This window comes from Chamaea fasciata, unplaced genomic scaffold (assembly GCF_029207755.1).
Source record: "Chamaea fasciata isolate MVZ Bird 193981 ecotype frontalis unplaced genomic scaffold, bChaFas1.0.hap1 SCAF_2, whole genome shotgun sequence".
Taxonomy (NCBI): domain Eukaryota; kingdom Metazoa; phylum Chordata; class Aves; order Passeriformes; family Sylviidae; genus Chamaea; species Chamaea fasciata.
In genome coordinates, this window is record NW_027094087.1 from 75,318,925 (window position 1) to 75,453,104 (window position 134,180).

Genomic DNA, 134,180 nt, shown 5'->3' on the forward strand with positions numbered 1-134,180 from the left:
AAAATAAATATTGCATGTTACTGGCACAGTGTCCAGTTTAACAGAGACAGCAATATGTCATTGTATTTGTGGAGTTTGGGGAAAATGGTTCAACAAAGGCCTGTAGCAAAATGTTTTCCCCTTTCCAACTTCATATTTAAACAGTCCTTAAACTCCTGGCTGTTTTCCAACTTTTGTCTGTTCAGTAACAGAGAAAAAAGTTTTTATATAACGGAAAACAGCATTAACAGGTTAACTTTCAACTTTGCCTTGAACTTCTTAAATGACTGATTAACTTACTTCCTGACAGTTTATAGCAGAAATGAGGGTTGTAAACAGGACTGCTTACTTCTTTCTTATCACTTAAGTATCTGTTTAATTTATTCATCACTCACGCACTAACTCTCTAGAAATGATGCAGGGTGAAGTGCTTGTGACCATGAATTCCAGTCATGCACTAGAAAACAATCAAGATAAAGGCCAAGAAACCACTAAGCCCTCCTTCAACCATGAAAGTGTAGTCTACAGTTCAAGCTGGTGTCTGCAGGCACTTTCCACTAAAGTAAGCAGCCTTCAGTGTCCCAACAGCATAACAGTCATGAGTTTACTGGATGGGACCTTGCTAGAAAATTATCTAAGAGTGAGAAGGGGAAGAGACTTAGGAGTTTGTATTGCAATTTATCTAGAAGTAGAAATGTGAAAACCCTTCCCATGATAATAGCATGAAAATAGGTTTAAAAGAGCATGGTCTTATTGAGAAGGTACCTCTGCCTTAGATCCAGGTCACTAAGAAACTGACAAGTAGCCCTGTCCTGCTGAGCCTGGGTAGCTCCTCATAGGCTCTGTTGATAAGGCACACTGCTGTGAATAGCAAAAAAGAGGAGCAGGGAGGGATGAGAGAGTGTTTGCATACAGTCATCCTTGCTTTTCCAATCCAAATGAGCAGATCCTGAGTTCGGGAGTTTTTCCAGTGGTTCTGTTTGGTTGGTCTGGCTTTTTGGTTTATTTGGTTTGGTTTGGTTTGGTTTTTTGGTTTTTTTTTTTGTTTTTGTTTTTGTTTTTTGGTTTTTTGTTTTGGTTTTTTTTTTTTGGGGGGGGGGTGTTTGGGTGGGTTTTTTAGGGTTTGGTGGGTTTTTTTGGTTTTTTGGGTTGGTGGTTTGTTTGGTTGGTTTTTTTTTGTTGGTTTAGAAAGTCCAGAACTAGGCCTGAATTTAGCATCAGATGTAAAACGTCTTTGAGCTACTCTGAGTGCTCAGCCAACATTACTGTCACTCAAAGGGTTTAAAAAAGAAAAAAGATAACAAAATGTCTTCTCAGCATTCTGTGTGAATTAGCATAGTCTTTGACAAGCAAAAAAGCAAACCCAAAAACCACCTTTTGTATGGGAGAGATAAAGCAAAAATTACTCTCAGCTCTCAGGAATCTGCTTCAAAGCTGGACCCATTTCTGTACTCTCCTCTATGCCCTTTCAAATTTAGTGAAAATATATATGAAAGATTACATGAAGTTTGACACCTAACATAAGAAAAATGTTACTATATTATGTAACAGCAATGCAAAATTGCTTTCTTCCTGTGTAATATTGTCCTCAACATTAAAACAACCTGCTATATTATAATGATGCTCTGTAGCAAGCCCACTTTCCGTGTCTTTCAAGTTGTCTATGTTAACAAAAAGTTTCTATTCTCTCTACATGTGTGGGATGTGAGCCTACTAATTAGTCTGAAAAGAAATTACTTCTTGTAGTGTAATTTTCTGGTCTGTACAATCATCCTTTTGGGCCCTCCTTCTCAGGGCTGAGCCAAAGGCTAGTTAAAGTGAAAGGAGCAGATGATAGATCAACAGGACAATCTCAGTGAAATTCCTTTTGCTCTTTACATGGAATGTTAATGATATTTTAGCATCCTTGTTTAACCCTTCCATGAGCTGTGAAAAGTCTACAGAAAACTGCAATGCCAGCATTCAGTGTGGCATTTTATCACAGCTGTAACAGGGAGAATCAACACTAGAAGTACCTGAAGGAAAAAATATAGACCACTGTCATTGTCAAAAGTGAAGGTGTACACTCAATATTTAGGGTAATTTCATGTCACCAAATGGCATACACTAGCACCAATGAGAAAAGGAGTTTGCTCCTTCTTTAGGAAGAAGGCCTAAAGTACCAGGAAAGGTATAAATACAGCTGGAAGTTGGAATTTTAAAACATTGAAGGCTGCACATGTCCGCAAAATTGTGTGTATGTCCTACTCCAGTAATGACTGTATACTCAGGAATTGAATTAGAAGAGCTTCGGTGTTTCAGTGTGGTGCTGTCAGTGCCTGCTACTTTAAACATGATATTTTATTAAGTCAGTTGCATCCTTCGAGGTTTTTTCATGGCACGAGGTTGCAGGAGCCCAGTCAGTGGTGGGGCAGATGTCTCTGTGCTACGTATTTCATGTGGAGTGTAAGAAACACTACATTTTCTACAATGACCAAGTGAAAAGTGTCTGTGGGGGCTGCACGAGGCTCATTCTGCTGACTGCTGCAGCTGCATCACTGCTCAGGGAGCACTTGCTGTTTCTGTTGTTGCTCTAGGTTTGCTATTCTACAAATATATCCACAGACACTACCTCCTCCAGTTTTAGAGCTGCTTACATGGTGGTTGGTTACGCCTGAATTATTTTCACAGCCTTTCAAATGAGTTATTTTTCAAGTGTTGTGTGATCCTCCTAAAATGTTGTGGTAATCCGTTAAATAGAGGTGTACAGTCTGGACTCTGAACCTATTTTGCTAGATGGAATGGTTGTAAGTTTCCAATTAACTAAAAATTAAGCATTAACTGGGATAGTTTTGAGGAAAAAAAATGAAAACAATTATTTTTACAATTAGAAATTAGTAAGTAAGTATGAGTAATTAGGTCCTATAAAGCTGTACCTTGACTTTTTTTCTAAACATTCGTATGCCTAGGGCCTTTCTTAAATCACTCATGCATGACCGTTTCTTTCAGCCACATTAACTTTCTGTAGCAAGTGGTACTGAACTTGTTCAAGTATAATTTGCTTATGTTATGCCTTTTTGCTTACACACGTGACTGAAGTGCTTTTCTCTCCACACAGTGGCATTAGTAAGTCCCTGGTTTACAGAGAAACATGCTGGGAATACAGATTATAGCTTTCATATTTTGTTTCTGTGGGCTGGGAGCTGCTATTGCTGCTACTGCATCAAATGAGTGGAAAGTCACCAGTCGAGCATCATCTGTTATCACTGCAACCTGGGTCTTCCAGGGTCTTTGGATGAACTGTGCTGGCAATGCACTGGGGGCTTTTCACTGCAGACCTCACCTTACTATCTTCAAAGTAGAAGGTAAGGAAGCATAATTTGACTGGAATTTATGGAAAGCCATGTGTATTGCAAGATGTGAGCCTGAGGAGTAAAAGATTATTTTGGCTTGTGCAAGAGATTATGTTTAAAGCATTGTGATGAATATGAGTAAAGGATTTTGTAGGCAGAATATCAGAAACAACTTTGTAGGAATGATATGTATTCCAAGAAAGACAGTAAGCTCTACTCTGTGGTTGGTAATGTGTGATAAGTATACTGGACATAGTGCCAGTAATACATTGTCAGTATCAAACTACTCTTAGCAGAAAAATGGACTAAACTGTCTTACAGCTCTAATTTCCATGCCAAAATAAGCATTGTGCTTGCTGTATGGTGAGAGTGGGAAAGATAGAAAAGTGTGTGACAGCTGTTGGTGCTTTTTTTAGTATCTGAAAAAATCAGAGTGCAAATAACCACATCCACGAATATGTGCATCCTGTGCAAATACCCATAATACTAGGAATTAAGTACTACTGTATATACTTGCTTGTATAACAGGCTAGTATTTTAACTTTAAAGATAAAAGGTGTGCTGTTTCAGAATTTCCATTTTAATGGAAAGCGTTGCGTTTGTAAGCCACCTATCAGGGTGTAAAAATGAATGGAGGCTTCTTGCCTTATGTCAGAAACAGCTTTTCTCAGAGACAGGGGCTAACTATAAGTGTATCATGCAATGCGTTTTGTGTTTCTCTCTATGTGTAAAGCAGGAAATGAAGAGGTTTGGTTTTATTTGCTGTTAAACCTTGTGATAGTGGGCAAAATAGTGTTTTCGATGAAACTGTGTGTAAGCACTGATGAGGGCCTTGGCAGAAGGACTGCTCTCCCTGGGGTGGACAGCACACAGGCAAGATGGAGTCAGATTAGAGTAGGAAAAAATGCATTAAGACACCAGTATTTTAGGGAGCCAGAAAATAAACCCAGGCTAGACGGACCCAAAGCTCCGAAAGGTTTCATGAGACCAGAAAGAAGCACTGTTCTGTAAAGATATACAGCCAGTGGCTGAATGAAACATAAAATGTAACATTTCGTGGTTGTTACCATACCGTATATTACATGGACAGGGTCATAGACACATATGTGGAAACATGGAACCTTGGAGATGTTCCAAATCCTTACCTTTTTTTGCCTTTCATGCCCCTGACACGTCAGACTACATGCTGTGACATACTCTTACACATACAGATGATTTTGAGAGAAAACTCGGCATAATTTCTCTACATATTTTGTGATGCCCTGTTTCAAATCATCACAAATCACCCATGAAAGTTGTGAATAGATGAGTTTTATTTCTTTTAAAGAATGCTGTTCATCAAAAATTACTTAAAAGGCACAGAAACTCACACATATTTTTGAAAAGTGAATATTTTGCAAATAACCTTTTATGCATTATTTCTGCCAAGATTTAAAGAAAGAAAACCAGCTCTTCTTTTCAAGCATTGTTTTAAGCAATGTAAAGTAACTAGAAAGTACCATTATTGCTATAGTAGCACAAAATCTGCTTTCAGAATAACCAGATGTCATCTATTTGCCACTTTGTATTGTTACTATTATTTTCATCACTAGCTGATTGAAATTCGAATAAACAGAAAATGCATGTTATGCATGCTTCATTTAAATATATACTTAAGCACCTGATTAACATTTTGAATGCTTTTTTTTAGAGGAACATAGACAAGAAATTCACAAATTAAAGTAGCACACTCTTGTTCAAGTAGGAGAGTAACAAGCTGCTGTAATGACATTTAGGAAGTCTAATTTTAACTTGACAGTGCGTGCACCAGCAAAGGGTAATGTTACATGTAGCACAAACACTACTGGGAAAGAGCGAGGTATTCAGTTTGGAAAACCTGCTAAACATAAACTCCTGATAATCCAAGGAAAACAAGAGTTCAACAGGGAAAGGGCTTTGCACTCTCACTCTGTCATGGATTGTAAAACAATAAAATGCTCAGATTAAAGAATCAATGAACACTCTGTCCTCAGAGCTTCAACATATCATTATAGCTTACATACTAAAGCTGGGTTCTTCTGCACGATCATCTTTTTATGGAATCTATTTGCAATTTTTCCTATAGCTGAGGACAACTTACACAAGTTCCTCAGTCCATTCCTATCTTTCCATTTTCATGTTGCCCTACAGAAAGTACTAGCAGTAACAGCAACAGTAGCAGCAACAGTATTGTGTAAGTGTGGTGAGTCACTTCTACTCCAAAGCAAATTCATTTGATCATTAAATGTTTAATTGCAATTTTTGTGAGGATTTTGCAGGGGGCGGCTTCTAAATGGGGTCTATGAAGTTTTAAGGGGTTTTTTTCCTGTTTTTCACAGTATACAAATAAAGCAAAGCAAACAAACAAAAAAACACCAAAAAACACCCCAAGAGATTCCAGAAGCTTTTCTCTGAGCAGGATTGCCCTGCAGTCACAGTCAGTCTGTAGATACTTTACCAGATAGTTTGCCATGATAGTTTACCAGAACTGACTTCCAGCTCAAGGACTAGTTGTTGTGATTGGAGCATAGTCAAGGCAATGAGAGCTCAGCTGGCAACCCAGCCCAGGCACAGATGTTGAGGGGTTCATGTTTCTGGAAGTCTGGGTTAGCAGGGCCACACTGCCAACAGTATCCAAAGCTAACTGGGCTGTTGCCAAATGTACATGTCCATTCACTGGTCCAGCCACAGTGTGCTCTGTTGCAGTGACTGAAACATTCAGATGAAACATTCAGATGAAAGATCTTAGAGGGAGATCCTGAATAGTAATAGCATTGTAGCTACAGTAATTTAAGGCAATGTTTGTTGGAAAAAGCAATATCTTTTATTAAATCAACTGTTTTGTGAGAAGTATGCAACAAAGTCATTCATCATATCTGATGCACGTACAACAAGCTTCAAGCTAAATATTATCTGGGAATGTTGTCTCTTCAGATAACTTGGTTATGACTATTACAGCATCAGATACACCCATGGAAATTGTATGACTAAAACCAAGAGATCATTACCCACAAGCATAAACTAACACAGTCAATAAATGCTAGAAATTAAAGCCAGCAGTGAGACAACGTTTTTAAAAGAAGAATAACCTTTGATTAACCACTCAGCGCTTATCAGCAAGAAAGATACATAAAGACCCTTCAAAGCATGAGCCTGAGAACTGAAGCTCTGGAGCCATGAGCTCCAGAAAGATACTGACTTTTTATAGCAGGGTTTCCACCCAGTCTGCCTCCTGCTAACACCCCAGTGCTCCACAGGCAGTAGTTAACCTCTTTTGTAATTCTTCTCATGTATATAATTCTGAATTCTTACAATGACAGAATTACCCATATTTTACAAGAACTATCTTTGAGCTATCAAGGATGGCTTTGAGACTGTATTTAGGTGTTTTGACTTTGATGGTATTACAGAGAGGTGTTTCTTTCCCATAAAATATGGAATTGTAACTAGCCAACTGAGTTTTGTCTGTTTTCTATGATACTTCCTTAGTCTGTCAGGACAGTTACTAGGCTTCTTCAAACAATTAGTTTGGTATTTTGCATGCTTTACCTCCATCACTGCTTCATGACTCCTCTATGTTCTAGTTTTTCATACCATGAGCTCAGGAAAGCATACAAGAAACTAGCAGAAATCTGCTTCCTTGAAATTTTGCTTTTTTGAGCCTCAGATCTCCTGCTGGCATCTTGTCAGTGCCTGTTTTGGCAGAGCCTGATGAGGCAAACTGTGCTATCCTGATGGTAGCCAATATGGAATAGGCAGGCCTGGCTGTTCTGGGTCACATCAGCAAACTGATTCAGAGCTGCCTTTTCATGACACCACCACTGCAATGCAGATAAGCAGCAGAGGGAAGCTGGTACAAGACAACTGCTATTGCAGCACCTGTATCCAGAACAGCCTTGCACAGTCAAACACCATTTGGGGTTCATCAAGGTGTGGAGAGCAATTCTAGCTGGGCTTCAGGGTGACACTAGCAACTTTCCCAGAGAATTCAACCTCTAGAGCAGGAAAGGACTGACGTGAGAGTGTCCCTTACTTGACAGAAACTTACTGCCAGGGAAAGCAGTAAGTTTGCATTTGTTTGGTGCGAGTCGACAAGCCAGCCAGATATACGCACGGCAGCCAAGGCCAGGCTTCTCCTCAGCCTTAGGGGAGGGCACTTAGTGCTAAATCCCCCAGACGCCAACACCACGGCTTTACACCAGTCCTGAGTGGGTTTGCAGGGGGTCAGGCCGCGTGAGTATCGGCCGATAGAGAGAGACTGTGCTCCTGCTCGCTGCTGCTCGACAGACCCCCATGCCCTGCCCGCTGTCCCTGCCCGCTGTCCCTGGCAGCTGCCGTCCCGCCGGGGCCGGGGGGAGGCGGGCGCGCTCCTCTCTCCATGGTGCTGCAGGAGCGGCCCCGGGGAAGCGCCGGCCGTGCCCGGGGTGGTGCCGCCCCGCCCGGCTGGGGACAAGCAGATCCCTGGAAAGGCGGCCTGCTTCGCCCCGACTTCCCCCGGGGGACTAGCCACAGGAGAGGAGAGGTTTAACTGTGCCCAGAGCGCGGGCAAGCAGCAGCTGCGTGCGCTTTTTGGGGGTAGCAAGGGAAGGGCCCGGGGTGATCGGCTTCAGCTGTCATCCGAAAGGGAGAAATCCACCGGGACGGCGTTCTTCTGCCTGATGGTCAGCCACATGGGACTCTGCCGGAGGATCCTCCGGGTAGTCAAAGGCACAGAGTCACGGGAGTTGTAATTTAACCCCAGCTGGTAAGCACGCAGCTGGTTGCCCACTTCCTCAAACACCCTCAGTGGGATGGGGAGGAGAATCAGGAAAAAGTAGTACCCGTAGACTGAGGTAAGAACAATTTAATAATTGAAATAAAACAAAATATAACAATAATAATACTACTACTAATAACAATAATAATGATAGGAAATAAATGTAACAATAATAATAGTAGGAAAAAGAGGGGGAGGAATAAAACCCAAGACGAAGAAGTGATGCACAGTGCAAATGCTCACCACCCACTGACCCAGCTTGTCTCTGAGCAGCAATCAGTCCCTCACAGAAAATGCCCACCCCACCCCTCCCCCCAGTTTATATGCTAAAAATGATAGTCTGTGGTATGGAATGTCCCTTTGGCTATTTTGGAACAGCTCTGTTTTCTCCCAGCTTGTTGTGCACTTCCTCACTGGCAAAGCATGGGGAATTGAAAAGTCCTTGACTTAGGATAAACACTACTTAGCCACAACTAAAACATCAGGGGATTATCAACATTATTTTCATTCTGAATACAGAACACAGTACCAGCTACTAGGAAAAAAAAGTAACTCTACCCCAGCCAAAACCAGAACACAGGATCCAATATTAAGGCCAGAGGATAACTGTGCCAAAGAACTTTCCTGTAGCAAGCAAATCCTTCTAAGAACAGTGCAAATTGAAGGGAGGTACATTTGATCCATGTTTGTTAGGCTGAGCCACCCCTCTGTTAAGCTTTTCTGTGCAATGAGTACAGCATCCATTTGGTGACTTAGAAAACCCAAGTCAAAACAGCATTGGAAAAGTTGTGTCAGAATGAAAGGAAATATACACTAGGATCAATAGCTCAAATTTGGGAAAGGTGACCATGAAACATAGACAGAATTCCTCTCAGACTTTTTTTAATGGCTTCATTCCCATGGCTTAATTTCTTAAAGTACTCTCTGTTTTTCAGCAGGCAGAAGGATCACCATTTGGAGTAACTGAAATGCTGATTTCAGCATTGGGTTTTTTTGTATATGCATAGGACTAGGATGCCAAATCTTGGTAATAAAAGGTTCTCCACTCTCACACTTTGCATCTCCATTGTAGCAAGGTTATTTCCAAGCTCATGGACTCTCCTCTGACATTAGATGAATGAGTCTGCTCCCCACGCAAACAGTATAGCCTGAAACACATTTGGTTCCTAGAGGAGTCTGGTAATGCACTAGAGGTCATGAAACATCATGACTGTATACAGCAAATACTTTTGGAATCTCTTATATTGTATATCGTTGCCCCCATGCCAAAGATTAATGAATAAAGTAAATTAAACAGTTCAACTTAGGTAGCAGTTAGTCAGAGACATACCGTGCCTTATTATTAGGCTGGTTTCAAGTTAAAAAAGGAATTGATTCATATGCAGCAGAGCTATTCATGAAGTAGCCTCTGGCAGAACAGATATGAACTGAAGGAGGTGGCTAACTCTCATGCATCCAAGACATTTTTCCCACAGGGAGCTCCAGCAGCAGCTTTGCAGTAGATACAGAGCAAAATCCAGGGTTTTCAATGGGATGGCAAGCTCCAGTAGAAACCCCCCAGAGGCAGAACAACCCTGTGAAACCTGGATTTGTGGATCTCAGAGCTGACATACAGGTTAAAGATTCTGAAGTGGTTTTCAAGGATTCCTGCTGCCAAATATCATCTTCTGTTTGAGCTCTTTGATTCCAAGATTTTAATCTATATGCCCTAAAATCCATGAATCTAAACCACAATGAATCACTATTTACTGCTGTTTACTATGCAGGCTGTCTGGCTTTGGCCAATTACTTGAACCAGAGTAGTCCAGACCTGTGGCCAGACTGGAAAGAGATGTGTCTGCTGGGGAATCTGCAGCCACAAAGATATAGAAAAGGAGTCCAGGAACTGCAGGACTAGACTGCACGGGGCCAGATGGAAAACACTGAGGGTGGAGCCTCTAGGACTGCTGCCAGTTTTGGAGAAGGTGGTGGCAGGCTTTAAAGGACAGATTCTGACAATGTTTTAAAATCTTCAGGGTTGCAGGAAAACACAAGACCTTGCAGACCAGTCCTCCTTTTTAGCTCATTTACACCTGGCAATTTGACAGCATCTCCGCAGTCCTCTTTTTGTGCTCTGAGCCTTCTGTCTTCTCATTGGACAAGAACAGAGGTTACCGTGCTGAGATTTTTTTCACTTTTGTCTACGTCTGGTATCTAGACAAGAGTACTGTTGCTTTTGCTTCTCTTCATTCATTTTTACAGATTTTTGCCACCCAGAGTGGTCTTCATTTGAAGAAAATCACTGAGGACACCTGAAAGGTAGAAAGTGCTGTTATTTGTTAGTGTGGTGCAGCTGGTGCAAGAACAGGAATGCAAAGCTTGTTATTGGGGCATTAATAACAAAGCTCTTTCATCTTCTGATACATCAGGATAGATTGTTATCTCTGCTTTGCTTTTACTTTTCTTTGATTACTGCTACATTGCAGCAGAGAGTGCACTGCAAAATTAATAGGACTCAGCAGTAATTGGTATGCAGCCAATGTCTTAAAATATCTCTGTTCAAACAGGTTTGTACCCTGGTCTGCCTTGTGAGCACTGAAGTGGGTGAGGGGAGCTTCCCTCTGGCATATGTTGAGGAGCCGAAGGCCAATGTTCCTCTTCTTATCTTTCTAGCAGTCATGCTACAAACAGAACTTCATTCAAAGTTCAGAGATACAATCCATTTCATTTTCACACGTCCCTGCAGCAGGAGGGGAAAGCAGACTTGGCAAAACCAGCTGTGATAGGCAGAGAGTAAGAGAAGGAGACTGAAGTGCTGAATTTGTAAATCATTAAAGCTGATGATTTTGAAATTCACACTGCTGAGATTTAAAATTTATATTAATGTTTATTAATATATTTATTTTTCCATCATGGAGCAGTGCAAGGCAGAGGAGACAAGCTAAGCAAACACCTTGAGAATGACTATGGAGAAATGTAGGGGGAAAATACATGTACATAAAAATCTCTCCTAGAGTTATTACATGGAGTTGACTGGGCAAGTAAGAGTCACGTGCACGTTGGTAGAGAAATCACCCCACAGTCAGTCGGGATATTAGATCCCCTAATGCACGTATTACCTATCTCTCATAGTACTTACACGTAGTTTTGTGATGTAAAGCAAAATTCCAGAGGACCACAGCCATTTTATTAGAGATATGCACATGGGATTCCTCCCCATATCCCACATGCATCAAGTCCTATAGTGTCGGTTATCCTTACAAGCCTTCCCTGGAGTGGATGCCATGGGACCCTCTGCTGGTTTGGAGGCTGGTCAATGTATTCAGTTTTTTATTGACTCAAATCAAATGCTTGGAGCAGAGGTGTTGTCAGGGGCAACTCAGGGCTTCAGGACCCCACTTTCTCAGAGTACTTGACTCAGTCCTGGTGCCAGTACTGTGAGAGACCTCTGGCTGTGCCCAGTAGATTCCCCCAATCCACCCAATCTTCTCTCTACAGGTGACATTGAAGCCTGGGGCTCCTGTATGACTGTCCTCTTCAGGGATGCATTTCCTAAAACAGGAGAGTGCAGATCATCTCAGATTTCTTTGCCTTAATGCAGGACATTCTTAAGTGCCAGAGCGCTTCTCAGTTGCTGAATGAAAAACATTTATATTTTCAATTTGGCAAAGCACATGCTGAAATTCAGGTACATGCAAAGTCCCCTGAGAACATTTCATTCATATCTCCCCTTAAATAGTTTGTGCTGGGCACCCAGACATTTGCCACTTGCATTTCTAAAAAATTACTTGAAACAGTTAAAAATTAGAGGTATCAAACACTTCTGAAGACCATGCCCAAGTCTACTGAGATATTCATTTGACAGTTGTTTCGTTTTCACTGTTAACTTTTCTAAAGAAAATGTGTGTTAATCTGGAGGTAATTAACCAAGCTCTAGTAAAACACCTGAGGATTAGCCTGCATAAAGGCAGAATTATTAAACTGCACATCTTGAGCTAAGGTATGTTGTATTATTGAACAGTTCACCGTAACCAAGGCTTCCATGTGATAGATTTTAAAACTGCACACCATCAACTGGATATGTCATTAATATTATTTTATACGATTATTTTAGGTTAGACTCCATATTTTTACTTCTAGCCCTCCCCAAAAGTTAATCATACAGACTCTACTGGTGTTTGAAAGAGTACAACTGCATAACCTGACAGTTAAAATGAGAAGTGAAACTAAATACTTGAAGATTCTCATTCATGTGCTTTCAGAATAATATATGGTGGTTTTCTACCAGGTCCACTCAAACCATTTTTGTAGTTGCTATTGCTTTTGTATCCAGCTAAGATGTGAGGCTACTCTTCTGCAGATACCGGTCAGAAACAAAGATGTGTCTAGGGCTCACACTGAATCATATTTCCAAAGGAAACCAGAGCTCTGAAGTTCTAAATTTCCTCTGTAGATGGAAATCTGCCAAAATCTTATGTTGTTTGGAGACTGCCTTTTCCTTCTTCACAAATGAATTTCTAAACAATGACACGGAATGTCACATAAAAGCCTTTCTATTGATATTTCATCCTGTAAGCAGCAAAAGCAGAAACCAAACCCCAGCCAGTAAGAAACAGTGAAAGTGACTCCCTGTCCATATCTCTGTGGGGTGTTTATTGGGCCACTAGGAGAACAGGACTCTTGGGATATATAACAACTTTTCCATTGCAAGCTCACCACGTGCCCAAGCTGCTGCCCCAGGCTGGCATCCCATCCCAGCAAACATCACACCACATACTGGGCCCTGAGTCACCAACCTTTTGGTGATAATAGGAATAGTTATCTCATAAAGTGGGGAAAGGAGGTCATTTAATTAACTAACTAACTCAGTAATCATTAATGGCATAAGGCTTTTCCATATCATATTTTTAATGGAAATGTTCCACCTAACAAAGCAGATGATAAACTACATTCCAGCAAAATTAATGCAATAGACAACTTTAATTTACACCACCTTTCAACATCCACATACCATACATAATTTTGTTTTACTCAGCGGCTATTACAAAACCTCCGATATTGTGCTTACTTAATATTGTCCCTAGAAACACAGTTCTTCGCAGAAATGCAGCGTTTTCAAGTGTCAGTGCCTCTTGTTCCTCGAGGCTCCCATTCCCTCCATGGCCAGGACATCCTGCCTTGCCGTAGCCGTGCTTTGGCCTGGGCTCCCCTGGGGGTGCAGACACCCCCAGCCCGCGGCTCAGCTCATCCTTCAGAGCGGCGAAGCTCCCCTGCCCTGCCTGCTGGGGGTGGTGGCTGTGCTTGGCAGAGCAGGGAGGGAGGCAGGAGGAGGGATGGCAGCCGAGGACAATGCGTGTCTGCAGGCACTGCTGCCCTGACTTGTGTCTGAGGGGTGCAGAGGGCTGCCAGGGGAATGGCGGCACAGGGCCCTGAGTCCCTCCCTGCCCTCCCCTCGGCACGCAGGGAGCAAACACTCTGTGTGTTAACAGAAACAAGCCAACATTTCCAGCCAAGGTACTTCACTCAAGTCTGTTTGCCAAGCGGCTTCACTACCTTCTTTGGTTAAGGGTGAGAGAAATGTTGTTGTTCAAAGGAGAAAACAAGTGGAGGTGTTTCCCCCCCCTCACCCTTCCTGTCTAAAAATTCAGGCATCTCTGGTCTGCAGTTCCTTATAAACAAACAAAGGAACTTTTGTGGAGCCTGTTGATAAGAGGTACTCTGCACCACTCCACATCCCATCAACATTTATTATTATTTTTATGTATGCAATAATATGCAAATACTCGAGTGCTTCCTAAGGTCGCTCACTCCTTGTGCTGTAGTGCGGTGATTGCTCTGGTTGCAGCAGAGGCCTAAGGGCAAGCTCAGGGCAGCCTAGGACACCACGTTGTCAAGGCCAGCTGATAACGTTTTCACCTATCAGCAAGGTCTAGGTTTGCAAGACTCAGATACAACCTGGTGAAAGGAGAATCAGGGAGATAGGAATGGCTTTCTCCTGCGAGCAGTTTGCAAGGAGATAAAACACCTGCAGACAAGGAGAGCGAGTCTGGTGTGGAGCAGCTGGGTCTTGGGGCAGGAAGAGGACTCCTGAAAATATACAGGGACTGCAGCCGTGCAAAGCACATCAGATCATTAGGAAAGCAGAAAATGAGCTTGAAAGGTGCCGGGCTCTGCCTTGAGGTAATGGTGACAATTTGGCCACCACTTTTAGTACAAGAGGGATTGACTGGACCCAAGTTCTCAATTTCAGCAAAATCTACCCACTCAACTGGGAGAAATTAGATTCCAAAAATTTCTAGCATTTTAGGCAACAGAATGAGTGAGAGCTCTTATCAAAGAAATCCGAATGCTTTCAACCACCTGTTCTTTACAGTTTTGAACCTTGGATAATATAAAAAATCTGTATCTAGCAACAAATGAAATCCATGTTATGCCCCCATGCTTATACAAACTCACAGCACATGGTTATAGTTCTTAGTACTGAAGGGAAAGCGCTGCTGAACAAGGGATAGGAACTAGGAAGCAAAGAAATGTATTTAAGACCTGCAAGACTCCTGAGAAGATCTTCAAAAGAAGAAGGAATGATGAAGAAAAATCTGCTCCCAACCAAGATCTATTTCTATTACACATGAGTCATTCAAAGTGGATTTGGAGCCAGAGATTTTTTTTTCACTGGTTTGCTCATTTTTCTCAGTAAGTGAAAGAAATAACATTACTTCAGGTGTAAAAATGCCCCTTGCCCACCTCCAGGGGCTTGAGATTACTCAGTTGTTAGGAGGCTTTAGAAGGAATTTTTACCAAGGACGAGATGAAAGATACCAGAAGAGGCCCTTTCCCCAGGAGCTTTGTCCCAGGCGTTTATTCTTTGAAATTCCAGGGGGAAAAGAGAAAGAACAGGGAAGTACAGGGGTCTTATCTAGTCTCCCACTCTGAGAGGATAGCTGGCACTCAGCCAATTAGGTCAGAGAAGGAAGGAAGGGTCATTCTATGTGGTAAGGAAACTCCAGGTAGTCAGAATGGGAGAAACCATTCCCCTAGAGAATTGCAACATTCAGGGTCTGAAGTTCAGTGGAGTTCACTGAAGTTCACATCTGATTTCACTCAATTCTACCAACAGCAATATTTTTGAAATGGATTTATTTCTTTTTGTTTTCCTTTTCTCTCAATATTCCTGCAGCCTTACTGTCTCCTTCATGCCACTAGCAGAGACAGGATCATAAATAAGGTCAGTGCTATGTCTGACCTGGTGGTTACTTAGGTAATCTTAAATTTTTATAATCTATCCTCTCCTTTGCCTCAAAACATCTACCTTCTTCTTTCTAAATAATTTACTGGAAACTCTGCAGAACAAGATTTCCCTCAAGCTTCTAGTCAGCTGTGGGGGCTCTGTAGATGGACTAGCAGGGATCAATCCAATATCCAGGATCCTCTCCGTTGAAATCAGTTAATGCATAGATTGTACTGTTTTGCAAAAGAAAAAACAAACAACGACCCTTTTAAAAATTCGTTTGTCTGCAAGATGTGAGATGGCTTCTGTTTGGCCCAAGCAAAGCCTCTGCTGCTGTTGTGTGTCCACTTTGGGTACTACACTTGAAGCATGATGCAGAAGACTTGGAAAGAGCACACAGATAAAAGCAAGTAGAATCCCTCAAGTTTATGAAACATGCTCTGTGAGGAAAGACTGGGAGAGTTGAGACTGTTTAATCTAAAGAAGTGCAGACTAGCTGTAGGCACAGAGATAGTCTTCAAGTACGTAATAAGTGGCTGAAAACAGGAAGAGGATAATCAGTTCCCCACATCCAGTGGTAATACTACAGGAAATGGTGGGGCTGGATTACTACAAAGAAATAAAAATTAGCAGTTTTATCATTTGGTCCTAAAAGCAACTGCCCTTTTTTATGGACAGCCTGCCTCTAACCCTAAGCTTACTTTTGTTACTCTGCAGTTGTTTTACTCTGTGATTACCTCCAATATCTGTGATATCTATGATACCTGAATCAGCTCATCCTTATACCACATATTCAGTTCTATCTGCCAGAAGTGAAAAGTACCTCTTGATGTCCTCACCTCTTCTCTCTCTGGGACTGCCCCTTGAAACCTGCAGCCTGTTAAGGTGGAAAGCCATAATTCAGAAAATATGATTTATACAGTAGCTAGTGTCCACTTGTCAGGAGCCTTTGGTCTACAAGGATATTTTAGTGAACTTTTGATCTGCAAAAGCCAGTTGGTATTAAATCCTCTTGCACCTTTTTTATAAGTATTTCCTACTTTTTTTTTTTTCTGAATTTGTTCTGTGATTCCAGAGCACTGAGCTCTGTGCAACACATTCGATGCCCATGATTTGACCAGATATTTCTGAGAGATCTACAGCCCTAAAGAAAGGCAGAAAACTCACATCCATCCTATTTTACTTCTCCATGCTATTTTTACTACCAAACAATATTCTCTTAGCATATCTGGAACTGTCCAAAACCGAAGGGGGGCCCAGGGGGCAGGAAATATAGGTCAAACTCCTTGAAGTACTCAAGCTATATATTATCCTCCTTTCTATCACTTATCAGAGTCTTGGATGGTGTGGGTCCTACAGTTCTCCTTTCTTTCTGTCTGGGAGATGTTAATCCTTGTTCATCAGGCACCTGAAACTGGATATAGATGAGGTGCTAAAATTGCATCATCGGATCTTAAGCAGAGGTTTAGGATTTATCCCAGACCACTTTAGACACCAGTGGTATAAAACATTGTGTGCTAACTAATCACCCTGTGATCACTTCATAGGCAACAGGAACAGGGAATCCTGTCCCCCTGTGGGACAGGTTCTGTCTTATCTCTGGGACATGCCTACAGCAGGTCAGAGGAGCAGTCTAGACAAGCCAATTGACAATAAAGCAGGTGGATGATTAGTGAAGGTATGGACATTCTAGGCAGGATTCAACTGAATCCTATCCTGACTCAGAAGATACCTACAGGTGGATCCCCATACCTCAGATCACTTGGATGTAATTCATTCCTAGAACTTTCAATCCAAACATGAGAGCATATGGAAAGCAATTTCCTTCTCTCCTTTTGCAGCTAATTTTCCCATTTTTCACATCTGTCCTCCCTCCTAGTCTGTGCCTGGAGGGAGCAACACTTTCACCAAAAGCTGCTGCATGGGCAAAGCACTTGCAGCCTTTAAATTGCCACCTCAGATCAAGGAGCCACTCTTCATCCCACATCATTCAGTCTTCACTGAATAGACCTGTATCTCATCAGGACTCAGACCGTCCCTGATGTGAAAAGCCTTGTCACCCTCTCTTTCCACGCAACCCAGGTGCCCCACTGAAATCCATGTTCTTCTTTAGCTATAGCCTGGTGATGGGTGTGAGTATGGAAAACAAGTCTCTGATAGGCATTTTCTGAGAGCTGGCATCTCACTCATTCAAGAGGTAGTGCCAGCTATTTCAAAAATAGCCTGTCATGTATTATTCCTTTGATCAAGCTTTTATATAAAATGCACTCCATGTAGGCATGTATGCAGACAAATTCAAATTGTCCCTTGTTTGCCTTGTTGAAGATGCTTCACTTCTTGAAAGGTCCTCCATGAACCCCAGACTGGTAGCTACAGTGAGTAAAAAGGCTAATCAAGAGAAAGGGCTGGTTAAGCTCAGTTTTGAAGCTGTATCATTACCAGGCAGCTCTTAGGAATCAATGGACATTTTCATAAAGCGATTAAGAGTTAGAGTGAACTGAAACTCTATAAACCCTTTCCAAAGGAGCCCTTTGTTGAGATGTTGGCAGTGTATGTCTGGCTGGAGTCAAATAAATTAGTCATCAGATAAATCAGTCATGCCAGCTATGAGAGTGACACCAAAATAAACAGAATGTTTTAGTCAAATCCGTGAAACAAAAGGAACAGCAAATCTCATTTAAAATTCCCCCATGTAATTGATGCATAATTAAGCTTCTAAACATGAATGCAAGTGTGCTGATCCAGAGTGTGTGACGATGAAGATTGTATCTTTGAAAGTAAATGGGGATCTCCGGATGCAATTAAAAGTAATTTTTGAGTTGCTAGTTCCAAGTTCCTACTGGCAAAATCCAAGAAATGCAAAGCCTGAGTAATTTCTAAATTACAGCAGTTTTGATGCCAGGGAAACTCCACAGATTTTGATGGAATTACATCAGACTCAGACTTCGTGAGGCCAACAGAACTTCCTCCTTTTAGAAACAGATTGTCAAATACTTTAAAAAGAAAGCGTCAGAAAAAGTTTATGGAAATCACATTCTACTGGTACAAGAACAAAATTTGAGGGACGTGCAACATATGGCAACATCAGTTGGGATAAGGTAAGGTAATGAGAGTTCTTTATCCCAAGCATGCTGCCTTAAGTAATTTACCTTACTAGTCTAAAATGCACAGTCTGAACTCTTTTAAATTTTTGTTGTCCTAAAACACAGGCAACATAATAACAGTGATGTTATTAGTCCACTTATCCTTACAATTGGCTCATATATTAATCATTATTGTAATATAAAGCATTTTTTTAAAGCTACTTCTTTTACCTGTGTCCTTACACTACTCCTCTGAATGCTTGTTAGTCTGGTGAAGGACACAAGTCCTGGAAGGGAAGAAGCAGGGTATGTGAAAAACAAGGAGTACAACTGGGCAGCAGCTTGTGGGAGAGAAGGAGCACTGTTTTTAATTGGATTGAGGAAGTTAATGTTGTGAGGAAGCTTTTCTTATCTACTTAGTGTTTGTTCCCCAGTAGCTGCTATTTCAGCCCAAAATACTATATTTTGGGTGCTTAATGTCAGATAAGTAAGCAGATTAACTGGCCTTGTGCACAGAGGATTCAATTCTCACGGGCTTCAAATGTCTGCACTGAAATCTGGCAATGTGGCCAACAGTTGTTTTCAGTTTGGCTTCTTTTTTACAGTAGTCCATATACCATTGAATTCCATATCTAGGTTTTAATTCCAGCAATAAAGTTACATTCTTTCTCTTGAAGGATGTGTTTGCATTGGAAGGTCGGTGCCACTTTCATTTTTGATATAAACCACAGAGATTGTAGAACTGACAAGGACTGGAAGGAAAATACAACTCTGTGGGGTGCTTCAGACATTTGTGGATCTGATTCTGCTTCCTGAGATATTTTCACTGCTCAGCTGTCATCTGTATTCACATATTTGGGGCAATACATCTCTCTGATGGAGTGCTCCACAAAGGAACCAACCAGAGCCATTGTGCTCTATTTGCACTTATATCAGGAACCACTGAAATCTGAACAAAAGCTGATTGCCTATTATTGGCTTCTAGGAGTACGTCCTGTAATTGGCACTGTGCAAACACAAAGCACAAAGCAGCTCTGTCCCAGAGTATTTATAATCTAGGGAGCAAACTTCAAAAGAAGTGGGTAGGTTTATGGCAAGATGGAGGAGGAAGGAGGTAAAAGATGATGATCAAGCTTGTTTGATCACACTGCTTCACAAAAACAAAAGAAAAAAATCTGTTTGGTTTGGTGAGGTTTGCAGGCTCTTGGCAAGTCTGTCTCCGCAGGGCACTGGGAGTTACTCCACCAGACACTGCTGTATTTCTTGGCTTGGAATAATTTCCGTCAAAATCAAGAAGGTACAGCACCCTAACTATCCACTTGAAAAGCTTTATAGCTTATAGCTCTTTGTCATCTTGAAGAAAAGGATGAAAACATCCAGCCAGACTGCACTTAAAGATGAGGCAGAAGCCAAAATCATTTGTCACAGCCAGACCACAGAATAGGAAACCACATCTGACAGCAGCAGCTGGGGGGCTTGGTGAGCCCACTTCTCTCCAGTGCCCATGGGACTTGTGGACCTATTTTAATGAGTCTAGAAGAGGGCCACTAAGTTGATCAGAAGGCTGAAACACCTCTCCTATGATGACTGGACGAAACAGTTGGGGTTGTTTAGCCTGGAGAAGGGAAGGCTCCAAGGAGGCCTTACAGGAGCTTTCTAGTACCTAAAGGAGGCCTACAGGAAAGCTGGAAAGGGACTTTTCACAAGAGCATGCAGTGGTAGTAGTAGGAGGAATGGCTTTAAGCTGATGGAGGGCAGGTTTAGTTAGATCTAAAAAAGAAATTCTTTACTGTGATTTTCTTGAGGAGAGGACATTGGACAACAGAGATTTTCTGGGAAAAAGATGTCTTTAAACTTTATTCTATTCAAACAACAAATCCAAGGTTGAGAAGAATATGTGTAGGGAACATTTTTGTAATGGATAAAAACTAATGTCTTGACCATACAGATTCTCAGTAACCATCACAAAGGCAAAAAGTCTCAGTGGAGGAGAGTCCTCATGTTGTCCATTCCAATGTAATTCAGGAGGTTGTCAGTTGATACAACTGAGGAAGTAATAAAAATAGTTGCCCTCATCAATAATGTGCTCTTAATTGCATATTTCAAAACCTCTATACCATAAAGCAGTTTGGATTTTCCCCTTTGGTACAGTTCATGCATCTCACACCAACTGTTCTTTTCTCTTTTGGAAAGTATGTTTCAATGTAGACTAGAGTCTGGCCCTAGTTATCTGACTAGGAATGAGATGAGTTGGCCACTTATCCAAGCTTCTGTGTTATACCTAGGAATAAACAGATTATTTCTTTGAGTTTGTATGTTGCCCTTCTACTAATCATTAATTTATAGAATCACAGAATTATTGAGGTTGGAAAAGTAGTCCACAATCATCAAGTCCAATCATCAACTTTTATCATCATCCATTACATGTATATGACAGAAGCTCTTATATAGCCAGTTACGGCAGAAACTAGGGTCCAAGAAACAACTATTAGGGGAAGAACTTTATGTAAATACATCAAGAATTGGCCTGCTGGCAGGATTAATAAGCTTCATGTCGTCCTCTAGGATAAACATTCCTGAAAATTTGATTTGGAGGTTCCACAAATTCCTGTCCACAAAGAAAATAAAACTTTTCTCTCCTACAGAGAAAAAGGAGAGGGAAGGGTCACTTTACTCAGGCACAGGTTTCTTCTTTCTCCTGTTCCCCTTGCTGTTTATGCTGACGTGATCAACTGGACTTCATTTGGAAAGAGGAGAGGTTTTACAGTGGATAATCCCTTTTGTCCTTGAAATGCCTAAGAACCTTGTTGTTTATCTGTGGGGGTTTTTTTTATGGATTTATTCCTATTTTTAGAGACTCAGAAGTTCACTGGTAAAAACCTAAAATCATACTATTAGGACATTCTGTCAAATTATCACTAAGACATGTAAGAGTGCAAAAACCTGGTGAGGTTTCCACAACATGTAAAATGCTATGAAAGTTTCTTTATATGTTTCATTTGAATGCTGTCTTGCACAACCCTTGCATGCTAATGTATGTGATTAAAGTTTAAACTTACACCCAGCACTCATTAATAGGCTTATAGCTTCCCTCAGCAATACCAGTGAAAAGGTATACACCAAACCTGATATAATTAACCCTGTTTATGTAAGTTTGGAGTATAACATCTCATTTAAAAGGGGGATGCACCTCCTTCTATGTGCCTGGGAACTCCAGAGGAGCCTTCCTTGGAGCACTGTGACCCATCAGGTCTGGGCAGCACCTGCTCTCAGAAGGGGCGTGCAGGGGCTGCCATTGAGCTAGGTGCAAGTCTAAAAATCATCTTACAATTAATGTGACAGAATTGGGAATAGTTTAATTTACATGCACATTGTTTCATTAGTGTGTGCTGTAGCTCTGCCAGTAATAACAGGGTTCCTATTTGCTTGCTGTGCTAATGGAGGATGAAAAGCAGCAGGTTCAGCACAGATCCCTGCAGACCCCTCTGAGGCCATCATGGCCAGAAAAGTACTGATGATTCAGTGAGTATTTGGCATCCTGCCCTAGGATTTTTTCAGGAAACCTGATATTGGTTTTACTGAGTGTGAGAATTCAAGTTATAGAACATTAAAGTAAACCTTTCTACTCAACTGTCCTGCTAACCTTTTAGAAAAGAAATTAGATTGATTTGATACAGCTAATCTGTACTGTTACATGTCTCTTCATGGTTTTAAAGGTGCTTACAAGTAGTTAATTTTACTACCTGCTAAAAGAAAATCCAATAATTGACAGTTGCAATTTCGGGGGTATTTTTAAAAGTTTGTCCCTGTTTGTCTTTGCCTATGCTTCTGCTGTTTAAAAATCCTCCACAAATCTGTGAAGATGGAGCATCTGTGGTACAAAATAGAGCAGGGCAGACTGGTGATCAGGATTGCTCAGGGCACACTCCAGAGCAGATCTGTGCTGGGGAGACAGTTGGTCTCAAACTGGGCCATAAAATTTTACAGCTGGCAACCAAGGTCCAATGCCTGAGCTCCATGCTTGGACCTTCTTTATAGAGAAGTGTGCATTATTGAAAATTGCATTAACTTCCTTAAGGCTACTTCAGACCCTTTATCTCATTCCAGGCTATATATAGGACATCTGCCTTGTCCTCATAAAACAGCAGCCAGAAGAGCAGCACACAGGCAAGCTGCCTTGGCAAGTTGCCCACTGAATAATTCCTGCCCCATCAGCGTGACCCCAAGATATAAAGAGAGTATATCAGGGGCAGAGAACTTTACCCATTGAGAATTTGCTGACATTTCTGATCTCCAAAGAGATTTAAAATAATTTTCTGCCTTTAAAACACTTTTTAGTGTAAATAGAATGCTTCAAACAGGTGGAATTACAAGGTCACACATACCACAGCCCTTCAAATATGTAATATTTAGAAAACACCCTCTGAGTTTTGGCTCTGTGCCTGTATGTAGGTATTTCTCAGACAATATTTTTGCCTGATCCCTCACAAGAAAGCAGACAGAAGTCAGGAAACGTCAGGTCACATATTTACTTCAACTCATAGCTTGTAAGATCAGACAGGAAGGTATCTCTTTCCAAACCTGCTGACTACTACTTGCATAGTGTCCCAGATGCTCCCATCGTTCTCTTTCATGGCCAACTCCTGCTTTCAGGGTAGCTTTTGAGGGCTAAAGGAAGACTCCCCCAGGAAACAAAGCAGCAAGGTCTCCTGACATGAGCAGATTAAGACAAAATAACCCCGGTGTCCTTCACTCTGTGAGAGGTTTCAGACTGGAATCATGTGAGGGGTGTTCAAATCTCACCCAGTACTACACAGAGACATAGAGAATGAGCAAAGTGTCTCAGCTTCAGGTTTTGCTTACCGAGATCTGGCAGCCTGTTTTCACAAAAAGCTTGCTCTTGACCTCTCCGTGGATTCTTTGGATCTGCTTCCCTCTAAAGGCCATTCAGTGAATTATTGTTTTGTCCTGAATGTCAATCAGGTCTTAATGTGAAATCAATTCTCAGATGTATTCCTTACCAGGAGAGGTGTTTGAGCTCTATGAAGGAGAGAAATAAATACTTTCAGGGTTATTTCTTGTTGTAAGACATTTTAGAAGAAATAATGTGTCAGTAAAGGCAGAGATTTATATCAGCAAGCAGAGGTTTTCATGATAAAATCTATCTAAAAATGACTGTAAAACATACATGCTTTTGTAGTGTCTTATTGCACAGAAAAGTGAGCCACAAAAGTAAACTGGTTTGTCCCAGGCAGAAATTGGGATCTGGCCATCCTTACTCTCATTCCCATGCTCAGAGAAGTGGTTCTTTCCAGCTGGGCTGAGGCATTTGACCTCTCAGGCATAGTTGTAGTATTGCTGCAGTTTCATGTGATCCCTGGTAAGGAATTTCATGGTGTAGTAGAGCTTGGGCTGACTGTGTCTTATATCAAAATGTAAATTGCCCCTTCATCTGAGATGCTCAGATGTGCCATGAAACAGAGACCTTTAATTGAGGTTTTGGACTTCCATTGAACTCAGTGGATAAAGAGAATCACAAGCTGTAGTGGCATGCTAAGAAATTGGTCAGTTTTCCTGCTTGGTTAAGAAAAAAAAAAAAAAAAAAAAAAGGGAGGCATTTAAAGGATATCTGTTTGTTATTTGGGCAGGTCATGGGAAACAGGATAACCCCTAAGTATACCAGTAATCTGAGTAATAATCATTGTCAACCAGCATTTTTGCACAGCTTCAGCACTGTATAGGCATCTCTGGAGGAAAGGGGATCAAATTTTAGGTAAATGGAGTACATCTCTCCAGACCTCTCTGCAGAGGGAACACAGGAAGTTACGCTCCTGAATTAAATTGAACGAATCCTTAAAGAAAGGTTCATACAACTTAGACAGAATGGAAGAATTGAGGTATTTAAACACAGGACATCTTAAAAGTCCTTAAAACACCTGAAACTTTCTGCAGGCCTCAAAAATATGGTAGAGAAGACACATACCCCCCCCAGTCAGGGCACTGGAAGGTGCTTTAGGACAATTAAAATGGCACTATATAAGCCTTATGTACTTATGTACTTGAATTGCTCCTTAGCTGTTTTTTTAGTCTACTGTAATTGCCCTAATGAGAGAAGAAATTGTCCTTTGGGAGTGCCTCTTCTCTCTCTGCAAACTATAAGAATCTGCACAAAAAATTTGAGGCAACTCTTTCAGCTAAAGCTGGCTAAGCTGCATCCTGTCTGATATAAAGATATATCTTTATATCAGATATCAAGATAAAAAGAAGTAGCAATCGAGGTCATTAAATGTTTTAGTCCCCTCCAGGTGTAATATGAATCCAGGTGGCTCCCAGCTGTCTGGGGTTGGTTTTTAGAGACCAAAATCTCCAGGCACATTTGCCCACACTGACTGGGTCTTCACCAGGCCTTTCATCATCCTCACCATCGTTGCCCACTCTATGTAATTTATTTCACTTACAGCATCTATTTTGGTGATAATTAATTCATTTGACCAAAACTGAGACGGGCATGTTTCTGAGGACAGCAGGCTCCACAGATCAGCTCTGCCACTTTTTTTTGATCTTCAAGCTGATCCTAAATACAGTTTTAGTGTTTCTTATGACTGCTCACCTTTCCTTTATGTTACCATGCAGCCTGCTCTGCAATATTCTGCTCAATGCCTGCTGTAAATAAGTAGTCATACACCTCTTTGGCTCTTTCCAAGGTCAGCCCCAAACTATAAAGCCTGTACAAAGTGCCATTGCAAGGCTCAGATGTGAAAAACAAAATTAAATGGTACGAGGAAAACAAATGCTTTCATGTACTCAAAAGCACCGCCAACCATGTCACTTACTGTGATTCACATTTAGTTCTCCTGAAAGGCTGAAAATTTAATAGTAGCTGGAGAACAGATGCTTGGAAAGTGAAGTAGACTCATTCCACAGTTCCAAATAATACCAGTAGAGTTTGCAGTGTACCATCGAGGGATTTGGGCAAATCTACAGGGGGAAATGAGCATGTGCATCAAATCAACAACATGTTGGTTCATGTTTTTATAAAGGCAGGGGAAAAGTGGCAGGACATCTCCTACATACATAGGTCTCTAGCCTGCAAGAGTGAACATGTAGCTCCTGCACAGGAAACAATGCACTACTGACTGTCACTGGGAATGGAAGTTGCCTTAGGAAGGACAGCTTTGTGGGACATTGTGAGAGGGAGGCAGATGGCCATTTTATGCTGTTGCCAGCACATTTGCTCCTGGGTTCCCCCATTCTCATCAAAATGGGAATGGATCCCCACATCCAAAAATCTCCTGCAGTAATTTACAGTACTGGAGCAGTTGAGATATGTGAATCCTCAAAGAAGAAAACAGTGCTCCTTGAAATATAAGGTGCACTATTAGAGGGGCCATTTAATTTGCCCCATAACATCTGAAACTCTTCAACACAACACAGAGATAGCTGAGGCATCTAAAAGAGAAAAAAAATAAAAAGTAGGTAGGTAGGGTAAAGCTGAATGAGTCAGTAAAGGGGGAAGAAGTGATCCATTTTTTACTTAAGCCAGTGAAAAGAAAAAAATTATCATGCAAGAAAACAAAAGAGATGTCAGAAGACTGAAGTGTAGCAAAGGATTTCATGTAGGAAGTTTAGGAGGTGAAAAACCTCTCCCTCCCCCACAGGGATATCATGAAGAACAAATGAATACATACAAAAGCCCATCAGTTAACTCAGCTGAAGAGCATCATCATGGTTTGGCCAACATATGTCTACTCACATGGCAAATTTGCAGTAGACCTTGCCTGAGAAAAGCATTATTTTTAGGACAAAACCATTCACACTGGAACTTCCCTACTACCCCACCAAAGGCTAAAGAACGAAACAGACATTTCTATACAGATCACTTTGGACAGAATACATTTCCCTCAAAAAATTCCAACGCACTCATCCCATTCCACACACTAAAATGTAGCAGTCTTGTAACGAGAACATATCCAGAGCTACTCCCAGGGGGTACCTCAGAAGTACATGTTAATTAGCTGCCAGTTCTGCAAGTGGTGAGCAGTGAAGTTCTCACTCATCCACCTCCCTCACCACCGAGTAGCAGAACAGCCCAGTAGCACAGACCAGAGCAGCAGCATCCTGACAGCTCTCCCTCCCAGGGGTGGTAAATGATTCAGTGAACAAGATCTGCCTGAATAGATACCTGAAGAGATGCCTATAATTCAGTTGAGGGCAGTAAGAGGGCATGCCAAGGCAAACACATTCCAGGTGACTTGCAACACCGTGTAAAATTTCACCCTATCATAAATAACACAGTAAATGTGAATGTTGCATTTCCCAAGGTACTGGTCAGACACAACCTTTTCCCTAAAGAGCAGACATGGAAGAAACGTATCACTGCTGCTCCTTAGCCCTGAAAGGCAGATCGGGTGGATTGCTGCAGCAAGGATGACGTCATCCACTCATCACACCTGCTGCCTCTGGGGTAAAGAAAGATGCTTCAAAAGCTTTTCATTCTGGCTGTCAGGGCACACATAGTGCATAAGTACCTGGGAAGACAATGAACAAAGGTGTATGCTCTCCTCTTTCCTGATGTGACCTTTTCCCTTTGTTCTAGCTGTCCACAGTACGATAACTCAATTTCACCACAATTTAAGGCTTTACCCTATCACAAGCATGAGAGCCAACCCACTCAGTATGATGAAAGCAGATTTTTTTTGTTTGTGTCTATACCTTAGTTGTCAAGAATCAGGTTCAACCATCCATGGATAAAACAGGCATCATCTAAGAGGAGAGAATTCCTTCCCAAGTGTGGCCACTGGGGCTGTTCACAGACAGGAGATGACGCAGATGGTTGCCAAATTATGGGTACTATGTGCAGTTCATCACTGGTCTAGAAAGTTGCTTTTCCAGAGGTGGACAGCCAGTCACTTATTTCAACAGCATTACCTCTTCAGTTGAGCAATGTTTAGAAGGTGGGGCTCATTTCACTAATTTTAGCAGTCTGAAGAGGATGTCTAAGGTCATCATCTCAAAGCTCTTCCGCAATAAGTGAAAAGAGACAGGAATCCCCAGAGAAATGTCTATGAGGTCAATGGACTGGATCACCCACAGTAAGTGTCCATCTACTGGCTAAATCCTAAACTTGAGGCAACTGTGTTAAGACAGATAGATCCCATTCAAAATTAGCAAATGGCTCAGGCCTGTGGTTCATAGGTGAGACCCACGATTGCATTACAAATTCCTCATGGTTTTCTCCCTATCCATAGCCGTGTTAGTGAAGAGTAAGTCTTTCTTATAAAATGACCACATATCTCATTTTTCTGTGCCTTCCTACCTTCTTGCCAAAACACTCCTAATAGCTGAGAGCTTCTTCCTCAGAGCTTGCTACTACTTCTCACTCCTGTGTTTGCCCTGCCCACAGGCAGCATATTCTGAAATGCCAGACATTTCCATGTCTCCCTTTCCAAGGACTGTTAGCAAAGGTAATACCTGACAGCTCAGCCAAGCAAGGCTAGCTGTCAGTACCATGTCTGACTTGATCCTGCCTTATCCAAGCTGGGGAGGAGAACTGGCCTGAAGAACAGCTCATTTCACAAAACAGATCTCATTTCTCATTCTTGGCAACGTGCCTTTTCTTTCTGAGGCTCAGAAAGCCTGGAGAGAACTGATTATTCTGGTGATCCTTTTCAGACCATTGGCTAAGGCTCTGCCAAAGATGTAATGACAGGGTCTGTCAGCAGGGCAAAGAGTAGTTTGTGATCTTTGCAATTTTAACACAATAAATCCATCTGGTGATGTGTTTTATTTGCTATTTGCTTACTGATACCTGGCCAGCATCCAGTAGGATTCTTAGTGATCACACACCTCCAGCATGTGACCATGTCATAGAAGTGGAAAGCAGATTCCCTGCTAACACTTCTGTTGAGAGTATACAGACTCATTGTATCAGACTCTGGTAACTACCTGCTCCAATTTACTGTATCCTGTTTAAATTAGAAGATTGGAAGGAGTGTCATTCAGCTGAATTGAATGAGACGACTCAGAATCAGGAATGTGCACATCCCACCTGGAAAGCTGTCCACACTCCTTTCATGCCCTTTTTCACACATTTCAAGTTTCATAAAATGAACCTCTCATTTAGAGGGCAAACTATGAGGTCTCTTTTTTGATAGCCAAAATTACCATTCTTCCGGGGTCAGACTCTCTAGGTACAACCGTTTCTTTGGCTTGCTTTACCTGCCTGCCACATTTGCTTGTTCAGGGAGATAAGGCCTGTGATGTAACCCTGAAAAGAGCTTTTTCTTCTTACAAGTGAAATAATAATTGCTGTTTGCTTTCCTGTGGCTGGGTAGAGGATCTGATTGTGAACTCAGAGCTGCATAGATCTTAATGCTAATCGAGCAATGCCACTACAGAAGTGCCATAGCTGAACTTATATTCAGGCTTTCCATGTTGTTTTCTGCTCTAGATTTTCCAGGTGAATAGATACCAATGGAAATTTTAAAAACAATAAAAATCTTTATTTTCCTTGAGCTTCAGTGTATTCACTTGGAAATCATATTTCACAAGAGGTCACTGTCTGATTACAAAATTCAGCAGCAGTTAAATTCACAAATCAGGGGCCATTTGTGCCAGTACTTGTAAGTGATCAGAAATTAAGAATTAATTAGCATATAACAACTCTGCTCTAGGACAATGAGGGGAGGACTTCTCTGTATCTACATCCCTTTTCCATGTTTTATGTGCACCAAACATATTTTCCAGTAGAGGGTGCAAAATTCATCTCCAGCAATAAAAAAGCATTACGTTCCTGCCAGCCCGTATTTATAAATGACAAAACCTTTTCAGACTGCTTCTAACTCTATTTGTCAATATGGGATTTGACATTAAAATATTTGACAGCAAAAAATCTCATCCCATAATATTTCTAATATAGATGACTCCTTAAGAATCTGCCCATTTTGCTTCCTTTTACAGTCAATAAAATGAATTAGGCACTCAGAGACACAGTTTTCCCATTTCACTCTACATTTATCAGCTGAGTAGCTCTGCAGATTCCTTTGACTATGGTGCATGGAGCTCTGATGACTAGCCCAGGTGTGGACATCTGTGCTTTGGCCATCCAAGTTAAACAGGATGCCACCTCTTGCATTTGCCAGGAAATGCTCTACAGTGACAGTGTGGAACAGGGTTACTTATAATGTGCTCATTGCCAAACACCACTTGTCATATTGAATCATATTCACTTCAAATGTGAATGAACTTGTGGGAAGTTCTGATTACTTTGTTTGTGGAGCTACCTTCAGTGTTGCAATACAGAGCAGAATGAATGGTCATTTGCAGAGGCATTGAAGAAGTCTTGGCTGGCAAGGGAAGGAGAGGAAGAGAGGTGTGACTGTGGTTAGACCACATTGTTACCGATGGCAGCTGTCACACAGATCAATAACTTACTGTATTCAAGTGTCATCAATCCCTGTTACCACTTCACATGGCCTTAATCAGTGATCTTTAAACTTCACAGACCAGTGGATCTTGAGGAAGAGTCTGAAAGCTTGAAGTAAATCCCTCCTGCTAAGCTTTCTTCATAACTGTTTACATGAAAATGAACAAGCATGGATCATTATTCAAAATAATGATTCATTTCAAAGATGCAAATGTTGCCAAGATAGTATCACCTCCACTGGATATGAAACAATCTTCAAACACATTTCTTCTGTGATTTTTGCACTCACAAAGAGTTGCTTTCAGCTCAAAGATGTAACCCTGCCCTTTAAGCATTTATGAAACAGTCATCACACAAAAACTTTTCAGTTAAGGTGTCTCAGCATGCTCAGGTGCAAAGCCAGTGTCACAATTCTAGCCATGCTTCATCCAAATGAGGAGGTTACACAATGTGTCCTCTGCAGTCTCAGCCTACAAAGGTGGGCAAAATTTTGCATTTCTCTGGTCTGAAGATTGCTTCCCAGGCACAAAGGCATCTCAGCCTCACCTTTGCTCCTAGCAGACAGGGATAGCTAATGTAGTAGTGTTGTCTTGATTTAAGAAGCAACAAGAGTCTCAAAACAATACATGAGCATACTAATACATAAGGCAAGGTCAACGATTACCATCACCATTTAGAGATCCTTTCTGACATGGGCATCAGAAAGTGGTTTAGGAGCTGGAGAAACAGCATTCACAGCTGCTTCACACCTTCAGTAAAATACTCCAATATTAAGCAAGTAAATTCCTCACTGACTTGCGTTTTCTGGTATTGATCCTTCACTGTTTCCATAATAATAATAATAAAAGCCACCAGGATTGAGCTCATAATCATAGAATCGTAGAATCACAGAATCATAGAATCCTAAAATCCTAGAATCATGGAATCATAGAATCATAGAGTATTCTAAGTTGGAAGGGACCTATCAGGATCATCAAGTCCAGCTCCTGGCACTGCACAGGACCATCTCCAAGAATCACACCATGTGCCTGAGAGCATTTTCCAAATATTTCTTGAGCTCTCTCAGGCTTGTTCTATGACCACTGCCCTGGGGAGCCTACTCCAGTGCCCAACAACCTTCTGAGTGAAAGTTTCCTGATATCCAACCTAAACCTCCCCTGACTCAGCTTCATGCCCGTCCCTCAGTCCTGTCACTGGTCACAAGAGAGAAGACATTGGTACCCACCCCTCCACTTCCCCTTGTGAAGAAAGTACTACCGGCAGTTATTTTTCCATGTGAACTGTTTAGGGAGCTGGTCATGAGCAGACATAATTTAAATGAGACTGCAAGTCTCTGGATGCACAGTGTAGAAATATTTGTGTGAACCAGTGCCTGGCTGTTCTGAATGGGGACACAAGGCAGAACAGGACTAGAGCTCACTGACATGACCTGGCAATTTCATCCTTCTAAGAGAATATCTGGCTAGCTCTACTGATGAGTACAAATTACTCCAAAATTTTTTACATGAGAGGGTACACCCCCTCATGCAATAAATTTTATATTTATATTTATATTTATATTTATATTTATATTTATATTTATATTTATATTTATATTTATATTTATATTTATATTTATATTTATATTTATATTTATATTTAATGTTTATATACAGAGCCACCATCATAACTCTGGGCATTCCCAAGCTTTCAAATATATTGGGACAATAGAGCCAAGTCACTGAAGGTAGTGGAACACTAAACTGAAAAGCATTGTGTTGCAACAGTACAGAGCATGCCTACATGCTAAACACTGTCCTCATCTGAGGATCAGAAAGGGCTTGAGATGGCTTGTCTCTTATCATACAAGAAACAAAGTGAAATCAGCATTAAATGCTGGAAGTCATCAGGGAAAAAAACTCAGAAACACCTCTCAGTTCAAGGCTACTGCAGCCCTATCGAAAACAAATGGACATGACTCAAGTACTTTACTTCCCTATTGCAAAAAGCTCAGCTGTTGCACAAACAAACTAACTCAGAATGTCATACTTTGTTAAAAAATGCTGTTTGAGTGGAGCTGATGAATGATGACGACCTGCGAATCACAACCAGCTCATTTGGGAACTCTTCTGTCATGGATTACACACTGAAGCAAGTTCTAAATCCCGACAGTGTAGAAGGGAAAGAAAAAAAAAAAAAGGATGAAAAGCAAAATCCTAAAGGAATTATTGTCCTGGTGGGCATTTTTAGGCCTGCAAAGCAAAGCTACAAAGGAAGCACCTCTCTGTTTTGCATCTAGATAATAGATAAATCTAGATAATTCCTGATAAGGCTAATGAATGGCTGTAATTGTTACATACCCATCCCACTTCTGGTAATGAATTATCCTAGGGATATACTGGTAGTGTGCAGTAGTATGTAAGGATATTTATTGCAGAAGAAATTCTGTGGATAAAGAGAGGTCCTGTCAGAGACAACATTTGTAGTGTCCTATTACAGATTTCTGTAAGGAAAGGGAAAAGAACATTTTCATCTGCTAAGGAGAGGGGTGGTATATGTGCTGGGTTATTTTAGTCTCCTCTACTTATCCTAAACCATTATTTTTCTCTTGCTATTTTATGAATTGGTTTAGTCAGTCTGTAATGGTAATGCTTACTTATGGAGATGTGTATGTGTTTAATGTCATTAAGAAAACATGAAACTGTGGTTGGTGGGGGTTGTTGCCAAATAATTTTTCTCAAATATCTAGGAAATAACAGTTTTGATAAGAGCCTGATCTCTTTTGAGATGTAGTATAAGGCAGGGATATATAAAATTATTTGTATCACATCCTATCAATATAAATTAGTAAATATGTATATGAGTGTTCTCGTTCGCTGTGTTCTAACACATGAGAGATTTTCTTTGTGAAAGATCAATGGTTAGTATTTCAGCCTGTTTGAAAACCTGCAGAGCAAATTCTGCTCTCATGGGTGTGCATCCTAGCCTAATGGCTTTATTTTATTTACTTGTGCATATTAATGTATTCAATGATGCCTGTGCCACAAAAAGGACTTGCGATAATTTCCTGGCATGATGAGTGTGTGGCATAAATCTTTCCCCTAAGCACAGAGACAAGCTTTGATGTACTCAAGGGAAGGCTTTCTTAGCTGAGTTCAAAGTTCAGAAGTTCAAAGGCACTTCTGATTAGAAATTAACCACAACACTTAAAAATGAGAAGGGAACGACCTATTCCACGCCTGAAGAACTTAGCAGGGGCCGTTCCCACAAGCCAACAGACCACCAGCGTGTGGAGAAATGTCTCACAGAAGAGAGGTTGAGTTCAGGGGCAGCACAAACAGGAGAGTGACCTCTTACAGTCCTGCCTTGGAAAACAGAGCCCCTTGACTTCTCCAGGCCTTGTTTGGAGACCAAGTCTGCAAGACAAGCTGTTAGGTGCCTTATTTACAGTGTTCTGCATCACTCCAACCACATGGTATATATTGAGTTGGATGTCCAGAAGAATGCCCACCCTTGGGACATCATACCAGTCCCAGGGAGTTCAAGTAAATCTAACCTTCCTGTCTTTTCTCATGTGGCACAGAAACCCCTAAAATGACAGACAGAGGCAGCAGGTTAATCACTGAAGTGTATCTGGGCAAGGAGCCTGTCAGGTGACAGGCATGCATCCAAGGATGCCGCTGTTCCCTGCCAAAAGCCAAGAAACACATCATCACTCGTGAGGTTCTCAGGGCGACTGGGCAGTTACTGCTTGAAAAAGACACTCACTGGGGGAGCCACTGCTGAAGATGTGAGAGGGGCAGAGGCATGAGGGCTTTAAACCTGAGATGCCCATCTGCTGAGCCACTCTTACTGTGATTCACTGGGATGAGAACAGGCAGCCAATATGTAAGATTTAGGGGGAAGGCCTTGAAAGAACGCAGGGCAATATTGGGCTGCTGGAGTGGGTGAGCAGAGGCTGCTCAGTCACTCTCCAGGCATGAGATTTGCTGGAAAAACACAAGAATTAACTTCTGCTGAACACAGGGGAGGATTGCACTTCTCCTTTGATTTAACTGTGTTTTTTCATTTTTGCGATTTAAACTCAGTCCACAAAACCTGTCATGTCTTCAATTTCTCTGGTCACAGCTGGGGAGTGACCCATGCCTGAGGCTGGCAACCTTCAGCCATCGTTCCCACGGAGGTGGTGGATTGACAGAGAGAGGTCCTGCAGGCAGGAGAGAGGCACTTGTGCTTTTGGTCATGCTTAAGCCAACCTCAGCCTGCAGAAGTGTCCACCACTGGGGCTTGTGCTGCCGGAGTTGGAGAACAGTTGTGGCAGAGGTGGATAAAACCTCCTGCAAATAATAGGCAGGCAAAGGGCTTGAAGCAACCTCCAGGGCATACACCTGCTCAACGAGGATCCCAGCTTGAGCTTAGATCCTGTTTGGGATGGGAAGGAAATTGAAACTTGTTCAGGCATGTGATCCCAAAATCAATATTTTCACAGCTCAGGGCATGTGACGTGTCACTGGAAGGTGCCTGGTGAGGACAATGGCTGGCAAAGAACTGCAGCTCTACACGGCTCCATTCACTGACAAGCCTGCACACAGGCGTCTATGAGCTGGTAGCTACAGCCCATACCTCTAGTTTTCCTTTACAGGCAGGGAAATTCCTCCCATAAAAGGGCACACTTTCCAGAGATGTCCTGTATTTAATGGGACTGGAGGGTGTAGGGTGGGATTTTTGGCTGGCAACAGAATTTCATGCATTATTATGTTTTGTATTTCATACTAAAGCACAGAACTTCACACTAACAATATATTCAGTGATTGCACAAACACTTCCTCCAGCTAAAATTTAGTATTTGTGTCCAGTTCTCTAATGGATGCAGCAAGCCTATAGCTTTTGCATGCCATGTCCTAACTCTCTCTCACAAAATCAGGTTTTTCTTGTATGTATTTGGAAAAGTTAACAGTTCCCAGAATACCACACGAACAAAATGCTCCGGGCCATCTTCCCAAATAAATCCTTAATCCTCAGACATCACTGAAAGTAATTTTTGTCAATAGTGCACCATCCAGTAGAAAAACAAAGAGCAGTCATTCAAAAAAACCAAACACACTGGTGTCTCCAGTCTCAATGTCTGGCATCCGCTGGCTTTTTTATTTTACTGGCATTTGTCAAGCAATTTACAAAATCCACCACTTACTTACAAAGTCACCTGGAGACTTGTGAAACATGAATTCGCTATTGAAAGATTTTCTGATTCCCATCTACATAAAAAAACTACACTAAACACTGGAAAAGAAAAGGAAACGGAACTTTCCCAGAGCTAGCACCAAGTAAAGAGATTTCTGCATTATCCCATTGTCTCCCACTATACAACTCTTCTGTAAACAAAAACTGCAGTGCAATATTTAAATCCATATAATACCACCAAAATCAGAAACATTCTCAGTTTCCCACCATCAGCATGAGGCACCATCCAATGCTGCAGACTTGCCTTGCAAACTGCAACTTAAGTCAAAACTCTATAAGAATTTCTCCTTTTCTGAAAGACAAAATGCATTTCTGATATGAAAAAAGAGAGTTTACATAGTTTCAATACTTAATTCTGGGAAGTGATTCTGCCCTTCTTCACCCAGTTTGCAGCTAAAGTGAATTAAAAAGCTGCAATGAACACATAAATAAACAATCAGCTGAGAAAAGACACTTGAACAAAGAGGAAAACAAAGAAGAAAACAGAAGAAAACCCCACAGTGCATACCTGGATCTCTATTATCAGTGGAAAAGACTTTATTTCTTTGCAAGGGCAAGGCAAGGTAGAACTACTGTAATGTAATGAAAGAGAAATACTTTCCGTATGGGACCATGAAAGCATTAACATAACAGGCAAAGCACATTATGTCCTGCCCTTGGCAAATGTCTTGCTGGCTACTCTGGACTGTGACCCAGCAAAAATAAGCAGTCCAAATGAATTTTCTCCTAGGTAATATACTGCTTCATTTACTACATGCAGTAGTGCACTGTTTCCTCAAGAGTCAGCGTGGAGGCTGGCTGAACATTGCACTGAAGAAATAGGAAAACGCCATGCTGCACACAGACTGCATGCAAAAACGAGCTGAAGTGTTGCTTGGTACACTAAAAAACTTTTAAGAATACTTGATCCATTTGATTTTTGACTAGGCAGTGCTCTCTGTAGATGGGAAGGCGAGGGGGAACTTGATCGTGTCCCCCAGCACAAACAGGGTGATATTGACGCCTATCTTTTAAGAATTTTTTTCCTCCTCATATCTCATTTCTGTCACTTTTAGTTGTGATTTCTTAGGCTCAGAAAATTTAAACTGGATTTTAAATCTGTCCTCTTTATGCAAGAGCCTCTATACTTGGAGGCAACCCCCCCCCTTTCACTGGAGGGTTTTACTCACTTCTCTTTCAAATACACACACCACGTCAGAAACCAAATCAAACCAGAAGGATCAAAAGGAACAGTATTGATGATGGATCAAATGCACATTAACCACAACCGGTTTATTGATTTTTAAATCTGTCACATATGATTTCCTTATTCTCTTTGTTTCTGAATTGCTTGAGCATGTTGATCTAAGACAGCTTTTATCTCCACTTTGTCACCATGACCTTTTTTGATCCCAGTCCATTTGCTCTCAAATTAATTGCACTGCAGAAGCTGCTTTGCTCAAGGTTGTGGTTTTCATGGTCTCGGTTAAATTAAATCTTTGCCGCCAGCTGGGACAACTGGTGCTTGACAAACAGTGGGGCCAGGCAGAGTAAACCACAACACCCTCTTCATGGCACAACCATTCCCTGAGTAAATAAGGAGCCCTGTGGGAACTGGGGAGATGAACCAGAGGAAGGCATGTAGAAGAGCTTCCCTGCAGATAGATATGGTGGGAAAGTTTAAGGTAGAAACTCACCTTCACTTGTCTTCCCTTCCTTCAAATTGGAAACTGGGACAAATGCATGTTGAGAGCCAGGTTACACCTAAGCAGGGCTAGGTAAAGAGCATGGTGTAAATTATCACCCCTTACTCATGGTCTGCTGGAGCTTATTTCTGCCTCCTCCAGGGCTCTTGCCAGTCACCCCACATCTCCTCAACCACTCTCTCCAGTTGCTGCCATCCCCTGCTAGCTGAAGCACACGCTGAACAGCTTTGCTCTGGCATTCACTTGGGAAATGAGTCCCTCTTTTCCAAGAGCTCATCTCTTCTTCTCGTCTCCACTCTGCTGTCTCAGGAAGGTTATTACATTGGCCTTGCAGAGCTAAAGGTCTCTGTGTCATGTTCCCCCCTGGGATTTTCTTTAGCATGTCCAGAAGCATCCTAAAAAAATACATTTAAAAAAAAAGATGACCATGGAAAAATTTCCCTATGCGTAAACAGCTGAAAAAGTAGTTAAATGTACTGCTGTTATGAACTGAAATACACCTATCTGTGAAATGAAGATTTCAGCATGTGTTCTAAATAACAGGGTAGCAGGGAGCACATGGAATCATGTTCTGGGCATAACATATAATCTGTGATCATTAGTGCACCTGGGTGCCACTTACAGCAATAATAAGCCAAATGCAGCCCAGTGCTACACTCTATCTGCTCCAGCCAGGTAACAAAATCGCAGGGTAATAAAGTCAGGTTAGGAGGGACCTCCGGGGTCGTCTAGTCCAAAACACATCTAATCAGATGGGCTTGTTCAGGTCTATGACCGGTTAAGTCTTGAGCACCTCCAGGAGGGGGATGCCTCTCTGGGCAGCCTGCTCCCAGAGCTTGACCATCCTCCTGGTAAACAATTTATTCCTAATACCTAAAGGGAATTTCCCGCCTTCCAGCTTGTGCCCCTTGTCCTGCTACTGTGCTCCCTGCAGAGGGTGAGCTCCTTCTTCTGCGTGTCCTCTGGCTGGGAGCTATCCTGGTGCCTGTAAAAAACGACAGACTCCTCATGCCCAGATCTACCAGGTGCTCAGGAAACAGCAGAAACCAGCTGTGGCACACGAGTGCAGAGGATATGCCTGGTGGGAAAGCATTCCCACTGCAGGGACACCAATATCCAAACACTGTCCTGCCACTCAGACATTGGTCAGGACTCAACTTCTTTGACATTATGGCTCACTGGCAAGAATCACATCTGAACACCAACTGCCCTGGAAAACTATTTACCTCTCTGCCTGTTACCTCAGTTAAATCCTTTAAAATTCCATTAGATAGCACATTCTTTTTTTTTCGAAAAATCTAAAATTTTGCAAGCTTTCTAAATTGCATTGCACAGGGCTGCATGTTCTTAAAATCTGTCTGGAGGTTTCTTGCCTTTCCACAGCAACCTGCCTGTGCTTAGCAAAACTTAGTTTGATGTGGCGGCCACTTCTGACGGACAAGAGCTGCACCTGTGCTGTTGGCCAGGAGGAATGCACCTCCAGGAAAGTAGGAGATGCACTTCTTCACATTTCCTGCTGAGTTTGTTAAACAGGTTATTTCTATTTTTCAGAGATTGTATTGCAAACTTTCAGGGAACAACACAGGCTTTTCTCAACAAAATTAAGGCAAGCTGAAAAAAAAAAAAGAAAAAAGAAACAATGCATTAATCACAGTGTCAAGAAGCAAAGTCGGTAATGTCTGAATGCACTGAACAGAGAGAGGGAGAGGGGAAGGTTTACTGGCCTGCGGAATGCAACTTTTCACTCCTTTAAAATGCTCTGGATTGTCAGTTCCTATTAACTTTTTACTTTTTGTTATGTAATATATGAACTGCATAGCTAAAAATCATTCTTGTCCTGGCAGTTTACAAAAGACACGCAGTAATTTAATTTAATTCCTTTTCTCAGCACTTAAGAAAAACAGCGATAACAACCCCAGCAAGGACTGGTGATTATTAACTGATGTTCCCAATCTGATGGATTTTTTTTTTCGGTGAGACAGAAACATTGCTTTGTTTGCTCTCTTGTGAGGAAGAGGATCTGGTTGCTCATTTTTTAGGCGGCGCTTTGTTCTGCACAATGCAGAGCACCGTGCAAGCTCCTCACTTACCCTTGTGTTAATCTTCTCTAACAAATGCACCACTTTGGGGTGCCCTCCCCAGACCTAGCACTGCCAACAGACCTGGCCTTGCCCAGATGATGACATTCTTATGAGCCTGTCCATGTTTCCCACATGTCTGCCTTACTTTTTCAATATTCAGAATCTCAGGGAAACCCTAGCAAACAAGGAAGGTGTCCTCCAGCCTAAGAAAAATAAAGCTGGGGCTTTTTCCTTTTGCACAAGACCTCTGGGCAGCCTGAAAATCATAACGTGGCAAAGCCAGGAAAGAGTCTCAAGTTGCCCAACCTATGCACGGTAAAATTAGAAGAAAAATTACTCCAGGATGAAGGCATGACGACCCTAGCCTGCTTATCCTGGCTGCAGAACAAATGCTGTTGTCATCCGGAGTTTAACTTATGAGGCAGTAATGATTACTTGTGATTTTGAGCCTGCAAGAGCTAAAATAATATCCTGTATTTCACACTCGAGAGCAAAACTGTTTCTGAGGGGTTCTTCTGTTCATGGCAATATAATAAAAGTTTGTATATTATAAAAATCCAACTTTTTATTAATATTTCAGCCTGATTTGTAAAATGTATGTAGTTCAAAACCTCAGTAGCCTGGGGTTGGTCTCTGCTGACTGGAAGCTAGTCAGTGTTATTCCAATCTACAAGAAGGATGTGAGGGAAGACCCAGTGAACTACAGACCTGTTAGTCTAACTTCAGTTCCTGGAAAAGTTATAGAGAAGATCACGCTGGGTACTGTCAAAAGGCATTTAAAGAACAATGCAATCCCCAAGCACAGTCAACATGGGCTCACAAAGGGAAAATCCTGTTTAACTAATTTCATATCCGTCTATGTTAAGGTCACCTATCTAGTGGATGAAGGGAAGGTGGGGGATGGAGTTTTTCTGGATTTAAGTCAGAGTTTTCATACTGTCCCTTACAGCATCCTTCCACACAAGCTGTCCAGCTATGGGATGAGTGGATTTGTGGTGTTCTAGCTGAAGGATAAAATCCAAAGGGTTGTAGCGGGGCTGCATCTCGATGGTCAATGGTGTTTCTCACACATCATTCCTGCGGGCCAGATCTGTTCAATATCAGCAATCTGGATGCAGGACTTGAACACACCATTAGCTGATGGCACCAGCCTGGGAGGTGATGCTGTTGACACTCTTGGGGGACAAAAGGTTTTGCAGAGTGATCTGGATACATTGGGGCATTGGGCTATGATTAATGGGATGAAATTTAACAAGTCCATATGCTGGATTCTGTACCTGGGACAGAGTAATGCTGGGAACAAGTATAAAATGGGAGAGGAGTGGCTGGAGCCTGCCTTGTAGAAAGGGATCTGGGGGTGCTGGTCAGCAGCAGGATCAGTGTGAGTCAACCGAGTGCCCTGGCAGCCAGGAGGGCAAATCCCATCCTGGGGTGCATAAAACAGAGCCTCAACAGCCTGTCAAAAGAGAGGATTATCCTTCTGTATTCAATATTGGTGCAGCCTCACCCAGAGTGCTGTGTGTGGCGCTGGATCCATAATTTAAGAAGGATGTTGAGGTCTTTGAATACATTGAGAGGAGGGAAACAGCTGGAAAATCATGTTCTGTGAAGAGTGGCTGAGTACTCTGGGCTTGTCTAGTTTGGAGAAAAGAAGGCTGAGGGGTGATCTCATTACTCTTTGCAGCTTCCTGAGGAGGGAAGATGTGGACTGATGTGATGATCTCTTCTCCCTGGAATCCAGCAATAGGATGTGTGGGAATGGTTCAAAGCTGCACCAGAGAAGCTTCAGACTGGACATTAGGAAGCATTTCTTTACTGAGAGCATGGTCAAACCCTGAAAGAGGCTTCCTAGAGAGGTGGTTGTTGCCCCAAGCCTGTCAGTTAAAGGGGGTATTTCGACACACCCTTAATAACATGCTTAAACTTTGGGTCAGTTCTGAAGTGTCAGGCAGCTGGACTAGATGATCAACACAGGTCCCTTCAAACTGAAATAGCCTATTCCGAACATATACTATTATTTCTCCCCTAAATGCCACTTTTATGCCCAAGATTCAATGAAACTTCAAAAAATGAACCACAGGGGTTGTTTTTCTTAAAAAAATACATGAGCACCTTTCTTAAGTCCAAAGGAATAAACCCAGTTCCCAGTCCAAGGGACTAAACCCCATACTCAGTCAAATCACCCGGAACAAAACTGTGCCATTGTATTGACATGACCAACTTATGAATGGAAGAAAATGGAAATCTGTCCCACAGTGGTCTGAGGAACTTTCAAGAACTTCCCAAGTCATAACTTGTCCCGAAACACAGGAATAAAACAAAACAAAAACCAAACAAACAAAACCAAAAAAAAAACACCACCCAAAAAAACCCCACTGAAACAAAGGCCAAGTCTTTGCTCTACTGCATAAACTATAAATAGATAAGAAAGCCAAGTAAGCAAATCCAACCCCAGAGCCATGGTGGCAGGAAGGCAGAGGTTGAAGGGACTCACAGAAATGTCTTCATATGGGTGTTAAAGTTCCTACCACATCAATAGGGAGAAAAGAGACTATTGTATCCTGGAAAATTGGAAGATGCATGAGTTAAGTTCAAGGTAAAGGGACTTGCAGTTGCACAGGAGAAAGCTGAAAAAATTATACAGGGGAGAAACACAGCCTCCCAGATGAATGTTTTCCAATGTCTTATCCCTGCAGATTCCAGTCAGCATGAAGAAAATGTCACAGGGGAAGAGTATCTCTTGCAACTTCCCGTGCTTTTCAGCCTGGGGTCAATGCTCACCTGTTCGCTATGTCATTTTGGGTTTACATTACCAAAAATGAGATCAGAAGTGCAACGTCTTGCTCTAATTTTAGATGAGAAAGATGGTAACAACTGGACTGGTAACATAAAACATCATCAGAAGTGACAGTGTCAGGAGATGAAAGGAGGAGCCTTTCCCTGAAGCTAAAGCAAGTCTGGTTCTTGTGTACACTGAGGCCAATTCACAACATCCTGGATAAAACATGGCTTACAAGGGAACGAACATGTAAATTAGCCCTGCTCGAAGGGTCCTTATGGGCGGGCAGAGAGTGGGTCTGAGGTTGAAATAATTTCATTTGTCCTAAGCCACCTGCATGGGCTCACCCTGAAGTCCCTAGCAGCAGCCAGGTGGCCCTCAGAGAGGTGTGGATCCACATGGCTGCACGTGGCAGCATGGTCTGGCTCTGTTGAAAGCAGCATAGTCTGAGACAGCACAAATGGTTGTTGGTCATCACAGTCAGAGGCCAGGGAAGCTTCAGCAGGACTACCCACCCTCAGCAGGGTCACTCACCAGCCTGCCATTTCTGCTGGCCCTCTGGGAAGCGGTGCCTATGCTCTTCAGGAATACCCTCTTCCTCTCCTTCCCAGACTCAGGAGCTCAGAAGCAGGCCTACAGGTGTCCTGGTTCCTGTCCTTCAACACTCACTCCAGCCTCCTGATTATTGCATGGCAGCTAACCAAAAAGTTCTGATGGGCCCTGGCCAAAATTTGCCCAAGTGCTACTCCCTGGATTCAACAAGCGTAGCAGCGTTGCCAACAAAAGAATAGGTGAGCTTCCCATGTCAAGAAAACATGATGACCCAGGTTTGGACTCGAATCTTCTAATTCAGACTTGATTAGATCCTAGCTGATAGCTTGGGTTGATTTACTTTACCACCACCAACATAATTCCAGCCTGCAATATCTCAAAGTGCTATGATGGGGGAAAATATTAAAAAACCTTTCTTTCCTTTTTCCTTTCTGCTGCCATGCCCTATAATAATAACTAGATCATAACATCACAGAGATGAGACTCAGATCTACAGTCATCCCGGTGTTCCGAAGCGAGCTCTGGCTACAGCCTGAAACCACACTGGAGGATGGCTCACCTTCTTCATTACCCTGTTTGTTTTCCCTCCAGGGGAGAGAAGAAGGCATCTTGGCACAGAGGTTCAATGGAGCTGTAGCATGCCCCATGCCCAACTGCTGTGCAAACAAGCCTCCTGCCTGCTTTCCCCTCTCCCTCTTCCCTGCCAATGCTTCTGTGCGTCACCTGAAAGTCAGAGGGTAGCAAGGAGGCAGAGAGCAGGCAGAGAGCCACAGCATCAGTAAATGTGCCTGTGGACCCCCTTTTTTTGCTGCTGGAGCATTAATAGATCAACAAACACCCTCTTCCCACTAAACTCTGACACACATCCAAAGGTACACCCAACTACCCAACTCTGAGGTTTTTCTCCTTTTTTTTTTTTTTTTCCTTTTTTTAATATGGGTCTGTAAGGTGATTACATCCGGGTTTGCATCCACACGGCAAAACCAAAGAGCATTCATCAGAAGAACAATGATGCAAATGTGGCTTCTTATCCTCCAGTGATTGCCCATCTGGCAAAAAGGTCTAGAAAATGTAACAATAGTTTTGAAATAAATAGGAGGAAAGTAAAGACCGGCAGTGTACTTTCCACATCAATGGCAAATATACTACTGATGTGGAAAGTAAACAGCTTCAAACAAGAGGAGAAACCACTGTGGATAATTCTCCACCTGTGAGCTGCAGGCTCGAATGCCACTGCATGAAAACTGAGGTAGAAAATCCCAAGTTCATCACCTCACATTGCAAATACAGGTATCAAACGCTGTATTACCTGTGGCTGGACAATATCAGGGGCCAGCTGAAATGCAGAGGATTGAAAAACCCTGTTATACGCTTCAAAACCTTACGTCCCTGTAGGAACATGGAGCGCTCACGGTTGGCACACCTGTATTCTACAAGCATTCCTCAAAGCCACCCTCCTAGCAAGGCTGTTTGTGGGGAGGATGGAGCAGGGGCCATACGGAAAGAAATGCAAACCTGCAGCTGGGGAGGCGATACTGAGGACGCACCTGTCCCGCTGCTGCCACCACCTCCCGACCCCTGCACGAGCACCTGAAGAGGAAGGGGAATCTAACTCCAAATTACATGCGGCGCCGCTGTTTGCTTTCGGGTCTGGTTCATTTCGGCACCCCGGGGAGCATTCACACCCCACCGGGCCGTGCTGGGGTCCGCTCTGGGGGCCCCGGGGCGATGCCGGGATGCCGGGGCCGGGCGGGGCGGGGCCGGTCCCGGGGCGATGCCGGGAGCTGCCGGTGCTGATTGGGCTGGCGGCCGCCCCCGCCCCGCCGCTCTCGGCTCGGCTCCGTGCCGCTCCGCTCCTCCCGCTGCCGCCGGGATCCGCCAGCCCCGGGCTCCGCCGGGATCCGCCGCGGCTCCGCGCCGCCCGCCGCCTGGCCCATGGCGAGCACGTCGGCGGAGATCATCGCGTTCCTGCTGACCATCTCGGGATGGGTGCTGGTCTCCTCCACGCTGCCCACCGACTACTGGAAAGTGTCCACCATCGATGGCACGGTCATCACCACCGCCACCTTTTGGGCCAACCTCTGGAAGACCTGCGTGACCGACTCTACCGGCGTCTCCAACTGCAAGGACTTCCCATCCATGCTGGCGCTGGACGGTCAGGCTCCCGCTGACCCCCACCCCGACACTCCCTGGTGTCCCCTGTGCCGCTCTGCGGGAGCTCCCGGGGCACTCCCGGGCCGGGCTCGGCGGGACGGGCGGGCAGCGGGGGCTCGGGGTGCGCCGAGCGGGGCCGGGGGGCGGCGGGGACCCGGACGGAGGCGACTCCCCCGCGGGCTCATGGGCAGGTGCCCCCGCGTCCCCAGGCAGGTGGCAGCGTGCTACTTGTGCACACCTGTGGAAGTGGGGATTTTTCCTCCCAAAAACCCAGCTGAGATTATATTTGGTGCCCAAGTATCCTGTTTTGGCCTCTCGTGCCGTCACTACCTGCCTTTTTTTCCCCATCAAAAGAGTGTGTGTGTGGATTTGACACAAGAAGAATGCAGGCAAATTTTTCTTGACGATTTATTTTCCAACTGTCGTGACATTCCTCTTTTTTATGGTTTTGCCAGCCATGCAACGGTCGGTGGAGAAGAACAAGCCTTGGCGTCGTTTTGTTTTAATTAATGTTCCTTTGCTGGTTTTGCTAAGTGGTTATTAACTCAGATGTAATTGCTTCATTGATAAATGACAGCGTAAAAGCTCGGGGCAGTCAGGGATGCAAAGGTATGCAGAAGGGATGCATAGCTTTGCTCGGCTTTAGGGCAGTGCTATTTTGCAGCAAAGCTAAGAGTTTTGCTATAGGGCTTGAAACCAAAGATTGAGCTGGTGCTTCATTTCTTCCCTGGTCAAGGGGAAACATTTTTGCCCTTTAAGGAAGCCGTACTGGGAAACTGGTTCGCTGCAGGAAATCTTTACAACTAAACTTTTAGTTGATAAATCCACACTGATTATGGCTGGTAGAAACAGGAGAAGTGTGTATGACATCTGTTTATAGCTTCAGGAGTGACTCTAAAGAAAGAGAGGAAAAGCTTCTAAAATTATGGCACCTGTTCTAAGTTTTTATACTTATAAATGAATGCAATATGCAGTGTTTCAGTGGCTTTGATACTCACAAAAGTTCATGTCTACTGTTCACAGTCTGGCAAGACATTCCCTTTGCACTGGAGTCTGAGATGGTATTTTGGTGTAAAAGCTCTGCTTAAGAGGGAAGGAAGGTCTGTTAATCTAATCACTAACAGAGATTAATACTAATTGTAACAGGGATTAATATGAACATGATGTTAATACCAATATCAGAAAACCTTTAACCTCTGTATGTAGAAAGGGCTGAAAGAGGTCAAGATACCAAAAAGAGGTATCACAGGTAGCCCTTAAGCACCATTATTGCAGGATGCTTTCCTCGGGAGAAATGCTATTCCCAGACCTTCTTCTGATCCAGCCCCATGGAAGTAGAGGGATTTGCCAGTTCCTCTGAAGGGATAGGAGAGCTGGCTGGCTTCCACTGACATCAGTCACTCTGTGACCAAGTGTAGCAACTGAGAGTGTAGTTTCCAGGACTGGGCAAGGAGCAGGGGTCTCTGCAGGCAGGCATGGAGTGATCATTGGTGTGAAACCTTTTGGATCCCTTGAATCTATTGTTTAGCTGTTCTTTTAGGTCTGGGTGAATCTGTTTTCAAAGTAAGAAAAGCAGAGTTACAAAGTATGCAGAATTGGGAACACTTAAATTCTCTAAAAGAAGACAACACCTGACAGCAAGGTCCTTATCCTCCTTTTCCCCAAATGCTTGTGCATTGAAACTTTGTGTGTTGGGTAGCATGTTCCACTTGGCCAAAGAATGAGTTTCCGAGGTGCCTTGTGCACAGCTCATTTTGGACAGATGTGAATCTGAAATGCATGTCTGGAAGGGCCCTGTCCCAATCCTTCTGGCCAGGTTCTTTATCAGTAGTGGAAAGTTCTTGGCGTCAGTGTTTCCCAACAGCATCTTTAAATGCTGTGGGGCCAGATTCTGCTACACAGGCACAACATGAATGAAAGCCAGGCTGGAGGGAGAGTGATGTGTTTTCCCAGGACAGACCAGGCAAGCTGGGTGGGGTCAGAGGGGCAACTGCTGCACTCAGGGGTACTTTCAGTAGGTAACCTAGCCCAGACTCCCTTCCTTGTGGTTACAGGCTCTGCAGGGAACCTGTCAGCAGCTGACTGTGGGTGTGTATGTCCCCTCTTCACCCTAACCCTTCCCCTGCGGGGGAGTGCACTTCAGGGCTGTGGTTTGTCACTTGTGGCTTAAAGAATTTGTGTCTCAACAAGTAGACAGATCTGCCTCAGCCCTTGTCTAACCTCTTCCTTCCCCCCTCTTTGCCCAGACTTACATGTCTAAGGTGGATCCCATTCCCTGTGACTGTGAATGTGGGAACTTCCTGAGTCCATCCTCAGGCGGGGAACTCAGAAGACACAAACAGGGCAGATCTGGTGTCCTGTTTTCAGGGAAGTGTTTGTGAGCAGAAACAATAACCATGTAAAGATACATGTAGTGACAATATGTTACTCTCCTCAAATAGTAGAGCCTAACTGGAAAATTCCTAAAAATATTTCTGCTGTCCCAGGGAAATGTGGATCTGCTCCACTCCTTCATCACACAGATGGAGAGGATTTGCCTCTCAGAGCAGTTCCTCTTCTATAGAAATAAAATTTTTGGGGTCAAATTTGAAACCTCTAAGTAAGCTGGACTTCTAATCCCGAGAGACTGCTCAGGTCTTCCAGGGGATCAGAGACAAAATGAGGGGGAAAGAAATCAGGGTGTGACCGTGCTTTGAGGAACCTGGTCTATGTGAGATGTCCCTGCCCATGGCAGGGGGTAGGAATCAGATGACCTCTGAGGTCCCTCCCTACCCAAACCTCAATGACTCTATGATTCTATGCCAGTTGCTGAATTTCTCCTGGGGAGTGCAGAAGTCCTTCCTTCTTTAGAAGAAGTGTCATAGTTCAGGTCAGGGGTGCTCGGGAGATGGTTCCTCCCCACCCTTGTTTTGTTTTCTGTCATGGAGTGGGTTTGGACTGTCCTCCCCAGCTTGCTGTGGAATGGCACAGCAGCGGGGCTGCCCTGGTGGCTTTCAGGCCATCACTCCACATGGACGGCTTCCACAGAAAATTGCTTGTGGTCTGCTTCCACCTTTATGCATTCCTGCAGAAGAAATCAATTTGGCCAGCCCTCATTAAGTGCTGAGCCCCACATTCTCCATGCAAGCAAAAGTGCTCTTCCTGTCTGTGGGTTTACTTTTTGGGTTTACTTTTTGTGCCACTGGTCACAGGTGGAAATTTACTGCTGAAACTACCTCCCCAAAAGAGGACAGATCAGTTTCCATGTTTCCAAGAGTGGATCTGATGACCTTTTGCAAGAACAAAGCTGAACAAAAATTCAATTATGAGCTAAAAGAGGGTATTAGAGCTTAGAAAGACATACAAAAGCAATGGGTGTGTACTTCTGGAAGGAATCTGTGCTGTATCCGTAAGGCAACCTCTTACACTTCACGTGATGCAGACTGCAAAATGCCACCAGAGGCACTTATTGTGAAAGTGGCAGTCCCCAGAACTTTGCGTATGTTTTTTTTTTTCCCATAGTGTCATTTGATATGAATATGTGAATGCCTTCTAACTCTTTGTAAGCATGAGGCTAGTGTGAGAGGAGTGAGGCAAGAAAGATGAAGCTCTAACAAGATTAATTTGAATGCAAGACAAAACACATGTTTGAAAAAAAAAAAAAACCAAAAAACAACAACCAACCCACCTTGAAAAAGGTTTCTCTTGGAATGCTGCTAAACATGATCTTATGAGTAACGCATGTTTGTCTGCTTGTCTGTTTAAAACACATGGATTTTGCTGCTTGGAAGCTTCATTTGGGTGGTTGGTATGTACATGACAGGTTTCCTGTAGGAGCTGGTGCAAATACAGACAATAAACATGTGGAAAAGGATAGGTTTTAGTTTTGAGTGGAGGACTGTGAAAAAATAGGAAGCTCCCTTTTACCCTCCTCTTCATTATCATAGAATCACAGAGTGTTTTGGGTTGGAAGGGACATTAAAGACCATCTAGTTCCAACCTGCCTACCATGGGCAGGAACACCTTCTACTAGTAAAGGTTGCTCAAAACTCCATCCAAACTTCAACACCTCCAGCGAGGGGGCCTCCACGGCTTCTTTGGGTAACCTGTTCCAGTATCTCACCACCCTCACAGTAAAGAATTTCTTCCCAATATCTAACCTGAGTCTGCCCTTTTTTAGTTAAAAGGCATTTCCCCTTGTCCGGTCACTACACACTCTTGTAAAATGTCCTTCTCCAGCTTTCCTGTAGGCCCACTTTAGGTTCTGGAAGGCTGCTGTAAGGTGTCCCCAGATCCTTTTCTTTTTCAAGCTGAACAAGCCCCATAAGTCTCAGTGAGCGGTATAATCTTGCTTTCTTGAAAGCAAAAAAAAAAAAAAAAAAGAGGTTTAGTTCCTCTTACAGACCAATGTTACACAGAGTTTGAATCTAGGATCTAAGCAATAGGAGGTTAGGTGTGGTGAAAAGGTTGATTTCAACCTTTCGTGCTTCCTAATGCTCCAGTCACCCTAGTGGGACTACTAGAGCCTTCTGCTTTTCCACAGTACTGGTGTAAATTGTGATTTTTTTTCCCCCTCTATTTTGTTTTAAAAATGTGTGCCAGTTGGCTGGTTGCTCTGGTGAACTGAAACAAGCTCTGCTATAGCTGGCATGCCCAATTTGGTGAATTATTTAGTGAGAAAGGTTATTCATTCAGCAGAACTGAGCAGTCCTCCAGTTCATGCTGTTTATAATTGAAAATGATTTCTGAGTGAGTGAGTTAATTATTTCTTGCTGTCTCGCTACCCTCTGCCTATTTTAAAACTGTGTATTGACCTTCAGGAAAAACTGAATTTCAGCCCTGTGGTCACTAGCAAATGCTGGATATTTTAGTTGGGGTGAATATTTACTGGTTTTCCTAGGAGGTTCAGACATAAATAAAAGTTTAGAGGACCTCCGGGTAAACATGTTCATGGTTCAGCACTTTAATGTGTCAATTAGCTAACTAACACTGTCAATAAATTGGACCTGTCAGGAATAATAGCTTCCTTTCCAGTCTTCATCTTGTGCTTTACCTGTCTGCTACAAGAAATACACACCACCTAAAGCAGCAACTTTTCCATGCCTGTAGCAAAAATTAACAAAGCAAGGCTGCTGTCTTCAAACCCGAGTCTTGCACAAATCACTCTCTCTCTTACATCCCAACATGTGAGCCCTATGACAGTCACGCTTATTTCGTTGTCTGTGTGTTTCTTGAGCAGGTGGGCTACAGAAGCATGTTGCAAGTGAAAGAAGTCTGTGTGCCAGCAGGTGTAGATAAATGCCAGTAGGTTGTGTTCACAGAAGGGCAGCACAGCTCCCAAGTTCAGCAGGCCTGCTAAAATGGGATATTGTGTGCTACAGATTGCTTTGTTGCTCAACGCTGTGAATCAGTGGGGGATTTAAAACATGGTCCAAGCACAGGGCAGTCATCCTAGAGCTGATATACCTTCAGCAGTTGCTAAAGGAGGTGGCAGTAAGGATAGCAGAAGGTGGCCAAGTATCTGTGGTAGCCTTCTGCATCTCAAAGCCCTGCCAGCCAGACACAGATTTCTCTGTCAGGAACGTATCCAGTCTCTTTTTTAGTCTCTGTAAACCCTTAGTGTCCACACATCCTGTAGAAAGGAATTCCACAGCTTCATTTTACAAACAAGCACACCTTTTGTTTTGAACCTGCTGCCTTCTGTTTTCATCAGATGTCCTCTAGTTCCTGCTTTAATATATTGTTTTCTTACATATTAAAGCTTTTATGCAGGGTTTGGTGGGTCGGGTTTTTTTTGTTGTTTGTTTATTTATTATTACATAAAATTTGGTGTAATAGGCAATAACAATGTGGTTTAGCTCTCAACATTTCCACCCGCTGGAGATCAAAGCAAAGAGAATGAATACCCTAATAGTGGGAGTCCATTTTCATTTTAAATTAGATGTAACTACAGGTTATGAAGAAAAACATCTTGTGATGGTTATTCAGCTGTGTAAGATTGCAGCGTTCCACCCTGTAAGCAGCGATATGAGATTATCACAGTCTTTCAATTACAAGATATTCTCGGGAGGGAGAAGAGGCCAAGCAGCCCATTGTCCTGTTGAAGGGTCCTGCCCTGGGAGGTCCCTCCGGGAGCAGTTTTGGGCAGCACAGCCAAACTGTTTGTGGCTGAAGCCAGGTGCAAACTGTTTGTCCAGGTTTAAATATGGCAGTGATTTGCTTTATCCCCAGGGACTACTGCTGTCCATGGAGCTGAGTGCGTGGCTGACTTCCTTGTAGAATGAGGACCTTCTGGGCGGATCCAAATCAAATCAGTGGCACATCCAGGCAGGCCCAGGAAGGCCCAGGATCCCAGCCAGGGTCACTGCTGCCAGCCTCACTGGCAGTCCTATTGTACCTGTGACACAACACACCACACCACAGGGCTGATGGAAGACTTGCTTTGAGTGCACAGGGTGGCTCTGCAACCTGTCACAGCCCCTGATCAGACCCCATGGAGTTGCTCTTCTAAACCTCATGGCTACAACCTCTTGCAGATGCTATACCCAGTGCCATGGGATAATGTTTTGGAGCTCTGAGTGCCACAGTATGATTCTTAAGAGCTGGGTATGGGTGATGGTGCCCTGCAAAGGGCACGCATCACCTAAAAGAAAACACTCAGTGGTAAAGTGATACTGTTCCAGCCAAAGTCTGATTCCATTTGCAATAGTGAGTGCCTGATGCTGCACAGAGGGAGGGAAATTATAGCAAAACTTGTCATGGTGCTAGTTCTCATATTATCCTTGCTCTTTCTCTCACAGGTTACATCCAAGCCTGCAGAGGATTGATGATCTCCGCTGTCTGCCTGGGCTTCTTTGGTGCCGTTTTTGGACTGGTTGGGATGAAATGTACAAAAGTCGGAGGCTCCGATCAGACTAAAGCAAAAATAGCTTGTTTAGCTGGACTGATTTTCATACTCTCTGGTAAATATACTTTATTTCTATCAGTTTGCATATTTGAAGTCATACCAGAGCCACTTCTTTTCTGCAGAAACCTGTGCACAATCCTCCATGACTTCGTTGCCTTCAGGGTCAGGCCCAAAGCTCTGCTGCCAGTTCCACTGAATGGTTTGTCTTATGCTTTTCAGGATTGTGCTCTATGACTAGTTGTTCCCTGTATGCAAACAGGATTACGTCTGAGTTCTTTGACCCTTCTTTTGTTGCACAAAAGTAAGTACTTTCCTATAATCATAAATCTTTCAAACAAGTAGACCTTACATTTCCTACTGTGCACCAGAGACTGTTTAGACAGAGAGCAGCTGCTTCTCCCCTTGGGCAGAGGAGGAGAGTGGGCTGTAGTTTTACTTAATCACAATTTCTAATTGGAGCAACCAGGTGCTGAAATCCAGTGAACAAACACTGTGCTGCACAGTGAGTGCTCTGCAATCTGTGTGCCCAGTTGTACTGCGGGCTGGCAGGGCAGCTGGGGTTAATTGGGAGTGAAACCTGCCTGGATGCCAGAGGTGCAACAAAAGGATTGCATAAGATAGAGGGGCTCATTAGGTGCATCATTCGATAGGGAAGGGAGGAAAGTATTTACTTGAGCCTTTGACAGAAGGTGGCTTCCATAAAGGTGTCAAGCACCGTGCAATCTTGATTCCTCTTGAGGAGAGGTTTCTGCAGGCTTGGTGGAATTTTGCTGACAGATTTTCAAATCCGGGTGACTGGAATTTGGATTATAAACCTTATCATAACCCATGATCCTATAAGCACTATAAACGCTTTGCCTATACTTGTAATTAAATTTAGGAGAGTGAGTATTTATAGAATTTTAGGATCTCTACCAGAGAAAATGAGCATCCCTAAAGACTCCATTTAAAGCTGTGCAAATTCTCAGGACCTGCAAAAGCAGCAATCCACAAACCAACACTTGGATTTTGGATTGACATCTTAACTACCAAGTCTGAAAACATTTGCTGTAAATTATAGCATCATAGACTTTCCTGTTTTGCCTTCCTACATGATGTAAACTCTTTTTAAAAGGCAACTCTTTTTTAAAGGCTGTTTTTAAAGTTTTCTTGGCAGTGATTCCAGGAGATGTCTAACATTGGGTGTACATTTCCCTGAGACCCAAGTAAGGGATCAGTAAGGAACCCTGAGCTGTTATGTTTCACTTTGACAGAAAGAAAACAGTCTGAATAAATAACGCTAAAAGGATCTACATTTGCAGTAGGGTTGTCACTGCTTTTCCTGTCTTGAAACAGTATTAGTTTTCTCCATACTGTCTTGTTTAGTTTCCTCTACAATTCTCCTATAGCTTCTGCTTATTTGATGCAGTGAAGACAGGGTCGAAAAGCCTCCAAAAGAAAGAAGGATGCGAGATTCTTTGAAGAAAATAGAGCCTGGTTATATAGACAGAAGTTAATTATTCATCAGGCTTACCGTTCTTAGTGAAAAGTACCATGGTTGCCAGAAGTCCTTTTCCTACACTGTATTCTGGGAAAGAGCAGGCAGACCTCACGGTGGAATTTTACTATGAAGAAATGAGAAATCCAGTTTAAATATTGAAATAATAGCAGTAAAACATCCTCTAGAGAAATCACCTTTTTTTGTGGACAACCAGCACAGCTCAACTGTGGGCAGACAAAATCATGACTGCAAAGATAAAGGCAGAGAGGAAATCCCGAAATTTTAATTTGAATTGTGCACAATGCTCGTAGCTCATGCAGTGTCATTGCATCAAACTGAGCTAATGGTGACATTCAGCTCCTTCCACTCTCAACCGATGTAATATTTCCATTTTGTTGCCATCTCCGAACCCTTACTTTGTTATGCATTGCAGGCTCATTTAATATGTTTGCTGGTATATTGTGGAAATTTGGAATTGTCTCTTCACTGAGAGAGGGTTTCAACCTTTTGTCTTTCACTGCACATTTCTCTCCTGAAGTTATTCTGGAAGTGTCAAAGACAGGCTTGAGATACTGTTAGTGGGAAACAAATGACGCAAGATGTTCAGCACCTTGTGCCAGCCATCAGGATTTCCCTCCAGCCTTCTTTACTACTTTTAATTGAAAAAAACTAACTCTTATGGTCTTTATAATTTTTTCCCTTGCCACAGTTTGAACTCACATAACCATGATCATTCTTATTGATAAATGGAGTTGTTTATCCAAATTATCTGACTAACTTCCCATATAGACATTGATATGCAATTGAAAATCTTGAGTTTTCCTCCTAAGTACCAGTTTGAACCAGAAAGATTGTTTTCTCTGTTTGAAGATGTGGAAGAAAGACCAATCAAGACAGCTCTGCAACTCATTAACCTGGTGGTGTGGCAGTCACCCAAGGGCCATACACGCAATCTGTTTAATCATGGTATAATAACAAATGTTGCTTCAAAAGGTCAGACAATCCCAACTACAAAGGCTGAGCCCCATGTCTTCTGTCCCAACTAGTAGGTAACACTCAGGTACCCCTTTTCTACCTGATTCTATCAAATGCAGTCATGATTTCTTTTTTGTACAACTGAAGAGTTTCAGGGAGGGAAGATAGCGCTTGGTCTCCCTAAATCCCCCAGCCTCTGGTCAACCATTTCGGGTTGTTAGACAAAAATATGGAAACTTGTGTTTCCCACTTTCCAGGCAAATGGTCTTGGTAAATAAGTTGTTACTGCAATATCCTTCCTGGATCTTGGTCCAGCTCTGTTCTCCAGCACTGTGGTGATCTGCATCGACTTCTGTGGGAAGCCTAATCCTGCTCCTTGTACCTTAGGTGTGCTCTGACAGTCCTGTAGGGATGGAGGGATCCCCAGAGGGGGCTTATCTCACATCTGAGCTAGCCCCTTTGATCTGCTTCTACAGGTCAATGAAAGAGGTGCCTTGAAAGTGTTTCAGAAGTGCACGTTATGTGTATTTCTTGCATGTTGACTATAATGGGATCTTAGGTGATGAGTGCTGATGTAGATCTCTGCTTCTAATCAGAGAATCCCCTGTCCTTGGAGAGACAGAAATCTCCTTGAGTCATGTGAAAATCGTGGCAAGGTGGTTGGAAATGTGAGAATAAGTAGAATTAAAATTTGACAGGTTTGGCAGATTTTGAAGTGAAACAAGACTGGGTGGAGTGTTTTCCAGGGTGGAAGGAGCTATGGTTCCCAACAGTTTAAACTGGGTGTTGGGTCTGTAAGCCCCATGCTGGTGCTGAGGAAGGGTTCAGAGGCAGAGTTAGTGTATTTCACCAAGAGCCTGGTATCTCCAGAGAGGGAGTCTGAACAAAGAAATCCCATGGTCTTTATCCCCTCACAGTCTGTGCACCTGATCCTCATGTGCTCTTCACAAATTTTGCATGCACCTCTTCATCCAGTGATGATTTATGGTCTGGGGTCTTCTGACACCTCACTGGATTCTTTTTGAGTGCTTCTGCAGTGCTGTTTTGTAAAGATACAAGTTTTTCAGAACAGTGGACAGATATTTCCAGTTAGATATTTTGATAATGTGGAATTAGGGCCTGTGCACATGGAAGTGTTCAGAACTAGCTGAGAAGTGCAACTACACAGTGCTGCAGTTGCACAGGCGGGCTGTCAAGCAGGGGCTTTTATTTGGCTGCCTCACAACAGTTTACAACAAACTAATTTAGTAGCATCTGCTCAAACAGCACAGACTCCTGGTTGATAATTGTGGCTGGATGGGAGACAGGGGCCTGTGTTTCTGTGCAGGGTCCCAGAAGTCTGGAGGAAATAAAGGTCTCCTTAAGAGGAAACTGCAGCAGAGAAAGAGCAAGAGACACACAAGTGTGCTCTAAAGGTGAGGACTAGGAGCCTTTGGGGATTGTTGGGCTGCAGCCTAATGCAGGTCATCCTAAAAGTGCTTTAAGAGTGGTACTCAGGCAAAGAGCTGGGGAACGGAGCAGACAAGGAGTATCCATGGTTTGCTGCTTGTCTGGAAGCTTCAGCACTGAGGGGAAAGGAAAGAATCTCTTCCCAGTGCCCTTCTTTCCCTTCATTTACTACTGTTGCTTCAGAAGCATGGACTTTGTGGGATAGTGCTCCTAAAGCACCACTGTTTCCTCTCAGAGACGAACAGAGCAGTTCCTGGCAGCAAAGAGTTTGTGGCTGGCCCAGGCAGCAGAGGGGAGATTGCTGGTGACTGTGAGCTCTGCCCATGGATGTGCTGGGGAGCAGTTTCTTCCAGATAGAATCCAGCCACGGGGACTAGAGGAGAAAGACGCTGGAACATGCACCTGTGTGTGCAAATGCTTGTACCAGACAGACCTGTGTATGTATATGCATATATTGCATATATGTGCATGTATATTGCATATGCATATTATGCATATGTACACACCCTCATGCTTTAAGCAGGCGGGTGTGTGGATGATGAGGGATGGAGTCAGACAGATCCTGAGAGCCAGAGGAGAAACTTAAGGAGAGTTGTAGGCAGAATTTGTAGTCTCTGGCCCAGCAAAAGCCCCAGTCCAGTTTGGTTTGGGAGCCAACAAAAATCTGAAATGGAGGAGCTGATGCTGTCAACAGGCCAAAGAATGGCACAACTCCACAGCAAAGCAATCCAGGAGGAGATGCAGAAAGGCCAGGCCTTTTCCTTGCCCTAACCCTTAACCCTGGCTGAGCAGGGAGAGAAGCATTGCCCAAGTGTACTGCAGGAGCAGAGTTTTCCTCCCGAGCAAAGAGAGAAATAATGAAAAGAACATGGGTGAATGGCAGAGCTGCTGATTTTGTGGTGAATAATTTATGCTTCAATGGAAAGTTATTCAAGAAAAATATAATACTTAGTTATTTTATTCTGGAAATAACTCTGTTAAATCCATGCTCTCTTTTATTAAAAACATTTATTGACTTCTTGTAGGTATGAATTAGGAGCAGCTTTGTTCATTGGATGGGCTGGAGCTTCCCTCTGCATAATTGGTGGCATTATATTCTGCTTCTCAATAGCTGAAAACAGTAATTCTGCAAGGTAAAACACAAGATGTACTTATTGACAGAAATCAATACCTCTGCATTATTACTTGCTATATGTATCCAGTTTGATTACTGTTCCAAAACACTTTGTAATGAGATTCTGAAAAAGATTGTGTGGATAAAAGAAAATAAGGGGATTCAAGGATAATGCTCTGTCCACCATTAATGTAAGTAAGAAAAGTTATTGACTTGGCAGAAACACTTGTGAGATATATATATATATATATATATATATATATATATATATATATATACACACACACATATATATATACATACACAAATATGTATTTCATAAATTTACTACAGCTGCAAAACAGTGCATTCACTGATGTAAGAAAAGTGGTCAGATGGTTTTACATGCATAAATAGACCAGTTTCTTTGATCTCAAATCATCAGATCAAAAGCAAGCGGTGGTGGCAGTGGCACCACCAGCATCGGAAGAGGGGTGATAACATAAAGGAACAGTTGTAGGGAGTAACTATTCACCTAGGATCTGCCACAATTTAAATTATTTCATGATTAGGCCCTTATTTACTTAGCTGTGAACGAGGGATATGCATTACAGAAAAGTGTAAAGACAGATGCAAAGGCAGATAGCTGGAGTGGCAATGTTTAACTAGGATGGGACCACATAGGGTAGGAATGTGCCCCCTCCCCTGAAATTTGTGGGTACATTCCCATACGTTTCTTCTAGCTTTATTACTATAATGCCTGGATGCAGAGATGTCACCTCTCTGTGGGACGAGCTGTAAATGGTTGTTTTTTTCTCTTCAGGAGGGGGTATGCCTATAATGGAGCCACATCTGTGATGTCTTCTCGTACAAAGGTCCACAACAGTGTCCCTGACAAAACCCCACCCAAGCACTTTGACAAGAACGCTTATGTTTAGTTGCACTCTTGGAAGACTCGAAGTGTTTTTAAACGTGATTTTGTACGTTTCATTCAGAGTGATTCCCCCAGCCCCAATGTACTTACCACTAAGACAATGACTTTTAAAAATATTAACTTGCAGCTTTTTACATATTGATGTAAATTTTATTATATAATATTTTAAGACTGATGTTGGTATTGTAAGGTTTATACCTGGCAATCATGAGCTGATGTTGCATTCTTGAAAAGAAATAAATGAGGTATTTACTAATTCAGTTTGTCATGTCAGCTGCTTATGGGAGTGGCACCACACATACTGTATTGGCATATTGCAGTTCAAAAATTCAGCTGGTGTTTTTTCTTTGTCTGTTCATGGAAATGTGACGACTTTTGAGGGAGTATTTGTACAAGTCAATAAATGAGAACAGACATTACAAATAACCACAAAATGCTTTCTAAACTGAGTTTCTAAAATCAGACACAAACCCAGGTTTGTTGTGAAGTTTGAAGTGATGGACCTGTGGAGTTTCAATTAAAATTGGTTATTTTGGGACAACAATGTAAATATAAAAAATGAACAGTCCTATTTTATAATGGCACAGTATAGAAAAAATGTTGTATCTGATATTATCTAAATTACATTAGAACTACAAAGCCAAGGTTCTTTTTGTTTTACGTTATTTTTGTACTTCATTTAAGTAGAAACACTACTGCGTTTTTTTAAGAAGGCAGCCAATATGGACAAACCAGAAATGTCAAGTACTTCTGCAATGGCAGGTCAGTGCTTTCTTACTGTGGCTTGACATTGTGATTTTTTTCCAGTTGTTGTCCTTTTATACTAACAAAGACTCAACTCCAATACAAAAGAAAACCCCAACAAACCAACTTCTCCATATAGGAGGCATTTAATGATGATTAGTTTTAGAGCTGAGGCTTTTTTCTTTTCATTTGGTGTTTATTGTAAACCATGGTAGAAATGTAACAGTTTAATACATGGACATATTTTCTTTAAAATGTTGACAATTTTATATAAAGTTCATGATAAAATACAAGAAAATGCATTAAAAATTGTATAAAGTAATACTCTGCAGTATATTCTGTTCATTGGTTAACAGGCTTTCTTGCAAGACCAGTTTCAATCTTTAATGTAAACATTAGAGGCAAAATCTTCACCTCAGAGAAATGAAAGGGACTTTCACCACGGAACTCATGAGTGTGCTGGTTTTGGCTGGGATAGAGGTAATTTTCTTCACCGTGGCTGGCATGGGGCTGTGTCTTGGATTTGTGCTGGACACAGAGTTGATAATAGAGATGTTTTTGGTATTGCTGAGCAGGCCTTGCACAGAGCCTTTTCTGTTTTAAATACCACCACCATGGTGAGGAAACTGGGGGTGCATGGGAGGTTTGGAAGGGACACAGGTGGAACAGGTGACTCAAACTGACCAAAGGGACATTCCAGACTATGTGACATCATGCTCAGTATATACAGTGGGGGAAGAAGGAGGAAGACATTTGGAGTGATGGCATTTGTACACCTGTCTGCCCATAGGCAGCAGTGAATTAATTCCTTGTTTGGCTTTGCTTGTGTGTGTGGCTTTTGCTTTCCCTATTGAACTGCCTTCATCTCAACCCATGAGTTTTCTCACTTTTACTCTTTCAGATCTCTCCCCAGTTCCACAGGTGAAGAAGTGAGTGAGCAGCTATGTGGGGCTTGGCTGGGGTTAAACTACCACAAAGAGCGAGGAGAATTACTTTGTTTCCAAACAGACATGGCCAGTAATGCATATTTCAATATTATTTTTCAGAGTCAGACTGAAAGACACAAGAGCTCTGTAAACAGTGTTCCTTGTTATTACAGGACCAATGAGAGAAGTTACTGAGAAACACGTGATGTTTTCACCTGCATTTTGAGCCTCAGCAGAACCTAAAAGCAGGACCTCCCATCAGGAATGGAACAATTATATATCTGAAGAATCACTCCAGTCTGTTACAGTGACTAAGCTGCTTTTTAACGTGCTAGTATTATCAGCTTCATGAGGGCCTGTTAAAACAAACAGACAAAACAATTAATAGTTAATAATATTCTTTGGGGGATATTTTTACTTTGTCTATAAGATAAAATGACATGCTACATGAGCGAATATTTGTAGACTTCAGGAAGTCTCAAATTGCAACCAATAAGAAAATGACAAGTGTTGATAATATGTAGATTGTTTCTTTCACAGAACATAAAGCACAGTACAAGCAGTCAGTGTCAACCTTACTTTCCTTTCAGAAATAACCAGATGTATCTCTATGTAATTGACACAGCTTTAACCTTCACATACATTGAAATGTTAGGGTTAGAAACCACTATATAAATTAAATGTAAGATTAAGGCTTTTGCTTTAGCACTAGTTCAAATATTTATCTCAGCCTGGTAAGTCAGTTAGGTAACTTGAACAAATCTAAGATGTTGTTATTATTCTCAGGACAAGTGAGTTCCCTTCTCCATTAAATTTAGGAAGAAAAAAAATCTCAGATGAATAATTTTTAAAATGAAGTTGAAGTCTGATAATATTATGGTTTAAAATATCAAATTTAATTTGGCATCTCTGTGTATTTATGTGTGTGTGTGGTTTATGTATCATTAAGTATCATAAAAACATGATATTTATATGGCAAGAAGCCAAACACAGAGTTTTTCTTGTTCTTTTCTTACAAAACACCACCTAGTTAATTACAATGTGTAATACACTGTACTTAATTCTGCTCTAGGTGGGTCAGTCATTTATGAATATGTTACCTTCCTCCTTTGGCGCACTTTTCTTGGGAAGGCCCCATGCCTGTACCACAGATGCACCATTGGGCTCATTTTTCTGAACTGTCATCCCCTTCTGACCTCTGTCATCTTTCATCAGTAAAATATCTTCCTCTACTGATGAAATATCCCAATCATCTTCATCAGCTTCTGTGGGCTAACAGAGACAAGAAAAAAAAAAATACTCAGTCCATTCAAACTGTGCTGAAATCTTTCCTAAACTCAGCAATTTGAAACTGCTAAAGAAAAAGGCACATGGCCTGTAGGAAATCTAACATCACAGTTTTAAAATCCACATTAATTCAATGACCAAAATGATATTAATTCACTGTTACTGTTCCGAAATTAAAACAGATTTGTTGGTTTTTTTCAAAGTCAGGAACTACAAACATTTAAAGTTCTGCCAGTTCTGTATCTGGTGTAAAGCTCTGTTTTCATGCCAGCCTTAGAAAAGGATTATCTTTTCTGAGATGTTTCAATGAGACGAAAGTCTTTTAAGCATTAGAATGTAGATTACTTAAATGGAAATAAATATATGACATGCAAGGTGGCAGTTTACAAGCATTCTGTAGTTGAACTAGGAAAAAATATTGCAGTAAAGGTCTTTACAATTTAAAACTAATCTATTGAAAGACAAAATTAAATAATGAAAATTTAAAAAACCACATGGTGCTCAAACTTTAAATATATGTTCCCTTCAAGACTCAATGTCAGCTTGTGCAAACATATTTTAATTAAGTGGTGGATTTGTATACTAAGTTCACAAAATGCGAGTCAATTCAAACAGATGAACCTGAAGGCAATGAGTCCATGGTCCCTCTTACCTCTGCCTGAGAACTAAATATCTTCATTCAGCTTTAGCAAGAAGAGCTACACCATTTCCCTATTTTTCAGTCAGATGTGGTTCAATGGATTTGAGCTATTTTTAGAGAGTTTAACTGTGGAAAGCAAACAATGGTTTCTCACAAAGCTAAAACCTGAATTCACAGGTCTCCAGTCTCTTATTTCACTGGAGTCTCCAGTACTCTCTTACAGTAAGGATCTAGATGGTGCTTCCACTGCACAGAAGGAAGGTTCAGATGCTATTAGAAAACAATGTAGGGTATGTATATGCTAGAGAAAAATCAACAAATACGAATGTGTCGTGTGTCTCGAAAGTGGGGAAGAGTCTGCAGTAATGCTTTATCTTGCAACATAACTCCATTTTAACATTGCAAACTGTTTTTCAAAAACTGACAGATCTGCTCAGTGTACTATATTATTAACATACCAGAATTCATTATTGTGCTGTTTAAAATTATCTGCATTTGGAGGGTGTGGTAAAGGGAAAGTCAGTCACATATATTGAGAAATGCTGGAGGAAGAGTTTCCTTGAACATTCAAGAAGCCCCAAATAATTGTTAAAGTAAAAAATAGAGATAAACTTGTCTACTTCAAACAGAATTCACTTTTGATGGGTGTAAATACACGGCAGCAATCATAACTGCTAAACAGTTTTATTAACTCAAAGACTTATATAAAGATGTCTACATTAAACATAAATTTGGGCATAAATATATGCATATAATTACCAAACCAAACAAGACGGTGTGTTCTTCTGTAAAGATTCCAAAAAAAAGTAGCAGTGCCTGCCCTGGTTTCCTATGGTTATTCTGAACTCATTGTGTCTATATAGGATACATCAGGGACACAAGGTATTCTAAATGAATTATAGCAACAATATTTTTCATAAAATGATGGAAAGGAGTGGTTTGGAAGAGACCTCAAAGATCATCCAGTTGAACTCACCCACCATAGGCAGGAACACCTTCCACTAGACCATATTGCTCGAAGCCCTCTCCAACCTGACCTTGAACACTTCCAGCGAGGGGGCCTCCACAGCTTCTTTGGGTAACCTGTTCCAGTATTTCACCACCCTCACAGTAAAGAATTTCTTCCTAATATCTAATCTAAACCTACTGTCTTTTCATTATAGTCTAATTTTCTGTCCAGAAGGATCTGTTCCATGATCTTTCTGGGCACAGAAGTGAGACTAATAGGCCAGTAGTTCCCAGGCTTCTCCTTCTTACTCTTTTAAAAATGGGGCTTCTTTTCCTTTTTTCAGTCAGACTACACCCTGCCATTATGACTTTTCAATTGTCATGGAAGAATAGCTTGGCAACTATATCAACCAATTTCCTTAGGACCCTGGAAAGTTTCTCGCTGGGTCTCATGAATTTACATAAGTTCAGGCTTCTCTGGGGGGTCTCAAACTCAACCTTCTACCACAACAGGAGGGATTTCATTCCCCCAATACTTGCCTTAAGGTTCAGAGGCTTGAAAGATGTGGGAAGGGAGGTTATCAATGAAAACTATGGCATTTTTAAAACATGGGTTTTAAGGTTTATTTTGCTACAGGTCTTTGCTCTTGAAGCCCAAATTCCTGAACACAATGACCCACCATCTATAGATCTTTACAAAATCATCCTGCCAATTTAGCTGTGAACATTTTATGGTCTTGTAAAATCTGACATTACAAAGAATTTGGAAGTAACACTAGATAGAAAATTAGTGTAATAGTCATATCTGCATTAATAATTTTGGGCCTTGTGTGATTTGCAGCTCTGCACAGCCAATGGACAACTTAAGTGTCATCAATGGCAATTTCAAGGACACAGCTAAATGTGATTATGCTACCCTCATGGCCAAAGTTGATTAAGACAATCACCCCTTTCTGGAAAATGAAATAGAAATGTCACTGTTTCTGTGGGGAGTGATGAGTTTCAGATTTAACTCACAGTTAGGAAACCCTAAGGTATCAGTTTTATTATGGACAACAGAATACTCAGTAATTATTATTTGCTAATTTAGTGAAAAAATATTGTATTGAATGCTACAACTAGTACCTTGAAGTCTGTCTACTTCAATCTAGTAACAACTACTCAGACTGACACAAAACCACTCTGTGCTGTTGACTTCTCATTTGGAGTAACTTTTGTTCCTTTTAAAAATTGTTCAGGTAAAGACCCCAAATTGCTGCAAAATGGTTTACCAATTATAGAACTCTAAACTGAGGAGAAGACCAGAACCTTAGGAGCCTGAGGGATAAAGAATCCATTGTGTTAGTATTCTGCTGGTGAACACAGGCCATACTCAATGGACAGCAACAGATTTGATGCAGTCTGAAAGCAATATGTGATTGTGGATTGATGCAGAACAAAGATCAATGAAATTTGTCCTCTCATTAAAATGTATTTAAGAGACCCATATGAGATAAAGCTCTAGAAATAATGTTTTTAAATATTAGATAAGCAAATTCCTTTTTTTCTCCTTCAAAACAAGACACTAGGAAAATAAGTAAAGGAGAATTCTCTTTGCTGCTAGAATGGAAGATAAGAATGATATCATGGCCAATGAGCTGTAGTGATCCAAACCAATCAAGGTATTAGCTAATTAACAGTGTGGATGAAGTCACTTGCCACTGGTCCCTTGCTAGCACTTTTCTATACACCACTGCAGGTGTACCCAAAAAGACTACTTAGCTGTAATTCCAAAACTGTCTTGGAGAATTAAGTTCTTCACTGCATCAAGATGATTTCAGCATAAAAAAAAAAAAGTAACATACATATAGTTCAATTACTTAATATAATAATGCTGCATATTAAAAGTGATACCTTCGGTTCTTTCAGCTCTTCTTTCTTAATAAATGCCTGTGCAACATTAATTCCTCCAGCTGGTTTGTTCTTACTTCCATGGTTAGAAAGACTGTCTCCAACTTGTTTGCTTAGTTTTTGAATAACTGTTCCTAAAATTCAGAAAAAATATTAAATTGACAGTTTCCATTTGCAAGGAGGGACTTTACTGTAAACCCTCTAGAAATCTTCCCCAAAGTAAAAATAAAAGAAGTCTCTCTGAGACAAAGATTGTGTCTTTTCCTGCATTTATATAGAAGAGCATGATACATATCTCTAAGTAATGTATTAACAGAAACACATTAGCAAAAACATAAAGTGTTTCCCTATATATATATATATATATATATATATATATATATATATATACACTCAAGACTAGGTAGTCTGCCTTCATTATGTTTTCTAACACAGAAATATTACCATGAAATGAAAAAACATGCACAGCTGTTACAACATTTATATACAAAGGCAGTGAAAAACCTTTAGAAGCTTTGGCAGATGTTCCAGTTTCTTCAATTCCATTTTCCTCCTTCTCATCCCCATCGCTCTTGCCAGAAGGCTTCTGAAAAGCATGGGCTATGCTGCTTGACGGTTTTGACTGCTTTTGCAATATCTCTGGTTTCATATCATCTTCATCAGCTTCATCCTCTGAACTGAATGGTGGTGTTCTAAGGAAAACCACATACAACATGAGCACTTGCTGGGTTTCAGTGCCTGTATCACTGCATATACGCTTAAGCTTCCATGTATTTTCCTTTCCAATAATGTGGATTTTTCTTAGTGCAAAAGGACAGAATCTCCCCTAAATTTTAACTATTAAAAAAAAAAAATAAAAGAAATCACACTGCAAATTAAACTCAGAAAGTTATCCCAAAATGGTCTCTTGTACATACGACTCTTTCCATTTATGCAACCATCTTTACAAAGCAAGAAACCAATATAAAACAAGTCTTGCCAGGCAAAAACAGATGGGCTTTCATGGATCAGCAGATAACAGCAAATTTCGCGATCAAGGAATCTGTGCCACAGAAAGTCTCTTGTGACATCAGTTAGATGTGGGAATTTTTCAGTGTAGGAAGTGGCAAAGTAATGTACCTGATGTGAACAGAATGGAATGTTATGGAATTAATGGAATATATACATGGAATATTGTATGTAATTTTGGTTGCAGTATGAAAATATCAATAAACTGAAAAAAATAGGTCACCAAAGTCTCTAAATGCTTTTAACACAGTCAGAAAAAGCATCTAAGAGAGAAACTAAAGGAAGTTATTTATCTTATTGAATATCTCTCTTTCTCAACCACAACAAAGAATACATATGCTGAAAGAAAAACATACTATCTTTCAGGGATTAAAATAACACACTCAAATAGAGTAACACTTTGAACCAAAAAATGAAGTAAGCAGCCCAGAGAGTGTTTATGGTTTTAGCTTAATTATAGTTTTTGTGTTGCAAACATGTCATCAAAAATGTCTTCTTCAAAAAGGCAAGGGAACAAAACATACGTGATGCTAGGTGTCTTTCTGGAAACTCCACTTCCAAGAATCTTCCTGGATCTAAAAATAACAAGACGAGTTAGTTCAAGACTGACAGCAACCATAAAGTTTATATGGAAGTTATGTGAATTCTTTCTTCAGTTCTTAAAATTGATGAAATTTTCACATGAGCCATAAAAACACAAACCCATAGGACTTTTGTCTGAGATATGAGTGTTTTTAGAAAGGCATCTCTTACTTTGGCGTAGAACTATACTCAGGGATGATTGTTCTTTGACCAGGTGGGCGGACAGCTGATGGAGACTTTGATGGTTTCTGAGGTGTGGCAAACGAGGAAATTCCCAATGGATAGGACTTGTGTTTTTCTACAAGAAAAGTTATCTATGTCATTCTTACAATCAATGTTCGGTATCTTTCACCTTTAATTTCTACAATTAAAGATGTCTCTGCTGCAGACTATAGTTTCATAAAAAAAGAAGAGAAAATGTAATTCTCTTCTTCCAAGCAGTTTAGAGTTACCATGCGTTGGGTTAAAAACTGTAGCAATTTGGCAGAAAATAAACCTCCTTGCTTTACAGCTGGTCCTCAGAGACCAGACATCTTTCAGAATTTAATCCTTGGCTATGCCAAATGTTTTGACCCAGGAAATTAATCTTGTTATTGCAATTGTATTGTTAGCACTATAAGCAGCTACCCTGGAAGTTAATGTTTATATATATGTATACATACATACATACATAAATATGTACGTATGTATAAATGTGTGTATGTATGTGTATGTATAATATGTGTGTATATATATTTCTGGCAATGCAAAAGAACCACATATGTTGGATTTAATAGACTGGCTCTTTAGAATGTGACCAGACCTATGGTTAACAGACTCTTCATGCATCTGCTGTCGGCCCTGCAGTTACATTTTTGCAACACAATGATACAATACCAGGTGGAGAAGACCCCATGGAGGTTGGTTGTGCAACAGAAAAGGGAAAGAATGAGTTAACAGCCTTCGGTTTAGACATTCCTACATCCAAGTGTCAAGGACCCAAAGGAGGTTAAGTTCCTCACAGCCTGATGGATTAAAGGAGCTGCTTCTGACACCTTGGAAAAATAGAGCATGAGTACAATCTGTCTAGTCTTAAAGAATTACAACAGTTAATGGGAACTTTCGGATATTGGTACAAACATCCCTGGTTTCCTATTACTGCCCATCCCTTGTACAGTTTGCTCAAAAAGGGAAAATCATGGGAGTGAACTGAGCAACATATGAAGCAGTTCCAGAGCTTGGTCCCACAACCCTCCCGGTGGCCCTGTAACAGAAGAATGGGCTTCTGTTGAGGCACTTACTGCAGCCTGTTTCACACTGGCCCTGATGGACGAGAGAGATTCTGTTCAGCTGCATTTAAAGAAACAGAACAAAGATATTCAGAGCTGGAAAAGGGACTTTAATCATTAGTCCAAGCAGTTAAACAAGTTGAGCCACTAAGGGATAACCTGTCTGGACAAACCCCTATAAAAGCTGTACTGCTTTCCCTTTTCAGGAATGATACTGGGAATGATGCCTGCACATCTTCACTGAAGATCAGGTTAACCATCTAAGGATTGGTTATCCTTGTTGTAGAAGGAACTATTGCATAATGAACCAAATTTGGTTCACACATCAACAAGCTTAACCTGCAGGTTGGAGACCCTCCCTTCTTCTATCCATGGAAGCTAATGAATATGGTAACTAGAGTACATTCTGCACCACATGCAGTTCTCACTTGTGAAATTTACTATGGCAGCAAATATAAGGGAAGGAGATGAGGGCACTTTGCCCACTGAAATTAGAAAGGTAACCACAATGCCACTGAATTTGAAAGGGAATTTCAGTCCTGGTGGCATCTAATCAATTTTACATAGGGCCTCGCTAAGAATACAGTAAGAAGTAAGATGGACAGCCTCAGTGGTCAGACCCTCCTCTTCAGATAGTCACCCACAGCTAGAGGAATTTTCAATAAACTACTTCATCCTGTTGTTGCTATGTTAATGCTGACTCTGATATGCTTTGATCATAGACATGTATGTAAAAATCTGGACAATGATCTGTTAGAAACACATAAGGTCTGGGTGTGGTATAATGAAAGGTGTGAGGAAGAGGTATGATCATTTTCCTTACAAAGACCCCCAAAAATCCATTACACAGGTGTGATAGGGGCACCAAATTGAAGGTGTGACTGTAGTCACGGGGTGGATAATGTAGGGACAAGGCCTACAGTGATGAGATATATAATGAAGGGACTTCCATGAGACAGGCCATGAGATATGTAGCTAAGGGATTATGTGGCCATGATGGCATGCTGAGGAGGTGGTAGGTTATCAGGCAGAGGTTGGGTGACCCTTATCACTGCAGTCAGCCAGGGAAGAGGTATTGATGCTAAGCTGTCACTATTGGCAAATCTGGGATCACAAAATGAGACCAGACTCAGACTGTAACCCACACTACTGGTGCACCTGGGAACATGATCAGACTTACAATGCTGAATTGGTTAAAATGAGAAAATAAGTGCAGCCATACCCAGCCCTTCAGACCTGTGAGGATCAGCTGGAAAGCAAAGGGATTTATTTGCTGCCAAAGTGCTACACTTCCAACACAACACCATGTATCTTGCCAGAGTTAAGATATTTGCTGTTTAACACCATGTCAAGAACCCTTTAAAGATAACATTTTAGTTGTCCATCACTATATGGAATATTGACATGGAAAAGCAGGAAAGGAGCTGTGTTAAATAATACTCTAAATAGCAGTTATAAACTATAAGACAATGAAATAAATCCCCAAATCTACAGTAACCTTCACCAGGAAGCTGAAAACAGGAATCAAGTTTGCTAGAAGATAATGATTTCTCTTCAATCCGAAAGCCAACTTGACGTTCCAGCTGCTCTCGAATCCCGTGAATGGTGGGCTCCTGTTTCTCTTTGCGTTCTCTGGCATGTTCAATAGCTTGCAAAATTTTATTTAAACGATCATTCGATATTCCACGAACACCCTAAGGAAACAAATTGTACTGTAAGCACTCTTTTAGACTTCAGATATCACAAAGCTTGTAGAAAAATCACGAAAGTTGGTAATACTGCCCACAAGTGTAGCCATATCCTCCACAGCTGTAATTCGATGGCCATCCTCTCAGGTTAATGGTTAAGGAATTACAATTACTTAAAATACGGAAATTTAGCTTTGGATTTTTTAGGTTGAGAACTGTAGCACAGGAGTGAAAGAGAACAGAAGAAAAGTGGCACAAAGATTACCCTTCTTTTAAATCATTTAATATCTTACTGCTTTAACTCCAAAGGATTCCAGCTTCTCCTCCAGAGCTTGCTCCAAAACAGCTCGCAATTCTTTAGTTAAGGAAGGATCAGACCTCAGAGCATTTATTAAATAGTTGCTACTTCTCCCTGGTTTTAGATCACTTTTCTCAATTTCTGAAATAAGAAGGAAAAATGCTGTTAAGAGATATTTTAAAAATCCACAGTACATGAGACAGTTAAAAACTGCACTGAAGCATGCATTCTTTAGGAACAGCACAGACACATATGTGCACTTTTTATCTACACGGAATCGTGTAATTTTCAATATACTGGGCTAGCTTACAAAATCCAGCTCACTTGGAATCTATACCTCAGCACCTTGTACTCACCATCACAAGTACCTTTCATTGCTCTAGTTACAGAATCGCTGTAAAGATACGATGCTGAATATTTAGCAACAAAGATCTTTACTTTTAGCTTTGTACTTGAAAACTTCTGATAAAGAAAGACTATCTTCTGATACTTAGGTTCTCTAAACATGGTATTTATTTCAAAGAAAAGCTGAATTCTAGCAGGAATCAGAACAAGAATACTACAAACTTTTACTCAAGAAAAGCTTCAAGCAGCATGATGCTCTCTGATAAAATCATCTACTGAAACTAAACCTTTGCAAAGTTGTAACACTTTCAAAAGTCTTGGTAAAGAGAAAACCTTAGTCTGGGGCAGACTGTTTCACAGAAAATACATGATGGATAATAGTCATCTTCAAAAATCTTTCAAGAACAAAGTTCAGTGTCATGTTTTCTTCTATGCAAGTCTATGACATCATACATACTTAAAAGCAGACAAAGAAGTTCTTATCTCTTTCCCTTGCTTTAAGTGTGAATAATAACTCTTATGTCAATAAAGAATTCTTATGCAAGAAATAAAGAATCATCTAGACAGATTCTTCCATCTAAAATGAAGACTGACATTTAAGTTAGGCCAAAGTATTATAGGGTCATACAGGAGAGTAAAGAAGCAAAACACACCCATTTGGAACCCTCTTTCCCTTGCTTTAAGTGTCAATAATGACTCTTATGTCAATAAAGAATTCTTATGCAAGAAATAAAGAATCATCTAGACAGATTCTTCCATCTAAAATGAAGACTGACATTTAAGTTAGGCCAAAGTATTATAGGGTCATACAGGAGAGTAAAGAAGCAAAACACACCCATTTGGAACCTGTCTATAAAGTGTCACTGGCAAGATAAAATTTTACTGAATGCCACTCAAAGTAAATGAAGTGATAACCTGTGGAACGGTGATGGCTGCTTCTGTCTGGCCGGGGTCAGCAAAGCTGGCAAAGGGTATAAAATACCCCAGGAAAGCATGCGGTAAACCACACTCCCAACTCCCCTGAAATAACAGGAAAATCTTGGGCAGGAGTTTGTTTCTTCCCAGTATGCCTTACAGGGCAGCTGAGTCATTTGCCACCCAATAGACGAGAACAGGAATGAAGGCATAATTCCATATTGTAACTTTCAAATATTATATTTTAAAACAAATGTGGCACTTTTTCTATTTTAAACAATGACAGCGTATTAGAAAGCAGTTCCATTTACTTTCCATTTTTATTTAAGGAAAAGACAAGCACCCTAAAGAGGAGAAAAAAAAAGCCTCAAGATGTACAAATGACATATTAGGCAGCTTTGAGGAACTGGCTTCCCATGGGCTCCATGAAAGAACTATAGGTGATGAAAACTGAGAGTCCAGCTGCCATACTATTAGATCTGTGTTGAAGAGGACATAATCAGGCTGAATTCTCATCTGGTTTTGAGAACTGCATGGACAACTCAGTCCCTGACAGAGATGAGATTAAAACTGATTTGTCCAGAGAACTGAGTCCTAGAAGAGGCAAACAATTGGTCTTGAGGAAACACAGAGCTATCTGACTATCCCCAGTCAGGATAAGATGGCATTATTCAGTACAAAATCTACCCAGACACCTATGCACGAGACATTTTGAAGTGGAAGGTTCCCAGGAGCCTTCTGAAAATTCTGTCTCTTTCCAATGTTAATTCTTAGAATAAAATAGATACATTTAAACTCATTTTTAAATGTCTAATTACTACATACTAATAAGAGTAATGAGACTATCTGGCATTATCCTAATTAATGACAATATTAATTCTTGCTAATTAACTCAAGTCAAATCCTCTTTGCCAGAGCAATTATTTAAGGAACTCTTTTCTTATTCATCCCTAAATACTAGATTTAACTTTTGAGACAAGGGACCTTACATCTGGTCCACTGTCTCAGGTGCTACATAAGCCTAGAAAATTATGTTCTGAGTCAAGAATTTCCACACTCTCCCTTACAAATGACTGTCATCAAACCCAAAAAAATCTTGGTCTATCTTTTCAGACTGCATTCTTTCTTTTTCTCTTCTGCACTTCAGGTCATGCCTTTAGGCAGAGCAGAAGAAACAAAGACAATCCATCAAGAGAGAAGATGGCAAGTAAGAGAAACAGCAAGAACGGCAAAAATGCAAGCAGTCTTTATTTCAGATTGTTCAGAGTCACTGGATTTTCCCTGGGGAAACCTCTCAACACACAGATGTATTCAAACAACAATTTTGTGTTCAAAACAGCATAATTTCTTTGAAATTTAAACTCACTGACTGTAGGGTTTAAGACTGATTTTGGTTTTCACACACAGAAAAGATTTTTATGTTATTCAGCTATTTGGTGTTTCACCTAAGGTACTATTAGCTGCCTTCAGGAGAAGAATACCATGCAGGATGAACCTGAGCTTTCTGTTCTGTCATTGTAAATGTGGCCTCCAAGTTCTCCTTGGAGGAGGCACAACAGCTGCCAATGCTGGGATACATAACTTTATTCTGAATTGCACAACCCTGGCTGGAGCTGTGACTGTTTACGGCGAGGTGCAAGAGAGACCACTTGTAAAAGCATCAGTGATGCATTCATGAAAGCTGGCAGCTCCAACCTCCACCATCAACTTTCTTACACCTGAACTCTTTATCCTCTTATGCAGAGTTTTAAAAGGGAGTGAGCACATATTGCAATTGTGTTAGCACCAAGAATTTCCTAGTGAGGGGCTTTTCCCCATCAAACATTTTTGCTCTGCTTTGTTCAAATCCATTTAGACATATGGAATGTGCCTGCTTTAAAGAAGTTAGCCAGATTTTCAAAAAAACATTGAACTTGGATAAGGAAGTCTTAATATTTACAAGCAATAGCAAACAAGAGACTGACACAAACAATGTTTCCACCCAAATCACATAAATATAATGAAATACAATGAAAATACTGTAGGTATCAAAAAACATTTTTTGTTTTCAAGAAACACATGCCAGCATATTTTGAGCTGAATCAATCATTACCTTTTTCCTCTTCTGAAAGCTCCTCTATGGGCTCCAGCATATGCACCAAGGGTGCCTGCTCTAATAATGCGGAAGAACAGGAACACCAGACAAAAAGGACAGAAAAAGGTCAAGGTCCAGAGCGGGAAAGTCAGGAAAAAACCACCACACTGATGTCAACTTTCTTGATTGCTGACAACCTGCTTAACCATCACAAACCCACTGCAACGTGACTCTTCACTGCCTTGGGGATACATTTTTGTAGAGGAGACCCTAATACAATAGTCACTTCAGGAGTGATTCTGTTGTCCAAACACCGGTGTATGGAATCATCCCAGATCCATCAGAGTTTTAAGCCATCAGTGCAAGGTTGACTGATACATCACACAACTTCTGGAATGGCACCAGGTAGGCCAGGTAGGGTATTTTTAGGCATCTACAATGACAGGGGCACCCAGGATTATGTAAATCAATATTCTTGTTCATTTCACATAAGAAGCAATTTTTTAGGATGTATTTAAAAGTATTGTTGATGTGCAATTTTATACTAGAAGTTTAAAAAAGACAAGTGAAATGGACAAAGTAAATCTCAAAAATATATTAACTATTCCACAGAGTTACTAAGTACTGAGCCCATATGTGCAAGACAGAGATTTAACATGCACACACATATATATATTTCTCCATAAAACCAATTAAAAAAATCTTCAATCACTCCAATTGAGTAAGATTCACTATTATCATGTGTTTTAAAAAATTCTTGAAATGTCTGTGCTGCAAACAGCTTCCTAAACACTTTGAATTTATCATTCTATAGGCTATCAGATACAATTTGCTTCACAAAAATGAAGCCAGACTACAGTTTATTTACAACTTTATAAAATTCAGATTTAAGACACGCTTGAAAATAATTATATGTAGACCAGTAAGTATTCAGGTTTTTAAAATGTTAATATTCACCTACAAATTAATTGATATCAATAAAAACTAGAGCTTGAGTGTCTTCTGGGGTTTACAATAAAAACCTAGATGTCCAAACTGTACTTTCAGCATTCAACTACATGCATTTTCCCCATTCTTCACAAAAAACCTCTTGCACTATAAATGGTTGTTACACTCTGTGGGTAGAAGGGCAGGAAGTGATGCTACATAAAGACATTTGTTGGCACTTCTTGTACACCAGGTATAAACATGGATGCACTGTGCCATGTAATGACAGTGAAATGAGCATTTGGAGCTAAGTGACACTGCCACATCTTCAATATTCCCCAAGTAAAGAGGATTAAATCTGGTGGCATAAATGCCTGGGTATGGGATCTGCTCTCCCTATGCTTTCCATGTCTGTGGTGATATTCAGCCTCTCACCTGCTTTCCCAAGCCAATTACCAGACTTAAGATTTGCTCCCACAGAACTTGCACTAACTAAGAAGTTTTAATAAAAAGCTTCTTATACCATCACAAGTTGTTAACAAGATGCAAATATCAAGATATCTTAGGCAAACATTTAAAAGCAAAACTCTAAGAGACAAAATGGTCTTCTGGTCTTTCAGTCTCTAAGGCTGTAAAATTTACCAGTGGCCAAAGCATTCCTGGGCACTGGAACATGATTCTCCACACCACTGCTCCTGGCACACTGCTACTCTTCACCAGCTAAGATTCTTCAAAACAGTGTTCAGACACAGTTTGGAATCATTCCCAAAAGCCTGAAATGCGTCTGTTTAGAAGGACAGAGCCTGAAGTACAGATGAAATGCTCTGGGAAGATTTAATTAAGCTGCATAGGCACTGAGGCCCCTGAGTTTCTCGGCTGGACTTACCAGTCAGTAAGGCAGTTGCTGTGTAGTTGGATTTAATCTATGCTTGTTTTACCTGTACTCTACTCAAATGCTCTCTGCTTAAAGGGACTGACCCATCTCTGCACAAGCCCTTGCCAAATGACTTAATGTAACAGGAAAATCCAAGTCCTCACAACTCAGACCTGAAAATAATCTGCTGATCAGGTATAAAGGTACATGCTTCTCTTCCTCAGTGTACCAGAAAGAGAGGAAATGAAAAATCAGTGATTACTAAGAACAGTTTCAAGAGCAAACCCGAAATGCAACTATTATGTGTAATACTGCTGTTCACTGCATGGTAACAGAGGAGATCAAATGCTAAGGCATGAGGGAGTACAACACCTGAAAACACCAACTTCCCTTACGCAAACAAGCCTTTTCTTTCTCTTCACTGTAAACATATTCTAAGACATATCTATTAAACATCACATTGGAATCACACTTAAGAAAAACCATTAGTCTGGTTTATAGACATGTGGAGATGACCACCCTAAAGGACTCCTCTCCTTATGTTTACCAGAGAAGTGCTTCTTCTGGCCATCTGATCAGCCATATTAATTCTAGCCATCATTAAGGACAGCAGCAGTGGTGTGTCTATCATCCCACATCTTCCAGAGTATCTCTTCTGCCAGCTAGTATGTGTAGAGACACAGATGAGATGTATCAAACGTACAGATTACCTTAATTTCTTAGTGGATAATTATACTGCTGAAAAATTATGTGCCCAGCATACTTTAAGAAATAATTAAATACCTGTTTTAAAGAGTATTTGAAGACAAATCTACACAGGTGGAATAGGAAAATATATTTAGCAATAATGAAGGATTCAGGCTGTGTATGTTTCATGCATATCATATATTATTTGTCTGTTCTTATCTACTAGTTAAAAAAAACCCCAATATTCTGACAGTACTATTGGAAAAACCAGTTTTCTGGCCAACATTTAAAGAAGAAACCCTATGTATTTATGTTGAAATATGAAATGCTAAATGACTTTTAGCCTGATCAGAAGCAAGAAAATTATCTACGGTGTAGTGTCATCCACAGTAAGCACTTTGCACTTGCAATGCAACAACCTAGGACAAAACGAAAAATTTGGTTTTTTTAAACTACTGCATTTCTTGAAGGTGTAAGGAATGTAAGCCATGGCTACACTCATTATATACTCCTTTAATTTATACTCAAATTACGCATACAAAGAGCTGCCAGACCTAATCCGTGATACCTGTAATTTGGACCACTGTTTTTGAATTAATGCACTTGATAAATTTTTTCTCCTAACTGATCAATAGAAAGCCATATACTGCACATAAGCAGCAGAAATATTAACTTTAAACCAATATACCTAAGTGTGATTTTTTTTTTACACTTACCTGAGGCCTCTAAGTTAGGAGCCTAATCACCTCAGGCTCCTTCTACAGTAGTCGAAGAGACACAGCAACTTCAAAGAGCATTCAGACCGTAGTTCAACTGAACCAAATTCTGAAGGCGCCCCTTTTCTCTGTTTACTGTCTAGGAAGAGTAAGTACTCTAACCAAATTTTCCTCAAATGCCTCAGCTACGTCCCTAGTGATAGCTGAGCCTTGGTGTCCACACCACATTTGTAGACTGAGACATAGGCTGTAATGAACAATCTAGTTGGTAGCTTTGCATTTTAACTACCATCTTCAATTCCACCACATATTATTGACCTAACAAAGACTAAATATTGAACAAGTATCAACATTTCAAGAGTAATGTAGGAGACAAAGCCTAATTTTAAAATATTATTTTAAAAAATAAATTGCAATTTATCTGTTGCCTTTTTGTGAGACTGAAGTAATCTTTGAAAGTAAGACCTAAGTTATATCTGCACAAAACCCAAAGGTAGCTCAGAAATGGAGAGGATGTTCTGCCAGGATGGCATTCAAGGAGCTCTACTAGCTCTCAAAAGAAGTCAGGAATATTAACAGAAAAACACCAGAATAACATAGTTATTCTACTTTACACCTAGGATAACTCACATTTGCAACTTGGGTATCTTTTCATAACACAGATTTAAGCTGCAGAACGAATACTAGGATGCAAAAGCTTCTGAGCAGCTTTGAAAAGCATACCAAAGTTCACATTAGAGAGCCTTTTCTAGAATTAATTAAAAAAAAAAGAATGAAGATATTTTATACACAGGCAATTATAAGATGATCTGTGCTAGATAAATTTGTCTACAGAAGTTACCAGGAAGTGCTTTCATTTTCATTAAGGCATGAGATGCAGCCATGATGTCTTAATTCAGTAAGTCAATCCCTTGAGGAGTCCTGAAAACTTCGGGAATGACACCATAACTTCTGCTAACCTCCAGAAAATTAGGTAAGGCAAGTTTAAAAAACAATCCAGAAGGGAAGAAAGGGGACAGACAGAGAGACCTGCAGAGATAAATAAAATAGTAATCAGCAAAGGAATCTGAAGGGAACACCTTCTTTGAGGTTTCATAATAAACTGATGGTGAATCTTTTGTGTATCAATGGCAGGAAGAGTCTTTTCTATCTTGAGAAGTTTCACAAGATGTCACAAACTTCATATTTGAAGCAGCAAGAAATTATGAAAGATCTGAATGAGCTGATTTAAGTTGTCAGAGTACAAAAAATACTAATGTTCACAGGACTCTTTCTGTCCTCAGTACAAATGAAAGCAAATGCACCAAGTAACTAATGCTTGACAAGCTTGGTGGGTAAGAACTTAGCAGCAATAATCTTCATAAAACTTAAATTTGGGGAAATTGCTAAACTACATGCTGTGAGAATTCTTAGCCAGAACCAGAACTACTGTTTTGGTGTAATGAGGCTGGCTAAAATGAAAAAGAATTCATTGCTAAAATGCTAATCCCAATTCTCTATACTTAATACACTATTACTTTTGTCTACACAATATTCATCCATACAGTTTAACTTAGAAAGTCACAAAAAATGAACTACTAAACTTTGCAGAGCTTAGAAAGAAATCTTTCTATTATTCAAATAATGTTACCATAGAATAATTACCAATAATATAATCAGTTTTCCTGTTTTAAATAATTCCTGTCATAACAAATAGTTTAAAATGAGCACTACATGAGTTTTTTATTCCTCATCAAGTTATCGAAAGCTTGATATATAGTGCCCATTCTCCAAAGAGGCATTTTCAGAACTTTTTGTATTTGGCAAAAAAGAAAAATTATCTACATTTTTCACAGACCAATTCCATTTAGTCTCTCCGTGACAAGTTTTAAAACTAAGAGAAATAATTAGAAAAATCCATTATTTACTTATAATTCAAATTAATAAACTGTTTTTAGACATTTTGCTTGCTCATTTTTCATTACATCACTACTTACAAGGAAAATAAAGAATTAGTTGATTGCAGAATATTGGTATGGTAACAATACTCTCCATTAATTTGCATACATTAAAAAACCCAAAATTATTTTCACAAAGTACAAAACAATGCAAATATAGCTCCCTTGCCCCCTTCCCCTTCTAAAGGATGCCACAATGCCACAAGTTAAAATATCTAAATAATGATCTATATGTAACCACATAGATAGCGGAATAGATATACTCTGGAAGAACTAGGACAGGATAACTGTCTATATTGATTATTTCTTCTGTATTTTTACTCCTCGCAATTTGAAGTCACATGGAAAATACAGTATTTCAAGACTTCTAAACAAACATCTCCACATGTTTCCCTATACAAATTTCAGTAGATGCATGTACCTATCCAGTATATACATATATCAGATAAGCATATTTTCCATTAGAAAACACAAATTTTTTTCCTCAATAAATTTCATCTAAGTGCTTCAATAATACACATATTCTAGGAAATATTCTCAAATTATTTTAATTTGGTTTTCGGTTGTTCTTCTCAGTAGTGCATCCTTATTTCATAGAAATTCTCAACTCTGACATACAAATTATGTTCTTTCATCATAACTTCTCTTAGACCTATGACTTGATAAGCAATATATCTGAGAAGAGTGAGTGTTAGATTTGAAAGTACTGGATCTGGACCTATCAAAAAAACTTACCGTGTGGGGTAACTAGTGGGCTTGGTTTAGGTTCTTGAAGACGCTCCACAGGAGTGTTCACTAGAATAACATAATAGTAAAAAAAAAAAGAAATTGTATTGTAGTAAACAGTTACAGACAAAGACAGAATCTTAAATGGAGCAATATTTAATCACATTAATAAATTAGGGTTTTTTTTTACATTAATGGGGAAAAATAAACAAAACATTTATGAAGTAAAACCCTTCCCTTCACAACAGAAAAGTACATCTCTATATATGCTTAGCATTTTTAACAAACACTTCTAGAATCAGGAAAAGAAACTACTAGCTAAATCATCACTGGACTAGAATGTGATCGAGTTTTTGGTCATGAGCACATGCTGTCTTTGTGTCACAGGGAAGAAGTCTTGGCCCAAAGCTACTTACTCAAGACCAGCCTGACTGGGACTTGTATTCCCCAGAGGATCTGCAGCATCCACACTTGGCATCAATGAGTGCAAACCCTCATACATCTATAGATCTTGTATAGAGTGTAGCCTTAGAGTGAATATGCACTTCAATCCCACATTCCTCAGATCAGCTTGGGACTGGGAGCAAATTTGCCTGTGTGCCATGGATTTTTATTAGTATGTACTTCAGTGGGAATGAAAATGACCATGAATATGATCAGCTACAGCTGAAAAGCCATATGGCCATGCTCTTACTAGGCCTTCCTCAAACTAAACCTACTCCCTGCTGTTTGACTCAGTTCAAACCAGTGCCTTGTTAATACAGCAAAATTGTTTCCGAACTGGGATCAGAATTAATTCATCTGTCATCACCTATTGCAATAAACTTACTTCTAGTCACTGCAACTGCAACATTAACTATATGGGTGTTTGTGGTGCAGGACCTCCTGAAACACCATTATCAGGTTTAGCTATTTGTAGTAGACTTCAGATGTTAAAGTATTGCACAGACAAAAATATAAGAGTTCTTAACATTCTTTGAACATCTGTGTCTTAACTGACAAGTTAATGAGTTTTATCTACTCTTTCAGTATTTTTTCTTTTGTGACTTCTGCAGCCTAAGGACAGTCAAGCATAAAAAAAAATCAATTAAAATTACACTTCATAAAGCAAATCTGGAAGTTTTTCACATAATACAAAATAAAGTTGTTCTATTTCACATCTCTTCGCTACTCAAGCAATCAACTTTGTACATTAGAAGTCTTTACAGCTACAAAACTTGATCTTTGTAAATCATGGCAAGGAAACAGGTAGGTTCCCTGTGAAAAACAAATACATATCCAGTACTGATTTTATTGCAGGATTTTGTTTAGTCCAGTTGATGTCTGTATTTTTTTCAGCCAGGCTGCAGAAATCAGAAACTAAGTCTGTTTTCTCTTACAGTTTGTACTCACCATCATATGTTTTAACACTTGGAGTTGGTTTTCTGGACAGTTCTTTTATCTAGAGGAGAAAACATGAAAAGATACAAATGCAAAGGATCAATATCTAGAATGGACATTTAGCATAAAATACCTGGTTTCAGTAATATTACATAACAGAAATTATTGGTTATGATTTGGGGAGAAAAATACTGCTTCTGTGCCCAATATGTGCTTTTGTTCATGCTTAATGAACGTTTTTGTGTTGTCTTAATGTGAACTCATGCTTTGTGCGTCCTGTTATTGCAAGTTATAAAGTCAAATGAGAGCAGACTTACGGGCCACTCCAGCACTTCAGAGATTCAATACTTTCTTCCTCAGCAATTCATGTTCTGTTTTGCAAGCCTAGCTTCCACTCCAGGGAAACACTGGTGTGCTTAATTACACATTGATTTTAAATGCATGAACAGTTCTCCTCTCTGCTTTACAGGTTTGTCTATTTGACACCCCAGGACAAGCACTGAACTGACAGAGTAAAGGAAACACACTGGCTGTAATGTGATCTAAAGAAAACAGGAAACTTGTGAATCCTATATGATTAAAACAATGTTCTGCACTCCAGTTTCCCACAGAGGACAACACAATTCATTCAAACACATAGCCAGTGTCAGATGGAGCTGGCACAAGATATTGAACCGTGATCCACTTTTATTTATCTGTTTTGTTATACACAGCAGTGCCCCTATTCATTGTCCATTAAGTTTGGATTCTGAAAAAGTCTTAGCTATTTTCTTAAGCCCTTCTACTTTCCAAGGATTGAGAATGCAGATCTGCACAACTGTATTTCACAAACACCAAACTTGGACTCCTCTGAACCTATTATACATCTGTGCTCATATTGTTATCTTTCCAAAGGTCACTTTATTGAAGGAAATTCGTTTATGATTAAGTCCTCCATTTCTCCAGCTATAAAATTTGTGAAGGTGGAGATGTAAAAGCTATAATTTGTCTTTCCATGCTTTAAGCATTCAAGTATAGGTTTAACATTAATCTCAAGCAAAACATGTAAAATCAGATGTTGATTTAAAAAGAATGCAACACCTAATAGAGGAATAGGCCACATAATCATGCCATAGTCTCAACTCCAGACATCCCAAAACCTCCCCCCTCCAATCACCTCTAAAAATCTATAGTTACGTTTCAACAAAACCTTATTTTAGGCAAAAACAATTCATTTCCAAACCAAGAATCACAGACTATCTCAGGCTGGATGGGACCTACAGGGATCAAGTCCAATTCTCTCACTAAACTACCTAAAACTTAAACCTAAGTGCATTGTCCTGACACACCAAGAGCTCTGACAGCCTTAGATCACTTCCCTAGGGAGTCTGTTCCAGTGCACAACCACCCTCAGGGTGAAGAACCCTTTCCTAATGTCCAGTCTGAACCTCCCCTGCTTCATTCCATTTCCTTGTGTCCTATCACTGACCACCAGACAGATCAGCACCTCCTCCTCCAGAGGAGATCACCTCTCAGCCTTCTTTTCTCCAAGCTGAACAAGCCAAGCAACAACAGCTGCTCCTTCTAAAATTCCCTTAAGACCTATGATCATTTTGTTTGCCCCCCTCTGGATTTGCTGAAATAGTTTGGTGCCCCTCTTACACTGAGGCACCCAAAACTGCACACAGGACTCGAGGTGAGGCAGCACCAGCACATAGCAGAGTGGGACAATCACACCCCTCAGTCAGCTGGAGATGTTGTGCCTGATGCACCCCAGGACATGGCTGGCCCTCCTGGCTGCCAGCAGGGCACTGCTGATTCATATTCAACTTGACATCACCTCAAACCTCCAGACCTCTTTCTGCAGGACTACTCTCCAGCTTCTTGTTCCCCAATTCATGCGTACAACCACGGTTACCCCATCTCAGGCGGAGAATCTGGCACTTGGTCTTGTTACATTTCACACGGTAATATTTTAAATAATTATTCTCACAGTAATGAATATAATACTTTATTTCTAGTCTGAGAAGTAATGTATTTTCAGATTTCAAACACTAGATCTTGTTTTAAGTATTTTATGGCTGATTAAATCCTTTTCACTATCAAAAATTTTTTGTTTATTAAGCCTTTGTTTATCAAAAGTGTTTTAATTCCTGGTTTATATTCCTGTGTCTCTTTTTCAGATCTATTCTTATTTATTAACATATTAACTTATTATTTATCCTTTTCTTATTTATTAAGATAATTTCCAAAGCATAACCAAAACACTCCAGCACCACTATTACAAACTGTGAATATTAAATATGCAATCAGAGAAATATCAAAGGCCAAATGCTAGTATAGTGTTTCTCTGTGAACTGTGCTCTCTGAAACAGAGTGTTTCACAAAACAGACCCGCTGCTTCTGATTATTAATCATCTCATTCTGCTGCTGAAGCCTCTGTTCCAATTCTTCTATCCTCGTCCTGTAAAACATGTTATTTCTGTTCAGGTCTTCTTTTGCTGATGTTTTGATTGTCTCAATCTGTGACTGTAGCTAGAAAGCAATCAGAAGAAAAGTAACATCATATTAACACCATACAAAATATTTTAATGCTATAAAGTCTAAACAAGCAAGTGTCATGCTTAGATACTTGTAACTTTTTTTTCTCAGCAAAAACTTGATGTCTTCTGTGACTTCACTAGGACTTGTATATATTATAAAACAGTTGACTGGATCACTTTTGAATTACACAAGACTACCTAAATCTCAATATAAAGAAAAGGACATACAAACACACTGCTGCAAGTGCCTAAAAATAAGATTGCAGGAAAAGTGTATAAACCTATGAAAATGTTTTAATTATAAATAGTGTCCAATAATTATATTTTAAGGAGGTGATAAGTGAATTTGTATTATAAACCTAGTTTATTAACTCTGAATGTGGAACAAAGGGAACATTATTTAGGTGCACCATCCCAAAAGTAATACTTACATTACTCCTCCCTTATTCTATTCTTGCACTGTATGTGGGTGTATCTTTAACTACATCCTTTTTGAGGACTGTTCCATGGTTTCTCCCCAGTGTTTTCTTGCCAGAGGAGGAGAAGCATTAGTCAGACCACTATGATCTGCTCAGTTCTTACATAGTCACGCAGATGAAAGGAAAATGAAAGGAAAAGAAGCAAGAGAAACAAAGCAGGAAAGAGATTAAAAAGAAATGCAGACGTAAAAAAAAAACAAACCAAAAAAAAACCAAACAAGAGGAATAAAGCTTTGTATAGTAAAATATATAAACTGAAGCAAAATTAAATGCCATGGTGTTTTCTCCTGGAAAAGCTGAACAGATTCTGCATTAGAAAACTACAACAGAAAAAGCGATAGGGAAGTGATAGGAAGGAGAAAAAACAGGCTGAGACATATGCCACAGGTCCATGGTAGCAGCAGGTACAGAGTGGATGAAAGCTACATGTTGGCAAGTTATATCTCAACAATTCAGCCAACCCACATAATACAGTAAATACTGTATAATACAGTGCTCACAGAATCAGCCGTAAGCTCTTCAAAAGACATATACAGTTTCAGTTTTCTGTCAGATTCTGAAATTATAAATTCACTTTCAACTCTGGCCTTAACTGAAACACCAAGATCCTACCATAACAAATGCACAGAGATGATAAATACAGCTAAGAGGACACACTCTTATAAACTCTTGATATCTGGCAGATGTACTAGAGCATATCAAGAACTATTGAAGGGGTAAAGAAAAAAAAAAAGTCTCCTTTAGGTGTAAGTGGCTTGCTGTGCCACTTACCAAGGACTTTTCTGTCTCATGGTCATGACGGACGGCTTGTATTAAAGATGTCCACTTTTTTTCCTGCGTAGAGGAAATCCATGTTAATGCTTGTTAACAACACATTCAGTTTGATATATGCAGCTTTGTTTCTTGTTAATGATTTATTACTGCAGCTTTAATAATAATAATATTTTAATAACATGTTATATGCAGCTTTATTTTTCTAAATAAATCATAAATACAAAAAAAGATGACAGATTATATGAAATTTGAGGAACCCAGTATTTAATGCCTAGAACAATTATTAGCATGATTTATACATCTGAGTGTGGTTTTCTTACCAATCACTCTAGAAACTATATTTGATCTTTGATTTGTATATGCAGTCAAAGTGAGTGAGAAATACACAGGCATTTTGATACATCTCTGTGTATTAACAAAAAGAGTAGTAAGAGCAGGGGGTTTTCCTTCTACATAATGTAATTTTGAGGACTCGTTAACAATTGTGTAATATTGTGTATTTTGTATATTTTATATTATTTTGTAATAATGACAAAACTCCTAAACGAACATATGAGTTTTAGAGTGAAGCCAATTTCCTTCAATGAAATATAAAAACCCACAAACCAAAACTAAGTTTTGCACATCTTTTGGGCAGAAGTGACCAAACTTCTGTATAACACCAGCAGTAAACAAACACATTCACATCCCCAAAACCATGAAAGAAAACAAATGGCACAGGTTGAAAAATCCTGTCAGAAAGCTACCTAATTTTCTTTTTCATTTTGGGAAATGGAATATTCCAATTTTTCTGTAAGTGGCCTCACAGATGAGTAATGCTCTATTAGAACTTTATTAATGCTTTATTAGAGCCTTCTGGAATAGAACTGCCACCACACTTGGCAAAGACAGATATATTTAATCATAAAGAAAAAGAAAATAACAATAAATAACTAACAATTACTTCATTTATAAAGGATAAAGAAAACAAATTCTTGTTTGCCATTATATAGATAATATTAAATAGTATTAAATCTTTAAACCCAGCTAATTTTGGCATTGAGAAAAATGAAAATTTTACTTAGGGATATCATATCCTCCTCAGAGATGAACAAAAATAAAGAGAAAGCAAGTAATCTGTCAAAAGCAATACATTAAGTTATAGTGTTACCTGTTTTTCCAGAAGTCTAACCACATTTGGATGATCCTGAGGACGTGGAGGTTTTTCCTCTGAAAAATCATGGCTGTCTTTCAGTGTTCCTAAATTGGATTTTTGTTGCATATTGGACTTTTGTATTTCTAAAAGTTGCTAACAGGAGGGAAGAGGAATACAAAATTTTCTTTAAACACAGTAATGCAAAGATTGCATCAGATACTTCTCCCATTTCTCGTGAGTTCAGCATTTATCAAATTTCACATCATTAATAATATCTACATCTAACATAAATACAACATGTAAGAATACACAGGACCTAGCAGCTACAAAATATAAGCTGCAATGGTAATGCTATGCAGATTTGTTTTCTGACCTAGCCATACTCTCATGATTCTCTTGCTAGTGAGCATTTCCAAAGCACCTATTGAAAATACACAAATTCTGTCAGGACTAAAATGCAGAAGTTAGTGTCCTCCATGCCACTTATGAGAATATTAAGATAAGGATACCTAACATGCAGCAACCACAACAATACCTCTTAACCTATAAACAAGCATTCAAAGGCTGAGGAGTAAAGAAAAACTGACATAAGTGCTGAGGGGATCATTCATTCATACAAAACAATCCTTTAAATAAAAAACCTGCAACCTGAAATTATGTTTTTAAATACCTGTATACAAAGATACAATTATAGCTACCATTCAATCATTATTTTTAGAGTTTTGTAGGAAGAACTTTATAATAACTGTATCACACATCAAATATGTGAAGTTCACTGCCATCTATTGTAAGGGATTCATGCTTTAAAATGTTAGAAAAATTAAATTGCTTACATTTTCTAAGGTTGTATTTCTTGAATATAACTCCTTAAGCTCTTTCATAAACATATCTTTCACTTTTTCTATTTGATCAGCAAATTTCTCTCTTTCTTCTTCTTTCCATTTATGAAATGATTGTAGAATCTCTTCTTCTTTCGATTTTTGCTCACATTCCTGATTTTTTTTAAAAAAACATTATTTGTTATTTTTCCTCACATTCAACACAAATTCAAGCTCCCAAACTGCATGTGGAATGCAGTCACTTTCAATAATTGGGAAGTACTGTGACATCAAAAAACATAAAACCCACCAGTTTTTAAAAGAATTTTAGGGTAGCAAACCGTACATTTTGCAAGCTATCAAATATGCCTGAAAGCAGTTTTGGCAGTTCATTATTTTCCACTGAAAAACATACAAACGACCTTACTTGGTTAGATCAAAGATCCACTTAGTTCAGCATCCTGTTTCTCACAAAGGCCTTAACTGGCTAAGTAAGAAAGGCTAATATTGGGGCAAGCAAACATGCATGTTTCTCCTTCACAATCTCAAAGTTGCCAGCTGTTTCCAGCTCAGAGGACTTCTGGAGCTTGATACAGTTCTGTGAACTTCATTAACTGCATAAATTTCAATACATTTCTCCTCATACACTTTGCAGTCATCCCCTGCAGCTGCATCAGCTTTTAGCAGCTGCATCAGCTTTTAGCAGCTGAAACACCTTTTGACAAGGAGCTCCACGAGCTGCATGAAGAGCCAAGTACTTTACTTGTTGTAGTTGTTTGGATCTGGCTCCTGCTAGGTACACTTGTTGAATTCTGAGCCCTGAACTGGAGCACAGAGGGAATAGTTCATGACTATTCACTCTGTATAACTCAAGACTCCACAGGAATCAGTATCTCACCCTCCATCTTCATCAAGCATTTGTCTTTTTCAGACTGACAACTCTCAGCATGCTCAGTCATTCTAAATACTGCCTGATCATCTTTGTAACCCATCTCCATAACTTTCATAGCTCTAACCTATCCTTTTTGAGATGAAGGGCCTAGACTCACACAACGTATTTAGGTTGTGGCTTGCAGAGTGAATTTTCAGAATAATTGGTAATATTTGATTTTCTTTGCTGGCTGCTACTAATGTTTCCCCAGGGCTGTGTATCACAAGCTTAAGATCTCGCCCTTCAGTAACAGCACTCAGCTCAGAACCCATTGTCTCATAGATGAAATTAGAAATATTTTATCCCCATACACATTTACCCAGCTTTATCAATTAGATTACTTCAACAGTTCAACTACATAGTGGTGCATTTTTATATAGTTCTCAGATTGTTTAAAGTCCTGCATTTCACTGCCCAGGACATACATATCTTTTAGGAAACACCTATGTTTTCCCATCACAATAGTCACTCTGAATTTGTTCTCTAATTATAACATGCAATCATTGTACAATTAGGAAGAATGGGATCATCTGTACCCTTTCACCTCAAAGGAGCAGAAGGCACCAAGAATTGGAAGCATGGCAGTTTATATACAAATTCCCTCCAGTAGTAGTTCTCTTAAAAAAACCCCTGACATGGGAAAGATCTTCTGCTCTTTCAATCAAAAGACAGTAACATTATGACACCTGAATTGATGGTGGATGTCAGTCATGGCAGACAAACTGTAACCAGTCACACCACACATTTCTATATTCCCTGACATCCCAGAAAAACAGAGAAGTTTTGAAAGTTTCTTGTTGTGCAACACTGCAGACTGTAGCTTCAGGACATTTCAGGTAGTCCCCTTGCAGTTAGGATTCTTAGCTAAGACAAGTGACTTCAAAAGAGGCCCCTAAGGCACCAAAAAAATCTACTTTGCATTGTTATGAATACTCCAAGTTCCGCCTCATAAACAAAACAATGCTTTAGGGGCAGGAGAAATATGTTATAGATGTACTTCTCAAAAGCTAGGCACAGAATGAATGAGTAGAATGCCTTCCACATGGCCACATAGGGTTAAGACCCATTATTCTGACAGTGCCTGTACTCCTAAGTGAAACTCCACCAGCTTTTGATTTGGTCATTCTGTTTTTAAACACACACTTTTTAAAATGGAAGCTGAACACTTCCAAGAAAGGGGGGAACAAAAGGACTGAAGGAAGAGAAGTCTGAAGCTGAGTGGGGGAAAAAAACGCTCCATGTTTTACAGAAGATCAGGATTTCCTCTGAAAACAAGGAAGAAGACCATCATCCATCATAGACTACCAGGCTGGAAGGGATTATCCTCAGGATAATCTGGTCCAGCCTTTCTTGACAACAGCACAAACTAGACAAGGTGGCCCAGGACCTTTCCAGCTGAATCTTGAAAGTGTTCAACATCGGGAAATCCAGTACTTCTCTGGGCTGAGTGAACACAGTTCAAAGTGCTAATTCTTATGAGACATTCACATTACTTAGTACGTATTACCTTAGACAACCTGGCCAAATTAGCCTGCTGCTCAAACTCTAACTGGGACTTGGTGAACTGCAACTGCTCCTTCAGTTTTTCAATCTCATCCTGCAATTTTTCTACATTTCCTTTCCTCTTCTGTTCTGTTTGAAAGAAACACAGACTTTAAAAAGGTTTGTTGCAATTTCTGGAACTGTGATACTTACTGCAGACATTTCTAGTGTTTCAGTAACATCTTCACAAAGTGTGACTTTCTTAGACCATTTTCCCTCCCACCACCATGATCCTCCATAGATGCTTTTAAATACAGTCTCTGGATTGCAAACTTACCCTCAAATATTTGTACCACTGACATGTGAAATAGTTTATGAAATAGTTACATGAAAAAGTATTCTATAACCTAATTTCAAAGGAATCTAAACAACACAGCCTCATATAAAGGATGTATGAAGGTGAACCTCAGTTATTCAAACTCTTAGGTTAAGTTTATTCTAAGTAACTTTTGTAAGGAGTCCATTTAGAATACAACTAATTATTTATGTGAAAGAACTGGGGGAATATCAAAAAAAAATGTTAAAATATGCAAAAATCACAATCTTCAGTTGAGAAGCATTCCATCAATTTACCAAGGATTTACTTGCCCATCATCTGGGAATCTGAATATTATTTCAGAAATAACTGCATGGAATATTTTCTCCATAAAGCTATTTCAGGCTAATCCTTTTATACAACAATTACTTCAATTGTTTCTGCAGCATCTTGTACTATCATTTTTAACAAGTGTAAGGTGCACAAGAGCTTCTTTCTTCTTCCAATATATTCACACTTCTTCAGCTGCTTTTTCAGACCCCTCTCACTCTTGCTGCTGTTTCATTTGCCTGACAAGCTACAATTCAGACCTCATTAGATTCTTCCCACTTTTTCTCCTCCCCAATGCAGCTTTTTCCCCTAACTTGTTTCTAATCACTGTTACTTGTCAATACTTGTTAGTCCTTAGCAATAAATCATAAACACGCAGCCTAGCAGGAAGGCGAGGAATTAGATATGAATGAAAGAAACTTTGAGAACATTTTTTTTAAACCAAACATCTTTTAGTGAAGAGAAAAAAGTATGCAAGTTAATGAGTATCATAGATAGATGAAGTTGGACTGTTCTTAAGTTTCTCTTTCTATTTCTGTATTAATAATTATTATATATTAATATTATAGATAATATATAATTATATTTTTATATATATATTATATTATTATTACAAAATTTATTTTCCTTAGTGCAGCTTGTTCATTTTACCCATGCCTTCATAACTTACATCGCTAAAGAGAAACTCCTCTAAACTGTGCTACTGGCCAAAGTACTCAACACAAATGCTAGTTTGAAAAGGCGCTGCAAAGATGGCACACAGGTTTTTTGTTAACTGTTTTCCAGAGACTGAAACAAATGTTGCACAATACTTTGTATCAGTCAGTAGCACTTGCATTCACACAAACTGGGATCTGCTACCTAAAAATGAAAAGTAAAAACTTTTCTTCCAGGTTACACAAAACCACGGACTGCACATCCTCACTATATTTACACTTTTCTAAACTACCTCTCTCATTTTTTTTTGAAAACATTAAAAGTACATACCGATCTCAGACTCTCCTGAGTGACGCCTTTGAATGTGACTTTGTAAAAAGGAATAGGTCATAAAAGCCTTTTCACAAAATGGACACTACAAAAAAAAAAAAAAAAAAAAAAAAAAAAAAAAAAACAGTTAAAAACAAATTAGTAACATCTTTTTGATAAATGGTTAAGGCTTTCAACAGGTTATTACATTTTGTTCATATGTAAAAAGAAGATAACTTTAACAAATTCCATCACACAAGATTAAGAACAAAAATTTTCATGGTACCCAATTTCTGTAAAGTCATTAGTATATTAATGCCATCAAAAGTTTCACAGTGATGGTCATGAGCAAGAATCTGATTGTGCTAGGCACTGTACAAACTGAACAGAACAGGCTCTGGCCAAGCAAGTTCAAATTCAGATATGAACCACAGACAAGGATTCATATATGTAGGCAGAGAACTATAAGGAAAAGGCATGACAACCATCTTCAGCAAAATACACAGACTCCAGCCAACTAGCCGCTCAGGTGTTCTTAAGATTCATCTAACACCACATAGTAGGGCACCACATAGCTGGAAAAAACCAATAAAGATGGGTTTGAGTATATGAGTTGAAAGATGGAAATACTCAGAAGACATGTAAAATACTCAGACATTTCAACCAAGGTAAAGTAACAGTACACAATCTTGTAAGAAAAGATATGTAGTTACATTAGTATGCGACCTAGAATCCTTCTGAAGCACAAAATTGTTTCAATTACTGTTTCTGTAATTTACCTATGAGTTTTGAATATAAATTTGAAGTCTAATTTGGATCCTGCCCTTTTTGAAATATTCTTTTTGTTCACTTAGAAATATTCTTTTTGTTCACTTATAGTTGCACAATAGAAACTACATTCTATTAATGTTCGGAACATATTAAAAATAGATGGGTAGTACAAGAACAGAAGCTACATCTACGAACTCTGTAACATTCTTTAAGACTATGCATGAGGGCCCTTAATCACTTTAGGGTCATTAATTACCTCTATCTCATACTTTTTTTCAAATAAACACAATTTAACAAACCACAGACATTCAAAAAAAGTCATTTTCACTTATCAGTGTGATGTGACAGTGAGAAACCGGCTTAATGGGTTCATGATCTTGTCACCATAAGCAATGCCACAGGGAGGATCTGGGGAACGACAGGCCGGTCAGTCTGACCTCAATGCCTGGCAATGCTCTGGAACAAATCATCTTCAGTATGATCACATACAGGACAACCAAGCAATGAGACCCAGCCAGCAAGGGTTTAGGAAAGGCAGGTCCTGCCTGACTAACCTGATCCTTTCATTACCAGATAACCTGCCTAGTGGGTGAGGGAAAGGCTGTGGATATTGCCAACCTGGACTCCAGCAAAGTCTTCAACACCATCTACCACAGCATTCTCCTGGAAAAGCTGGCAGCTCATGGCTTGGAGAGGTGCACTCTGCACTGGATTAAGAACTGTCTGGATGGACAGGCCCAGAGATTGTGGTGGTGTCACATCCAGTTGGCATCTGGTCACTAGTCGTGTCCCTAGGGATCAGTGTTGGGGACAGCCCAGTTTAGTACACTTATTGATGATTTGGATGAGGGGATTGAGTGCCCTAAGTAAATTTACCGTCAGTAAATTTGCAGACAACAATTGAACAAGAATGTTGATATGATGGAAGTGTAGGAAGGCCCTGCAGAAGGATCAGGATAGGATGGATTGAAGGACAGAGGCCAACTTTATGAGGTACAGCAAGACCAAGCACCAGGTCCTTTTCTTCAGCCACAAAACCCCTTGCAGCATTAAAGGCTTAGGGCAGTGTCTATAAAGCTGCTCAGTGGAAAAGGACCAGGGGGTGCTGGTCAACAGTGGCTGAACAGGAACCAACATACCCAGGTGGCCAAGAAGGCCAGTGTCATCCTGGCTTGTATCAGCAGTAAGGTGTCCAGTAGGACCAGAGCACTGATTGTCCCTCTATACTCAGCCTTGGTGAGGCCACACCTCAAATCCTGTGTCCAGTTCTGGATCCCTCACTACAAAAAGGACATTGAGGTGCTGGAGCCTGTCCAGAGAAGGGCAATGGAGCTGGTGAAAGGTCTGGAGGGTAAGACCTAACAGGAGCAGCTGAGCGGACTGCAGAAAAGGAGGTTCAGGGAGACCTTATCATGCTTTACAACTGCCTGAAAGGAGAGTGTAATTACACAGGGGTCAGCGTCTTCTCCCAGGCAACAAATGACAGGACAAGAGGACTCAGCCTAAAGCTGTGACAGGGAAGGTTCAGGCTGGACATCAGAAGGAATTTCTTCATTAAAAGGGTGGTTAAACATTGGCATGGACTGCCAAGGGAGGTGGTGGAATCACCATCCCTGGAGGTGTTCAAGAAATAAATGAACACTGAACTTACTGCCATGGTCTTGTTGACAAGATGTTGATCAGTCAAAGGTTGGAATTGATGATCTCAGAGGTCTTTTCCAAGCTAAATGATTCTGTGATTATGTGAAAATCCCAGATTTCATATTATATTTAAAATGCTGCCACTGGTAGTTGGGTATCCTATAAAAAAGGCTTTTCAGCAAACACTAAAGCCATGAATAATTAAGACAAATTTTGTTGAGCAAATGCAAGACCTAATATAAAACCAAAATAAAGTGATATAGTATGGTAGCAAAGCATTACTGCCAACCAAGAGGGAGCTTACAGTGTAACAGATTGCACATGATTTACAGAATTAAATTGGCTGTGAAATAATGTTATCCATTCAAGCACAAACTTCATGTCAGTTTGACTTGCTGGTAGTGAAAGAAAGCTCTTACTGCAGGAGACAGTATTAACACAGGGAGTATTTAGGTTTTGAAATACGCAACACTTTTCTTGCAACTACTTTTCACAATGTTAACCACAACATGCACTTTATGCCTACGTTGTACATGAGAATGTAAGATTTCTGAACAAAGTATCAAAAAAGTGAAAAATATTATTTAAAATTAAATTTGTGTCACTTACATGAAGGTACTAACAAGTCTTAAATTTATGATTTGTAGGTATCAGTACCATTTTAAAGTAGCATTTTATAGTTAAACTTACATTAGTGTTCAATTAAAGGCATTACATCTGGGTTCTAAAACATTTACATTAGCTGTAAAGTGCACCTCTGCTAAAAAAAAGGCTTCTTTGTAAACAAGTAACAGGCTTATTTGCAAAACATCCAAGACTTTGAGGGGATGGAATCTGAACTACCCTCTCAGGAACACCAGTAAAGCCCTTATTATCTGGCAACGCAGATCATGGCTCAGATAAATATCCCACAGCTGTTGTTTACTGATCACACTGCTACCCTGCATTTACAAACACTGGGAAGTTTCATTTATCTCTGGCATTCAAACTCAGAATCCTGAAAATACTGTAGGAACTTGAGGTATTGTACAACATCATTCCCTGAACTCATTTTTTCTCCTGTGAACTTAAATAATTTCTAGAGAAAAGAAATTGCTAACAGAGAAGAAAGAAAGGGGGGAGATCAGAAGTTTACTTTATATGAAATCAAATTACAAATGGGAAATAGATTTCCATCTCTGTTTTACTGCAAATGCCATTGATCAGATTCACAATGAGACAAATCCACTATCATGTTTTTCAGCTTCCACAGAGACAGTTGCACACTACAAGTATTTCTGGAAAACTTGGTAATATTTGGCAATCACAGTATGAGAATTATTTAAGTTTACACATAAAATGACACATGCAATCAGTTTTCTTTTGCAACACAGGACAAACTTCTTTGTGAGTTGCATAAAGTTTTTTTAAAAACAATACCTTATCAGCAGCTTGTCCTTGAAACTAACATTTGAATGCATGAACCTTGCCTCATGTATAGTTCTACTCCTGGGGCATAAGGTACCTTTCCCTTACAGAAACACTTAAGCCAACTTAACTGATGTCTTAAATATTGAACTTTGCCTGTAACTTTAAACTTAAAGAGCTAGCCTGAAATCATGTAAAGTCTGTGTCCAGTGTACCCCTTAGATTTCAGATTACACTGGAAGCTGAAATTTGCATTCCTGAAACCTGAAAATGCTAACACTGAAAAATACTTAAATCAAATTACCACACCATTGTAGCAAGACAAAAACCCCCTACCAATAAAAACAGAGTGCCATGACACTGTCAGTCAGAACAGCTATGTACTAAGGTTCTAAAGGAAGACCCTTTAGGACAGATTGCTGTGGAATCAGAGCTGAGTTAACTCACTGAAGCTCTTTACCGTCTTGCGTGAGTCACCTCTGAGTCACATGCACAAGCAGAAACTTTGTGCCTGGAGAACATCACTGCAGGACAGTGACTTCTCACAGACAGTACATTGCTGCCGATCATCAGTTCTGATGCATTTGCCCTGTGTATTCTCTGACCACACAGTTGACAGACAAGGAAAGACAGCAACACAACAAAGTAGTATACGTTTATCAGACGTTTTGTATCTGTGTGTATCTGACATTTCAGATGCATCTAAAGTGAATACAAGAGCACCTGTTAGTAAAAAGGGAATTTGTTAAAGATGATGGAGCACTCTCCCAAGAGTCTCTGAAACACAGAAGGAAAACAAGCGCCAGCAGTGCACTTGCTTTGGCAAGGTCACTGGTCCTTGCAGATCCAGCCTTTCACCCGGCAAGCAACCGCACCCCAGCAGAATAGGGCTGCTCTGCTGCCCATCCCAGCAGGCTCAGAGCTGACAAGGTGTGGGTGGTTGGGCTACCACGCCCTCTTCTCTCACCTGGTGGTAGTTGGCTCGTGCCTCCAGCATCATCTGCTGCGTGCTGATCATCTTCTTCCTCCGCCGGCATTCCTCCTTGAGCCCCTGGATCTCCTGCAAACGCTGGGCCACCTCCTTGCCCAGCTGGTCACGCTGACCCTGTGTCTCTCTCAGGGACTCCTCCAGGCTGCCGAGCTGGGCGCTGAGGTACTCCTGGGAGTGCAGCAGGTACTCGGTGGAGAGCTGTGCCATGCGCAGCAGCTTCAGCAGCAGCGGGTCTGCGGGGCCCTGGCAGTGCGGGCAGCGCTCCCGCTCGGCGCTGCAGAAGGTGACATGCTCCAGGTGCGTCTGCAGGGCCGCCACGTCCCCCTCCCGCGACACCCGTTCCACGTCCACCGTGCTCAGCCGCCGCCAGTCCGGGTTCTCGTGCCGCCCGCGGAACTGGAACGCGGGATACACCGCCGGCCCCGCGTCGGGCCCGGCCGCCGGCGGGTGGTAGGTGCGCTGGGAGAAGGGCTGCGGGAGAGAGACACGGGTCAGCCCGGGCCGGCACTCCCCGCCCCGCCGCCCGCCCGTCCCGGCGCTCACCATGTCCGGTCTCCGACCCTGCGGCTCCGCTCCGCGCCGGCGTCCTCCGCGTCGCTATAGCAGCCCCGGCCTGCGCGGGGGGAGGCGGCAGTGACGCCGGGCTGCACCGCCTCCAGCCCACCCCGCCGCTCCCCGCCCCACGGCCCTCCGGCTCCGTGCTCGGCACAAATCCCGTCCTTCTCCCTCCCGGCATCCTCCTCCCGCGACTCCCCCACAGCTCCTGGCAGCGCCGCGCTAAGGAGAGCTCTCCCGCGGGTCCCGCTGCCCCGTGCACCGCAAGCAGCGCATCCTTTACCATCTTCACACGCTACCCGCATCAACAAACGCGTCCCCGGCTCCGCTCTTACGTTCATGCACAGCTACACAGCGTACGCTTTCTCTCTCCACATTCCCTTCACTTCTTTGAGGTCTGTACGTCACCCTGTTCGCACGTTCACTTCATCAATGTGCCTCCCCATCCTATGCCTCCTCCGTGCTGCTCCTGACTCAAACCTTTCTCGCTCCACCATGACTTACACTCCTCTACCCCTGTGCTGTCCTGTGCCCTTCTCCAGCCTCACCTACTCAACTTTCTCCCAGGTGTGACAACACCTGTCACCTCCCCACCATCACCATTCATCCATATATCGTTTCTCTGTACGTCTTCACGCTGCTGCACTCTCATGTGCCTCAGCTGTTAGCTCTGTGCAATCTCTCCAGTGCTACTCCATACCCCCACCAATGCCCACAAACCAACCTCCTGTCGGGTGCTTTCAAACACCTTCCTCACCTTAACACAGTCACGCATCTTGCATGCCGCTTCCACGCGCTCTCCTCACTCATCAAATCAACACACCTCTGCCTGCTATCAGCACACACCAGGCCCACTCCTGCAACCATACAACCCAACAACCTCACCACTTCTGTTGTTCCTGCCTCATTCTACCGACCCCAAACACTTCAGCCACATGAAGCACCTCATGGCTTACATACATGACCTACGTTACCATCCATGCTCAAATACTTTTCTTTAACCCAACCAACAACTTCTGCCTGTATCCCTGCCTCACCTCAATTCCCAGTGCTCCCCAGTTCGGTGTTTCCCTTGCTCCTGCTCAATTGCTACAAACACTGTTTCTAAGCAGCAGCATCTTTCTCCTCCATCATACAAAATTACCCTATTCCCTCACTCATCCTTACTACTCTTCTCCAAAAACTTGCTCTTCCTGTTACCATTTCTAAATATTTCAGTCCCCTAGCTATGTCTGCCTTACTGCCATGTTCTACATTTATACCTCCCTAACTTTTCAGTCCCTTCCACACAAATTTCAGTTTCTCATCCTTTTGTCATTCCTAGATACGTACCTCTCCAAGAACAGTCACACAATATATATCTGATCATACACTCCATTCCATAGGTTCCTCTATATCATGAATTATAGACTCACAGAGATGTTCTCAAGGGACCTCTGGTGATCATCGTCCAATCCAAATTTCTACTGCACACTAGTTCACATCACCTGTGGCATTTAAGATGAACAGACAATCCATGACCTCCCAATACAACCTCTCTGTGCTCTCCTCCTGATGAAAACATTTTTCTTAATATCTCACCAAGTATGTTATTACCAAGCTTAAAAAATGGTTTGAATATTTTTGCCACAATTGTTCAAGTAACTGTAGGCCACTACTGTAGTGCCCCTTTGCCTTCTCCTCACCACACTAAACAAGCCCAGCTCCCTCAACTTCTTCTCGTAGATCATGTAGATCGTAACCATGTTGTTAGGCCTCCTCTGTCCCCTTTCAGCTCCTCCACATAGTTCATACTCCCCCTCCATTCGCCTCCTGAGAACTTGTAATGAACTTCAGCTCTCATCTGCACTTTTAACATCGCTGTCTCCAATATAAACAGTAACATGTCTACCAGTAATCACAATATAGAACTACTTCCACAAAAATACCAGCAGTGTCACTATGTGCACCAACACCAGCACCCTCACAAATTACAAGCTCTTAGTTTTATGTAGATTTCTATGTTGGCTGTTGCTTTTTGGACTTTGAACCTTAAGCCTACTGGTCACCCTTATACCCAAGGTTCAGTTCTATTTGGATTCTTCCGTCACTTCCACCACTTGTTTTTAATTTAGAAAGATACTGTGTAATGTTAGCAACATTGCAGTCTTCTCCTGCAAGGATGACTTTTTTGCCACCATCCTTTCCAGGAACAGTCTCCAGCAAATCTTCAAAGAAATCTATTTAATATTTTTTGATGTATATCAAATATAGATCTGCCTGGTTTACCACTGAACTCTACACTGTTTTGAGTCCTGAAGTAAGAAAAAAACCTGCTAATCTTCTTCAGAGCTATTTCTAATAAAACACAGACTCACTTCCATTTAGTGTATAAATACACTTACATTGGTAAGCAGCTGGATCTTTTAAAATGCTCAAATATTATTACTACTACTGTCCAAAATGTTCATTCCTCAGATTCTTTAAAACACCTTGATAAACAGGTATTTGAATATTTTTTTTAACAAAGGAACTGTTAAGTTACACATAATGAAATCTAACTCCCAAAGATCTAAGCCTTATATGTTCTCCATCTATTTGACACAGGAGAAATTTCTTTACATAAAAACCATGCAAATTTTGAAAACTACCACTTTGTGTGTCAAGCAGAAGGTGCCTGGAAAAGCACACATTAAATAAGGGCCTTTCACTGATAGATGCATGGGTTTAATTAAAAAAAAAATAACCAAACATTATTTAAAGCCAGCAAAGTAAACCATGCCTGAGGGCAGCTTATTCTCCTCAATCAATGTATTTAGCCAGGAATATCCATACAGATTTGAATGCTGCTCCAACTAAACCTGCTTTAACTGAACGTGACCTTGCAGAGGTACATCACCTCTGCATTATATAATGGTCTTTGTTGAAAGGCACCTTAAAAAGCATCTAGTTCCAACCAGCTGCCATGGGCAGGGACATCTAGGAGACCAGGTAACTCAGAGCTCCATCCAACCTGGCCTTTAACACTGCCGAAGATGGGAGGGGCACCACGAAGTTGACAAGATGCCTAAGCCGCTCAGGCATCTCAATGGAGATAGAAAAAGTACGGAGGGACGGAGGCGGCCCTTTTCGATCTTTTTTTTCTTTTCTTTCTGCCGGATTATCTCTATTCTGGGAGCTGTGCCCATGAGGAATTTAGGGTCATCACCCACCCGCGAGGCCGTCTCGGTCAGGGATGGCACCGCCTGCTTCCCCGGCCACCCCTCCCCTCCGGGACGGGCGGCACGAGAGAAAAGCGGCGCTTCCCCACGGCGGCGTCCGCGGCCCAGGCCAGGACCCGGCGCTTCGGGAGGCGGCCGAGCACGGCAGGGCCTGCGGGAGGCCCTGAGCCGGGCTCCATCTGCCTGCCAAAACCTCCGGCTCCGCTTCGGAGCGCGGCCGCCTCGCCGCTGCCTCCCGCCTGTCCCAGGGGAGAGGCCACGCCGGGCTCTGCCTCCCGCCACCCTCCTGCTCCCGGGCTCCGGGGGAGAAAGGGAGACGCCTGCGCTCACCTCGGGCTGCAGCTCCGCGGGTCCCGGCGGGCGCCGCCGGGCGCGGAGGGGCGGCGGGGCTGCGGCCGCTCCAGTCCCGGCCGTTACCGGCGGTGCCGCGGCGGCTGCGCCCCCCGCCCTCCGCCGGGCCCGTCCCGCGCCGGCCCCGCTGCGCCGAGGCCGCGGGTGGCGGCTGTGGAGGGGTCGGCGGCCGAGGCAGGCAAAGGCTCCTCTGCTCCTTGAAAACCTGCCCGGCAGATGTTGATGCCCAGGCGAGATGTCCTTTGTCTTGGTCCGGTCCCGAGCCTCCCCGACCGAGAAGCAGCCTTTTCTCTCCCTTTTTGTAAAATGCAAGGGAAGTTACAACAAGCTTTGGAAAGGCTGCCTGTGGAAATTCGAGCCACGTTTTGCCACGCAGTCACCGAACGCGACACGTTCAAACCTGTGGAGCAGCGAACTTCTTAGCGGGATGGGGAGTCCCTGCCGGCGCGGGGCGGGAGGCGCGGCAGGGCAGCGGCGGGGCGGGGGCAGGAGCCCGCCTGCCCACCGAAATGCGTGGGGGTTTGGGGGTTGCAGGAGCCCACCTGCCTACTGAGGTGGATTGGGGGGCTCTTAAGGAGCTGCAGGATCCCATCTGCCCCCCGAGCTGGAGCGGGGTCTCGGGATCTGCAGCACCCTGCCTGCCCACCGAGCTGGAAGAGGGTTTGTGAGGCTGCAGAGGCCCGCCTGCCGGCCGAGCTGGAGGGAGACCCGAGGGACCGAGAGCGTAGTGATAATCTCCAACGGGAGGAAGGTGTGGATCTTTCATGGGAGTTTCCTGACGTGGGCAGGAGAACACCATATCCCAGTACACGGATAAGGCCGGGAGTATGCTTTCCTGCAGGTATCTTAAACGAAGGAATGTCAGGTGAGGTTGTTATTTTTAATGAAAAAATGTATTCTAGCATGCAGATAGAATCATTCCAACAGCTACAGATTACATCAGATCCTTATGATTTTATTCCTCTTCCCTGTAAGGGTTTTGAATTGTGTTTTTCCATTATAAATGCTGTGCAGCCTTTGTGGCCACAAGAAAGATTTCAAACAATTTGTATTTAATATAAATTATGCTGGTAAATTCAGTGATGGAGGTAATCATTAGACATTTACAACACCTAATCTTCATTTAGGAATTCCATTTGGCCTGGGATACACCACTGTGTTTTCCAAAGTATGCAGACTTACTGAGACATCTACTTACCTTACTGAACCATGAAATTCTGTTGCAGCAGTGTAGATGTGGGCACATATGCTGTGAACACCAGCATAAAGAAAAAGGTAATTATTCAGGTGCTTCAGTTTTTGATGCTCCAAGGGTACCTCAGCATGCTTCAGTCGCTAATGGGTGTTCAATCCAGAGGATCAGGCTAGTCTGAAAGAAAACTTGAACATACATTAAATGTGGACATCCAGTCCTCAGTACTAGTGAGTTTTGCTTCTGCAGATCTGCATCAGTGGGCCACTAAAGCAGGCATTGCCAGAGGAAGATGCTTTACGAAGGCTTTAGTGTGGTAATCCTTAATTAAGAGAGGACTTTGAAAACCTGCAGTGTCACAGTCACAACCTCAGTGGGTCAGGCCTACAGGCAAATATGCAATGCAAGTTGATGAGCACTTTATGCGAACGGTTGGAGCACTCAGAGAGCAAGAAGCAGAAGTGCAGTCCCTTGGGTGCCCAAGAAATTTTATACCCCATGCCCTTAGAATACCCTAGTGGCAACACCACAGTCTGTTCAGCATGCCTTCTAAGGATCTCTCTTGCTATGAAAGTGTTTTTTCTATCAAAGTAAATGCTAGCTGTGTGAGAAAATGCTGGAAATGGTCTTCAGTTGATGAGGGGAGTGGTATATGAAGTGTGCAGAAATGTGGATTTTGGTTGCTTATTCTAGTATCTGTTTAATACAAAATACACAAGCAGGCATTGGATGAGAGCTAGAACCAAGATTTTATGCTGAAGGAGTGGCTCTCACCCTGTCATTCTTTCACTCTTAATTTGTTCCAGAGCTTGATTAATCTTTAATTACTAGCTGTAAGTGGAACAGCCTCACTGGGCAAGGGTGGGTATTTTTTAACCCACATTAGTGCCGAGTTCTACCCTTCTATACCTTGGTGACGAAAGTACTCTCCTAGAACAGGTGTGGATTTACTCAGAGAGGACCAAGAGCATTTGCAAGGTATTTGTGAGGCTCACAGAGGGTACCTGCGACAGGAGAACACAAAAACGAGAGTATTCTGTTCGTGGGGTGAAACCCAATTACATCCTCGCAATGGCTATTTGGGAAATATCCTGGGTAACAGGGGTACTGGGCACTGAGGGAGGCTGGGCAGGGGCAGCCAGGCCTGGCAGTGCCCTCAGAGCACTGATGCAACTCGTTAAGTGAAAAGGTTTTTGGCGTATTTTGTGGCATGGAGGAGAACTACACTTGTGGTACAAGATGTTTTAATTTGGGAGGGCAGTGGAAAAAGTGTCTTGGGAACTGAGAAATAGACTCTTCAGTAACCTCTCTCCTACAGCGCTCTCAGAGTGACGCATACAAGTAATCATTAACTCTGGTAGAAAGTTGACTTCACCAGGATGGTGGAGGTATAATAATGAGTCTAGCCAGATTCTTAGTTTATTTAATCTTTTCCTTCCTGCCAGTTCCCACCCCAGCACATTTTTCAATTTTCAAGCGAGTGGCTGAGTGATGCTTAGGTGCTGGCTGGGGTTAAACCGTGACAAATACTTCAATTTGTTCAAACTTTCCATCGCTGAGTTTACCTGAGGAAATAATTTATTTATTTTTATCATAGGAAAACAAAATATTTAAAAGAAAGGTAGAATGAACCACTCTCTTGACCCTTTTGTGTCACCTCCTTCATTCCAACAAATGCTACCAGCCACAATTAAACAGTTTGAATAGACACTGCACTGTGTAGTGTAATAAATTTTATTTTCAAGTTTGAGTGCTTCAGACTCTTTTCAAATTAAATCTTTTTTAATCTTAAAATAAAACAATTTCTCTTAAAAATTTCTCTTCACATAACAAGTCTAGCTGGATTTTACTGAGATGGCCAGTTCATTTATCTTCCTTTCTTTCAAACTCAGAAGGAATTCAACTTAACTATAGAGAAATGTCTGCAAAGACACTGAAACCATTGATGCAATTGCAGCAATAGAAAGGTCACACAAGGAAGTACTTGGATTTTAACACTTGACTGCCTCTAGGTGTATTTTTAATGGCATATGTTAGATATTTGTCCTTTTTCTAACAACTACATTGCACTTTTTCACTGATGTGGCTATAATCCCCCAGTTGGGTGGGTAAGAGAGGATATTAGATGGCATCACAGACCAATGGCTTACATGAATTTGAAAAACTCTGCATGAGGGGTGTCTTGAATGAATAATGTCATGAGAGATGGAAACATCCACTTAGGAAGGGAGAGTATGGAGATGTCTGCTAGAGCAGGCAGAGGTAAGGTTACACACACACATGCTCTAAATTCTGGTTAAAGTGCTTGGAAGTGCGAGATTTGCTTGTTCGGTGTTTTGGCAGACATAAAATAAGAACAAACCTTCATTGATGGCACAGCTTTTTGTCAATGGTATTTTTCACAGTTTGTAAAATCAGAGATATTCAAGAGAAACAAAATAACTTGCTGGTATCACAGGGGTTTGAAACTTGGAGTTGAGCTGAGAAAAATAAATGTAATTAATGATAGGTAAACCAAACCCAGTTTCAGAGAAATCAAAACTAGTTTTGCAAACAGACTGAATTTCAGAAATTGCTTAAATCAAGAAACAGGAAGAGTTCATTAATGTTAACATTTTTCATATAATTTCAAAATATTTTTTATTTCAGAAAAATATCACTATTTCAATATTTTCAGCAATTTTTTTTTTACTTTTCGACTAGCATTTTAATTGAGACATATTTTATGCCCTGAAGATAAAATACATGATTTAATAAGGTCATGTTTCATAAATTAAATATTTTGCTCCCTTGCCCTAGACAACACCAAACATACACACTTCCTTTCAAGTCCAATGACAAAGACCAACTTTTCCAAGTGCAAGTTTAGAGCATGTAAACTAAGTTCTTGCGCTGAAGGGTGGGTTGTAGGAGCCTTTCTGTTTCCATTTACTGTAAAGGAATCCAGATAAGGGAATTTCCCCACAGCCCTCTCCTGTGAACAACAATCCAAATGTGAAATTCCCAAACGATGAGCCTACATGAACAGAATCCCACGTTAAACGGATGTAGACTACTATTTCGTTTAGCTCCATCACAGCTAAGTTTCTGACAGGGATGTACATAGGTGAGAATAAAAATGAGGTACAAGGACTGAGAGACCTCTTACAGGAAGCAGTTCTGAGAATACTGCCTCTGTGTTATCATCCTCTCACCTCCTCCTTTATTTTCATACTAGATTGTGCATGCAACACAACAGTCTGCTATATTGCTTCTGTATTTTTCCTGGATCAGGAAACTTTTGTTAGGGTGGTTTTGGAATCGAGATTATGAATGGAATTGTATCTATCAATTGTATCACCAAACATACCAGGATTCTCCACAGATATAACTGTCTCCGCCAAATGTCACCTTATTCAGTTCACTGTCTCTGAAGCAATGAGCAGCTTCAAGAGTCATTCCTTGCTAATTGCCGCCCTCTGATGTTACTATATATTACCAGCAGCAACTCAGGAAAAATTCCTTGACGTTTTGTCTTTCCAGCACTTTGAACATTAGTGTAGTTTTTGTTATCCGCCCTTTCATGCCAGACTCAAGACTTGTGAAGGAACTTTTTTTCTGAAACCAGCCTATTTTTCATGAATCCCTTTTGTTATAAATGATCAGAGCCAATTTCCAAAAATCAAAGATTTATTTAACAAATTTGAAAAGCAATTTCGGGAAACGCCACGATAAATCAGGACAACATCGATCGAATGTTGGGTGGACAATCCGGGAGCAGCAAAGGGTGCTTCTCCGGAGTGTTACCCACAAATTCGGGGTCTAGGGGTAGGTATTTTATACCATTTTTCTACCCTGAGGCGAAAACAAGACGGTAACAAAGAACCCGAAGAACATGACATCATGTACATAACATAATCATTGAAATGTCTGGTGTCCGCAAGGGATATCTGAAAGAGTTTCCTGAGAAATTGAAAAGACGTCTGAATGAAAAGTCTCCGAATCTTCTGTCGGAAGGTTTCTGCCGCCCTCTGCCCAGATTGGTATCGGATCTCCTGATGAACTGTGAAGATGTGGTCAGCCAATGATTAATGGGCCGTTTCCCGGTTATCTTTCTGGCAGATGTTGAGGTAACTAACACCTTTGGACTGTGAAAAGACTGTGGTATGCAAAGAGATGCCCTGGAACTGTTTCCAGGAATTCAGGGGTTTTTACATTCCACTGCAAAGTTTTAATACACACAATTTTAATCCACGAATTTAATACTATGTATCTATTACACTTTGAAAACATTTTTATGTCTCAGCTTTATTGCTTTGCAGACCATCACTAGCCAGGCAGGGAAGGTGATTGTCCCGCTCTGCAGTGGTGTGGCCTCACCTCTAATAATGTGTACAGTTTTGAGTGCAACAATATAAGAAAGACGCGAAGCTATTAGAGGGTGTCCAAAGGAGGGCCATGAGGATGAAGAACCTAGAGGGGAAGCCGTATGAGGAGCGGCTCAGGTCATGTGGTCTGTTCAGCCTGGAGGAGACTGAGGGCAGACCTCATTGCAGTCACAACTTCCTCATAAGAGGAGGAGGAGGGCCAGACACTGGTCTCTTCTCTGTGGTGACCAGTGACAGGACTGAGGGAACGGCTTGAAGTTGTGTCAGGGGAGGTTTAGTTTGGGTATGGGGAAAAGGTTCTTCCCCCAGAGGCTGGCTGGGCACTGGAACAGACTCCCCAGGGCAGTGGTCACAGCACCAGCCTGACAGAGTCCAAGAAGCGTTTGGACAATGCTGTCAGGCACATGGTGTGACTCATGGAGATGCCCTGTACAGGGCCAGGAGTTGGACCGATGGATCCCTTCTAACTCAGGAAATCCTGTGCTTCTGTGATAAGGCAAGACTGCATTGCCCAATCCGATTTTCATTCTCTGTAATTCTCTGAGCAAACTGTTTACTACTTCTGACTAGGGATGTCAAGGCGGGCAGGGTGGGAGCCGGCAAACAGACAGGAGATGAGCTGCCGACCTAGACAGGCACACGCCCCGCGCGCCTTTCCGCGGGCAGCCCGGGGCGGGGCGCCGCCATCTCTGCTGCGGGCCCGTGCCGGCCGCGCCGCCATGTTCAGTGAGGGCACCGCGCCGGGGCGGGGCCGACGCGCCGGGGCCGGGCGCGCTCGCGCCGCTACCTCACGTCCGGCAGCGGGCGCCAGGCAGGGGCGGGCCCGCGCGGCGCGGCCAATCAGCGTCGCCCACGACCCTCCCCGGAGGAGCTGGAGCCGCCGCTCGGTCGGGCCCGGGCCGGAGCCGCCGCTGTCGGGACGAGGGGCGGCGACGGAGGAGTAGGAGATGGTGTCCCCCGCTGCCTCCGCCGGCCGCCTGGGCTCCGCGCTGCCCTTCCTGCTCGTGCTCCTCGACCTGCAGTACCAGGGTGAGCCGGGCCGGGGTCCCTGTGCGGGTGCGTTGCGAGGGGTGCTGTGCCGCGGCCGTCGGCGGCCCGCCGGGGTTGGACCCTCGGCCGTGGTGGCCGGGGGCTGGTGGCCCTCCCTCCGTCCCCCCTGTCGGGGCTGCGCGGTGTCCGTCATGGCGGCGGGGCGCACACCCCACACCCCCCGCCACCCCGGTCCCTGTCGTCTTGAGGGGGCGAATATTTCGGGAAAGGGTGTGAGGAGGGAGGTACAGCGCTGCCACCTCATCACTCGGGGCTGTGGCGAAGGGCGCGTAACGAGGGCACGGCCGCTGCCGGTGACCTATTGGGGTTAGTGGGGAGTTGTGGGTGGCTCGCTGTGCGTGCGCGCTGTGTGTGCGCTTCGTGCTCCCCGGCCTGCTCAGGGACGGGCTGGGGTGCAGTGGTGTCCCCGAGTGCGGCCCTGTGACAGCGTTGGCCCTTCGGTGCCAGCCGTGAATGTTGCACTCCGGTGTGGATTTTGTGTAGTTCCGAAGTTCAAAGGGTTTTCCAGTTGCCCTTCTCAGCCGCAGCCAGTATTAGTACCACACTTAGAGATTCGCTGAGGCTTTTGATAGTTGCGTTGAATTTGTTCTGGTTTGGTTTTGTTATGGTTACTGTTGGTTTGTTTTTGTTTTTTGTTCTCTTTTTTTTGTCATCTCTCACCATTAGTATTTGAAGTTCAGCTTATCTGCGCTTTGAGCCGCTTGTTTACTTTCATAGCACCCTGCCAGCAGCACCTGTGTGGCCAGGCTTTTATTCACAGGCTTCTGTTGAGTTTCTAACTCTGTTATAGAATGGTGGTGACAGTCAGGGTTTCAGCTGAGGGACATTCTTTACCTGCCAGTGGCAGATGGAAGTGGAACTGAAGCTCTCAGAAAAAGTCTGTGGGCTTAAGGAAGATACAGGTTAACATTAAAAATTCAGTGGATACACTGCATTAGAGAACACTTCAGCAACAGGAACGTGGTGTGGCAAAGACACCCTGCATTAGACCACGTACTGTGGTGTCAAATTGCCTTTTTTAAAATATGCATTCTAGTGGTGTTGGAAGACAAATAGTTTTTGTCAGACTATACTGTTGGGGTGTTTTTTTGTTTTTTTTTTTTCCCTGAGGTAGTGGCAGTGGTGCTTCTGCTGAGGATTTTTTATTTAGAGTTGCCAACCTGTTTCAAGTACGTGGCTTTTTGGGCTTACCACATTTCCTAGTTTGGGGGACATCTTCTTAACTTCAGTTAATAAAGGTGTATAGTGCAGTAATAGAATGTGAAGTGGTAGTACTGGATCTTATTTACTGAATTCACTAACCTCTGAGTTCATGAATTAAGTGTAGTTAAGAGAATTTGGGGGGGAGGGGTATGTTAAGTGTCTAAATTTTACATCCCTCCACGAATATTACTGGGTTTTGAGCTCAGAAGTGGTCACAGTCACATTTAAATATGAATCTTGATGTCTTGATAATAGAAGTCTGCCCTGTGTCATCTGATTCATGAATCTGGGGAAGAGTCATTCCTCATTAACTTTGTATCTTACAGTTGATGTCAATGAACACTATTTATATCTGGCTGGTGAATACACTCAGTAAAAACGTTTTTGATTCCTCCTCTTCATCCAAATTTGTGATGAGTTTGGAACAGATCCTCTCCTGGGAAGACTCATTCTTCACTGCTGTTTGTCCACACTAATCACAACAAAAAGAGGTGACTGAGGAGGAATAAAGGAGTGTTGTTCATTTCCCCCCTCATTTTCCTCGTAGCAGAAGAAAGGAAATGTAATATGGGGAAGAATAAATGGGCTCTGGGTATACAGAGCTCAGTTAGTTGCTGTCAGATCACAAGCATTTAAGTGCTTCTTTTCTTCCCCCCACCTTTTATTTTCGCCCTAAGTTTGGGAGCTTTTTTTTTTTCCCCTTGGCCCCAAATAGCAAAGGCTAATTGGGGGGGGGAGGGGTGGGGTGCGGTTTTGTCTGTAAGTCTTACTGCACGGTCCAAGTCTCTTTGCAAACGAAACGAGTAAAAACTCGATGGGTGAAAGTTACACATGGCTCAAGCACATACTCTGAGGCTCCTCCTAAACCTCAGCAGTGTTGCTTCTGAAGCTGTCAGTGCTTGTCCACATCTCGCTTAGTTCAGTGCAGTTCTTGAAAATCCTGTTTGCAAATAGACCTAAAGCAAAGACCAAACTGTTTAAAAATAACAGCAAACTTAAGATTCAGGGTCATTCTGATTAAAAAAAAAAAAAAAGTTGCAAAAGCAGGATCTCCCACTCTCCTGACAAGATAAGGCAATCATTAAGTTCCTCTATGTGGGGGGAGGGGGGAAGTTTTAATGAACATAATTAAAATTAGTGACATGCATGCTACTTCTTTGTCATTTAAACAACTGGGTTTGGTACACAATATGAACTAGTTCTGTTTATTTTCATAGTCTTGTTACTCAACTTGGGAATAAGATTTCGAAAAAAGTGGGTGGAAATTCTACAGGGAGAAAACAGGAGCACGTAGACAGATGTAACATCCTGAAACTGTTCTCAAGTTGCAGGGCTTTATTGAGTTCTTTGCAATGTGGATGGGACCCATTATATGAGGATAGAGTTAAAGTCTGTAGACTTAGGTGCCTGCATATTATCACCAATTAGTCTAATAAAACAAAAATCCTACCAGGAAGTTATAATGTATTTGACGTGAGTGTATTTAACTGGAAAAACAAGTTAGCTGCACCTGCTTATCTTCCCTGTACCTTCTGATCACTATTCTTTGAGTTGTCAGGGCTAGTACCTATTATCTGGGAATAGTTTGGGGGTTTGTGTTTGGTTTTTTTTTGTGTTGGTTTGGTTTTCTCTTTTGACTCTTAGACTTGCCTCAGTGTAAGGACTACAGGCTCTGAATTTATCCAGAATATTTGACTTGATTTAACAGCTGGAGCTCATGTGGGTGGTTGTTTGAAGGCCAAGGTTATCACTTAGACAGTCTTTAGAAATGATATTCAAATTAAAATACATGGAAGTTTAAAAAAATAAATGGTAAGCTTGCATATCTCTTGTGTAAGTTTAGTTTCTTGGTGGAGCATGTAGAGCTTCTTCAGCTGGGCCTGTGGTGTCCAGCTCACCACTGTGTGTGTGTTGGAAAGAGCTCTGTGAGGGGGGGTTGATGGGTTGTTTGCTCCAGCTGAGCTTTAGTTCTTAGGTTTATTCTCAAACCAGAGTCCATAGGTACTCAAATAGGTTGCAGGGAATTTGAGTCCTTGGACTCCTGTGCTTAGGTTATCAGTTTTCTGATGTCTGCTGTGGGCTGCTTCATTTAGAGCGATTGTTTGCTCCAGCCAGAAAATGAATAAGCAAGAGATTTCTGTGAATAAACTGCCCAACTAGCAGGTCAGTGCAGAGTGTTCCTGAGTAGTTATGGTAAATGTCACTTTTCATTGTGGTCCGGCTGATGATGCGGGCTGTTCCTGGAGACCCATGCATCAATTTCTGGTGTTCAGCAACTTGCAGAGTCGAGGTTTAATGTATGTCAAGTATAATTAGTCTTGTTCTCCAGGAAATCCACAGGACTTCACAATTTGCTTTTTATTTATCCATGCTGCTCCTGCTTTTATGACTTGTTTACTGTCAGTGGGCACCTTTCTCATTTGTTTCATTAATTGCCTTCATTATTTTCAAGGAAAAAGATGGCTCTTCCACCTAAAGTATTATGTAACTGTAAAACTGTACTGAGCACAACGTGTTTGAAACACACTAAACTGTGTAGGTACATCTTCCTGTCGAAAAATGTATTCTGGGAGCTATCCTGATGTGACTGAATGCAAATCAAGAATCCCTGAGACGGTGGGAATTGAATGCCATGTTTGGGTACATGGAAAGTTCTTCAAAGAGTAATTTATAGCCCAGTTTTAGCATACTGCTCCCAACTGACAAGTTTTGTAAGATTTCAGGTATTTGTGTATGTGGGGAAACACAGCAGGGGTGAAACTTGGAGTTTTTAGTTGGTATTAGATCATGTTAAATACTTCAGTCTGTTTACAGTTTGATACCTGCTTTACTGCTAGCTTTACTTCCAAAGCCAGGGAAATTTGTGGTGAGCTTTTTTCCAGTTCTTAGTTTCTTTGTTATGTTTCTAATGCTTGCTTTGTCATTTTGAAGGACACTGGACCACTTGATGATTGAAGCTTATAGCTAGCAAAGCAAAATGGGCAAGGAAGAATGTCCTCTTGCTGCAAATCCACATAAAATGGGAATAAATGTTTTACATACCTAGAATTGACTTTAACATGAATCTTTTAGTAAGATCCTCAAATAATAATTATTTACCATGTAGGCAGTTTTAGCTCCATCCACTTAAACAAAGGATATTCGCTGGAAATTTGGGACTTCATGTAGTAATTTCCCTTAATTAAAAAAAAATAGTTTTCTATCATTGTTTCTTCTAAAACAAAACATTGAGTTGAAGCCCTTGAATCCAGCTTGCTGAATTGTCAGTCTTTTAGCAGATAGAACTTTCTCTGGTGGATGCAGAGGGGATTTTGTTCATTTTAGTATAGACAACTCAAGAGTTTTCTTATAATGTGGAATTAAAAGATTTATGAGCTGTTTAATGGAGTAGAAAAGAAAAACTAAATTAAGATCCTGGGTGTTGAGAGCTTCTACATCTAAAACCTTGATGATTTGGTGATAAGAAATTTCTGTTTGTTCATTACAAATATGTTGTTGTTTAACCACCTTTCAGTGTGAGAAGTTTGGGTACACTTTTCCTTCAATCAGTTGTACTGTAACATTTTTATTTGGATTCTAAGAAACAACATTGAAATGCTGCTGCATATTTGTATTTTAAATGCCTATCTGAATCAGCTCAGTGCAAAACCTGAGGGAAATAAGTTATAAATCATTGGGTTTTAATGTAATGTGCTTATTCAGGATTTCAATATATTACCTTGCTTAAATCTAGGCATAGGGTATTCTCTTAATAAATGAAATTTTTTCTAGTGTGAAAGCTTTTTAGCAGTAAGCTGGTGGGTAATTTGTAGTGAAATTCTGCCCTGATTTGAGGACTGCAGTAAGCAGGACAAACAAAAATCCTGTTGCTGAGTTGATACATGCACAGCATGTACTTGCACTTGACTGCTCATTTCTGCTCAGCAGTGGTCTTTCCCTGTTGGTTGAGCAGCAGCAATTTATTAGCTTTAAACTCAAACTGGCACTTCCAAGACTTACCACTTTAGTGTGGTTTTCATGCTACTGGTTAAAGGGAAAAGGAGTGAGAATTTTAATTGTTTGTCAAAACTTGCAGTCCTGTAGAAGTTTGCCCTGGAAATTATGAAGATGAGACAAGAGTGCAGTAGATGAGAAGTCAATCTCTGAGTAGCCAGACAGTTCTCAGTTAAGTATTGAGTTGCCATCAGGGTCATGAAATTTGACTTGGAGCCTCTGTGTATTTGCTGCATGTGTGTGTTATGAGTGCCTTGCAGATTCTTCTGGAATTGAAAGTCAAAGGATATTACTGAATGTGTAGATGTGTATTGGGTGCCTTGTCACAATAGGGTGCAGAGCAGTGTTTTGTATATTTTGACACATCCTAACTGGGACATGCTCTGAGGTTATTAGGCTGCTGGCTGCTTTACAGAATCTCAGAATCCGTTAGGTTTGAAAAGATCTCTGTGCTTACCTAAAGTGCAGGAAGATGTGACCTCTGCCTCTCCCAGTAATGGTTTGTTACATGTGTTATCACTGTGTGTGTTTGCTGTAATCAAACTGGTCATTCAAAACCTTGATCTTTTTGTTTTTCTTTAAGGAGCTGAGTGTGGAATAAATGCAGAAGTAGAAAAACAGCTTGAGATGGGGAAGAAATTATTGGCTGCTGGACAGCTGGCAGATGCTTTGTCTCACTTCCATGCAGCTATAGGTGCGTATCTCCGGGAGGTGACCTTGTACTGCAATACCTTTGGGTGGGTTTTTCCCACCGTTTGCTTCATTAAACATCCTGCTTTCTTGCAAATTGCATTCCATGAGTTACAAAAGTTGGGGTATCTTTATACAGCAGTTTGGACAGAAGGCCACAGAGATGCAGTTGAATATTTATGCCTTGGTTTTGATAAAAGAAAACGGTAAAATCAACTACACAATACATTAACACGTAAGTCAGTGTTGTTCTGGAAGCTAGCTGTATGAAAGGAACTATAATTGACTCTGATATTATTTGATGAGGTATTCCCTGTCTGTCTAATCCCATCAAGGTCAGGTTTCATCTTTATGATATTTTTCAAAGTATAAGTGTCTTTCAAAGGCTGGCTTTATCCATGCTTTCTTCTCTCCAGTGCTGTAAAAAATTCAGTGTTTAAAATAGTCGCTCTCTCTCTCTTCTTCTTGTTTTCTTAATTAAATCTTGAAGTGGGTGATATCTCAGTGAAACTGATGCTGCAAGTTTGAGATACTGAATTGTTGGTGGAGAGCAAAATTGACCCTCTCTTGTAGTCAACTAGTGAGTCTTGTTTGGTGTTCTGCATTTTCAACAAACTGAGAACTTAAATGTTTGCTTTTAAGAATTTTAAAGCAACTTGGCTGAATAAAATCCTTTAATTCAAGCATAGAGACAGCACCAGTAAAGAGCAGTGTCCACTAACACTACAGTTTATTAACTGCATGGTGTGTTTTTTTAAGTTGTTGGGCTTTGTTATAATGTGTACAAGTGCATTTTTTTTCCTCAGAGAAAAGAATCTTGCTGAGATGTTCTACATTGATGAGTTGTACTGTTGATACTTTTTTATTTATGCCTTGGTTTAATCGTGAGATGTAAATGGAACATTGGTTGTGTCTGAGTTGTTTGCACTCTCCAAGATCAACTTCCCTTATATAAAGGGAATGGAGGAGGCAACTTCCTTTTTTTTCTGGTATGGAAGCTCCTTGTTCCTCCTAGATGCAGTCTGTTACTCCTTTTGTTTGTGTGCTGCTGCCAGAGCATTTCTGTGGGATCTGTGCACAGTTAGATGATGTTCTCCTTTATTGTTGGTTGGCAAACTTGCACTTGGATTTGATGAGGAGACCAGTTCAGGGTGTGCCTGTGCAGTTCCTGTGAGGGTGCAGAGGCAGCAGTGGTGTGAGGTGCCTGCATGGGGGAAACCCACTGATTTGCTTTTAGAAATGTGGTATGACCACCTCAGTTGTGACCTTTATGGGATTCTTAGTTGGATGCTGATTTTAGCCTGATTGCCTCATTTTCATCAGACTACTTCTTCTTTGGATTTTGTCTTTTTGAAAAGATTTTGAGCATGATTTGCCAACTGTGCTTGCGAGGAGGTAAGAATTCTTTCCTGGCTGCACTGCATCGTTGTAGACTATGAGGTAAATAAATCTTTCCGTCTTGCCTCAGCCAGTCTATTTTTGGGTTTTTTTTCAAACATCTAAAATACAAGAAAACTACTGTCCATATTGCCTCTCTTCAGTTAAATTTTCTACCATATCTTCAATCCCAGCTTATGCCTTCTGTCTGAGTAAGTGTCAGTTGCTGTTTGTTCCTGGTGCTGGAGTACTGAGGCAAAACTGTCAGATAGTCATCTGGTGCTGGAATGTGCTCTGTGTGTTAGCTCTTTCTTACCTTTCATCCTTTCTGTATTAATAAAGTTCTTCATTTCAGCTGTTGATTTGTACCTAGCCTACACATTTAGGACTCAGTGCTGCTTTTCTTTTTTTAAGGGGAGTAACAGTTGAATTTACCTGTTGTTTATAATGCTGACATACAAAGAGGCATACAGCATGGGAGTTCCTATTAAATTTCAACTCTGGACATACGCATTTTCACAACCAAGATATTGTAGAGGAAGAGTGCAGATAGCTTTCTCTGTGAGAACTGAAGTAGTGTTTTGGTAATGGAGGTGGCCAGCTATGAAACTTGGTTGCTGATCATAAGACTTTTGGTGGTGCTATTTCTTCCATTTATTTTGAAGTTCAACTTTACCCTCAAATGATGTGAGGAAGAAAAATACTACTTCTGTTCCTCAGATGTGGATGTTCTTGTCTGCAAATTCTGGATTGATCGTTGTGCTTTTAATAGCATAGTAAAAGGTTTCCTGTCTTCCAGTATTGGGTTGTTTTGGTGGTTGAAGTTACTTTTCCCTGAGAGCCCACAGTAACTGTCTGCTGTTTCTGTGACCTACTGTATAGAGAAGAATGTTAAGAGTCTTATTCTTGTTTTCAGAGTCTGATGTTTGCCTCTTGTACAAGTGTATGTGGTAGCTTAGAGAGTGCTAAAATCACTGGATCTTGGAATTTTGACCAGGAGACAACATGGGATGTGTGGGCCCTGAAGTTAGCCTTCATGTTTTGGTAGTGTGTGTGCATTTGTCTGCTGGTGAGAGGCAATGTTGGTGCCCACTTTATTACTAAAGAAAGAAGCTGCAGATATTTCAGTGAATGATATAAAGGGTTTGTGTATGTGTTGACATTGCACTAACATATTAGTAATTTTGGGAATACTTGTATTTATCCAATGCAGTGATCACCACCTGGGCTGGAAAATGATGAAGTAATGTGCTTTCAAATGTAGGCCTGCAGTTGAAGATAAAGCATTAGTACTCAGAGGCTGTTCTCCCATATAAAGCTGAAGAACACATGCATATTTGACCTTCACTCTCAATTATTTGGCATTTACAGTATTTCAGTAATCTTTATTGTTAATTAAACTCATAGAAAATACTGCTTGCATAATGTTGCAAATTTTATGTCTTATTAATGTATACCATTGTTTCTAGTGGCTTAAAAGTAGGATGATATATTTTTAGTCATTGCAGTTCCACTGTACCAGGAATTTCAGTAGCTTTGAGATAGTATTCTGATTGCTGTTTGTTCATTTGCAGAGGGAGACTCTGAGAACTACATTGCTTATTACAGAAGAGCCACAGTGTACTTAGCGATGGGCAAATCTAAAGCAGCAATTCGTGATTTAAGTAAAGTGGTTGAATTAAAGCAGGACTTCACATCAGTAAGTATTACTGGAATTGAAGGTTGTTCAAGTGTAAAGAAAAAAACTGCTTCAAAGAAGGTTTGGGGTTTTTTTCAGACTTTGCTCAACAGGAATAGAGAATACATTATCCCTCAGAGGGCTTTAAAGTGGATAAAATAATAGGAATGGTGTATGTACCTTAATTTGCATCTATGCTGAGCACAGTCTAGACAGTTATTTGAACAACTTACTGTTTTAGTAAGCTCATGGATTTATACTAAACACTTCTCTCACTTGTGGTTTTTCTGTTGTTCACCAAGGCTTTGCCATTTGGGACAGGGAGAAGAGAGCACACAGATGCCTCTGGGGTTTTTTTCCTCTTAATCAGCATTTGATTTGAGGTGTCTGTTCTCCACATGAAGTGTCCTAACATCACTGCATTCCTGTGTGACTGTTGCAAGTTGTGATTTGCTTACCCCTTTCTCCATTCTGTGTACTGTGGTTGGCAACTTCCTCACTAGTTGGGAACTGATGCTGGAGTCCTCTCCATCTGATTGTCACCTCCCTTTTTTGTGGGCAGTGGCATGTCCTGTAGAGTTGACAATAAAAGAGCAAATGTTAAATTCACTGTTGTATGAAAATATTCTTATTGTAAACCAAAGTCTTCTAAGTCGTTGAGTTGTCTTTTTACATAGCTTCTATTACTAGTTTAATGAAATAATTAAATGTGGGAATTGTTTATTGTTTATTATTTCTGCTGTTTACTTAATCTGTAAGCGGTTATAATCAGGAAAGTGGTGTAAAGTCAACTTTTACTCTGATTTGTGAAATTTTTCAAATGAGTTCTTTCCATAAAAATTGTCAGTTCTGGTGCAGAGAAATCCTTTACCATTAAAGAGTCCTTATAAGAACACCATTAAATGAAAAAGAAAAAGAATGGGTGTCATGATCTCTGTTTATAGCTTATTAGCTATGTTAAAATGAAACTTGTGTTCATACTTTGCTCAATTCCCATTTGTAAATAAAAAGTTATGTTTAATTTCAGGCAAGATTACAGAGAGGACACTTACTGCTAAAGCAAGGAAAATTCGATGAAGCAGAGGATGACTTTAAAAATGTGGTAAGTTGGAGAGCAGTGTTAAACTGCATCACTACTTCAGAGGTTGGGTTCTGAGCCAAGGTCACATCTGGACTGTGGTGCTCTACAGAGTGTATGGTATCTAGGCCTGAGTTTGTCTTTCCTGTTCTTTGCAGGTGTAGTAGCTAAGCAACCTTGTATGCATAAATGACCAGTGAGGGTGCAGTAGAATGATGCAGATTAAATGGGGTGTTGCCTGAAACAATGGAGCACTTTGGAAAGTCTTATTTGTGTGTGCCTGACACTTGGTGATCTCTGCTTACTGATAGCTGTACTAGGGAGCAGCCTTCATTCAGACAGAATTGATGTGGGACTCGAAGGATGTAGTTGAACTGTGGTTTACATCACTATATTGATGTCTCTCTGGGAAATCACTGGGGCATCATGGATCAACCTTTGCTGGTTCCTGTCTCTTTCTACTGGTTGCAAAAGAATTGTTGGCTCATAATTGAGTCAGTTAGCAGATACATCAATCCCTTTCAGTGACATTCCTCTGTCTGTCTCCTACTTTGCAGAGTTCTCCATCTTCATGAATGTCTTGGCAGGTCTTCCTCTCCACGATTGGGAATTGTGCAGTTTCCGTATACATGTAGTTGGATATTACCCACCTAACACTCACTTGAGCTATTTTTAGTTTTGATGGGTATTTCGTGCATTTCAGCCCTGTGCTGCAAAGGTAGACTGATCTAACCCCAGAAAAAAAGCCCTCAGAGAATGTGAATCTTGGTTTCCTCTCTGTTGCACAAAATTCACGTAAATATGAGTATAAATAAGATACATTCTTCATTCTTGCTTGCTCTTCAAGAGTTGCTGTTTTGAACAGCTGATGTGTCCCTTGAGCCAAAATAAGAAGAATTTGCAATGTAACAGATGCTGTCTTGTTGGCTCTCTTTGAAGGGAGTGATGAAAAAAGAAGTTGTGTGGTCCAGATTGCAGCTGTTTAATGGGAATCTTACTGGTAAGCGTGGATGACTAAACTGGAGTGATTATCCTGTATGTTCTGCAGGACAGCTGTGAAGAATGGGTCTTGCAGGTAGAAATGCTCCAGGCAGAGCTCCAGGAGCTTATTCTGAAATTCACGTAGCATTGGCACCTCTGGCTGCTTCTTCCTCAGGAAGTTTCCTAGGAGTGTGTGGTCTGAGAGCAGTGCAGCCCTGCTGCCTGCGAGTGTGGGAGAATCATTCAGCTCGGATTAGCTGAGGACACAGCTGCTGCAGTACCACTTATGCAATGTCACTGTTGATTGTGAGTCTGTGTGTGCATTCTCTGCAGTTACTGTTTCTTGAAATATTGCTTAATGCTGCATATGGAATTGTTTCTCCAGTCAACTGTCAAGTATCTTTCTCCGTTGCCAAACCTGCTGCAAACATTTATTTGCTGCCTTTGGTCTTTTAAATAGTTCCAAGACTCAATCAGGCTTTAAATCTGAAGTAGAACAGAGTTTCTTCCCAGAAGCTGATTTAGGAAAATAGCATATTAGTCTTCAATCTGACTTCCATTTTCCTTTTTTCTATGAACAGTATTGCCTGTTTACTTAGAGAATTGTCAAGTGGTCTGTTTTAAAGAGCATCATTTTCAGTTAAGTATAGTATATTCAAGCAAAATGTGTAAACAGTATTAAAGTAGCAGTTTGTAATAGGTTAATTTATTCTGTGGGGAGGGGATTAAATTGTGCTACGTGCCTTGAAATCTCTGAGTAGAATACCTATTTCTTTGAGAGTTTTCTCTTGTTTTCTAAATCCTTCAGATTTCCCATCCCTTCTCTTTAGGGAGAGAAGGGATAGATGTTCCTTAAAAGGGATCTCAACAGTTTAGGAGATGGAGTCATTTTTGAGGGAGAGAAAGCAAGAAAAATTCAGCCCATCTAAGTGGGAAGAAGGATGACAAGTAGACTTTCACAGCTTGTAAGACCAGTGGCTTTGTGTAGAATTTAAAAAAACCCATTGTAACTATTCTTCATATAAACCAGTAAAATTCATCATATAAAACCTGTCCTTCAATGTGGATTCATGAAAACTCATGTCCTCAAATTCTTTCTATATTAAATTTCATACTATCAGGAAAAAGTTTCACGGTGAGCACCCTAAGTATCTTTAAATAATTAATTGCTGAGCAGTTTCTCTGTATATTCCTGCCCTTTATGGGATATTAGTACTGGCTGTCTTGTGAAGCAGTGCTAGTGTGAGAGTAGGCTGTAGGAATGCCTAGCTGCAAAGGATGCAGTATTCCTTTTTGGGAGCAGAGCCTCTTGAGATTCAGCCTTCATGTGTTATATTTAGCTATCCTTTTTTTTTTTTTTTTGCACTCTCTACTTTCCTGTTGGCTGAAATTATTCACGAGGTTTGGATAGAGGGTGTGACTCAGACTTAGGCCTTCACATATTAAGCAATCCTGCATTTCTAGAAACCTCTCCTTTTAGGCCCACGGATGGATCAAGCTGATTAAATTCTTTACATGGGCCAGGTTTTCCACATGAAACTTACAGGAATAAGCAGAATTCCTTTGGTGATTTTTGAAGTTGTTGCTCATGCTGTATGAATAGTAATTATTTCTCTGCTACGACTTTGGTTTAGTGTTCATACACATTAATATCAAGTTCCTTCTGTTTGGTTCAGTGGTTTCTGATTAATAGGAGTCAGCAGGACAGATCTGTGGGTCATCAACACTCATGTCCAGGGCCTCAAGCCATGAAAACCGTGGAATGTTTATTTTACCTGTAAGCCTGTGATTTTTACTGAAAATAAAAGGGATATTGGCATGCTTTGGTTGATGAAAGGCATTCTGGAAATGTGACAAAAGCAATGCAAATCCTGGCAGGCCTGTGTATGAGCCTTAAAATGTTGTCAGTGACTCTGCTTATGTTATGGAGAAAAAGACGAGCATTTGAGTTCGTGAATTCTGTAGAAGGTACAAAATTACAGCGGAACTTCTGCCTTGTCTATTGGAAAGTGAGGAAAGGACCAAAATGTTATATTTCTTTTAAACTGTGATCTTTTTTAAGACTGACTGTAACACAGTTGCAATTTATTGCAATAAAGACTGGAAATTGAGGTGCCCTAAACACACAATTCTGTTTGCCTTAGAAGAACAAACACTTCAAAGCTTGATATTGAAGGCACAGCTTCCAGCTCCACTAGATGTCAGCCAAGACCAAGTGACTGAGCTCTGTACATCTGCAAATTGCTTTCTCCTCTAGAGAAACCCTTGCCTGTTGCAAAATATGTTGGACAACAGCTTTCCATGGTTGGTTGGTGGTGTATTAGTACTGTTTTGGATGTAGGTGGGAGAGGCCATCTTATGGAACTGTAAGTTAAGCATATTAGGTTAAGTTCCTAGGCACACTTGGGTTGGGCATTTGAGGCTCTCTTAACCACATCAGAGTAACATTAGGTGTTTCCAGATACATCCCTCAGTGGTATAGAACTAGGGGAAATTCTGGTAAAGAAATTCTGAGGGCTGAAGTTGAATTACTTTAGAGACATAAGCACAAAATATGTGTGTTTAAAGAACTTACTGGTGAGATAAAGGGAAGAGGCCAGTTCAGGGTAAATGGGGAAAGAAAAAAGTATTGGATTTCTTTGAGTGACTTTAGTTCGCATTCTGTGTATAGAATGCAATATAATACAAGTTTTTATTTAGAAACAAACAAAAAAATAGTCATGCTGATCTGTCCCTTTGAAACTTTGAAAGTAATTCTGATCAATAAGAAGTGGTGAAGCTAGTGCTTCTTTCAAGCTACAGTAATGCTACAAATTCTCTGGCTTCTCAGGGGACTGTCTGAGATTCTTTCTGGCCATGTGTGTCTTCCTGGGTGACAGTAAAGTTGCCTGAAAGATCTTTTTTTGCATTTTCTTTGAAAAGACAAACCTGCCTAAGTGAAAAGGCAAGTATAGTTTAATGACCTCTGCCCCCTCAGAGGGAGGGGTTAGAGAAATGAGAGTCCTTGTAGACAAAATATTGGACTTGTTTAAAACTCTGTAAGAAGCAGAATGCATGACTGCCCAGCTGAGCCTTTTCCCTGGCTGTAGCTGCTTAACTTGCTGCTGTAGCTACTCTGTGGGGAAAATATCAGAAATACAACTTCACACCAACAACTGTCTGGAACATGTTTTGTTTATTTCTGTCATGAAGTTATAAATATGTATAGTGCTTAAAGTGAGAGATGCAATTATATCAGGTGGTTACACTGTCTACTGCTGCTGAGGAATCCAGTGTTTAACAGCTGACAGCAGAGGTGAATTAATTAGGCTACAAAGAGGTCCACAATGTTCAGCAGGTGATGGGGGACAGTAACTGCTGTGTATGATCTGTCCAGTGATGTTTGATCAAGCTTGAAGAGTTGGATTTCTCTGACGTCTGACATCTCCTGTTGAATTTCAAAATATTTTTCTTCTGAAGTTCAGTGGTATAAATGCTTCCATTGGAGTTTTGTAACTTCATTTTGCTTTATTTGCTGCTTTAGTCAGTTCTCCATGATGTGGTTATTAATGGGACTGAAAGAGATCCTTGAACAAGCATTTGAATCTCTCTCCTTGTTCATGTTTGCAGCTCAAATCCAATCCTAGCAATAATGAGGAAAAAGAAGCCCAGACTCAGCTGACAAAATCTGATGAGCTGCAGCGCCTACATTCACAAGCATTATCTGCCTACCAGCAAGAGGATTATGAAGCTGCTATTTCTCTTCTTGATGAAATCTTGGCAGTAAGTGTTAAGTCAAATGGTGCTGTGAAAGGAAAGTTAGGGCTTCTGTCTGACATCTGTGTGTTTTTGTTTAATAGTTTCTTCAGTGATGTGAAAATAACTTTGGTGTAACCAGTTTAGTTTTGCTGAGCACAGTGGGTCTGTGATGATGTTGGAGAGAGGAGGGGTCTGAGCACGAGCTGCAGAAGAAATCAAAGTAATAGTTTGTCTTAAAGATACTTCAGTGGAACTTCCATTACAGAAAACTTTATTGATTATAGTTTCCTTTTTTTGGTATTCTTGTGGAAGCTGGGAAGAAGTTTTTCTGAAATCAATGAAGTTTTGCCAAGTATAGGAGTTAGAGGTTTTTTTCATCTGGACTTTTCATTGCATACATGCAGTCGGTTTTTATCTCAAGAAAGAGAATTAACAAAAGACTTTTAAAAATGGCACAAAATTAAAAATGTAGATAGCTAGCTATATTTTCAGCTTGTTCCTTAGATATCTGTATTTGTTGAATCTTAATTGGTGTAGATAGCCTCATAGTGCAAATGTAAATAATTCAGTCATGTGGGCATTTTGTGTGTCATATAGAAATGTACTAAAAGACAGTTAACTGCTGTGACTCTGCACATACAAAGTAGCACTGTTGACTTGGAGTTTACAACCTTGGAGCTTTTGGTGATGAAACTGCCATAGTGCAGGAATTGGTTTATGGGGTGGGAGTGTAGAAAAGCAGAAAAACCTCCTCTAAGATAATAGTTTCCAAACAACTGATGAGACGCAGATGTAATTCCCTTAACCAAATTTTGATAGGCAGTTCCTCATGAGTAATTAGTTTTGCCTTACTGTGACAATTTTACCTCTCTTTATTCTTAAAATCCAGATATTAAGGTCAAACTTGATGGAACTGCATCTTACCCACAGGCTTCTTCCTAGAGGACAACCAACAGCTTGGTCCTTGCTGTTCATTACCTCTATTCTTTTGGGAAGATACAATAATTTATGATCCTGATATCCTTTCCTGGAGGCTCAACAGACTGTCCTAGTTTAAGCAATGCCAGTAGATTTAATTCATCTCTCTGCATGAGTTCATTGAATCATTTACAAAATTTTCAGGCCTTTGTTTTTCTATTTGGGCAGGTGCATCACAGCATCCACCAGGAAGCAGAGATGCTAATTTTATGAGCTCTGCATGCAGCTTGAACCTTATGCTATTACAGTTGGCAAAGTGAAATTAAATGGGATTTTTCTTTTGGGGAGGAAAAGAAGTGAAGTGTTATGGACCAAAAACAAGCTTTAATTTTGATTTCTCAAGGTTTGTGTTTGGGATGCAGAGCTACGGGAACTTCGAGCAGAGTGTTATATAAAGGAAGGGGAACCAAGCAAAGCCATTAGTGACTTGAAAGCTGCTGCCAAATTAAAGAATGATAATACTGAAGCCTTCTATAAAATCAGCAGAATATATTATCAGCTGGGGGACCATGAATTATCTCTCAGGTAATTTTACTATTTCCTGTAATCATTATAATTGAGACAGAAAATAAAATTATATAGATCATGATAAACCATGCAGTATCTCTTGTGTGGGGTTTGGATGGAGAATCAGCTGTGGTCTAGATCTGATAAAAGGAGTTCCTTTCCAGAAACTTAAGGATTGGCAGTGAAGACACCCGTGTTCATTCTTGGCAGGACCAGCCGTCAATGGTTCCAGGTATCTTGTTTCATTAAATAGAAGCCAGAGTCCCTATCCATGGGAGTTGCTTAAAAGTGCTGTCTTCATTTTACTTCTAGAAGGAAGAAATTCCTTCCCGAATTTCCTTTAGTGGAGCTTTTTTTAAACCTTAAACATCTATTGCAGTTAAGTTTAAGATGCAAACAGAAGATCTATACATTAAGGTTACAAGCTTAAGAATGAAAGAACAGCAGCATCCAAGTATGAAGAGCTTGGGGTGCAGAGCTGTTTGCTTCTTGTTACTGCAGACAGTCCTGGATGACTTTTTGATAATGCCCTATCCTTTTGTTCATACTGAGTTAAGTTTAAGCTCTTATTCCCATGTGTCCCTAGTCAATGGGGCAGATAACTGCCCTTGCCCAATCCAGACTGTTCAGTTTGTACTCTGTGCCTAGCTGCACAAATGGTGGAATCCTTCCTAGGTCACAGAAGTGGTTTCTGTGCCAATCCTAATTTCAGGTGTGCTGCCTTCATCTCCAGAACGTTTCCAATATGATTTCTGCCACAAAGTCCCTTCAATAAGGTGAAGAGAACTGAGAAAACCTGTGTTCCTTTCTTTAGTAGATGGAAACTGCATGTGATTATAATTGCAAAAATTCGTTTTATAGCTGGCCAAAAGTAAACATGAAAGTAATTGGTTTGCATTAGGCATTCCCTTTCCAGAGCAAATATTGTGGACTCATATGTCACTTCTGTGATGACTTTTGCTAGGTGGCCATCACTTTGCCCAGTGATTTCGAGTATAGGTGGCATTTTTATTATTTAAAAGCACGGTTGAGGGCACTGTTGAAGAACAGAACGGAATCAGAATGAAAGGGATAAGCCTCTTTCCTTTATTCTACCTGATACCGTGATTTTTTTGCATCATGACATATGCTGAGAAAGAGTTCTATAGCTCTTGGACTTGCTGGGTGTTTACTCTTGTCCTTCCCTTAGTTTCTTCCCCTTAAAGGCCTACTTATTTTCAAATAATAAGATATTTTTGTCTGGGCTTAAGGGCAAAATAAGATTTTCCAATCTCTTCCTGAAATTGACATCATGGTTGTGCTGTGATGACTCTATGGGATCCAAAACATTTATTCCTTCATATGATTGCATTCTGGGGGGTTTTTTTGGGGGGTTTTTTTTTTTTTTTAGACTTTGGACTATTTTGAGAGATATTTTCCCTAATCAGAGTCTGATTAAATGTTCTTCACAGTGAAACAGCAGACTAAGGCTTGGCTGAGATTCTGTCAAGGAGGTTTGTGTCTTAGCTGAGCTTTCTGTTTCAAGCAGCACAAAATACAGTTCAATGTAGGAATTTTGTAATATATCTGAGTTACAATTGATGGTAATTTTCCTGTATATTCATCTGATAACTGCTAAATATAATTTCTTTCACAGAGTGCCTTTTTCTTCAAAGGTACACTTCAGCTCTTGAGTCAGTTATTAATGTAACATAAAACCTTTTGTGTGTTTGTCAAGACAAAAGAATTAAAACCAAAACCAGAAAAATATCTGGTATATATAAGTATGTTTGGGAAGACTCTTGTTGGTTTCACTTAATATTAATATTTGGATGAAGGGAGAGATTAGTGTAAAGAACTCAAGTGTTGTTCTGGATAGTTTATATAATGCTGCATTGTGTCTCTAGGTAACATTTCATAATATGCGGTGACCAAGTTTTTTGGTTTTGTTTCTTTGTTTGTTTGTTGGTTTGGTGTGTTTTTGTTTTTTTTTTTCCTTCTCCTTACCTCCCTGTGAAAAGTGAGGTCCGGGAGTGTCTGAAACTGGACCAGGACCACAAGCAATGCTTCTCTCTCTATAAGCAAGTAAAGAAACTCAACAAGCAGATTGAGACAGCGGAGGAATTCATCAAAGGAGGCAGGTAAGTATTCACTGATATGTTGGAGAAAAAAAAATATAAAAAGCTCACAACTGAGGCACCAGCTTACTGATTGAGGAGCTGATTAAAGTGATGCTTTTTGCGTGTGTCAGTTGAAGTGGGTACTGAGCAGAGCTCTCAAATTACAATTAGAATAAATATTGACTCGCATAGCAACTATTCTATTCTGATTCCTTCTGATGCCACTGTGTCCCTTTTGCATACTTAACTTCTTTCTGCGGCAGGTAGTAAGACAAACATAGGGATGAGAGTTCTCAGCTCGTATATTATTACTCAGCACTGAGGAGACCACACTCGAGCACTGGGGCTCCCCAGTGTAGGAGAGATGAAGCTACTGAGAAAGTCCAAGGAAGTTCCACTGAGATTGGAGGTGGGGAGCGTCTGTCTCCTGCAGGGATAGGCTGGGGTGGCTCAGAGTGTTTGCCCCAAGACTTCTCTGCCACAGGGTGATTTCACCAATGTACCTGAAGGGAGGGTGCAGAGAGGGCTGAGCCAGGCTCTGCTTGGTGGTTTTCTGTGATGGGGTCAGGCCAGTGGGTGCAAACTGAAACAGGAGGATCTCTTGGAACATCAGGAAATGTTTTTTACACTGCCTTATTGCCACTGGTGCAGATTGTCCGAGAGGGGTTATGGAATCTCCTCACTTTAGAGTTCTGCAAAAGGATTTTGGACAGAGTCATAGGGAGATTTGTAGGGGTGGCCCTGTGTGGGCAGTGGGGTTAGACCAGATGATTTCTAAGACTTCCTTCCAACGTCAGCTATCCTGTGATGCAAGGACCAAATCTTAAGACTAAAACCACTTAGTAACTCTGCAGTGCCTTGATGGCAGAAGTGGTTCTGACTGAAAAGCTTTTTTTTCTTCTTTGCACCCTGTTAAATGATAGACAGTGCCCATGTATTCTTGTAGTTCTTGGTTTACTTTAGTTCTGTGTTCCCAGGCACATGACATCCAGCTGTAAGGACCCCAAACCAATCGTTAGACATTGTCAAGGTGGCTTTTTTAAATAAAGTACATCAGGAATGTGAATAAGCACAACTGATGCCAGTTTTATTAAGCCAGAGTGTTTGGACGCTTTTCACTTACTTAGTCCAGCATCAGTGCAGTTTCAGGGAGTCTGAGAGCTTTCACTTCTCTAGTTTGTAGCAGCCTGTGGATTCAATCTCACTCTTGCATTTTTAGGTAAATATTCTAATCTGTTTGTCCCTCAAACCATGTAACTTCAGCATTTTGAGGCCTTCACATGCTACAGTAATAACACTTCACTCTGTGACTTGTGAAGAAGAAAAGGGGAAAACATCTGCCTGATTAAAACTGGCATGAGGGAGCTTTTTTGTACCTCTGTGAATAGGTACCTTTTGTAGTGTGCAGATAGTCTGGACTCTTAACTGTGAGCACAGAACTGAGTCCATCTCAGGTGTCAGCAGGGGAGATGTTTATTTTGAAGTGCAGTGTCATGTTGGACAGGAGGCAAATCTGGAGGCCCTTGGCTGTGCATGGTGGGGGATGGCAGTTGTTATTTCCTGCATAAGCCTGACAGGCCTAGTGCCCGCTCTTCTGTCTCACAGCACAGCAAAGGGAACGGGGATGTGATTCTTGAAGTGCCTGCAAGTTTTCTTCATACTGTTGTTTTGTATCTTGCCTTTAAGGCTATTAAAGGGAAAGTCCTTTGGCAGAGGGATGGAGAATCCGTGAATTTTAAGAATTTTTAAATAAAATGCAACACCCTGAGATAGTGATTGCATTTCATGATACTATGCTTTATGATATAAACAGGTATGAAGATGCTATCAGTAAATATGAAACTGTAATGAAAACCGAGCCAGAGGTCCCAGTTTATTCTACTCGTGCCAAAGAGAGGATCTGTCACTGCTTATCAAAGGTAATTCTGCTTATCTCCCTTTGTAAATGTCTTCAAGACAGACATGAAACAGAACTCCCACAACTACATGAGTTTTGTTTTACTTTTGCCTCTCTAGAATCAGCAGGCTACAGAAGCCATCAAACTTTGTACAGAAGTTCTGCAGCTGGAACCAACCAATGTGAACGCCCTGAAAGACAGAGCAGAAGCTTATTTGCTAGAAGACATGTATGAAGAAGGTACACTTGAGTGCCATTGGCACATACTTTATGTGGACATTTCAAATGTAGTCAGTGTTTCAAAGGCTTCTAACATGCACCTTGATTCTATGCTATGTTATCCTTAATTAGCCCTTGTAGTTGCAGATTTACAAAAATGCTTGGTGGTAATTTTGTCTTGGTTAGTGTAAGTGGAATGTACTTGTTTTATCTACAGCAGAGTAGTCTTTGTAACAGTGAACTGTGTTCAGGATGTTTTATGAGACTGTGTAGCGTACTCAACTCAGAGACGTTTTATATAATCAGCAATGTCAGAGAATTGCATTTAGAAGTAAAAGGTAATTAGAGCTAAGGTAATGTAAATTCATTTTAGGAGCTTCATTTTCATGTCTTGAGATGGCAGCATGAAATAATACTGTTCTGTTCCCTAGCATGTGCTGCGGGTGGAGGAAGGTAACAACCATTGCTTCTCCTCCGTGGATCTCTGTAGTGTTGCTCAGAGAGTAAACTGATTCTGTTCCTGAGGCTGCATTTTCCATATGGAGTTTCTGTAAAATGCATCCTATTACATGGAGTGATAGAAATGACCTCTAAGATTATCAAGTCCAACCCATTAACCCAGCACTGCCAAGTCCACCACTAAACCCTGTCCCCAAGTGCCATATCTGTATCAGTTTTAAATATCTCCAGGGAGGGTGACTCAAAATGTTGAGAATTGGAGGAAAGTTCTTAACAAAGTTCTGCAGACAGCCATCCTGGTCTTGTGCTGGGGCAATTGGCTCCCTGTTACAGGATATAAGGAAACAGAGAGGGCATATCTGCGATCTGGGGGAGCTTATTTCCTGTGCTGGTGCCTCCTGGCCTTGAGCTTGGCTTCCAGGTGAGGAACCATGCTAGAGCAGAATTGTGCTTCTCCGGGGTCTGTAGCATCTCCTGTGCCTTCCTCCTGCCCTTGACAGCAGTGAGGTGGTTGCAGTTACACTCTGCCTTCCAGCAGAGCCTCCATCAGCAGTATTATAGCCTGTTAATGTTCATCTGCCTGGAGGTATCTTCATTTATCCTTTGGTGGCTGGTTTCTCTTTCCCATGGAGAACACCAGAGCAATTAAAAATGTACTCTCATATTTGAAGGGGCAAAATGATTTTCATTCTTCCCTCAAAAAAATTTTCAAGCTGGAGGCACCTATTTTCCTGTTAAAGGTAGGAAATTTCAAAGTACTTGTAATTCAGAACTTTGAAGGTGATTATTGTTAAGTGTTCAAGATGCAGTTCACTATGTAAAGCTGTGTTCATGAAATGGTTTTAATTACTTCATAATCACATGGGATCCAGGGCTTGTCTATAGAGACAGATGTTTAATGACTCCATTTCTGGCATACTTCATAAGTACAGGAGTCTATCTGTGTAGAGCACAAGTTTTGTCAAAGAAGGAAAAAAACCTGCCTTGCTGTTTCAAAATTGGTTAGAACATACTGATTTTTTTCTGTCTTCTTTTTTTCCCCTCCCCACTCTACTACTGTAGAGGTTTCGGTAAAAGCGTAAACTGCTTTCTGTTATTTCTCCACGAGTCTTAGCATGGATGTAGGTTGTCTGCAGTTACTCATGTTTGATGGGAAATTTGCCATCATTCCACATACAGGATTCACCTGTCTCTGTTTCAAAAATTCACAAGATACCAAAGCCAGTGAAGCTGTTTAGAAATATGATATGATTACCTTTTGGGAGATCATGAAGATTCTTGTATTGAAATAATGAGAATTAGATTTGACTGAAGTATTTAAATTGAAAGTGACACTGGGAAGTAGTTGTTCCTTTCATGTCATGGAGCAGGGTGAAAGGAAGCCTTCTGAAATAGCAGACCAGTAAGAAGCAGCAGTGACTCTTCTGTTTGTGAGGTACTACTGCTTTTAGAAATAGTGGCTCAAAAGAACTGATTAAATATCTCACTTGACATACTAGGAATTAGTAATAAGTCTCCTGGCTTCATAACAAACTTCTTGTGGTCATGAAGCTGCCATCCTGCTCCACCTGCTTCCAACCCTCACCCCTCAGACAGAGAGAGCAATTAGCTTTCTGAAAGAGGAAGAAAATCCCTACATTGGAGCTACATCCCTACATCCCTACATCCCTACATTTCTCTCTACTCAAAAGTAGAGAGAAAGTTCAGTGTGTACTCGCTGAGCGTGCTGGATGCATTCCCTCTGCAGTGTGCAGCACTGAAACACTTTCCCTTGTGCTTAATGCTTGCAGTCCTTAAATAAGGAAGTTGATTTAGAAAAAAAAAGAAGAGAAATCCGATACTGTCGTGGCAAATAGTTGACCCCCGAGCAGGTTTCCCACGGCGGTGCTGTAGGTGACCTGGTGCTCAGTGAGGCTGAGCAGTCTCACCTGCGTTTGGCAGGACATTCTACTTGCCCCTCCTAGTATTACCTGAAGCAGATTAAGTTCAGTGGGGCTTAACATTATTGGAGCAATAAAGCAGCACAATGAAATCCCTGCACTTTCACTCCTTTTATTAGTTTTGATAGCATATATTCAGCACATGTATTAGTGTGGATTTTGGGGTTTTTTTTAATGACTGGACAAATTACTAAAAACACCAGTAGAAGCCAAAATGCTTTAAGCGGCAAAGGCAGTGCCCTGGGATGTGAAAATATATAAAAAATTTGTGTAGTTTGTAGTAGCCTAGGAAATTGTTTGGGCTCTGGCAATACTTTTGGACTTTTTTTTTTTCAGTAACTGAAACAAGATTGCAGTGGTATCAGATGTCTGGGTAATACAAATTCATTAGCACTTCCTGCTGTCTTGCTCAGAAACAGTGAAAAACAAATGTAACACCTGCTGAGAAATAGCATCTGCTTGGAAATAATCTGATGCAAGTACTTTGTCTAACTTGAGAAACCTAAGAGACTTGGATCTCAGAATGAGACCTTGAGGATTATAATAGTGAAAGAAGAGCAGTCTCATTAAAGACTTCAACTTGCTTCCCTTGATAAATTTTGATATTAAAGAATATATAAACTTGGTGTCTTAAGCACTTGCAATGATAATAGAATTTACTTAAAGAAGTTTAGACCTCAAATTTCTGAAAAATTTCTTCTCTTGCTTTCATTCCTGAGGAATGCAACTCTTGAAATAAAAGTGAGAGCCTGCCTTTGGAAAAAACCCACTAAAATATAACTGCATATTATACATGCAGAGGTGTAAAAAAGCCACTGTTTGCCTTTTGCTAACAACATGAGCTTACTGGTATTCTGAAATCTGTCTTCATAGTCACTGAAGAGGAAGAGACTTTCTATTGTGTTGATTGAGGGCAGACTGGCGGAGAAGAATGAATATTAATTTTAAAACTCTGGTTAATTCGTCCTTCAGTTGAACAACAATGTTGGACTAGTGTGCCGTGGGCTTTTCAAGCACTCATTGCTGAATCTTTCTTCTTGATTTCTGTTTCCTCGTCCCAGTCCTAGATATTCATTCTGTTCATCCGTGTGGCTGTAGTAATGTCTTAGAGAATGCTGCAACCTACATTGGTACCCTCCCTTCTCTTCCATTTCCCACAAGTGCGATGAACCTAAAGAAAGAAAATTATCTAATTCATAGGTGAAAGTGAATTTCCTCAATTCCAAGGTTTTCTAATTTAGAAAAAAAACCCCAAAACATGTCAAGTTGAAACTAAAGTTTAGCGCTTTTTATATGGTGATAACAAAGCTTCAGTTTTGTTGAGTGACTGAGTTCTTTAACTGGAAGTTTGTAGAGTTGTGTAACCTTTTTTCATTGACTTTTTTTATAAAAGCTATTAAGGACTATGAGACTGCTCAAGCCAATAGTGAAAATGACCAGCAGATTCGGGAAGGGCTGGAACGTGCCCAGAGAATGCTGAAGCAATCTCAGAAGAGGGATTATTATAAAATCCTGGGAGTAAAAAGGTGAGATACTAATTCCAGAGATGATGATGTGAAAGGTGGTTATTTAAACCAATACTTCTAGGGCTGTTCACTTGAATTTGTTCTGCTGAGTGTTAATTTTTGTTCTGTATCTTGCTAGCTTCACTCTTCTGCTGTACACATTTTTAGCGTTCAGCTTGTGAAGTGGCATTTGTTTACAATTCGATTAGAAAGAATGGCAAAACAACAGCAGGAAGAGCGGAAATAAATTCTTTAGGAAGAAATTCTTAGTATAGATGATCCTGAGTCCTATAAATTGAGTTGGGGAAAATATGAAGACTGGCAAGAATTACTAAAAATAACAAAAATTGTGGCAGATAGTGTGATAGATTGGATGAGTCTGGAAGCACTGGCTGAACAACTTCCCATGCTAATGAGGAGCAAGCAAAGTTCTGAACTAGTATTGGTCATCCTTCCAGTTGTAAACTAATTTGATCTCTGTTTTTTGTTATTCAACTGGTGCTAAATTCCTCAGACTGAGAACTGTATTCTGCAGAGTCACTGGCAGTAGCATCTTTCCAAGAGAAGTATATGGGTGGTGAAGGAGAGAGTGAGGAATCTTTGCTTAAGATTGCAACTTGCTTCCTTTGTTTTGTGTAGTCTTCAGTGCCACTTGCAGAAGGTTAACAGCACCTCACAACTTTCCTGATGCCCTTAATTAGCGTCCCACTGTTTAAAATAAACTTCATTAGTGTGCATACGAGCAGTCAGAAGATGAAGTTATCTGTAATTTTATCCATCCAGAAATGCTCGAAAGCAAGAAATCATAAAAGCTTACAGAAAGCTGGCATCCCAGTGGCACCCTGATAACTTCCAGAGTGAGGAAGAAAAGAAGAAAGCAGAGAAGAAATTCATCGATATCGCAGCTGCTAAAGAAGTCCTCACTGACCCAGGTAATGATGCAGTGGCTTTGTATTTTTAGTTACTTTTTCTACATCAAGGTCAAAGCAAAAGTGTAAGTCGTAACAAGCATTTCAGCTTCCCATTTTCCCTTTCTGCCCTTACCCATCTTGAGAAAGCAGTGCAATAATACTTGTGTCCTATCTGTTGCATGAAGTCAGATGTAATCTGTAATTATTGTGTTTCAGTGACTTTTGTTAAAAGTCAAATAAAAATTATATTTTGAAGGTCTCTTCTAGGGATAACATCTTGTAGAGATTTCTAGGATTGACTAACTCTGGATATACTTATGTCAAGGATATGTGTGTCTCCTGCTTCGGGTGCTATTGCAAACTGCTTTTAGATTATAACAGCAACTGAAGTACTCCAAGGAAACCCTGTTATTACTGAGCCATGATTCCATGTTGGTTTTGTTTCCCCCAGAAATGAGGCGGAAGTTTGATGCTGGCGAGGACCCACTGGATGCCGAGAGTCAGCAGGGCGGCAACAACCCTTTCCATAGGAGCTGGAACACGTGGCAAGGATTCAACCCCTTTGGTTCGGGAGGAGGACCATTTACATTCAAATTTCACTTCAGTTAGAGCCAAGACTGTTTCTGGTGGCTGCTGCTGTTTTTTACTTAAATCATTGAAAAATAAAAAGTCTCTCAATTCAAGACCCAAAATCTTAATTTTTATAATGTTGTCCTTAACCCAGAGTCATACTGCGCTGGAAGAAAGCTCCTTTTTTCTTTCATTTGGTTTGGTTTGTGATGAGCTTGACAAGCTCACACTCGTGGGGGTTGTGCTGCCTATGTATTTGCTGTGGATATGCAGGACGTGTTTATTCCTACGGATGGAAAAAACAGTAAGATGCTACTTAGGACAACACTTAAATTTAGAACTTGAGTATATGCTTAAAGATAAAAATGCATGTAAATATTTTTCTGGATTGGGGCCTAATAAACATGGCAAGGGTAGTTACAGTAGTCTCTGCGTTAACAAACTTGGCTGTGCTCAGCAGAATGATCCATCTCCCAGTATTTTAAAGAGGAAGCCCAAGTGACCCCCTGCTGGATTGGTGTTGGCAGTGCCGGAGGTGGGGAAGAGGCTGCGCACTGAACCAGTCCCAACAATCACTCTGGACGAAGAGTGCTTGGGAGTAACTGTATCTGAAATACCTGCTCACTTTGTTGTTCACTAACCTGAAATTAATTGGGGGTGATTTCATTGGTGGAATTGTCAGCAGTGAGGTGGGGGTGGGGGGAAAGACTTGTTTTTCAAAACACTTCTTTTCTGAATGTGATTTTGGGTGTTTTTTTAGGTATGATTTTTGAGTAGTTTGCACTTTAACAAAATACCTGCTTGAGATTTGAGCAGAAAATTTGATGTGACATTTCCCTGACACTGCAGCAATTTGTTGCTTCTGTACATAAAGTCAGAACTGAGGCAGGTTATGATGTGTGTGTACTGCAGGAATGTGGTATTAACTCCAGCCTTACCCTTTGATACAACGTCAGTTCTGCTGGGTGATGCAACAGGGAGTTAGTACTACATGAAATTGTAGTAATTTATATTTCATGTAACAGCATCGGTACTGCAGAGACAACTGTGTGCAGAAAGAGGGACTCACTTCCCACTAGCCAAAAGTCTGTTTTTAAGTTTTTTTCTATATGCACGTACTTAAAATGGGTTTGGTGTAGTTCGTGGAGTCGTGTGAATGCGCTGTGTGGTGTTACCAGAGCTGCAGCTGGTAGGAGTGAGGAGTCTTCTAGTTCTGTAACTGCATCTGTCATAATTACTGACATAATTACTGAGTTTCATCAGCAGCCATTTTCTTGGAATGCAAGAATTACAGTTCATCAGTGTTCTCTTGATTGGATTTTAACTGGAAAACAATAATCAGTTGATAGGAATCTTCTCTCACGTCAACTCCTGGCACTTGAAAACCTAAGCAGCCTCAGTAAAACAAATGAAATTAGCAAATAAGGCCTTCAGTCTGAAAGGGGGGATTCTCTTACTGTAGATGAAGTTGCTGTTGAAGCAGAACCCTTGGCTCCTGCCTCAAGTACTTCAACATAATTGCGAGGCCATGTGGCTTTGAAAAAAATTTTCAACAGCAATTTAAAGATCAGTGTTCACAAATTTATCTTCAAACTGAGGAGCTTGTGTGGTGATTTCTAATGGTTTATGGTACAAAACTGCCACAGCAGCCTGTTAAACTCCAGTGCTGGATGTTGACTTTCTACAAGTTTAACTTGTGTGTGTGACCTGTTGGAGATGCTCAGGGCTGTTCAGAGTGCTTGACGCTGGCACGGCTCTCGGGCTGGGGCTCAGACACAGGAACTGACTGCCCAGTGAGGAACCTGCTGCCCTCTGGGCTTGGCTCTGTGCCCCTGCTGCTTGCTGGTAGCACCTAAAGTTGGGCAGGTGTCCCATGTCCTGCGGCTCCTGTCAGCCCTGTGCCCTGAGGGATCAGCTCCACCCAGCCGCGCCAGCCCTGGGGTTGTGTGTGAGCCGTTGGAACACTTCTGTATTGCCTTGTTCACTACAGCAGGGGCTGCTTTTACACAAGTGTACAAAGAAGAATGTGAGCACTGTGCCCGATTTTGTACATGCAGGAGTAGCTGGGCTGTGGGAAGTCACAGTAAAGACTACAGACAGCTGCGCTGGTGTGCCAGGGGACTGCTGGGACTAAGTCCTCTTTCAAAGGACTGCCCTTGTGTAGCTTCAAAAGCTCGAGCTGAGAGAATTGTTTCCTGGGTTTAATTTTTTTTTTTTTTTTTTTTTTTTTTTTTTTTTTTGTCTAGAGGAGGAATAAGATGTTCCCTCATGAGTGAATTCTTCATACAAGGCACTGATGTTGGAGCAGTGTGCGCTTGTTTCTTGGAGGCAGCAGGACAGTGCTGCTGTAGGCCGGGAGTATTCAGTAACAAAAAAAGGACTTTGTGCATTTTGAAAATGAATGAATGGGAACGGGAAAATTACAGTTTAAGAACAAGAAGGCTTGAATGTAGTCAGTAGAAGAAGGAAGATGATAAATGCATGATTGCTGTTCATAGATTCCTTCTGTTGGAAGACAGGTTCTTGGAGACAATAGCAAAAAGCGACAGTGGAGAACAAGGCTTTCCTAGTACTGAGCAGCTGCTGTTTACAAGAAGTGTTATCACCCTGATACTGTTTTGAAGGGTGCTGAGGTATTCTAGTAACACAGAAAGACAAAGTTGTGTTAAAAAGAAACCATTTACTTTGCAAGGCTCTCCAGCTCCGGCGCTGCATTTCTGGACGTGACTCTGGCAAATGAAGCGCTGGTCCCACGCTGAGTGTTAATGATGCAGGCGCCACGCAAGGAAGCTGAACTCGCCTTTTTATTTATTCGTGGGTGGCTGTAGTGCAATAATGTTCAGTAACTGAACACTGGAGTAAATGTCTCCGTAGTTTGTCAACCCTGAGATGTGCGTGAAGCATCGTTCCCATCATTGGCCTGTGTGTAGATGCAAACTTTCTCTGTGGAATTCTTTCAGTTTCAATAAACTCGTTTCCAACTTGTTTTAAAATGAAAGGGGGGGGGAGCATATTTTACTTGGTAAAATACTGATATTAATAATTGATCAGTATTAAAAGAGAATCTCAAATCTGTGACATATGCAGAAAATGCATTAGCTTAAACTTTTTTTTAAATAAAACAACCTTAACGCTTGTTATCATTTCAGTTTTCAGACCAGTGTTCAGAACAAGAATTATTCTTCTGTTTAGGGCTGTGATTTATAGGAGCTTTGCTGGAAACTAGCCAGGATAGCATAGCAGGTTAGTTGTATTTAAAAGTGCCTTATTGTAAGGTATTGTTTGCTCTGTAATACACACTTTCATCCATAAAGCTGTAACAAAATAAATGGGAGAATAATTTTTCTTTTTTTGCCCTCAGCAAGTCACTAAGTAGCAGTTTCATGTTTTAAGAAGGATAAGTAAAGCTAGCCAGAGATTTATCAAATGTTTCAAATTATCAAATGTCTTTATATGGAATCATAAATCTACAAAGCAAGAACTGTTTTTTCTAGAACTGTGGGAATTATTTTATGGTATTTTTCACAATAAAGATATTTATGATGACAAGAAAGCACTGCTGTGTATTTGTCTTCCCTTCTTTCCTTGCCCTGTTCTTCAGGTTTGAAGCTGAAGCTGTGCAGAAATGCACAGGACACTTCTGCAGGCAGGGGACTGGAGGAGGAAGCAGCCAGGTTCTGTGTGGAAGAGAACCTCAGATGTGCGGAAGTCAACTACAGCAATTGTAGAAGCCCTGTAGAGTGCTGATTTCACACTGAGAACAACCAGCCCTTGGAATATCCCTGGGAACTGCTGGATTCCCCAATGTTGGACACAGATTTGCCTGACTGGGTGCTGGGTGATCGTGTCGTGACCGTGCTTTTGCCAAAGGCAGGTGGACCAGGTGATCCTTGAGGTCCTTTCCAACCTGATATCCTGTGATTCCATGAAGTCTCAGACTGAAGGCAAGTACTTGATTCAGGGAATGGCTTAGAAGGAACCTTACTGAGAAATATTTTTAATACTAAAGCTGCAGCTCATCAATAATACTGCACTAATGCCTGGTTTGTTCATTTTCTGTTAAACTTGGCACCTGACCTCAAGAAGATCAAGACATAGAAAAGACACTGTCATAGGAATATAAATTGTAAA

At 41.1% G+C, this 134,180-nt stretch overlaps 3 protein-coding genes across 5 annotated transcripts; 2 read left to right on the forward strand and 1 right to left on the reverse strand.

The window, feature by feature from the left end:
• Positions 1-3,094: 3,094 nt before the first annotated feature.
• CLDN10 (claudin 10) lies at positions 3,095-57,093 on the forward strand. Of its 2 annotated transcripts, none has more exons than XM_066176360.1 (5): positions 3,095-3,323; positions 51,051-51,212; positions 51,377-51,458; positions 56,087-56,194; positions 56,978-57,093. In XM_066176360.1, exons 1-5 carry the CDS (start codon positions 3,110-3,112, stop codon positions 57,090-57,092), a joined length of 681 nt encoding a protein of 226 aa, XP_066032457.1. In that variant the 5' UTR covers positions 3,095-3,109; the 3' UTR covers position 57,093. The 2 variants fall into 2 exon arrangements, with proteins under 2 accessions (XP_066032457.1, XP_066032456.1); XM_066176359.1 differs by lacking the exon at positions 3,095-3,323 and adding an exon at positions 44,000-44,272.
• A 1,938-nt stretch (positions 57,094-59,031) lies between these two features.
• DZIP1 (DAZ interacting zinc finger protein 1) lies at positions 59,032-97,681 on the reverse strand. 2 transcript variants are annotated; one of them, XM_066176357.1, is made up of 21 exons: positions 97,597-97,681; positions 95,399-95,553; positions 94,055-94,124; positions 93,488-93,982; positions 88,723-88,807; positions 87,115-87,239; positions 84,692-84,850; positions 83,874-84,011; positions 82,721-82,783; positions 81,322-81,462; positions 78,961-79,009; positions 77,578-77,637; positions 71,720-71,779; positions 68,363-68,508; positions 67,880-68,075; positions 65,285-65,411; positions 65,056-65,106; positions 64,028-64,215; positions 63,527-63,657; positions 59,859-60,030; positions 59,032-59,114 (listed from the first exon to the last, which is right to left on the reverse strand). In XM_066176357.1, exons 3-21 carry the CDS (start codon positions 94,055-94,057, stop codon positions 59,032-59,034), a joined length of 2,472 nt encoding a protein of 823 aa, XP_066032454.1. In that variant the 5' UTR covers positions 94,058-94,124; positions 95,399-95,553; positions 97,597-97,681. The 2 variants fall into 2 exon arrangements, with proteins under 2 accessions (XP_066032454.1, XP_066032455.1); XM_066176358.1 differs by lacking the exons at positions 71,720-71,779; positions 97,597-97,681 and having other exon boundaries at positions 95,399-96,441.
• A 6,338-nt stretch (positions 97,682-104,019) lies between these two features.
• Positions 104,020-130,474, forward strand: DNAJC3 (DnaJ heat shock protein family (Hsp40) member C3). Its single transcript, XM_066176361.1, has 12 exons — positions 104,020-104,205; positions 110,006-110,116; positions 113,064-113,188; positions 114,195-114,269; positions 118,836-118,988; positions 120,286-120,467; positions 122,450-122,569; positions 124,362-124,467; positions 124,565-124,685; positions 128,457-128,589; positions 129,352-129,500; positions 129,931-130,474. Exons 1-12 carry the CDS (start codon positions 104,124-104,126, stop codon positions 130,086-130,088), a joined length of 1,515 nt encoding a protein of 504 aa, XP_066032458.1. The 5' UTR covers positions 104,020-104,123; the 3' UTR covers positions 130,089-130,474.
• The last annotated feature ends 3,706 nt before the right edge of the window (positions 130,475-134,180 follow it).

Excerpts from the sequence above, each read along its gene's own strand:
- CLDN10 (XM_066176359.1), top strand. The coding sequence starts at position 44,053 with ATGGCGAGCACGTCGGCGGAGATCATCGCGTTCCTGCTGACCATCTCG. Across the intron at positions 51,213-51,376 it reads ACTGATTTTCATACTCTCTG|GATTGTGCTCTATGACTAGT; the intron begins GTAAATATACTT and ends TATGCTTTTCAG. Across the intron at positions 51,459-56,086 it reads CCTTCTTTTGTTGCACAAAA|GTATGAATTAGGAGCAGCTT; the intron begins GTAAGTACTTTC and ends GACTTCTTGTAG.
- DZIP1 (XM_066176357.1), bottom strand. Across the intron at positions 79,010-81,321 it reads TTAATAATCAGAAGCAGCGG|ATAAAAGAACTGTCCAGAAA; the intron begins GTCTGTTTTGTG and ends TTTCTCCTCTAG. Across the intron at positions 71,780-77,577 it reads CCCACTAGTTACCCCACACG|AGCAGGCACCCTTGGTGCAT; the intron begins GTAAGTTTTTTT and ends CCGCATTATTAG.
- DNAJC3 (XM_066176361.1), top strand. The coding sequence starts at position 104,124 with ATGGTGTCCCCCGCTGCCTCCGCCGGCCGCCTGGGCTCCGCGCTGCCC. Across the intron at positions 114,270-118,835 it reads AGGATGACTTTAAAAATGTG|CTCAAATCCAATCCTAGCAA; the intron begins GTAAGTTGGAGA and ends TCATGTTTGCAG. Across the intron at positions 129,501-129,930 it reads AGAAGTCCTCACTGACCCAG|AAATGAGGCGGAAGTTTGAT; the intron begins GTAATGATGCAG and ends TGTTTCCCCCAG.